The 133,309-nt window shown below is 42.2% G+C and overlaps 2 protein-coding genes and 1 pseudogene across 5 annotated transcripts; 2 read left to right on the forward strand and 1 right to left on the reverse strand.

The window, feature by feature from the left end:
• Positions 1 to 4,590: 4,590 nt before the first annotated feature.
• AASDH (aminoadipate-semialdehyde dehydrogenase) lies at positions 4,591 to 36,936 on the forward strand. 3 transcript variants are annotated; one of them, XM_065877434.1, is made up of 14 exons: positions 4,591 to 4,820; positions 4,912 to 5,032; positions 8,151 to 8,476; positions 17,101 to 17,293; positions 24,803 to 25,044; positions 25,411 to 25,517; positions 26,044 to 26,216; positions 26,646 to 26,838; positions 27,894 to 28,009; positions 29,016 to 29,811; positions 32,437 to 32,600; positions 33,798 to 33,920; positions 34,734 to 34,865; positions 36,547 to 36,936. In XM_065877434.1, the coding sequence occupies exons 1-14, from the start codon at positions 4,591 to 4,593 to the stop codon at positions 36,934 to 36,936; spliced, it is 3,306 nt and encodes a 1,101-aa protein (XP_065733506.1). The 3 variants fall into 3 exon arrangements, with proteins under 3 accessions (XP_065733506.1, XP_065733507.1, XP_065733508.1); XM_065877435.1 differs by lacking the exon at positions 32,437 to 32,600 and having other exon boundaries at positions 36,547 to 36,569; XM_065877436.1 differs by lacking the exons at positions 32,437 to 32,600; positions 33,798 to 33,920; positions 34,734 to 34,865 and having other exon boundaries at positions 36,547 to 36,569.
• Positions 36,937 to 45,600: 8,664 nt separating this feature from the next.
• Positions 45,601 to 81,276, reverse strand: CRACD (capping protein inhibiting regulator of actin dynamics). 2 transcript variants are annotated; one of them, XM_065877926.1, is made up of 10 exons: positions 81,163 to 81,239; positions 79,053 to 79,074; positions 73,156 to 73,320; positions 70,431 to 70,499; positions 68,027 to 68,209; positions 66,686 to 67,369; positions 64,591 to 66,613; positions 48,515 to 48,705; positions 47,701 to 47,863; positions 45,601 to 45,761 (listed from the first exon to the last, which is right to left on the reverse strand). In XM_065877926.1, exons 1-10 carry the CDS (start codon positions 81,237 to 81,239, stop codon positions 45,601 to 45,603), a joined length of 3,738 nt encoding a protein of 1,245 aa, XP_065733998.1. The 2 variants fall into 2 exon arrangements, with proteins under 2 accessions (XP_065733998.1, XP_065733999.1); XM_065877927.1 differs by lacking the exon at positions 79,053 to 79,074 and having other exon boundaries at positions 81,163 to 81,276.
• Positions 81,277 to 108,851: 27,575 nt separating this feature from the next.
• LOC136123868 (coiled-coil-helix-coiled-coil-helix domain-containing protein 2 pseudogene) lies at positions 108,852 to 109,340 on the forward strand (annotated as a pseudogene).
• The last annotated feature ends 23,969 nt before the right edge of the window (positions 109,341 to 133,309 follow it).

Genomic DNA, 133,309 nt, shown 5'->3' on the forward strand with positions numbered 1-133,309 from the left:
TTGGGGAGAAGAGGTTGTAGGATCTAATTGCACACAGGAGGGTAAAAAAGAAGTTGGGTGGGAGTGGATATCTAGGGTTTCTTTACTGTCTCACTGGGTGGATAATGGTGTCATTCCCAAATATAGAAACAAAGAGACACCTTTGAGTGGCCCCTCCCCAAATAAAAGACCGATAGTACAAACTGGTGAAAGTCTCAAGGGCAAGTGGAGGTATCTCTTGCTTGGATTACTGCTACAGTTCCTTGCCACCAACGCCTAAGGACACGAAAGCATCCTATGCCTTTTCATGTATCGTTTATTGATGCCCGGCTGCCTCCTCAGTCCTTCCCCTAGCCAAAACAAAACCAAAACCCTGATTACTTTGTAACTGAGCAAGGGATCCTGCGTGCCGTGCCGGGTGCAGAAAGCCAAACTCTTTGACAGCAGGTGTTTGCAGCAAAGTACGGGTTTATTTGCAGGGTGCCAAGCAAGGAAGTGGGAGATAGATCTCAGGTCCACCCCATCTTGGTCTTTGAGTTAGGGACGTTTTAAAGGGGAAGAACAAAGAAACTGGGGTTAATCACAGTCTTCTTACATTTCTTAATCATGGTTTTGTGAGTCAGGTTGTCTCCAGTTTATGATTCTGGTCAGGTGATACAGGTCTGTGAGCTCATCTTGCCTTGGAGAAACATCCTGAGTTTGTATGTTAATGATGATGCATATATCTACAACAGCAATTTTAGTACATTAACGATGTTATCAACAACAGCATTCTTACTCATCTGACTTTGATTAGTGTTCAGTTAACACAAGATTAAGGTCAGAGAGGACAAGAAAGGGAATACAGTTGTGGAGGGAGAGATTAATCATAAACTCAGTAGGGGGGACTCGGTTTCAATTTCCTCTCTGCTACCGGCACGGTAGCTTTAAAAAATATCACTATTACTGCTGTTGACATTTTAGATAACTAACTTAAACGCCTCCAACTAAAGTTCCCTTAAAAACAGATTTTTATTCAGCATATAGCTTAATTAACTCTCCTCAGACCTGTTTTCTTTATAGCTCCTGTTGAAAGTTAAAATTTTCTTAGTTACCGTTTAAATTCATCTCTTCCAATTAAAATGTCAGCCTACTTATGACAGGGACTTCGTTTGCAGGCTTTATTGTTGAACAGTTCCCCACAGTGTAGGGCAGGTTATAAAAAAAAGTCCAACGCACGAAGTCCAGTCACTTCTTATTTCACAATGATTTCATCGCTCTTCACGTTAACTCTACGTAATATCTTTATCCCCACTTTGTGAACGAGGAGACAGCTGCTTGGAATTAAAGTTTCTTGCCCGGAATTTCTTGGCAAATATGAAAGGGTATGACTCCAACTGGGTCAACTTCAAAGTCCTTGCAAACCCTGTCCAAAACCCAGCAAGACAGGACCAGAGATCTGAAACGAGACCGGCCAGCAAAGCAGCCAACACTTCTCTCGCATTGGCTCCGCAGCTCCGGGAAGGGGCGGGGCAGCAGGACGCTGCTTGCCGCGAGTCGCTCGTGCTGACGTCAGCAAGGCGACGGGGAAGATTTCTAGGAAGCCGAGAGCCTGGTGGGCTGCGCGGTGGGCTGGCTTTAAGGTGTTGGTTTATTCGCTGTGTGTGAAGAAGTGTTGGGGTTGGATTGTCGGGAGAAGATCCGGACGGGCTCGGACCTCCCCGCTACCCTCTCACCCCTACGCCTTCTGAGTGGGTCTCGGCAGGAGGCTGTATCCACTGGGGACACGTGCGAGGGAGGCGAAGTACGAAGACGCCTGCGGCTGACTGCGCACAGGTTTGCTTAGCTTCCGGGCAACCGCCTGGCCTCGGAGTTGAATCAGTGGTGTCTGGAGGGATGGAGTGGTGCAAAAGCTGAACTTGACCCGTGTGCTCTCCCCTCACCCTGCCTTAGACCCTCTGCTCCTTATTTCGAATGGAAATAAGCCTGCCCTGTCTTGTTAGCGTGGTTTCGGAAAGCAATTGAAAAAATGTGTTGTAAGGTATAAAGTGCATTGTTATTAAACGTAGTTGCTTAGTGAAAGTTAAGAAGCCGGTGGATACGGGAAAATAAAGTTTTTAGATTATTTATGTCTTTAAAGTAGCCAATAACCTAGGAAGAGCCCCTGAGACTTCTGATGACTAAAGTAGCAGCCTCTACAGATATAAAGTAGCAAATATCTTAAAACTTAATGATTCCATTACATATATAATCTGTTTATCAGATTTTGCTTCCCCCCTCGCCCCCTTCTTATATGGTCCCAGAAATGTTTGAGCATCCAGTTATTATAGCATTCTCTATTGGAGCGAATGTATCTGTGATTCACTTAATGAAAATGAAAACCTTAGACAGCAAGAATAGATTTTGCCTTAATTCTCTATAGCAGCCACTGGGAAACTGGCAATTAAAAGTTTAAAAACATCTTAATTGTTGTATACACATGTGTGGCGAATCTTGTAATTTGTCATAAAAAATGACTTTTTAAAAAAGAGTTTAATCCATTTTATAATCCTGCCCCTTACTTTGATGTCAAGGGATTTTAGATTATAGTATATTAATTAGATTGTCCTCCTGTGGAAAATTAACTGCTGGATGTGTTTTTGCATTAAAACAATGCTTTTTTTTTTCCATGTAGACTATAACTTTTTGTTAAAATGCTTTAGTATAATACATTCTGTAGTATAGGCAATTTGTTATTCATTTGGGGAGAGGGAAGCAGAAGGTCCCCTTCTGCACTAACTGCATCTTGCAGAATGGACTCATTACCATAATTTTAGTGCATGTTATGGAAAGCTTTCCTTATATTTACATAATGGTCATTTGTGTGTATGGGGAAAGCTTAAAAATTTTATCTTGTGCATCACAGAAAGAGCTAGTATTTATAGAAAAGACTGTAAGTACTAAATTTATTTTATATTTTAAAATTTTGTGTTTAGAAATCATGGCATTTCCAAACCTTTTGGGTGTCAGCAGTTATTGGTTCATTTTGCTCTCTTTAGAAATGTTTTATTTTCTGTAATTGATATTGATTAAATGACATGGATGAATCAGTAGGGAAATGAGTTCAAATAAGTATAAACAAATAAAAAACTTGAATGATTAAAATAGACTGTTTGATAAATCTTATTTGCTTTGAAATCCAGAAAATAAATTTCACAGCGGGAAAACAAAAATCACCTTTACCTTCAAGGAAATACTAGGAATTGTGAAGTTTTTTTGTTGTTGTTCAGTCATCCCTAAAGTTTCTTTGATGAAATACTGTTTCAGATTTTCCTTTTTTTTAACTTTAAAATTTTATTTTATTTTATTTATTTATTTTTGGCTGTGTTGGGTCTTCGTTGCTGCACGCGGGCTTTCTCTAGTTGCGGTGAGCAGGGGCTACTCTTCGATGTGGTGCTCGGGCTTCTCATTGCGGTGGCTTCTCGTTGCAGAACACAGGCTCTAGGCATGCGGGCTTCAGTAGTTGTGGCGTGTGGGCTCAGTAGTTGTGACTCGCAGGCTCTAGAACGCAGGCTCAGTAGTTGTGGCGCACGGGCTTAGTTGCTCCGAGGCATGTGAGATCTTCCCGGACCAGGGCTCTAACCTGTGTCCCCTGCATTGGCCGGCAGATTCTTAACCACTGCGCCACCAGGGAAGTCCCAGATTTTCTTTTTATAGAATCTGCATTGAGAAGCCCAGAGGATATTGTATTGATACAATAGTTTGTTGAGTTGTAATACTATATTTAGAGTCTAAATTTAAATGAACTTATTGACAATTTAAAAATCAAACTAGAGGGAATTTCCTGGCGGTCCAGTGGTTAGGACTTGGCGCTCTTGGGGCCCTGGGTTGGATCTCTGGTCGGGGAACTAAGATGCTGCAAGCTGCCAAACAAAAAAACCAAACAAAAAAACAAATAAGTAAATATCAAACTAGAGTATGAAGAGCTTACTTCTTAACAATTATAAAAGTGGCTTGCTGTGTTATAATAATAATAAGCACAGTTTTTACATACAGGACTAAAACTGGATGGATGTAAAGGTTTTTTCTCTTCTTTCTATCAGAGGTTGGTTTTGCTTTCACCTAAATTCAGTTCTTAAAAGCAGACTTCATTTGTATTAGTCTTTTCAAAGTTACCATACAGGATTGTAACCACTTTATTTTAATCAATCTGTAACAACTGAAGAAAAATGAAAAAATTAAGCATGTGGTACTTTAAATTTGCTTTTATTTTGGGTAATTATTTATTATTATTCATTTCTTTTTTACTTTGTGTTCTGTTTTGAGAGAATTCTACATTTCTGCTTGTTTCATCCTCATCTATGTATATACCATTCCCCTCTCAAATTTTCTTCCACCTCTGACAGGGAGTTAGGTTGCTTGTATCAAAATTTCAACCTCATTGTTCTCAGCAAAGTTACCATAGACAGTTGGTAGTTCAGAGATTCTTTAACTGTGTGTCTTTGATGTTATTTTTCTGAGGAGTGATTGTATAGAATTTTTTCTCTACTTCCCGCCCCCCAGCAAACTCCCTAAAACTCATTGTCCCCCTAACATTTCTGGAAATAGGTAGAACTCTCTGCTACCAGTGATGTTCAGATAAACTTCAGTGAAATGACTCTTCAGGAATTGGTGCATCAGGCTGCCTCCCGTTATTCGGATAAAATAGCTGTATGTTTTGATGAGTGTAACAACCAGCCTCCAGTTTATTACACCTACAAGACTGTGGTTAATGCTGCTTCAGAATTATCAAATTTTCTGCTGTTACATTGTGACTTTCAAGGAATTCGGGAAATTGGTCTCTACTGCCATCCTGGGATAAACTTACCCTCTTGGATTTTAGGGTAATATTTTTTAGAACTAAAAATTTGGTATCTTAAAGTAAGATTATTTTCAAATGATATTCTGTGCTGACTCTGTACTTTCTTTCTTTAGAATTCTCCAAGTCCCTGCTGCTTATGCACCTATTGATCCAGATTCACCACCAGCATTATCAATTCATTTTATGAAAAAATGTAATCTAAAGTATATCCTTGTTGAAAAACAGCAAATTAATGTAAGTGTGGGTATCTAAGTTGTTTGTTTGTATTTTTATGTGTTACATTTACTTTTCAATTGAAGGGGTCCCATCCCCTGTCTTGATTTCTAAATTCACTAACTCAGCAAAATTTCTTGGTCTCAGCACTGACATTTTGGGTTGGGTGTTTGTTGTGAGGCGTGTCCTGTACATTACAGGATGTTTAGTAACCCCGGTGGCCTCATCTAATAATTGCCAGTAGCACCCCCTAGTTGCAACAACCAAAATTGTCTTCAGACATTGCTAAACGTCTCCTGGAGGCACCCTCCACCCGGCATGCTCCACTGAGAACCACTGCTCAATGGCATGGGTGTATCTTCTAGCCTCATAATAATGTATTGTGCATTGTTTTGAATTTACTTTCTCTTTCCAAAGTTGTTTTTATAGTATGAAACTTTTATAATGATACTTTTATCTTGGTGTATTTATGGCAACTTACAGTGGTCAGCAACATTAAAGAACTATATCCAAGCTTAGATTTTGAAAAAGAGATTGGCACTTAAACCAGACCTTTCTGGAAAACTAAATTTATTATATTTTTTTATTTTTAAGTGACTGCCAACCAGAGATCTAGCCAAGAAACACTGCTTTAGGGGCAAGAATTGGTATTATATGTTAAGCAGGGTACCCCATGTTTCATTATTATTTCTTCATTTCTTGTTTATAAAATATTGTTTTACCATGGAGAAAACATTATAGAAACTATATTCAATTTAGCCTATTATTACCCATTACCTATATGAATCATTTTATATTGGGGGTAACTTAAATGAATTTTACCTATTTGTGTATATGTGTGTGCATCTATATCTGTAATATATAGCAGTAAGACAATTCAAAAGCTTCAGATATTATATGGAGGACTTCCTAGAGAATAATGGGTATTAGAGTAAGGCCTCCAGAAAGAGACAATAAAGTATTAATTTGGTTAATAAATATTTTCTAAGTACACATATATCAGTGTCTGGCCACAGTTTTCTCTTCTGTTCCTCACATTGGTTATTTGTTGATAAGTTAGAAAGACTAAAATGAGGATGTGTTATTCATTTTTTAACAACCTTGGTGAAAGTTTTATAGACAAGGTGGGTGGGTGGGAGAATTAATTGTCAAGCTATTCTTCCTAACTGCATATAGGAAGGAGTTGAGTACATAGCAGCAAACCCCACAGAAAGTACCTTGCTTCCTGTTCCATGATTTTGATGATGGAGTAAGTGTTCTTCCTTCACTCAACACAGGAGCAATCAATGTATTTATTGAGCATCTACTGTATGCCCATGATCCACTAGAGTAGTGATTTTTCAGCTGGCCATGATTTTACCTGCCAGGAAACAGTCTGCAATGTCTGGAGATATTTTTTATGGTCATGATGGAAAGGGGGTGCCACTGGCTTCTAATGGGTAGAGGCCAGGGATGCTGCTAAAAACCCTACAATGCATAAGACAGTCCCCACAAAGATTTAACTGTTCCAGAATGTCAGTAGTGTTTAGATTGAGAAACTCTGCACTAGAGTCAGGGTGTTTGGGAGGGCATTGGTATGTGAAAGCAGTGTAAGATATGATTCTTGCCCTCTAGTTGCTTATATAGTTGGAGAGAAAAGGTTAGTACTTCCCAGGTCTGCATAGTGTGATATTGCCCTAAGTGAAGTATACGTAGCCCAGTAGAGACAGGACAGTTTTAATGGAGGAGGATGGTTTTTGAGCTAGGTCTTAAGAATATGTGGGCCTTAATTTTTTTTACATTACAGGATATACCACACCTTACACCTAAAACCACAACACAAACACAAACAGAAAGGTCCTGGGTTGTGATCTTTTCCTCTCATTTAAATTGATTTCTTTATTGTGAAAACTTGTTTTGCTTCATTAAGCTGCTGCTTATCAACCTAAAAAGATATACGCAAAGGAAACTTCTGTATTAATCTATTTCCATCTACCAAGTAACTGAGCCAGAAACTCAGCAATCTTCTCAAGCTCACTCCCTATCCAGAAAGTCATCAAGTCCTATTGATTCTTTCTTCATAGACCCTTTCTGTCTATTTCTGCTGCAACAGACCATTCAGGCCCTTATAGCATATCTGAATTGTTATGAAAGGTTCATTAAAGGCTCTCATTTATCAGAGTCTTGCATATAAGTCTCTCCTTGACAAGCAAAGTCTAGTCTGTGCTACTGCCACTTTCAGTTGGATCCCATCACAGGTTAAGGTCTAAACTCCTTGGTGTTGAGTATACAGTTATTAAGGATTAGCATCTCATCTCCTATCAACAGCACTACTTATCTTGTACATCTTCCCCAATTCTGCAGCTTATTGGAATGCTTACTGTTCTCCATAACACCAGCTTTGTCAGGTCAGATACTGTGTATTGACTTGTTTGTTTAAAGTACCCCTCTTTATTTGGAGAATAGCTACTTATAACACACAAATATTACATATGAAGAATCAATCTCTGACCTTCCAGGCAAGTTAAGTTCAGCCTTCTCTGTTCTCATTCATGTTTTTTTTTTTTTTTTTTTCAATTGACCGATTGATTGATTTTTGGCTGTGCCGCGGTATGTGGGATCTTAGTTCCCGGACCACGGATCGAACCTGCACCCCCTGCAGTGGAAGCATGGAGTCTTAACCACTGGACCACCAGGGAAATCCCCTGTTCTCATTCACATTTAAAGCATATTTCATTATCACACCACATTGCACTGCAGTTGTGTGTTTTTATGTCTCTATTTTAAAGATGAGTTTGAAAGTAAGCACCGCACTTTACTCTTGGAGGTTTCTCATTTATCTTTTTATTCTTGGATATATAGCAAGTACAGTTGACCCTTGAACAACTCAGGGGTTAGGGGCACTGACTTCTGCGCAGTGGAAAATTCGCCTATAACTTTACAGTTGTCCTTGGTACGCGCATCCGCAGATTCAACCAACCTCGGATACAAGTGGACCTGCGCAATTCAAACCCATGTTCAAAAGTCAGCTGTACTTAAAAAAAAAAACAGCTATGTTGAATGAGTAAATGAACACTTAATATTCTGTATATATTCTGTATAAAAGAGAATGCGTTTTAACATATTAATGTTGTAAAACTTTGTTCCCCATTTAACATAGAAATTCAAATCTTCCTATGAAACATTGTTGAACTATGATACGTTTACAGTAGAACATAATGACCTAGTACTCTTCAGACTTCACTGGAAAAATGTTGAGGTGAGCTTGATGCTAAATAATAGCATAAGAAGAGAGACATATGAAAAAGAAAAAATGACAAAGAGCGTGAATTCTGAGAACAGCAGTAAAGAAAAGTCAGAAGAGCACATGGATGTGAGGCTAAAACATTGCTTGGCCTATGTTCTCCATACATCAGGCACCACGGGGATACCTAAGATTGTCAGAGTCCCTCATGCGTGTATAGTGCCAAACATCCAGCACTTCCGGTAAGTTCTATCCTTAGAATCCTTCTTCAGAACTTGTAATTTAAAGGGAAAAATGAATTTTGAAATACCTGTTCTTTATAACTCTTGTTCCTAAATTGACAGTCCTAAATACTTGGGTCTCTTGTTTCAGCTATATCTGAACTTTAGCTCTCTTTAGCAGAGTAGGGCTTTACCTGTTTGATCCAGACCTGGGGCCAAACAGCAATCAGATGATATGGCTGGAAGCTTTGCTTCTTAATTATTAGTAAGAAGAGAGGAAACATTCCTGGCAGAGGTACCTACAGAGGTATGGGAGAAAGAAGGAGTTTGGCTTGCTAGAGTGTACTGGGCAGAGCTGAAGAGTGGGAGGGTAGGAGTCGTATGACCTGAGGGGGCAGGCACCTGGTGTGCTCTGTTGGAGAAGTTTGAACTTAATCCAAGGAACCATAAAAAATTTTTTCATTTCATTAAGTTTACTCTTGTAGCATCGTTGAGTTGGTTTTACTGTTATGGGAAATGAGAAATCTCTATAAAGTTGAGATTCTCAACTTTTGAAGAAAGGAGGAAATAGAGGAGGAAGGGAACCAGGGAAGGCTTAGAACATCAGAGGAGGAAACAGAAATAGAAATGGAAATCTCATGGGACACATATGTAATTTTATGTCATTATAAGTTTTATGTAATTAAAAATTTTTTAGTAACCACATTTAAAAAGTAAAAAGTGGGGACTTCTCTGGTGGCGCAGTGATTAAGAATCCGCCTGCCAATGCAGGAGACATGGGTTCGATCCCTGGTCCGGGAAGATCCCACATGCCACAGAGCAACTAAGCCCGTGTGCCACAACTACTGAGCCTGCACTCTAGAGCCCTCGAGCCACAACTACCGAGCCTGCGTGCCTAGAGCCCGTGCTCTGCAACAAGAGAAGCCATCGCAATGCAAAGCCTGCACACCGCAACAAAGAGTAGCCCCCGCTCACCACAGCTAGAGAAAGCCCGTGAGCAGCAATGAAGACCCAACGCAGCCAAAAATAAATTAATTAAAAATAGTAAAAAGTGAAATTAATTTTAACAATATATCTTATTCAGTATACCCCAAATATTTTAATATGTAATCAATGTAAAAATTTAGTGAGGTACCTTACATTTTTTTTTTTTAATTTAAAAAATTTTTGGCTGTGTTGGGTCTTCGTTGCTGCACAAGGGCTTTCTCTAGTTGCAGTGAGCGGGGGCTACTCTTTGTTGCCGTGAGCAGGCTTCCCGTTGCAGTGGCTTCTCTTGTCGCAGAACGTGCAGGCTCAGTAGTTGTGGCTCGTGGGCTCTAGAGTGCAGGCTCAGTAGTTGTGGCGCACGGGCTTGGTTGCTCTGCAGCATGTGGGATCTTCCTGGATCAGGGATCTAACTGGTGTCGACTGCACTGGCGGCAGTTTCTTAACAACTGTGCCACCAGGGAAGTCCTACATTCTTTTTTATATACTAATTATTTTCAAAATCTAGCACGTATTTTATACTTAAACATCTCTATGTGGACCAGTCACATTGTTAGTGCTCAATAGGCACATGTATCTAGTGGCTACTATATTGGATGCTGAGGTCTAGAAGGAAGGAATGGTTAAATCCTGCAGCAGTATTTATTGTAATTGGCAATCTGTTTTTTTTTGGTTTTGTTTTGTTTTTAATATTTTATTTATTTATTTATTTATTTAAATTTTTGGCTGCGTTGGGTCTTAGTTGTGGCATGTGGGATCTTTTGTTGTGGCGCATGGGCTCTTCATGTGGCTTCTCTCTAGTTCTGGTGTTCAGGTTTTCTCTCTCTGGTTGTGGTGTGTGGGCTTCTCTCTAGTTGAAGTGTGCAGGCTTAGTTCCCTGACCAGAGCTTGACCCCGCACCCCCTGCATTAGAAGGCGGATTCTTTAACACTGGACCACCAGGGAAATCCTGACAATCTGGTTTTTAGTGCCTTCACTTCTAATTCCCAGGGCTGAAGACAGTACAGGCTGGAGATAAGAGAATGAGAGATAAGGAAATGGAGACAACAAAAGTAAAGTGTTATTTTCTAGAAACTAGTTTTAACAGAAGAGAAAGGATTCTGGGAGGGTGTAGCTTTTTTGTCTTTGTTTTTAGATGGGAGAGACTTGTAGGCTGAGCATGAAGACCTGGTAGAGAGGATTGGTTAGAAAAATCAAGTGGTAGGAATATGGTAAAGGAGTAAGATACTTTGAGATGGGAGGAGATGATATTTAAAATACTCTCTGTTCTTTAGACAGCCTTAAAAGGATAAGAGGGATAATAAGTTACATAAATTCTTTATGTAATAAGGAATGTTAGAGGAAGTTGATGGATTGTAACTTTAGAAAGAAATAGGATGAAATGTCCTATGCTAACATTATGGGAAGTGAGGTGGGGATGGAGATACAGGCAACTTGAAGAGAGTGGAGCTGATTTGGAATCTAGGAGAGGTGGGAGAGACAGCTGACTAAGAGGCACTGGGCCTAACAGGCAGGAATTGTCTGTAAGGTGAGAGCAAATATGTGCTCAGTGAGGGATGAGGGGCTAATTTGTGAGTAGAGTGTACAAATTTCTTGATTGCTATTTTGTGCTTGAACTTAATGAAATCTATTTGCTTATTAAACCCGTTTTGGTTTACTTTTAGGTTCACAAGTAAGCAAAGTGCTAAATAATTGGATTCTGAAAGATGAAATGTTCAGATATCCAATTTAGAAATTGAAACAGTAGTGTTAAATTTTCTATTTGATTTGAACTTAAATCACCAAGCTAGGGAGTACCAAATTTCAGCTGACTCCCCAAATATTATCAGAATAACCTGATAGTAAGATAAAGCTGAGTTTATTGCTTACATTGGTAGGAGAGAATGCTGCCTACCTCCAAGAGTATGATGGTCTCAGAGGGAGAAGGGCAGGATCTGATTTACTGAGATTTTGAAGTAAGGTAGATCTTTTTGTTTAAATTAAGTAATTTATTTATTTTTGGCTGCATTGGGTCTTCGTTGCTGTGCACGGGCTTTCTCTAGTTGCAGTGGAGCAGGGGCTGCTCTTCTTTGCGGTGCGCGGGCTTCTCATTACGGTGGCTTCTTTTGTTGCAGAGCACGGATTCTAGGCTCGTGGCCTTCAGTAGCTGTGGCTCGTGGGCTTCCATAGTTGTGGCTCGCGGGCTTCAGTAGCTGTGGCTCGCAGGCTCTAGAGCACAGGCTCAGTAGTTGTGGTGCACGGGCTTAGTTGCTCCGCAGCATGTGGGATCTTCCCAGACCAGGGCTCGAACCCGTGTCCCCCACATTGGCAGGCGGATTCTTTATTTATGTATTTATTTTATTTATTTTTGTCTGTGTTGGGTCTTCGTTGCTGCGCGAAGGCTTTCTCCAGTTGCGACGAAGGGGGGCTACTCTTAGTTGCAGGTTGCAGGCTTCTCATTGCGGTGGCTTCTCTTGTTGTGGAGCACGGGCTCTAGGCGCGCAGGCCAGTAGTTGTGGCTCGTGGGCTCTAGAGCACAGGCTCAGTAGTTGTGGTGCACGGGCTTAGTTGCTCCGCGGCAAGTGGGATCTTCCCAGACCAGGGATCAAACCCGTGTCCCCTGCATTGGCAGGCAGATTCTTAACCACTGCACCACCAGGGAAATCCCTGGCAGGTGGATTCTTAACCACTGCACCACCAGGGAGGTCCCTAGACCTTTCAATACAGGGGCTTAATTTAAGGATTGGGTAAGGTTTGTGATATAATAATGATGGATTGGTGGAAATAGCAAAGGAACTTTTGAGAAAAGAGGTTCAGAGAGTCTTGGGTTGTAAACCGTTTTTGATGCTTTTGTTAAAGAGATGATTTGGTTTTCATTAATGAACAGTAAAGTTATATGTAGCTTCTGTTTTCTTGGTTTAGAATCTCCTAGAATAATAAAACTGTGCTAATGAAGACAATGTAAATAGTAAGTCCTATTAATATAGGCAGTAAACTCAGTAAACTGTGTGAGGGTAAACCTTTTTTGTTTTGTTATTTTTAGCTGTGACAGTACTACTCTCTGAAAGCAGATTATGGGACTTTGATTTGCTGTTTGTCTTTTGCTTTATTGTTTTATAAGAACATGTGAGAAGAATTGTGTTGTTTATGCCCACAGGCATTTTACAAAGACAGATATGGTATCTTCTGTAGTGATAACATGGAATTGAACTTCCCTTAAAATATTTACTAATCTTTCTAGATTATGCCAAAAAAAAAAAAAAGAAAAAGAAGCTGAATAGCTGTGCATCAAATATGTAGTCTTTAGTTGTATAAGCATTTGTGAGCCTTTAGGGTTTTTTTGGTTTGCGGTACGTGGGCCTCTCACTGTTGTGACCTCTCCCGTTGCGGCTCCGGACGCACAGGCTCAGCGGCCATGGCTCACGGGCCCAGCCGCTCCGCGGCATGTGGGATCTTCCTAGACCAGGGCATGAACCCGTGTCCCCTGCATCGGCAGGCGGACTCTCAACCACTGCGCCACCAGGGAAGCCCTGTGAGCTTTTAGTTTATAAGGAACTATTTTGTTTTTTGTGCATAATTACCTAGTTTGATTGCAGAGTCAGAAATGAAGTGGAAATTTAAAACTCCTTTTGTTTCAGTCAAACAAGAAAAGTAGCTCAGTGAAGTTAAAAAAAAAAGTAAAAAAAAGAAAAAAAAGTAGAACTTTTCTATTATCTTATTGTGGCTTTTTTTTAAAGCCCCCTTTTACTTCTGGAGCTTGATGACTTAATATAGTACTCTGAAGGAATGCCCAGCAAAACTTATCCTTTTTTATTTGTTTAGATTATTTATCTTGTTAAATATATTTTTGTAATCATATCTTAAAGAGAACTACATGGACTTCCCTGGTGGCGCAGTGGTTTAAACTCCACCTGCCAATGCAGGTGACATGGGTTTGAGCCCTGGTCCGGGAAGATCCCACATGCTGCGGAGCAGCTAAGCCCGTGCACCACAACTACTGAGCCTGCGCTCTAGAGCTCACGAGCCACAACTGCTGAAGCTCTTGCACCTAGAGCCCGCACTCCACAACAAGAGAAGCCACCACATTGAGAAGCCCGCGCACCACAACAAGGAGTAGCCTGCTCACTGCAACTAGAGAAAGCCCGTGCGCAGCAACAAAGACCCAACGCAGCCAAAAAAAAAAAAAAAAAAAAAAAACTATAGTTATTTTTCTTGCTGAATTCTCTTCTCAGTTGACCTTCTTAAAATAAATCGTTGGACAGACATCTTTTCTAATATTACATATCTTGGATATTCTGTTGAAATTAAAACAGGAACATACCGTTGTAAAGCCTTTTAAAAATGATATTTAAGTACTATTTTTTTTAGTTGATATTTATGACTTTGTACAAGTTACTTGTACCTCCCTGAATTTCCTTTTCCTCCATTTTTAAATGGTGGTAATAACCATATCTGCAACATAGGGTGGTTGGGAAAATGAGAAACAATAAGTTAGATATACAGCACCTAAGCCTCAGAAGTAGTAAGCTCAACAAATATTTGTTCCATGCTATCTCTTTTCTTCTTTAAAATCTGTCTCTTTTAACTTTTCCTATACTGGATACTTCTTAAGCTACATTCTTTAACTTCCAGATTCTCCATGAATGCTTAACACTGCCCACTTTGTTCACAGAATTGAGACAAAAAAAATGATTTTCAGGGCTCAAGCATTATTGAAAGCCTGTTATATGTTCTCCCCTGAATTCTAACTAGGAAACCAGACAATATTTGTGAAGAATAAGTCCATTAAAAATTGAAGTTTGAGTGTAGCTTTTATCGTACGTTGATTTTTTTTTAGCTTACCTGAGACACAAATATATAATTAGATTAAATTATAATCAGATTTAGGGCTTCCCTGGTGGCACAGTGGTTAAGAATCCACCTGCCAGTGCAGGGAACATGGGTTCGAGCCCTGATCCGGGAAGATCCCACGTGCCATGGAGCAACTAAGCCCGTGCGCCACAACTACTGAGCCTGCACTCTAGAGCCTGCGTGCCACAACTACTGAGCCTGCGTGCCACAACTACTGAAGCCCATGTGCCTAGAGCTCGTGCTCCACAGCAAGAGAAAACACCGCAATGAGAAGCCCATGCACCGCAAAAAAGAGTAGCCCCCGCTTGCCGCAACTAGAGAAAGCAGCACAGCAGTGAAGACCTAACGCAGTCAAAAATAAATAAAATAGGGGGGAGAAATGATCTTTTACAGTGGAGGAGGCATTCACATCTTTGAGGAGGCTTGGTTAATGTGTAATGTAGATGCACGCTGCACAGTTGGAAAAGAGGTGGGGGAGACCCAAACAGACACAGGGAATTTTATGTTTAAATTTTCTTGTCCCGCCTTAAAACGTAAATTTTATTTCATCGCTTTTTACCCTCTTAGGGTTCTTTTTGGCTGGGTCTGAGAATTAGATTGACAAAAGAAAGGTCAGCAGAAGAAAAGCATACATTTAAGTATAACAAGTTTTATGTGACACAGGATCCTTCATAAGGAATGACCCAAAGAGATGACAAGACTATATTAGGTTAAACAAAGAGAGGCAATTGTGGAAAAGTGACTAAACTGTGTGGGGAGGCTAAAGGAAGATAAGAATTATTTTAACCAAGTCTGTTTTGTATAGAGTTCTCTTGCTTTCAGCGTCTCATCCTTGATATTAAGAACATTACTTTCCTTCTGGTATAGGGAGGACATCTTTCATGTGGGAATTTCATCTGCCTTTATGAAAAACAGGAAGGTCAGAGTGTTTTTGTTTTGCTGTTTTTCAAGTGCATTTAACTGAAAATGGTAAATATACCAGAGCTGCATATTTCGGGATAGCATGTTCTGAACTCCATCATTAAATGCTTAAAGTTGGGGCTTATCTACCTAACTTAGTAGAGGAAAGGGAGGGGAAGAAAGGCTTCTATGGGAAATACAAATTGGTTTCTTTAGGAAAGACAAAAGCAGATAAGAAACTTTGTGGTAATGTTGGCCTATGCATATGAGGGTAGTTTCATCCTGTCGTCAGGGCCGTAAAACTCCCCAGTAGAGGGGGTTTATGGTAGGTTTACTCTTGGTGTACTTTTGGGAGTAAAAGTCACCCTGAAGATGGAATTTATGGTAGTCTCATTCCCCAGAAGTTTCTGCTATCAGTCAGATAAGGGAAGCTCCAGGAAGGCTTCTTTCTGCATCTGTTGAATCCAAAATGTCTTCAGCTTAAAATAATCTTCATACCAACCCTGGGTTCCAAGTGGGTACCCACAATACCATACTTGAAGATATTTTGAAGTTAAGGTAATCCCTGCTTTTAGATAGAATGAGTTTTGTGTCTTTAAATTGAAGAGTGTTATAGGCTCATCGCTGACCATCCATGCTCTATAATACCCTTATCACATATATTCTGTTCTGCTCTTTGTTGAGTTACTGAGAGAAAATGCCAAATAGTGGGAAAAGGGAGTCAGAGGTCTCTATTAATCATCATTCAATAAGTAGTATAGGATAAGTCAAGATTCTACCTGAAAAACAGAACTGGGAGTATATATCAGAGATCTATTACAAGGATTTGACTTACACTTGTGGGGCTGGTAAGCAAGACTGCAGTCCATTGGGTAGACAATTAGGGGTGATTGTGAACAGACTGGAACCCCATGGGCATGTGCTTGTCCACAGGCAAGTCAGGAAAGAGGATCCAGGGGAAAGGGAGAGTAATTGCTGAACTAGCTAATTGCTGATCCAGCTGCTGTTTGGAGTCTCTTCAGAGAAGGCCTAAACACTCTCTTAAAGGCCTTCCAACTGAGTAAATCCAGCCAACGCAGGATAACCTCCCTTTTGATTAAAGTCAGCTTATCAGGGACTTTAATCATATCTACAAAATCCCTTCACAGCACCACCTAAGCTAGTGTTTGATTGAATAAATGGGAGAAGGTGTGTGTGCTGTCAAATGACAGCTGTCCGCCTTCTGTCCTCCAACTGTCTAGAGAGAATATCCCTTGTCTTCTACCCTAACGGGAAACACACTATCAATAGAAAGGGAATTCTGAGGACTGTAATTCAGTCCAGTCAAGTTGACGCATCAGAAGTGCATCACATATGATAAAATACGTCATGGTAGGGCTTCCCTGGTGGCGCAGTGGTTAAGAATCCGCCTGCCAATGCACAGGACACGGGTTCGAGCCCTGATCCGGGAGGGTCCCACGTGCCGCAGAGCAGCTAAGCCCCGTGCGCCACAACTACTGAGCCTGTGCTCTAGAGCCCTCGAGCCACAACTACTGAAGCCCGTGTGCCTAGAGCCCATGCTCTGCAACGAGAGGCCACCGCAATGAGAAGCCTGCGTACCGCAATGAAGAGTAGCCCCCGCTCACCACAACTAGAGAAAGCCCATGTGCAGCACCGAAGACCCAACACAGCCAAAAATAAATAAATAAAATAAATAAATTTATAAAAAAAAAAAAAAATACGTCATGGTAAAAAGTGGCTTTGCTTTAAATGGCTTTTAATCCTTATATTTATAAAGAAGAGTTCTAGAATTAATAGCACCGTTTTGGTTAATCTAAGAGAAAAAAAAATCTGGCCAACATCTGGAAACTTAATGGTTATAAATACTTCTTTAGGATATGTGTTTACTAAATGTTAGGCATTTCTCATAATTACATTCTGTTTTGCCTTAGGGTGCTTTTTGAGATCACTCAGGAGGATGTTTTGTTTCTGGCTTCACCTCTGACCTTTGATCCTTCTGTTGTGGAAATATTTGTTGCTCTATCAAGTGGTGCCTCTCTGCTTATTGTACCAACTTCTGTCAAAGTGCTCCCATCAAAATTAGCTGCTGTTCTCTTTACCCATCACAGAGTGACTATTTTACAGGTACATTTTAGTAGCAAATGAAATGTTTTGTTTTTAATTATTCAATATTTTAAGTGTGTTAGAGAATATTTTATATTCCTGTAGCTCTTTACAATGGATTAATGATAATCTAGTTAGAATGTCAAGGGCTGTCTTCCTGATGATGTCATTTGTTTGAGAATGAAAAAAATCAGTTAATTCTGTCTAGAAAATTCTTTTACTATGCACTTTGTACATACTATAATAACTAAGGGAACTTTTTTTTTTTTTTTTTTTAACTAAGGGAACTTTTACTCAAATCCGTTGGGATATGCCTCTCTTGTCTTAAAGTTTTGAGTTTATTGTGTTTCCCACTAAAAGCTGCTTTAAGTAAGTTAAATTATAATTGACTTAGAAATTTAGATTTTCTGATTTTTACATCGGTATGTTTTATATTAACCTAAAAAATGTATTTCTTAAGTTTGGCATTTTTTTTTTTTTTGGCGGTACACGGGCCTCTCACTGTTGTGGCCTCTCCCGTTACGGAGCACAGGCTCCGGACGCACAGGCTCAGCGGCCATGGCTCACGGGCCCAGCCGCTCCGCGGCATGTGGGATCTTCCCGGACCGGGGCACGAACCCGTGTCCCCTGCATCGGCAGGCAGACTCTCAACCACTGCGCCACCAGGGAAGCCCAAGTTTGGCATTTTTGAAGATTTAAAAAATATATATGTGAAAGTATGTGACTTGTACTCTAGCCTTAAGATATAACATTGCAAGTGGTTAATGAAACTAGAGAGAATTAATAAAATTATATGCATATCATGATAAATGAAAATTTTTTAAAATGAGACTTGAGAGGATGTTAAATTTCTTCCCAGAGACAAAATTTGATGCTGACTTTCTTTTTAGGAAATGTGTTTTTCATCCTATTAAAAAAACCATTATATATAAATAAAATGAGTATAGCAATGAAGTTTTGCTAGGTATCAGTGGTATAAATTCTCATCTGTTGGTGAATCATTCTATGAATCTGGGCAAGATTTTAATAATACAACTTTTAGGGGCTTCCCTGGTGGCGCAGTGGTTGAGAGTCCGCCTGCCGATGCAGGGGACACGAGTTCGTGACCCGGTCCGGGAGGATCCCACATGCTGCGGAGGCTGCATGTCCGGAGCCTGTGCTCCGCAACGGGAGAGGCCACGACAGTGAGAGGCCCGTGTACCGCAAAAAAAAAAAAAAAAAAAAAAATGCAACTTTTATTTTCCTGTAAAATTCAAGGAGCATAATTTTTCAGGGAATATTTGCTAAGTACCTTAATAGCGTCTTATACCGCTTTAAATCTGACCCCCTTGCTTAATGTTAAAACACAATCTCAGATAAATTTACTTTAGCAGTGTTTTTTTTAACTTTTCTGGGATCATAGATCCTTCTGAGAAATGGATACACATTTACTAACTCTGTTCCCAAAATACAGCAAATTTTGCATATAGTTTCATTGTGATTTTATATAACTCACAATACAAATGTACTTGGAATATTATGTGCAGATCACATTTGACTTGGTTTGAGTAAGGAAGAGAAGCACAAAAGCTGACAGGCTAACCTTTCTTTTGTATAAGACACATGTCTTATAGTGAATTTTAGCTTTATTTTGTTATCAGCGTTCACCTTTTCCCTCCAGAGTCAATTTCTTACCAAATAATATGTAAGTCATCATGGAGATATATATATATATATATATATATATATATATATATATTTTTTTTTTTTTTTTTGTGGTACACGGGCCTCTCACTGTTGTGGCCTCTCCCGTTGCAGAGCACAGGCTCCGGACGCGCAGGCCCTGCGGCCATGGCTCACAGGCCCAGCCGCTCCGCAGCATGTGGGATCTTCCCGGACCAGGGCACGAACCTGTGTCCCCTGCATCAGCAGGTGGACTCTCAACCACTGCACCACCAGGGAAGCCCTATATATATATTTTTAAGAGCTCCTTGTACAGATTTTATTTACAAATAACCTTGCCGAAACCTAATTGGATATTAAGTAAGGATCTTAAAAGCTCTCAAAGAGAATACATGCTACTAAAGTTTTGAAAATTGGAAAAAATAGAATATCTTGAGTTACTGCGGGAGAGAAAGGCCCCAAAGTGAGATGGACTAAGCTTTTAGGAAATTAAGAACCTCTTTATCTCAGGAGTAGGAGTTTTCTCTTGCAAAGAAAGGGCCAGTATTTGGTTTCTTACAAACCTAAAGTATATTTGGGAATTTTTTGCATACTCTGGGTAACAAAATGATATTATTTAAACTTGATGCCTTTTAAAAGTGAAACCTTTTAGTTAGAGCAAAATCTTAGGTTGCTATCTACCAAAGTGTCAACATAAGTGTTTTGCATTTTTACATAAATTTTTACTTAGGCAATCTGGAAGAAAACTATAACATTTTCTATCACTTTTTTCTGTTATTTGCTAAGTCCTGTTTCCCTATGCCTAAGATGATTTGGTAGCAAAGGATGTTGAGCTGTCCTGTGCCAATAAATTGATCATTTCAGTTTATGAGTATCTGAAAAGTGTTACAATGCTTTACCTTGCTGAACATTCATAGTTGTGCATTCATTTGTAGAGTTGAAATTATCCTTAACACTAGAAATTAGGCCAGAATGTTTCAGATTTGCTTTACTGAAAATGGAGAGCAGGACCATTCAGTCGTCATTTTGACAAGAGATTTTCCTTATGATAAAAGTCTTGGGGGCTTCCCTGGTGGCGCAGTGGTTAAGAATCTGCCTGCCAATGCAAGGGACACGGGTTTGAGCCCTGGCCCAGGAAGATCCCACATGCTGCAGAGCAACTAATTACCGTGTGCCACAACTACTGAGCCTGCGCTAAAGAGCCCGCAAGTGACAACTACTGAACCCACGTGCCACAACTACAGAAGCCTGTGCTCCTAGAGCCCATGCTCCGCAACAAGAGAAACCACGACAACGAGAAGCCCATGCACCACAACGAAGAGTGGCCCCTGCTCACCGCAACTAGAGAAAGCCCACGCACAGCAATGATGACCCAACACAGCCAAAAATAAAAACAAACAAATAAATAAATAAATTTGTTTAAAAAAAAACCCAAAAAACTCTTGGTGGAACAGTTAAGAGCTTGATTTAGGATCATTTCAGGATAAATAGGGTGACCACTGTAATTTATTACCAAAAACTTGGAATCCTGAGAGTGAATGAAAGCACTAAATTCCCAGACAGTAATCTGGAACAATAAGTACATACTGGAATATAGGGTCATCCTACTGCTTAAATATTTTCACAAGCCATGACCTTAAATAATCTCCCCAAATTAAAATTTAGGTTGTCCTTTTAGCTTTTACTGAAAGAAGCCATTTTAAAATCTTCATTCATGTAACCTCTGACTATAGCCAAGTGAGGAGATTGGCAGATATTCTTCCCAAAAAGCAACTATAAAGCTGGACAAAATTGACAAAAATAACCATTTCAACACTTTAGAAATCAACTAAAGGCATATAACTATCTGAAATATGTTTTTTTGTTTTTGTTTTATTTTTTTTTACAGAAATATGTTTATGTTTTTAAAAACTGCTGAATTTTGCTTTAGAAAAGGGAATCTGTGGCATTCTAGCCAGCAAGAAGGGCCTGAGGTTGCTATGGTGAGGAGGGCAAGCACATTCCTGACTGACCTTGAGGCTATGTGCATGCACATAAGAGACACAAAAGAGCCCATGGAAAATAAAAGCTGGATCAGACTTGAAAATGATGTAACTTTGGATGAGCTCCCCTATCCACACACAGATCCATCTATACAGACAATCTGTCCAGTCACTGGTTGACATCTGAGCTATGCAGACATGAGGCGACGCTTAGGATGTAAGACTTAAAAGTGAAAACAAGAATATGTATTTTGGGACTTCCCTGGTGGTCCAGTGGTAAAGAATCCGCCTTACAGTGCTGGGGACACAGGTTCAATCCCTGGTCAGGGCACTAAGATCTCACATGCTGCGGGACAACTAAGCCCGTGCGCCACAACTAGTGAGCTCACGCACTTCAACTAGAGAACCTGCATACCGCAAACCACAGAGCCTACGCACTCTGGAGCCTGTGCGCCACAACTAGAGAGAGAAAAACCCTCGTGCCAAAACTAGAGAGAAGCCTGCATGCCGCAACGAAAGACCCCGTGTGCTGCAACTAAGACCTGATGCAGCCAAAAAAAAAAGAATATGTATTTTAGGGAATTCCCTGGTGGTCCAGTCGTTAGGATTCCAAGCTCTCACTGCCAAGGGCCAAAAAAAAAGTATTTAATTTATTTTTTGGCCATACCATGCAGCTTGTGGGATCTTAGTTCCCCCACCAGGGATTGAGCCTGGGCCACGGCAGTGAAGGTGCTGAGTCTTAACCACCAGATCACCAGGGAGTTCCCAAATACCTATTTTAAAAGCCAACTGAGCAGTGACATCAGTGACCATACGGGGGAGACGATTCACATTTAGCCCAGGCAAGTTACAAACAAAGAAATAAACAAGCGAATAAAAAACCAGCAACAAAACATTTCATAACGATAAAATGGTCAGTACATTAAGAAGTACATTGTTGGGACTTCCCTGATGGCGCAGTGGTTAGGACTCTGTGCTCCCAATGCAGGGGACCCGGGTTCGATCCCCGGTCAGGGAACTAGATCCCACATGCATGCTGCAACTGAGAGTTCTCATGTCACAACTAAGGAGTCCGCCTGCCGCAACTAAGGAGCCGGCAAGCAACAACTAAGGAGCCTGCCTCCTGCAACTAAGACCTGGTGCAAAATTAATTAATTTTTAAAAAAGAAGTATATTGTTATATCAAGAACATGATCTCTGCCTGAAAATAGAGGTTCCAAATACATGAAGCAAAAATGGGCAGAACTGAAAGGAGAAATAGATGACTCAATGGTTTGAAATTTTAGTACCCTACTTTCAGTAATTCATTGAAAAACTAGACAAATCAGTGTGCATGTAATAAAGAAGACTTGAATAACATTATCAACCACATGTTGATAATGTGGACGAAAGACAAAAAAGAATGAATTATCTCCACATGTAGAGCACTCCATCCACCAAATGCAGAGTATACATTTCCTAGGATAGGTCATATGCTAGGCTACAAAATAAGTCTCAGGAAATGTAAAATGTGTTGATGAAAAATTAATTAGTCAATCTAAGAAAGAAACAAAGAATGTTCTTTGAGCCAAACTGAGGATTATAACCCGAGGGACAGTCTTTCAGAAAGATCTGAGGACCCTCCTGCCTGTTAGAAGTCAAAGCACAGTTATATACATTTTCGAGACAGAGTTATACATCAAAGTGACATATTGATAGTTTACATAGTCTAGATCTGCACATATAAGGCGAGTAGTGGGTCATTGTGACCCATCACAGGATTAAGAAAGGAATGTTATCTTCTAAGGAATTACCTTGTTGGTGTGAGGAGAAATTTGCTTTTTGTGATGTAGCAGGTATTTCTGTGTCTTCTAAGGTCGTCTGGTTAATGTATAATGCAGATGCACATTGCACCGTAAAGCGAGGGTAGTGGGGCCCAAATGGGCAGAGAGAGAATTTTATGTTAAAATATTGTTTTTGTCCTGCCTTAAAAATAATTTTATTTCATCAAATGTGACTAAGTGGGATTTGTCCCAGGAATGCACATTTGCTTTAACATCCAAAAATCCACTGATGCTATATACTAGATAAAGAATAATGAACAAAAAGCACATAATTATGTCAGCAGATGCAGAAAAATTACTTGGCAAATCCAATGCCAATGATAAAAAAAGTCAACAAACTAGGAATAGAAGGGAACTTCCCCAACATGATAAAGGATGTCTACAAAAAGACTACAGCTAACATTATAATTGGATAAAAGACTGAATGCTTTCACTCTAAGATTGGGAATGAGGCAAGGATGTTTGCTTTTTCACTTCTCTTCAACATTATTCTGGTTGTTCTAGGCAGTGCAATAAAGCAAAAAGGAAGAAAGAAAGTAAGCACCCACACTGGACAGGAAGAAGTAAAACTATTTGCAGACGACATGGGGGAACTACTAGAACTAATAAACAAGTTCAGCAAGGTTGGAGGGTACAAGATCAATATGCAAAATCAACTATATTTCTATATTATAGAAAAAAAGCCCAAAAATGAAATTAAGAGAATAATTATATTCACAATAGCATCAAAAATAATAAAATAGGAATAAATTTAAAGAAGAGCAAGGCTTGTACGATGAAAACTATAGAACATTGTTGATAGAAATTGAAGAGCTAAATAAATGAAGAGACATTTCATGTTTATGGATTGGATGTCTCAATATTGTCAAGATTGCAGTTCTCCCTGTAAATTAAACCCAGCCCCTATCAAAATCCTGATGGACTTCTTTGGGGGAGAAATTGACAAGCTGATCCTAAATTTTATATGGAAATTCAAAAGGTAGTCCTGATCCATACAATAGAATAAAAAGTCCTATGGTCTGAGTGTTTGTGTCCCCCCAGAATCCATATGGGGCCTTTGGGACTGCTTAGGTCATGAGGGTGAAGCCCTCATGAATGGGATTTAGTGCCCTTGTAAAAAAGACCCCACAGAGCTTCCTATCCCCTTCCACCATGTGAGGACACAGCAAGAAGTCTAACCTGGAAGAGAGCTCTCACCACAACTGGACCATGCTGGCACCCTGGTCTTGGACTTCTATCCTCCAAGAACTGTGAGAAGTAAACTTCTGTTGTTTATAACCTACCCAGTCTATAGTATTTTGTTATAGCAGCCTGAACAGACTAAGACAAAAAAGAATGAATTATTGATATATACAACATGAATCACAAAGTATTTTCACTGAACATAGAGTAAAAGATGCTAGGTCAAAACAGAATACATGTTGTATGATTCCATTTTTATAAAATTCTAGAAAATGTCAGCTGATCATCAGTGACAAAAAATAGATCAGTGGTTGTCTGGAGGAGAGGTCCAGTTGGAGGGAAGAACTACAATGGTACATAGGTGATTTTAGGGTTGAAGGATATGTTCAGTATCTGGATTGTGGTGATGGTTTCACCAATAATATATCTCAAAATTTGTATTGTACACTTTAAATATGTATAGTTTATTGTATGTCAATTATATTAATAGAGTTTTTTAAAATCTTTATTCATTGTTTTGCTTAGGCACTTTCTTAACACTTTTATATACTTTTTCTACATAGGAATAATGGGAAAGGAAATGTAAATTCATTTAATAAATTTTTGTCCTTTAAACCTTTTTGTCTAAACTGCATAATGAAACATAATTAATATTTGCTTGTTTTTTACTGAAGGAAAATTTATGTCCACATTAAAAAGGTAATGCTGCTTCAGTAGTTTTCCAAATATGATTTGCCATTTAGTAAACACAGCCTTAGTTTCCTTGTGAGCTCCCAATGTTAAGCTTTGGACTAATCACTACAGTGTGTTTTTTTTGTTTTTTGTTTTTTGTTTTAAAGAAGTGAAGGGAAAGAAATAATTTATTTTTAATGTATCTACAGGCAACACCGACATTGCTTAGAAGATTTGGATCTCAGCTTATCAAGTCAACTGTTTTATCAACCAATACTTCTCTTCGAGTATTGGCCCTTGGTGGCGAAGCATTTCCGTCATTAACTGTTCTCAAAAGCTGGAGAGGAATAGGCAATAAAACACAAATATTTAATGTTTATGGTATCACCGAGGTATCAAGTTGGGCGACTTTTTACAGGATACCAGAGAAAATTCTTAACTCTACTTTGAAGTAAGGGTTTCAGTTACTTCAGGGTAGGGTAGAAAGTTATTTCTCCAGTATCTTAACACAAATAGTATTTTTGATAGGCACTGGAGTAATATTTTATAAACACTATTTTATCTAGAATTTTAAGCTGGGAATTCAGAACCTTTCTTATTTTAACTGGGGCTACAGATCCTGCTAGAGGTTTTCGTAACTAAACAGCAATGAATAACATGATAACTTTTCCACCTAACCTTTTCCTCTTGTCAATCTTTGAATTATAACAAAAACTTTTTTTTTCTTTATTTGGTACAATGTGATTTAAATACACTGGTAAATATTCTATTCAAATGAAAAATTTTAAATTTGGTTTGGGTTGTTGTGTTTTCATAGATGTGACTTGCCTGTACAACTGGGATTTCCACTGCTTGGAACAGTAGTTGAAGTCAAAGATACTAATGGTTTCACAGTTCAAGAAGGCAATGGCCAAGTATTTTTAGGTTGTTTTACATTTGTTGATTGGGAATAATTTCTTTTTTTTTTCCAATAAAAAAAATCTGATGTGTTAATTTTATTCTTTCCTCAATTATTCTTAAGTCTAGTATTCTTTTCGGTGATGGTAATTTTTAATCTCATCCTCACAGTCATGAAACGTTTAATTAGTTACCATAATTATTTCAGATAACAATGTCGAATACTCTAAGAGAAGATATAAAAGTAATTTAGAAACTGTAAATTGGTTGTTTGTATTTCTGTTTATAGCCAAAATTCTATTAGTATTTTAAGAATGTTTTTATCACATGTATTTTTAGAACTAGATTGTGTTTCATCCCTTTGCTTACTTTACTAAAGTTCTTATTGTATATAATTTTATCAGGTAACATTTAAAAGTGAGTCCCCCTTTTTATATAAATATTCAAACTTTGAAACTTAGTAACTGAGCTTTTGGAGATGTTCTGATTTCTTGGTTTTTAATATATTTTCCATGAATTTTTAAAATTACATTGTTGTTTATATCTTGTGAAGGTGGCAGAAATAGAGTATGTTTTCTTGATGATGAAATGACAGTACCACTTGGCACAATGAGGGCCACAGGAGACTTTGTGACTATAAAAGATGGAGAGATATTTTTCTTGGGACGAAAGGACAGTCAGATCAAACGTCATGGCAAACGTCTTAACATTGAACTTGTGCAACAGGTAGAACTGTTTAAATATTAAACACCTATTAATATATGTAGGTATTAGAGGCAGCCATAACTACTTTTCTGTTCCAGGGTTCTCTGTCAGTATTATTTAAACCTAAGACTTTTGTGTTAATGATGAATTACAGTAGAAGATATGGATAATTCATTGTGCACTTTATTCTCAGCATGAAGAGTTGTTTTTTAAATAAGTGACAAAGGGGATTTTGATAACTGAAAATAAGTTGACTTATTTTGCTCTGGGAGCTATTATTTTTGGAAAACATTAAGAACCCAGTGTGCTGGTAATAGTGATAGTAGGAAACAATTTTTTAAAAATCTCTAGTGAATTCCAGATTTTAATTTGACTGTATTGAATGCAGAGTATTTAGGAAGTTTGTTTTTAAATGTCCTTATTGGCAAATTGAGATAATCTCTCTCATAGGTTGCTGAAGGTCTTCAACAAGTGGAATCTTGTGCAGTTACATGGTATAATCAGGAAAAATTAATTTTGTTCATGGTGTCCAAAAATGATTTAGTAAAGGATTACATCTTTAAAGAACTGCAGAAACATCTTCCAAGTCATGCAATCCCGGATGAGCTTGTATTGATTGATTCTCTACCATTTACATCTCATGGTAAAATAATTTGAAGCAGCTATGTTTCAGTGCCAAATGGTACTAATTGTATTAACTAGTTTAAAGGCCACTTAAATCCTTATTATTATAAGTAATACTAATATATATTGTGGTAGACCCTCTGTTAAATACTTTGTATAATTAACTCATTTTATCTCCAGAAACTCCTGTGAGTAGGTGGTATTATTCCCATTTACTTATGTGGAAAATAAGGCTTAAGAGGTTAAATAATTTCCCCAAAATCACATTGCTAGTTAGTAGTAGAGTTGAAATTCTGTAGGACTGTTTGACTTCAAAACATGTGCTCTTAATCACCATATTCTATTACTTTCCCAATTTCATCTTTATTTAATATTTCAGAATGTGGTTATTGCTCAGTAAATAGTACCATTTCTTTAGCTCTTTAAATGAGAGCAACATTAGCCCCTCCTTTCTTTTTTTTTCTTTTATTTAAAATTATTTATTTTTTTGGCTGCATTGGGTCTTTGTGGCTGCGCGCGGGCTTTCTCTCCTTTTTTTTTTCTTTTAAAAATATTATTTATTTTTGGCTGCGTTGTGTCTTCGCTGCTGTGCGTGGGCTTTCTGTAGTTGCGGCGAGCGGGGGCTACTCTGTTGTGGTGCACTAGTGTTGCGGTGCGCAGGCTTCTCATTGTGGTGGCTTCTCTTTTTGCGGAGCATGGGCTCTAGGCTCGCAGGCTTCAGTAGTTGTGGCTCGCAGGCTCCAAAGCACAGGCTTAGTAGTTGTGGCGCACGGGCTTAGTCGCTCCGCGGCATGTGGGATCTTCCCAGACCAGGGATTGAACAGGTGTCCTCTGCGTTGGCAGGTATCGGATTCCTAACCACTGTGCCACCAGGGAAGTCCCTCCTTTCTTCTTATCTGCTACCCACTACATTCTGGGTAGCATGGGACTGTCTTCTTGATTATTGATTCTGCATGACAAACTATTTTATAGGATTTCTAACCTTAACAATGAAAAATGTGTGTATTGTGACTAACAAAGACATGAAGGGGTCAAGCTGAAATTTAAAAATTGTTATTTCTCTTTTGTATTAAGGCAAAATTGATGTTTCTGAGTTAAATAAGATTTATTTAAACTCCATAAACTTGAAGTCTGAATGTAAACTCAATGGAAAAGAGGAACTTTGGGAAAAATTACATCATTTGTGGAAGGTACAACTTTTAAGATACAAATTTGTTATTAAAAAGAGGTCGTTGTATATCTTCAGGGAATGTAGCATCCTAATAAGTCTGATAAAATTTTCTAAGAATATTACTGCTGCCCAGATGTTAAGTAGTATAGCTTTGTTTTATTCAATTTGTATTCAAATAAGGGTTAGGTTCTCTACTGCAAGATTAGATGAAGCTCCCTATATAGAAATTTATTGGAAGTGAGGTAGTCATAAAAGGCACGAGTAGACAAAACGCCTCTTGACATAACTTTTCCCTAAGATGGTCAGTCAAGTGCAGTAACACTTGTCAGAGTTGAAAAAATAGCCGAATCTTGCTGTACCACGATCTGTGGTATAAAGGCTTAACATAATTATTCCAGAAGAACTTTCAGTAACAACATGTATGCTTCTGCTTAAGGGAATTAATATATATATATGTATATAACAATTAAAAACTTATTTTAAAATATATATATTTTATTACCTATGATTTACAGGTCAGCATACTTTTTCTTAGATAAAATTTGGAGTTTTCCAAAGGGTTCTAACAAGAGGATGTAACTGTACAGTCTTGTCTGAAAATAGATATCTAGATAAAAGTAATATCCACTTCATTTTTAGATTCTTGGAAAATAATTTCGGTTTATGTGAAGTTAATGAAAATAATTATTCCCATATTTTAGAAATATCAGATATTGTTAATATCTGATATTAAATCAGGTGTTTTTATAATTCCATTCCCTATTGTATGGGTAGAAAAACTGCTCTAAAGGGAAGTATAATTTGCAGTTCTAGGGTAGTTTGTGACAAAATTGGTAGCATAATGATGGTCTCCTTTACTATATAGAAAATAATTTTAAAATTTACTCTAATTGTTAAAAAATTTATTTTGTGTGTGTTCATCTCATTAATGTAGTTACCATCATCTATATATTACCTTTAAATGCTGAATTCTTTTGGTTTTAGATCTTTAACTTCATCATATTTCTCACTTCTCTAATCTGTAGTCTGTTCTGAGTCTCTCAGAAGACCCTTTGAAGGTTCCTGATGAGTCACTCTTCTTAAATAGTGGTGGAGATTCTTTGAAGTCCGTACGGCTCCTCAATGAGATTGAAAACCTTGTTGGCACATCAGTACCTGGGCTTCTGGAAATTATTCTTAGCAGTTCTATTTTAGAGATTTACAATCACATCCTTCAAACAGTGTTTCCAGATGAAGATCTGACATTTAGCAAGAATTATGCCACAAAAAGAAAATCCAGCGATGTTAATCAAGAGGAAACCAGTGGAAAATCTTTACATCAGGAATCTGTCATGCCTTTAAATTGTGACAACGAGATCAATGCTTTTATTGCACTGAGCCGAGGGAGTCAGATTTTGTCTCTGCATACTACTAGGTTTTTAACTAAGTTGGAACATTGCCCTTCAGCCTATTCTTCTGATTTAATTTCACAGACTAACATTCAAAATATGAAAAGCTTAAATCCTCCAGCTCTTATTGGGAAGTCAAAAGATATGTCCTGTGTTGCAAAAGTTTCTGAAGAGGAAACATCTGTGATGGGGGCTGAGAAAATGGAGTTTCATGTGAGGTGGAGGTCAGACACAGGCAAATGTGTGGATGCTTCACCTCTGCTTGTAATACCAGCTGTTGATAAGTCATCTGCAACTGTGTACATTGGCTCCCATTCTCATAGAATGATGGCAGTTGATCTTTACTCTGGAAAGGTGAAATGGGAACAGATTTTGGGAGATCGCATTGAATCCTCAGCATGTGTATCTAAGTGTGGAAACTTTATTGTAGTGGGTAAGTTTCTGAATTTGAGGTTTATAGAGTTAAATTTAATTACCATATGGTAATGCTAGTAGAGCCAAGTTAAATTTAAAAAACCTATGTATAGTAGGTTTGGTTGCTGTCAAAGAATAATAGTTAACTACATGCTGATTCATAGTGTGGGCCTTGGGTCAGAGTTTCTGGATTTGAAGCTAACTCTAAAGCTGTTACCAGCTCTGTGACCTTCAACGAGTTGCTGAACTTCTTAGAACTTCAGTTTTCTTATGAGTATATGGGCATAATAAATAAAACATGGTGCTGCATCACAGATTATCGCCAGGCTTAATGGTTTAGAATAATAAACATTTATTTATTGGGATATAGTTGCTTTAATAAACATTTATTATCTCACAGTTTCTATGGGTCAGGAATTTAGGAGGGGTTTAGCTGAAAGTTCTGGCTCAGGGTTTTTCATATGGCAGCAACCATCTGAAGGCTTGACGAGCTGGAAAAATCTGCTTCTAAGGTGGCTTACTCACATTGCTGCAAACAGAAGACTTCAGTTTTTGCTGGGTTTTGGCAGGAAGCTTCAGTTTCTTCCCACATGGGCTTCTCCATAGGCTGCTTGAATGCCCTCACAACATGGAAGCTAACTTCCCTTGGAGTGAGTGACCCAAGAGAGTGATTGAGGAGGAACGCAGTACTTTTAGTGTCTAAAGTTGTATACCATTATTTGTGCCTTAGTCTGTTATTAGAAGAACATCATTAAGTCTGGCCCACACTCAGAGGGAGGGGAATTAGCTTCACCTGTTGACTATCTCTGAGTATCAAAGAATTTGTGGATATATTTTAAAACTACCACAATAATCATAGAGCTTTTGAGAGGATTAAATGAAATAATTGCTTGTGAATCCTTTAGTACATTGCTAGGGACAGACTAAGTGCTCAAAGAATAATAGTTAACTACATGCTGATTCACAGTGTGGGCCTTAGGTCAGAGTTTCTGGATTTGAACCTAGCTCTAAAGCTACTACCAGCTCTGTGACCTTCAACAAGTGTTAGCTACTACCTTCTACTCAGTTTCATTAAGGTGTAGGTGACTTTTACTTTACAAAGATATGGGGGTCTAGGCGTAATATCTCCTCAACTACCACTCTCTTTTTACCCCCCAAACTACATCAAGTTTTACTTTAATGCTCATGGCATCTGCTTACCAAAGCTGTTCAGACTAAGTGCTTAGGAATATATCTCCCTACTTATGTTAGCCTGGCTAGAATCTACTTGAATCTGAGTTTGATTCTTCTGTATTGAAAACTTACATTTTGAAAATTATACTACAGGAAACTTTCAGTTATACATGTGAATGATCATGAGTAATCCCTATCCATGAAAGTCAGCTCATTGAGGTTACTGTTTGCATTCCAAGTGTCTAAACCCAAAGCCTCTGGCATGTGGTGGTCACTTAGTACTTTTTTTCTCTTTTCAAAAAAATTTCCAGTTTTATTGAGATGTAATTGACATACAACATTTTATTAGCTTAAGGTATACAATATAATGTTTGATATGTGTATATTGCAAAATGATTACCACAGTAAATCTAGTTAGCATACATCACCTCAAATATACAGTTCAGTGTTGTTAACTATCACTTAGTACTTTAAATATTTGTTATTAATTAATACACAGTAAAACCCTTTTTAGTATACAGTTTTATATTTTGACAGATACATACTATCATGTAACCACTACCACAATCAAGAGTCCACTGCTCCAGGGACTTCCCTGGTGGCGCAGTGGTTAAGAATCCACCTGCCAGTGCAGGGGACACAAGTGTGATCCCTGGTCCGGGAAGATCCCACATGCAGCGGAGCAACTAAGCCCGTGCACCACAACTACTGAGCCTGTGCTCTAGAGCCCATGCGCCACAACTACTGAAGCCCACACGTCTAGAGCCCATGCTCCACAACAAGAGAAGCCACTGCAGTGAGAAGCCTGTGCACCTCAACGAAGAGTAGCCCCTGCTCCCCGCAACTAGAGAAAGCCCGTGCATAGCAACGAAGACCCAACACTGCCAAAATTATATATATATATATATATATATATATATATATATATATATGCATATAGTAGCACTTCACTGTGAGCATTACATGAGTTAACAGATATAAAATTCTTAGAGTAGTACCCTTCACAAGGTAAAAGGTCAATAAACATTTGGTCATTGTTAATGTTAGCATTTCTGGAACACCTACTATGTACTGGGCATTTATCCTAATTATCACAGTAACCCTGATGTAGATGTATCCACATTCAGCAGAAAGATAATCTAGGCCCAGTGATGCTAGGTAATTTGCCCAAAGGATGGCCATGACAAGATCTGAATCCAAGTCTGTCAAAGCCTCTTTCTGCTGCAGCATGCTCACGTTCATTGTTTTCCTGGTAGTGAAGCACTTTATGGTACTTTTAAAATGTAAGGTGTACCTACTAAATAGGTTTTCTATACAAATGGTTGCTGCTTTGCTGAAATGTAAATCGAGCCAAACATAGAGCCTAAGTACACATGAAGAACATCGAATATATATTGTCATGACTTAAGCCAAATAATTATTTTCCAGTGGCATATCTAAATCTCATCTTTTGTATTTTGTTTCCCAACAGGCTGTTATAATGGGTTGGTTTATATTCTGAAGAGTAATAGTGGAGAAAAATACTGGATGTTTACTACTAATGATGCTGTCAAAAGCTCAGCAACTGTGGATCCAACCACAGGACTTTTTTACATTGGCTCTCATGACCAGCATGCATATGCTTTAGATATATATGTAAGAATTCACTTCATCAATTTCATACCATAAGCATAGATAGAAGAGTGTGAAACTATCAGGTGGTGGTGACTAGGGGAGCAGGTATTAACTATTCCCAAGTTTGTGATCTGGGAAGATTAAGGGGTTAATTAACAGCCATAATATCTTAAGACAATTTTAACTTCCTTACCGAATTTTCACAAATAAATTTACTACTCAGAGTTTTGAAATATAAGGAACTTAGAATGCCATCTTGACAATAGAGAAGAATCACAAAAATATCAATAAGAACTGATTACATAAAATTTTTTAATTTAAGAATTATAAAATTAAAAAGAAATAAGTTGGGAAAAGTTTTTGAAACAAGTGTGACAGAGTTAAAATAGTCATAAGTATAAATTAAGAGCAAATACAAATAAGAAAAATATAAAGGTCCAGATAGAAAAATAAACAAGGGATATAAATGCACAGGACCCCAAAGAAGAAATAGCTAGTAAATGTATTTAAATATTTCATATGTTTAAGAATCAAAGGAATGAAAATTTAAAACTTTGAGATAAAGAAGCAAATGTTATTAGAGTGTAGCATTAAATGCTGGTGACATTGGTGAGAGGTAAAGCCTTCGAGGAAAACAATTTGACCATAGGTAACAATTTCATATCCGTTGATTCAGTAAAATTCTTCTAGGAATCTGTCCTGGCAAAATAATCAGAAACATGGACAGATATATGCACGAAGATGTCTATTTCCAAATTGTTTATAACACCAAGCAGTTAGTTCAAGACAATTTTCAATGATAAGGTAGAGAAATTATTTTGTGTTCATATGGGATATGATCCTTTAAAGTAATATTTAAAGAGTTTTACAAAATAAGTGAGCTAAATTAGATACAAAGTGTATGATATTCAGAGTGATGATCTCAAGTATATTAAGCTGTGTGTGTGTGCGTGTACCAAAAAGATCACAAGGGAAAATGCTAAAATGTTAACAGTGGTAATCTCTGGGTATTGGCTTTTGTCATCTTTTTATACTAACTTGATTCTCCACAGTGAGTATATATTATTTTTATACTAAAAATAAAAGTTATATTAACTAAGATAGACATAACATCAGGAGGGACAGGATATGTATATTTTGTTAATCACCAGCAGAAACCAATTAATTTGCTTTCTTTTTCTTTTTCTTTTTTTTTTTAATTTGCTTTCTTATTTGCAGAAAAAGAAGTGTGTTTGGAAGTTGAAATGCGGAGGAACTGTTTTTTCTTCTCCTTGTTTGAGCCTGATTCCATATCACTTGTATTTTGCTACGCTGGGAGGACTTTTACTGGCTATAAATCCTGTAGGCATAAAAGAATATTTATTGATTTTATTACCTATTTTTCTTTAATATTTTTTATTTTTGCTTTGAATTCTGAAAATTTGAAGTAGATCTCAGATATAGTCCATACATTACTGAACCAGAATTCATTAAAAATGACTGACATAAAGTATAGAAAGATGAGAAAAATATAAGTTCTGTGTATGTCTTTTATCAATTTTTTATTTTTATTTTATTTTTTTGGCTACGTTGGGTCTTCATTGCTGTGCATGGGCTTTCTCTAGTGGCAGAGAGCGGGGGCTACTCTTCATTGTGGTGCGTGGGCTTATTGCGGTGGCTTGTTGCGGAGCACAGGCTCTAGGTGCTCTGGCTTCAGTAGTTGCAGAGCGTGGGCTCTAGGCGTGGGCTTCAGAAGTTGTGGCGTGCGGGCTTAGTTGCTCCATGGCGTGGGGATATTCCCGGACCAGGGATTGAACCCGTGTCCCCTCCTTTGGCACGCGGATTCTTAACCACTGTGCCCAGGGAAGTTCTATCAATTTTTTAAGTTGGCAGACTGTTCTCGGTCCTGTCAAGAACTTCGTGTCCATTCTAAGGATGGAATTTATGTGCTAGTTATTTCTTTCCTGGTTTTATTGCAAGTTTTTAGCATTCATAAGTAGCACTCATTAATTTTATAGCTGTGTATATGTGTACTAGCTTCATTTATAATGTCAGCATGCCATTATAGCATTTTCTGGTGTTTATAGCTTTACCTCTGGGAGATTTATGAGTTTATTTTATAAAGGGTAGTTGATTAGTAGAATTATTTAAATGCTGTGAATTGCTTTTTGACAGGCCACTGGGAGGAGAGTTTGGAAACATTCCTGTGGAAAGCCACTCTTTTCTTCTCCACGGTGTTGCCTACAGTATATTTGTATTGGCTGTGTAGATGGGAATTTTCTCTGCTTTACTCACTTTGGAGAACAGGTAAAAATTTCTAGTTCTGTTTTATTTACATTTCTCAAAGGCATAGTAGCTGGTGACAACTGAAGTAAAATTTTAAACATTATTTGACCCATTGTGTTGAAAACTAATTCTATTTTAATTGTCAAACCATGGGTTTTAAAAATTTTGAATGACGCTATAATAGATTTAAAAGATTCTATCCAAACATTGTTTTACTTTTGCCATTCTCCTCTCACAATTTAAAAAATGTCATCAGTTTTTTTTTTTTTTTTTTTTTTTTTTTTTGCGGTACACGGGCCTCTCACTGTTGGGGCCTCTCCCGTTGTGGAGCACAGGCTCCGGACGCGCAGGCCCTGCGGCCATGGCTCACGGGCCCAGCCGCTCCGCGGCATGCGGGATCTTCCCGGACCGGGGCATGAACCTGTGTCCCCTGCATTGGCAGGCGGACTCTCAACCACTGCGCCACCAGGGAAGCCCATGTTATCAGTTTTTAGCCAACTTTATTATAACCTCTATTCCGATTGTGAACATTGAAATAAACTCCTGCTTTTTCGATGAAAACCTAAATCTGTTACATAACCCAATTTGCATTGTGTGGAAGTTCCATCTTCAACTTCATGATCGGCAGGGTAGGCTCCTTCTGAGTCATAATAGGTCTTTCGTTGGGATAATAATCTCTACTTCTTTACCCATAAGTGACTGTGGCACAACTTCTGTGTTTTTGATTTTGGGGATTATTTTGTGGACTTGAGAGTGTACTAGCTCCAACATGAGTTAGCCCATTGCTGGCTACAGTTGACTTTGGGTGCTTTTTATTCTACATTCACCCCTCATAGCCTAGCAGTTTCTTTTGTTCTGTGTGACAATTACTTTGTGATGAAATCTTTTATTAAGTTCACTTAATATTTTTTATTTACAAAGTAATTTGAATATATTCTCACCTTCGGATTTCTAAAAAGCAGCAAATGCTATTACCCCCTTTTTTTTTTACCTTTTCTGAATGAACCAAAGAAAGATTAAAGTGATTTTGTCCAAGTCAGGGACAGAATTGAGATTACAAATCATTTCATGAATATACCCACTCTTTTTATTTTGCTTTTACTCTACTGCTATTACTATGGATTTGTAAACACTATCTTAGACTTATGCTTTTTCTTCCTTGTGTGTTTTCTTTAAAATATGGCTGACAGGTTAATCTATAGTAGCTTTGAAATAAGCAAACAGTGTATATATCTACAGGGTAGACACACAACTCATAGCTCTTTGTTTAAAGCTTTAAATTATTGCACATAAACTTTTCCTTTCAGCCTACTTACCCCCTTATTCCTCCATTAGGAGACCAGAATAAGATACAATTTTTAATAACATACACTGAAAACTGTGTAGTTTTTTCTTTGAAATAAGTGTCTCTGAACATATAAGTAATAACTTTTGAATGGGGTTCGAAATGAATTTTACTTCATAATATTATGCATAGCGGTGATTTATGTAATAAGGACACTCACTGGTGGGTTTTGTGCTAGATTTTACAATTGGGACAGAGGTCTAATCTGAGGGTGCTACTTTTGGGAGAAAGCCATTATTTTCTCTATGTATAGTTACCATTCAGTAGCCTGCGTCTCTCACATTTTATTAAGAATTTCAAAAAGCTTTATAGAATTGTTGAGATGAATGAATTATTTTTGCCTTTATCACCCTTCAGATTTGGCAGTTCTCTACCAATGAACCAATCTTTTCATCCCCATGTACCTCAGCATCAGAGCAAGAAATATTTTTTGGTTCCCATGATTGCTTTATCTACTGTTGTAGTGTGAAAGGTCACCTCCAGTGGAAATTTGAAACTACTTCAAGGGTGTATTCAACACCATTTGCTTTCCATAACCACAATCGTGGCAATGAAGTGTTGCTGGCAGCAGCATCTACTGATGGGAAGCTATGGATCTTGGAATCTAAGAGTGGAGAGTTGCAAAGTGTGTATCAGCTTCCTGGAGAAGTTTTCTCTTCTCCTGTGGTCTGGGAATCAATGCTTATTATTGGATGTAGAAATAATTATGTTTATTGTCTGGATTTATTGGGTGGCAATCAAAGATAATGAAGGACAGTCTTTACTAGAATATATCTGTGAGATGTTTGAAAATATTTTACATTATGGAGCATGTGGATAGTCTTATTTTATGTTAAAGATTATATTTTGTTTAAGAAACTTGTCTATTACACTTTATTGGAAAACAACCGTATTTTACTTCCTATAGGAGCAACAAATGCTTTTAAAAGGAATTATAGAATAAAACACATCAATATGTTAAGTGACAGTTTCTTTTAATTAGGCTACAGATGTTCTACTTGGTTTTTTATAAAAGACTTCTGGAAAAAAAGATCAGAATATACTTGGTGGGTTAAAAAATTAGTCTGTGATGTAATACACCATTCACTCATTTATACTGAGATTCATAACAAGATTTTCAAAGAAAGGATCTATTTATCAAATTAGTTTCCATAATTAAAAATTTTTTATTATTATTTTAAAAATTTATTTATTTGGTTGCACCAGGTCGTAGTTGGGGCAGGCAGGCTCCTTTAGTTGTGGCTCGCGGGCTCCTTGGCTGCGGCACGTAGCCTCCATAGTTGCGGCACGTGGGCTCCTTAGTTGTGGCTCACGGGCTCCTTAGTTGTAGCATGCGAACTCTTAGTTGTGGCATGCTTGTGGGATCTAGTTCCCTGACGAGGGATCGAACCCAGGCCCCCTGCACTGGGAGCAGGGAGTCTTAACCACTGCACCACCAGGGAAGTCCCTGTAGTAGTCTCTTATGATCTTTAATATTTCTGTGGTGTCAGTTGTAACTTGTTCTTTTTCATTTCTGATTTTATTGATTTGGGCCCTCTCTCTTTTTTTTATTGATGAGTCTGGCTAAAGGTTTATCTATTTTTTTTTTAAGCTTTTCAAAGAAGCAGCTTTTAGTTTCATTTTATTGTTTTTTAAGTCTCCTTCATTTATTTCTGCTCTGATCTTTATGATTTATTTCCTTATACTAACTTTGGGTTTTGTTTGTTCTTTTTCTAGTTTAGATGTAAGGTTAGGTTGTTTGAGATTTTTCTCATTTCCTGAGATAAGCTTGTATTGCCATAAACTTCTCTCTTAGAACTGCTTTTGCTGTGTCCCATAGATTTTGGATCATTGTTTTTCATTTTCATTTGTCTGCAGGTATTTTTTTTAAATTTCCTCTTTGATTTCTTCAGTGATCCATTGGTTTTTTAGTAGCATATTGTTTAGCTTCCACGTGTTTGTGGTTTTGCAATTTTTTTCTTGTAGTTGATTTCTGGTCTTCTAGCATTGTGGTCGGAAAAGATGCTTGATATGATTTCAATTTTCTTAAATTTACTGAGGCTTGTTTTGTGGCCTAGCATGTGATTTATCCTGGAGAGTGTTCTGTGTGCACTTGAAAAGAATGTATTCTGCTGCTATTGGATGGAATGTTCTAAATGTATTTATTAAGTCTTATCTGGTCTAATGTGTCATTTAAGACACAGTGTTTCCTTACTGATTTTCTGTCTGGATGATCTGTCCGTTGATGTAATTGGGGTGTAAAACTTTCCTACTATTATTGTGTTACTATTGATCTCTCCCTTTATGTCTGCTGGTATTTGCTTTATGTATTTTGGTGTTCCTATGTTGGTGTTTATATATTTACAGTTGTTATGTCTTCTTGAATTGATCCTTTGATCATTATGTAGTGTCCTTCTTTGTCTCTTCCAACAGTCTTTATTGTAACATCTATTTTATCATATATAAGTATTGCTACTTACCCTGGCTTTCTTTTGATTTCCATTTGTGTTCAATACCTTTTGCATCTCTTCACTTTCAATCTGTGTATGTCTTTAGATCTGAAGTGAGTCTCCTGTAGGCAGGAAGGCGGGATATATATGGGTCTTTTTTTTTTTTTTTTTAATCCATTCAGCCACTCTATGTCTTTTGATTGGAGCATTTAGTCCATTTACATTTGAAGTATTTATATGTATGTTCTAATTGCCATTTTGTTAATTATTTTAGGGTTTTTTTGTAGGGCTGTCTTGTTCCTTCTTTTGTTCTCTTGTGATTTGATGACTATCTTTAGTGTTATGTTTGGATTCCTTTTCTCTTTTTTGTGTATCTATTATAGATTTTTGGCTTGTAGTTACCATGAGGTATTTATATAGTAGTCTGTATTTATACATGATTGTTTCATGTTGTTGATCTCTTAATTTCAAATACATTTTAACAATCCTGCATATGTATTCTCCTCCCCTCACAATTATTATTTTTGGTATCATATTTTACCTCTGATTGTTTTGTGTAACCCTTAACTGCTTATTTTAGATATAGATGATTTTACTACTCTTTTAACCTCCCTGCTAGCTTTGTGCATGGATGATTTCCTACCTTTACCGTATGTTTGCCTTTACCAACAAGTTTTTTCATTTCATAATTTTCATTTATCTAGTTGTGGCCGTTTCTTATTTGTTGAGAAGTTCCTTAAATATTTCTTGTAAGTTTGGTGGTGCTGAACTCTTTTAGCTTTTGCTTGTCTGTAAAGATTTTGATCTTTCCATCAAATCTGAATGAGAGCCTTGCTGGGAGTATTCCTGGTTGTGGGTTTTTTCCTTTATCACTTTAAATATGTTGCCCTTCTGGCCTGCAGAGTTTCTGATGAAAAGTCAGCCGATAGCTTTATGGGAGTTCCCTTCTATGTTATTTGTTGTTTTTCCTTGGCTGCTTTTAATATTGTCTCTGTCTTTAATTTTTGACATTTTAATTACAGCATGTTTTAGTGTATTCCTCTTTGGGTTAATCTTGTATGGGACTCTCTGTGCTTCCTGGACTTGGATGTCTGTTCCCTTTCCCAGGTTAGGGAAGTTTTCAGTTATTATGTCTCAGATATGTTCTCAGTCACTTTCTGTCACTCTTCTCCTTGTGAGACCCCTACAATGAGAATATTAGTGCACTCAGTGTTGTCCCAGAGGTCTCTTAATACTGTCCTCATTTCTTTTCCTTTCTTTTTTTCTGTTCAGCATCAATGATTTCCACTGCATCAATGATTTCCACTACTCTGTCTTCCAGCTCACTAATCTGTTTCTCTGTATCATTTAGTCTACTGTTGATCCTTCTAGTGTATTTTTAATTTCAGTTATCATGTTCTTCATCTGTTTGGTTAGTCTTTATATTTTCTAGCTCTTTGTTAAAAACTTTTAATTTTCACTCTGTGTATCCATTCTTTTTCCATGTTCTCTGATCATCTTTACAATCACTGCCCTGAGCTCTTTTTTGGGTGTTTGCCTATCTCCACTTCATTTAGTTTTTCTTGTGGGGTTTTATCTTGTTCCTTCATCTAGAACATGTTCCTCTGTTGCCTCATTTTGCCTAAGTTGCTGTTTGCATTTTTATGTTTCTGGTAGGTTGGTTATGTTTCCTGACCTTGGAGAAGTGGCCTCCTCTAGGTGACATCTTATGTGTCCCAGTAGTGCATTCCCCTCTTATCACCCAAGCTATAAGCTCTGGTGGTTTCCTGCTATGAGGGCTGTGTGGGTCCTTCTGTTGTGAGCTAACTATGTGGGCCATCTGGTAGGCTTGGTTGGCCCCTGTTCAGGTTGGTTGCTAAGCCCTGCCCTGTGCAGAGGCTGCTGGCCACTGGTTGGCATGACCAGGTCACAAGATGGCTGACTGCAGAACCCCAGGGGCCCCAGGGCTAGTGCTGGCTCACTGGTGGGTAGAGTCAGGGTCTAGAAAACACCAGGGCTGTTGCCCATCCTATGGTGGGTGAAGCAAAGTCCTGGGGTTAGTGCTGGTCTACTGGTAGGCAGAGCCAGGTCCTGGAGTCTGGATGCAAGGCCAGTGGTCCCAGATCTGTTGTCAGATCGCTGGGGAGAAGGGGGAGGGGCTGTTCCTGACACAGTTGGGTATGGGGTTTGCGATGTCCCAGAGCTTATGTTGACCTGCTAGTGGCCAGGGCCAGGACCCAGGCCCAGATAGTCCCAGGATATGGTCTGGCCTACTGATGGGCTGGATGGGTCTGCAGCCTGTGGGATTGTGGTTTTCTTGCATCTGGTGTCTGCCCCCTGGTGGCTGAGGCTGGTCCAGAGGCTAGAACTGGCTGCCTGGACAGCACGGCCAGGGCAGGGCTGGGTCTTGGGGCTAAAAACCAGAGGGAGGATTCGACAATGGCCCTTGCCAACACCAATGTCCATGTGGTAGAAGGAACTCCCAAGAATGGCTGCCACCAGTGTCGATATGTCCCCAGGGTGAGCTGCAGCTGCCTCCTGCCTCTTTAGAAGACTCTCCAAGATCAGCAGGTAGGTCTAACCCAGGCTTCTATCAAATGACTGCTTTTGCCCTGGGTCCTGGAGCATGTGAGATTTTGTGTGTGCCCTGTAAGAGTGAAGTCTTTCTTTCCCCCAGCCCTCTGGGACTCCTGAAAGTAAACCTTACTAGCCTTCAAAGCAAAATGCTCTGGAGTCTTGTCTTCCTGGTGCAGGACCCCTGGGCTAGGGAGCCCGATGTGGGGCTCAGACCTCATAGTGCTTTGGGAGAACCTCTGCAATGTAGTTATTCTCCTATATTTGGGTCTTCCTTCCAGGGGGATGGGACTTGACTATATCACAAATCCTACCCTTCTACCCATCTTGTTGTGTTTCCTTCTTTATGTCTTTAGTTGTAGAAGATCTTTTCTGGAAGGTTCTGGTCTTTTTCATCAAAGGTTATTCTGCAAATAGCTGTGATTTTGGTGTGCCCATGAAAGAAGGTGAGCTCAGCATCTTTCTATTCCACTGTCTTGGCCAGTCCCTCCAGAATGAATTTTTAAAAGAATATTGAGTCTCTTGCAGAATTACAAAGAGGGCTAGAGCTATATACAGCCAGAAACAATGAATGCCTGAAATCATATCATTTTGGCCAGAAGACAGCTGCGGTCCTTGAGGCTAAATGCTTATTACCTTATGGCTGACCCCACTAACGCTGGACACTGTTTCCTACCACTGCCAGACTTCCTCACAGTCCCCCCATCTTTTGGTCAGTTGCTCCCAAACCGCAGTCCCTTCCAATTTGAAGTGAAACATGTTGTTATGCCCACGAGAGAGTATAGGAAGGCACCTAACAGGCATTTCAACTGTGGTAGGAGGTGAGTGCTGCCCTCTACCAAGACCCACAAGGTAGAGATTTCTGCAAACACAGAAAGGGGATTGAGGCCATAGGTGGCCCAAAAGAACATATCTTCTGCTAGGTTTTAGACCCGTGCGGATTCATCTTTAATGTATTAACTACCTGGAGCTCTTGCTAAATGCACATTACAATTGAGAGGGCTGGAAGGAGGGGGGCTTGGCTTAGCCACACTGGAGACTGAGGCCAAAGGAAAAATCAGTAATACTGACCCTGTCTTTATTTAAAATTTTGATATTTGTTCATCACGGAATTTGCGTTAACCTTGATTTTTAAAATATTGCATTAAAATAGCATTCCTCTTGATTACTTGGTTTTTTGGCACCCAAGGCAAGTGCCTTGCTCACGTCACTCACTTTGCCCTTGTCTGGCCTCGTGAGTCAGTAGGTCTGGTCTGCGGCCCTAAGCTGCGTTTCTCACATGCTCTCGGCTTGTGCCCATGCTGTTGTTCCATGGCCCACGCTTTGAGTAAAGAGGTTTGTAGGATCATTTTGTCTGAGATGCCAGACCATTCAATTCCAGTTTAGGATTGAGATAAACATTTTATTTGTCCCTACTCAGTATTTTTCTCCAAAAACATCTAGTTAAAAGTATAATAAGGTACCATATAAAATGCCTTGGAATTTTTCTTTCTCAACAAAAGCTTTGTATAAATACAAGCTTTCTATAGATGGTCATTGAAATCAGTAAAAACTTCAGCTTGAAATTCCATCAGTGCCGAAGATCTTGTGGGTATTTTTTATTGAAAGATCTTTTTCCTTCAATAATGGTCATTTTACATTAAAACTTTATACAACCAAAATCTCAAAATAATAATAAAATCACACTAAGGTATTTTTATTGTTAAGTCTCTACTTCATTTTATTGTTGATAAAAATATTGCAAGACAATTGTAACTCTAATGTTTCTGCTTTAAAATAAGCAATTAAAACTAAACATCACAAGAAGAGACAATGAATACATACTACAATTTGCTAATAACTGGCTAAAATGATAATTTAATAGTAATTAATGTATAAGAAACAATTGCACTTGAAAAATTAAAAAAGTAAAGAAAAAACCTCTAGTTTTGTAATATGTCTTATGAACAGAGGTTAATCATCTATAACCTTGCCAGGAGAAGTGTATGTTTGTTTAAATTAAAAAAAAAAAAGCTTGTGTATTTAACTAGCAATCATTCATTTCTTTTAAGTCTTGAATTTTTTATATGCTTTATAGAATTTCCCCCATAGTTTGTTGATCAGAAAAGACTGCAACACAACTAAAGCAAAATAACACTTCATTGGTATTTAGTGCAAAGTAGGAGTAATTTTTACATGAAATATTAAACATGTAGCCTTTAGAAGTTGTTGGAAGTAAGTGTTATGACTTACTTCCAGTATACTTTCCTCAGTATACTCTTAAAAAGATTTTGATGGAAATTTTTTAACTGAGGTATTTCTCCTCCTTTGTATGGGATCAGTGGTAGGTAAGCCAGTACAGAGTTGACTTGTCTACCATTCTTTGTTAATGATCTGATTTATGCACCTGTTCTCTGCCATTACTGTGATATTATTCAAAGCTGACAGGATGACAGAAAAAGACAATGCAGAAGAATTAATGTAGCAGTATAATTCCAGGGCTCTAGGTGGAGAGATTCCTATTAAGAAGTGTTATATTAGTGAGGAAATCATTGAAACTAACAAATGTCTACATATTTGATTTAGAAATGAACATCACTGTGGAAAACATGCAGTGGAATATTAATTGCTTCTCATAGCCATAAAAAAATTAACGTTCCATTGGTTCTTAACAGTCTGAAGGTCCACTATATATAATATTAACTCCAACTTGCAAAAGTACAACTATCCACTTCACCACACATGCCAGCTGCTACCATGAGGCTGAGCCATCGTTTCCAGAAAGAAAATGCCTTGTATATGGTAAATAACTTCGCTGTCATCCTTTCTTTAAGGTACATAATAGTGTAACAGCACACTGTCTATTGAGTAAGCATAGAGGAAAATGATACTAATAAAATACTAATGTGTTTTTGTAGGAGAGGAGAAAAGGATGTAATTCCTTCCCCTGCTGTACTAGGCAAAGGATTTGTACTTAGATTTTGAAGTCAGGATTGAAGAAAAAGGTAATATGCCAACACCACGAAATGTAGGTTAGTACCAGCAATGTGTGGGTTTGCTGTATTTCTGTGTGTCGTGTAAAGCAAATTTAGGGAAATAAAAGTGAATATATGTGGCTTTTAAATTGCCAAGTCCTTTTTTTTATCACGTGTATAACAACAAGGCCACTTAAAACTCTGAGATGTTTTTAAAGGTAGCAAGGTGAATGCTCTACATTATAAATGCTATTGAACATTTGACTCTAAATATGAATTACTTGATTATGGTAAAGAAAGAAACTTCCCACAGGAAGTCCTTTAGTACAAAGACTTCAAGTCTTGTCTTACTGTTAACTTTCCCTAAAGATATAAAAGATTTTCAGAGACATGTAATGTCAATAGACTCTTATACCCTGTAATAAATGGCTGGTTTGGGGGGGTGGTTTTATTATTTTTCCTATCTCACTTTTGCTGCTTTGGGTGAAATGAGCCTCCCCTTCAGAGTTTTAAAAACTAGATTACACTAGAAGCAGTGTGTCCCACACTTCTCAACCTCTGTGATATACCAGAAGTCATCTGAAGAGTTTTTACCAGAATATACACATCTGGCCCCATCCTCACAGGATCTCTGATGATTGAGTAGGTCTGGGAGGGAGCCTGAACTTCTTAAGAACAACTGCACTAGACGGGGATTCTCAGAGACAGAGAATTTGTAGCTGCTGCTTCTTTTTTTTTTTTTTTTTTAATCATTTTAAATAAAAATGTTCCCTAGGAGCCAGCTGGGCCAAATGGTTAACGTGTCCTTGAGGAGAGCTGTGGTAATAACAGGGCCTGTAGCTCAACAGTGCGGTAGAAGAGTCAGTGGACTCGCTGTCTGTGTTACAGTTTCCTGTTGGGGCAAAATCATGAGAAGCAGACATGGTCAAAGAGTTGGGAGCCAGACTTTTACTTGCAATTCCCAGTTACTCACTGCATTCAGGCGAATGGGCACTCTTGTTTATATAAGATCCTTTCACTATTACTATAGAAAAGGGTAGAAATCTCCAAGCACATGGTAAATGGTTTGGAACAAAGAAACAGGAGTACAGAATCAAGAAAACTATTACAAAGATTGGCAAAAGTACATGTTCTGAGCGGTGTGTGGGTGTACGTGTGTGGAAGGGCCATGGAATGGGTGTGGCAGGCGCTCGTGAGAAGTTCTCAGTCTGGAGATTTTGCTTCATGTGGTCCCTAGGACGGAATTTTCTCTTTAGAATTAGGAGGACCTCAAGGCACCAGGACCTAGGGCTGTGCAAATACACTCTTTACAAGGAACACCACCAGTTCAGTTTCTGAACATTATTTTAGAGCCTATAAAACATGCTGCTTTCCCCTAGCTTCGTTTCTTTCTTTACCTCATATAAAAAATAAATAAATAAAAAGGGCAAGAGAAGAGCCAATAACTGGCAGTAGGAATGGATAAGAGTCACTCTTTACTTAATAATCTGTGGACAGTCGCTCCAGGCCTTGGCTTTCCTTTTGGCCAAAGCCAGCCAGGCTGGTTCTGTTGACACGGGGGCAGCGTCTGGGGTAGAGAATCTCTTTGTGACTTCTTTCACCAGTGGTGCTGGGGGAGCCGAATCAGAGATCTCCACTAGATTGCATTTTGAAGGAAAAGGAGAAAGGAATAAGTCAGAGCCACATTTTGATTTAGCAGAAGTATGAGATTCAGAAAGGAAAACCCAGTGAAACACTGGGTATCTTTGGTGAGAAGAATTAGAGAAAGAAAGCTACGTGATCGTAACTGTTACATACGGAATTACGGTGATCACAGTGCAGTCGATTCTAATTTCAGAGAATTTCTAGAAACCTAATTTTCTCTGTGCGCAGAAGCTATGCCTGTGTAATAATAAGAGGTAAATTCTGTGATTCTAGGCATACAACCAGTCAATTTCATGAAGAAAAAGCTTAAACCAAGTAGTTTGAAGTTTGAACCTGTTAGCTGGTGAGGTTAAAAGCTACCTCCTCTACCAAGCAAGCATGCCCTGGGTCCCTCCTCCCTCTGAGGCCCATGGATCCTGCCAGCTCTTATCACTCAGACTCCTCTAACAATTCCTTTGTATCCTATCACTATTTATCAGACCTTAGAGGCTTTGTGTGGTGAGCGTCCCTTTGTGTGGTGAGGCTTTGTGTGGTGGAGCCAGCTCTGAACTGCATCAACCCTTTGGTGCTTCTAAGAAACCAGGCAGACAGAGGTTGATCTCTTTGACTTTGGAGCTTTCACTATTCTGCAAGAATTCTCTCTTGACACACACCAATATGATGTTTAGAATCCTTAATTCCTGAGTATAAGATCAAACGAAATAATGCCCTTGGAGGTTCTTGAGAAAATGCTCCAAAGTGGTTTTCAAATATAAAGGTTTTTTCTCCTTACCAAATAGTAAATATGGCTTTAATAGTGAGACCTCTTTACATTTCCAGACCTCAGCTAGCAGGTATCCAAGGCATAAAAAAACCTTGGGTCCAGAAGTTGGGTGTCCTCTGAGGAACAGGGCTGCCTAGTGGGAAAACAGATGCCCTAATAACCCCTGAGAGGAAGTTCTTTCAGACCCTCCATCCTCCAAGTGATATGTAACACAGAAATAGTTACAAACATCATTGGATCATTTTATCTTTTAACAGAATAAAGAGTTTTTTTTTTTTTAATGTGCATGTGTCTCCTATGTGTCATGAACATATAAACACTGCTGTTGTTAATTAACATCAAGGACTTAGAGCACAACAACTTTGCTCTGTCAAGTCACACCTGGGTCAGAAATTTGCTGTCTGAAATCACATCAGTAAGAAGGGACCAGGGACCACCCCACTTTTGCCTGGAGCATCTGAGCCACTTGGATGACCATGATTCAGAGAAACAATTTCCATTTCCAACTGGAGCACAGCTCCAGGTAGGGGTTTTCCAATACAGCTTCCTCACATTTACCTTAAGTTTGTGGTGTCAAAGGAAACAGGCTCCTGAGTCCACTTTTCAGCTCAGGCTTGATATCAACTACTTTGCTTTGAGTCACTGCTTCATTTAAATTTTACCTAAAATTCACCCTTTCCCCTGAATCCTAATATCTTATCTCTTGTTTTGTTTAGAAGGTTCTTATGGTGTGCAGTCTTCCCTGCTGCAGGAAGTTAATAAACCTAATTTTGTTGGACTACAGGCAGTGGGGTTGGAGAGGGCTCATATCACCTTGTTAAAGGTTCAGGAATATAACGAGTCACTTGATATCACATTAGTAGCTTGAAATTAGCCATGGCTGGGAGTATTTACACCACAGCAAATACTACAAATCAGAGGTCTCTCCACTCCCTGAAGAACTGATTGTTAAAAGTTTATCATCACACCACTTGATAGTGGGTGAGTTTCTGATGATCTTTATCAGACGAGCTTTATCAGTGTCAGAGTTGATGAATGGGGTTGTGAGACAGCTTGTGCTCTGAAATGCCTAAAATGCTGTGCTAGTTATGACGCTAGAGGAAATAAAACACACCCTAAGAAGAAAAACTTTTAAGTACGGTTAAATAGAAATGGACCTGTTCTCTACCTGTCACAGATGTAGGAAGAGTGTTGGCCTTTTTCAGCTGTTCTCGGCGCTCGAGCCTGGACGCTGCTGTCTCTGGCTTCTTCTCTTCTGGCTGAGCGGTGGACTTGTGCAGGGAACCAGCTCTGCTGACACTGCTGCTTCCAGGCTGCGGGCTGACACTGACCTGGATGGAGAGAGAAAGCCAGGGGGAGACTGACCATGCAAGGCAAGGCCTTGGAGGCTTCCATTGGCCAGCCCCCGTTCTCTGGTCCCAGAGGAGGGGCCAGACTGCAAGGGGGAGCAGTGTGTGCTCAACCACGGAGCCGCTCAGTGCACATGTCCCGAAGAGGGGACGCTACATACTTTCCCAGAAGAGCCCTTCAAATTAACTATACCGTTAGGGCCACAGAGCAAGATTCCTAATTTCCTCTCGACTCACTGCTCAAATAAAATGCTTCTTGTATTTCTCATATAACCTGTGTGAGCGGATTCTGCCAAATCAGGCTAACCGAAGAGCATAAGGAAACCAAATTTCTAACCTAAAACGCCTCCCTGTCCTAACAGCGGTCAGCTTATTTATTGCTCTACTGTCTAAGTATTCTCCACCACTCTCAGCTAGCCTTGTTTTGTTATTGTCGTCTTAAATCCTGTGAACTGAAAGAGCCAAGCTCAGGAACTCCCTGGCGGTCCAGTGGTTAGGACTCGGCCCTTTGGCTGCTGGGGCCCAGGTTCAGTCCATGGTTGGGGAACTAAGATCCCGCAAGCTGCACAGCACAGCCAAAAAAACAGCCAAGCTCAGGAAAACAAAGTTGAAGCTGAAGGCTAAGCCACTTACGTTTTCTTTGGAGAGCTTTTCGGCCTGCTTGGCCTCCCTGGCTTGCTTCCTCTCCTCTCGAGTCGCCTGCTGCTCCCGAAACCCCTTCTGCTTTTGCAGTGCCAACGTTATCCACAGTGGCTGCGCGGTTTCAACTTTTTCCGCAAGTTTGGAGCCGTCTAAAGAGTGTCTGCTCTGAAGCGTCGGCTTTTCTGTGGGAAAAATGACCGTGATATTGTGATGTACAGGAAGAAATACATATTTGGTCTTTGTCCCTGTTTCTGGCACAGAACTAAAACCCTTGCGGTTTCCTAAGTGATGAGAGCATAAAGGTGTCTTCTGTTCTGCTAATGAGGTAACTTTTGGAAAGCACCTAAAGATGGAGGTTGGTTGCCAATAGAACCAATCATGTGATTAGAGGGTTAGAACTTTTAGTCCCACCCCCAAGCTCTCGGGGAGGGGCAAAGGGTTGGAGGCTGAGTTCAATCACCCACGGCCAATGATTTAATTGATCACGACTATGTGATGAAGCCTCCATAAAAAGCCAAAAGGACTCGTAAGGAGAGCTTCTGAGTTGGGAACACATGGAGGTGCTGGGAGAGTGACTAGCTCCAAAAGCATGGAAGCTCTGTGCCCCTTTCCCCATTCATCTCTTCCATCTGGCTGTTCCTGAGTTCTATTCTTTATATATAAACATATATATATAAACTAGTAAGTAAAGTGGTTCCCTGAGCCCCTCTAGCAAATTAATTGAGCAACATCAATTTGCAATTGGCATCTAATTAGATGGGGGCGGTCTGGTAGGACTGAGCCTGTAACTTGTGCAATCTGATGTTATCTCCAGGTAGAAAGTCAGGACTGAGAGAAGTGAGCTGAATTGACACCAGCTGGTGTCAGAGAATTGTTTGGAAGTGTGGGCATCCACCCCCCACATCTCCCCAACAGAGTCAGTAAAAAATCAGATGTGCATTGAAACTAACTACTCACTTGTCTCAGTCCCTCATCCCCTAAAGCTTGTGACAGTCATCAGGCCAAGAAACAGTCAACTATCCCTTTCTAACACAAACACGGTGCCAATACCTGAGTGACTCCACTGGGTGGGAAAGTAATATATTCAATCAGTGGAAAAAAAACAGGAGCATGTGTCTCCCCTCAAAATGGAAGAAAAAGTAGTCTCAAGTGTCAAAAAACCTCAGGCCTACAGAGGACCCAGGTAGTTATTTGATTCATTGTCCTGCTTTTATTTATTGCTTTTTCACATTTTTTTCAATGGAAACTTCTCCATGTCCCCACCCACCCCCCTCCATCCAAACAAGTGGAATCCCAACGTATGAAAGGGGAAAAGGGGACACTGCAGCCTAGTGGGGCTGCTGAGGGCACCAGGACTCTGAGGAACACAGTGGGAAGCTGCGATTTTGGTCCAATGCCCTCATTTTTGCTTTAAATTTTTATTTATTTATTTATTTACTGGCACACTGGGTGGCGTGTGGAACTTCCATGACCAGGGATAGAACCCGTGCCCCCCGCAGTGGACGCGCGGAGTCTTAGCCACTGGACTGCCAGGGAAGTCCCCAGTGCCCTCATTTGATAGATGTGAGTACTTGGGTCCATAACCATCAACTGCAGTGACCATGGTCACCCAGCACTTAGTGCATGGGCTCAAGCCTGAGCCTAGGACTTCTGACTTCCAGTCTGTGCTTTTATTGTGGTGGACTGTCTTGCCTACGCAACTGGGGGCAACAAACTTCCCAGGTAGACGGGGTCAAACACTGAGTAGTAACTGGGCTCTGGAATTGAGCAGACCTGGGTTTGACCTTACGTGATCTTAGAAAAGCTACTTAACCTCTCCAAGCTTTCATTTTCTAATGCATAAAACGGAGATGAGAATGGCACATGCCTCATCAGGCTGATGTGAAGATTAAAAGAGGTCCTTGGTATGAAAACATTTAGCATAGTGCTTGGCATGTAGTAACCGCTCTACAAAAGTGAGTGTTCTTGTTATTTATGTCTGTGAGACAATGATCCCCACTCCCCTTCTACTCCCCAAGTAAAAATTATGTGCTTTTAGAGATAGCCATTCTGGCATTGGCATTGAATCCTTTACTATCTCCAAGGGAAAGGGCCCATTCTAGTCCTGTTCTCTGAAACCAAACAGAAGTCTACACTTTGATCCAGACCTTACCACACAGGGCTTTCAGTTAAGTGAACTTCATATTGAGGAGAAAGAACCAAAATAAGTTCGAATTGGGAATTCAAGCACAGAAATTCAGGCAGATCCTTAATTTTCTACAGCTTTTAGATCTCTAATGCTGTGCAAAGAATTCATATAATGAGCCTTGCGAATTTTAATATTCCTAACCAAATAAGGATTCAGTTATGATCTAACATAGGAAAGAAAACTGACACATTTCAGAAGTATTTTTTTTAAAAAACTAAAACTGAAAGGAGTTTTTGATTAGTTAACCAGAAAATCAAAAAATATTTACCACTTCGAGCATTCTACTTAACTGAGAAGCTTTACGTACATTGGAAAGAAATGAGTTTCACCTTTTTACTCAAGGGCCGTGTAACACCTGTGTGTAAAAATGGCTAAAAACCAAATTCCCCAGATCTAAGTGATTTCCATTTAAAGCAGTTATGTAAAAGAGTCTCACCTGAACTTGCTTGGGAAGGTCATTCAAGCAACAGGCCAGTTTCCTGCCAACAACTTTGACTGGGTTTATCACAAGGGTCGAAATATCTTTAAAGCATAATTGCCTACACTTACAGTTGACTAAAATAATTTGAAAAGATAAATCTCTAGCCAGATTTTTATCTTCTTAGATCTGTAGTTTGAATAGTACATCCTGGAGTTATGGACCAGACTCTTTGAAAGGCTGTCACATAATATGTGTTAAGGGCCTAACAGGTCTGGATTGTAGTTGGGGATCAATAAACAGAAAACAGGATGTTAAAATGGGACTCATGCCTGAGTTTCAGCCAGGGATGCCCCAAAAGGTCGTAACAAATAATAAATGGCACTTACTCCCATGTTCTGAAGTGATGTGCTTGATCACCTACTCAGGACTAGCCAACGAGGTGACCAAAACAGCCACCTCAAGGTCCTAGGAAAATCAGAGCTGAGGCAGAAGCAGCCAGAGTAGAGAATTTCTTTGAAAAACACTGTTGGAGCATGGTGTGTTCCCACGTCCTCTCCCCAGCAGAGGAAAGGGGGCTAAGCCAAGTGAGAGGATCTCTCATGAGACCACTCAGATAAACTCCCGGAGTCTGTGGGGCACAGACTTGAGGTTCTATTTACACCAGGAAAAGTCCAAAGGCGAGGACGGTGGCTGCCAGGGGCCTGGAGAAGAGGCGTTTGTGCTGGGAAGACATCTGTTATTGAGTGATGCTTGAGGTTCAGGTGCTAGCCATGTGCATGGGGGAGAGAGGGGCAGTCTGGAGGGGAACCAAGGACCCAGGGCTGCCTGGAGGCGGCACCACTGAAGTAAGGGAATTGCAGGAGGAGAAAGAGCCCAGGTGGCTGGCACATGAGGGGTCTGAGGAACACACAGAAGAATCAGCACTGAACATCCCCCAAGAGCAGTGAACGTTGCTGCCTCACCTCTCTCCCTTCCTTTGCTCTAGCTATGGAGCCTGTTTCTGGGCCAGGAGGAAGGGCAGAAGTCGACCATGCCTGCACCCCCACTTTAGGCATTTCAGCCCAAAGCAGGCCAAATTAGGAGGGAGACACTTAGTTTGAAATACTGTTTGGAGTTTGATTATGACACTGGAGGCAGCATATAAATTACTAACATGACATAGTTGTTACTAAAGGTGCCTAGAGGACTTTTTACTATCAAAAAGTAACTGAAAAGATAGAAAGAACTCCAACTCAACAACAACTAAAAAACCCAATTAAAAAATGGGCAAAGGACTTAAATGGATATTTCTCCTAAAAAGACATACAAATGACCAACAGCATATGAAAAGGTGCTCAACATCATTAATCATCAGGGAAATGCAATTAAAACCACAATGAGGTATCACCTCACATCTGTGAGAATGGCGTGTGTGTGTGTATCTCCCAGAAAATAACAAGCATTGAACAGAATGTGGAGAAATTAGAACGCTTGAGTGATGCTGGTGGGATATAAAATGGTGCAGCCACTATGGAAACAGGGTGGTTCCTCAAAAAATTAAAAATAGAATTACCATATGATCCAGCAATTCCACTTCTGGGTATTTATCCGAAAGAACTGAAAACAGGATCTAGAAAAGATATTTGCACATCCATGTTCATAGCAGTGCCATTCACGATAACCAAGAGGTGGAAGCAACCCAAATGTCCATCAACAGATGAATGAATAAACAAAATGTGGTGTATACATACAATGGGATATTGTTCAGCCTTAAAAAGGAAGGAAATTCCAATAGATAACTAATGAGAACCTACTGTATAGCACAAGGAACCCTACCCAATGCTCTGTGGTGCCCTAACTGGGAAGGAAACCCAAAAAAGAGGAGATACAGGTATACGTATAGCTGATTCACTGTGCTGTACAGCAGAAACTAACACAACATTCTAAAGCAACTATATGCCAATAAAAATTAATTAAAAAAAGAAATTCTGACACATGCTACAATATGGATAAAGCTTAAAAACATTATGTTTAGTGGAAGAAGCCAGTCACAAAAGGACAAATTCTGCATGATTCCACATATATGAGGTATCTAGAATAGTCAGATTCATAGAGACAGAAAGTGAAACAGTGGCTGCCAGGGGCTGGGGGAGATGAAAACGGGAGTTGATTAATGGATACAGAGTTTCAGTTTTGCAAGACGAAAAAGTTCTGGAAATTGGTTGTACAACAATATGAATGTAGCATTACTGAACTATACACTGAGAAATGGTTAAGATAATAAATTTTACATTATGTATTTTTTTACCACAATAAAAAAAAACTTGTAAAAGTGACTGAAAGAATTATGGGGGGAGGGAAATCGGGAAGATGGCAGATGAGTAAGAGGCGGAGATCACCTTCCTCCCCACAGATACACCAGAAATACATCTACATGTGGAACAACTCCTACAGAACACCTACTGAATGCTGGCAGAAGACCTCAGACCTCCCAAAAGGCAAGAAACTCCCTCACGTACCTGGGTAGGGCAAAAGAAAAAAGAATAAACAGAGACAAAAGGATAGGGATGGGACCTGCACCAGTGGGAGGGAGCCGTGATGGAGGAAAGGTTTCCACACACTAGAAGCCCCTGCGCGGGTGGAGACTGCGGGTGGCAGAGGGGGAAGCTTCGGAGCCGCGGAGGAGAGCACAGCAACAGGGGTGCAGAGGGCAAAGCGGAGAGATTCCCGCACAGAGGATCGGTGCCGACTGGCACTCACCAGCCCGAGAGTCTTGTCTGCTCACCCTCTGGGGCAGGCGGGGCTGGGAGCTGACGCTTGGGCTTTGGTCGGAGCGCAGGGAGAGGACTGGGGTTGGTGGCGTGAACGCAGCCTGAAGGGGGCTAGTGCACCACAGCTGGCTGGGAGGGAGTCCGGGAAAAAGTCTGGACCTGTCGAAGAGGCAAGAGACTTTTTCCTCCCTCTTTGTTTCCTGGTGTGCGAGGAGAGGGGGTTAAGAGTGCTGCTTAAAAGAGCTCCAGGGCTTCCCTGGTGGCGCGGTGGTTGAGGGTCCGCCTGCCGGTGCAGGGGGCGCGGGTTCGTGCCCCGGTCTGGGAGGATCCCACGTGCCGCGGAGCGGCTGGGCCCGTGAGCCATGGCCGCTGGGCCTGCGCGTCCGGAGCCTGTCCTCCGCAACGGGAGAGGCCGCGACAGTGAGAGGCCCGCGTAACGCATAAAAAAAAAAAAAAAAAAAAAAAAAAAGAGCTCCAGAGACGGGCGTGAGCCGCGGCTAACAGCGCGGACCCCAGAGACGGGCATGAGGTGCTAAGGCTGCTGCTGCCGCCACCAAGAAGCCTGTGTGCGAGCACAGGTCACTATCCACACCCCCTTCCGGGGAGCCTGTGCAGCCCGCCACTGCCAGGGTCCCGGGATCCAGGGACAACTTTCCTGGGAGAACGCACAGCGTGCCTCAGTCTGGTGCAACGTCCCGCCGGCCTCTGCTGCCACAGGCCCGCCCCGGATCCACACCCCTCCCTCCCCCCCGGCGTGAGTGAGCCAGAGTCCCTGAAGTAGTTGCTTCTTTAACCCCGTCCTGTCTGAGTGAAGAACAGAGGCCCTCCGGCGACCTACACGCAGAGGCGGGGCCAAATCCAAAGCTGAGCCCCGGGAGCTGTGCGAACAAAGAAGAGAAAAGGAAATCTCTCCCAGCAGCCTCAGGAGCAGTGGATTAAAGCTCCACAATCAACTTGATGTACCCTGCATCTGTGGAATACATGAATAGACAAAGAATCATCCCAAATTGAGGAGATGGACTTTGAGAGCAAGATTTACTATTTTTTCCCCTTTTCCTCTTTTTGTGAGTGTGTATGTGTATGCTTCTCTGTGAGATTTTTGTCTGTATAGCTTTGCTGTCACCATCTGTCCTAGGGTTCTATCCGTCCGTTTTTTTTCTTAAAAAAATTTTTTTTCTTAATAATTATTTTTTATTTTAATAACTTTTATCTTACTGTATTTTATTTTATCCTTTCCTCTTTATTTTCTTCCTTCCCTCCTTCCTTCCTTCCCTCCTTCCTTCCTTCCCTCCCTCCTTCCTTCCCTCCCTCCTTCCTTCCCTCCCTCCTTCCTTCCCTCCCTCCTTCCTTCCCTCCCTCCCTTCTTTCCCTTTCTTTCTCTCTCTCTCTCTCTTTCTTTCTAATTTTTCTCCCTTTTATTCTGACCTATATGGATGAAACGCTCTTGGTGCTGCAGCCAGTAGTCACTGCTGTGCCTCTGAGGTGGGAGAGCCAACTTCAGGACACTGGTCCACAAGAGGCCTCCCAGCTCCACATAATATCAAACGGTGAAAATCTCCCAGAGATCTCCATCTCAACACCAGCACCCAGCTTCACTCAACGACCAGCAAGCTACAGTGCTGGACACCCTATGCCAAACAAATAGCAAGATAGGAACACAACCCCACCCATTAGCGGAGAGGCTCCCTAAAATCATAATAAGTCTACAGACACCCCAAAACACACCACCAGATGTGACCTGCCCACCAGAAAGACAAGATCCAGGCTCATCCACCAGAACACAGGCACTAGTTCCCTCCACCAGGAAGCCTACACAACCCACTGAACCAACCTTAGCCACTGGGGACAGACACCAAAAAAACGGGAACTACAAAACTGCAGCCTGCAAAAAGGAGACCCCAAACACAGTAAGATAAGCAAAATGAGAAGACAGAAAAACACACAGCAGATGAAGAAGCAAGATGAAAACCCACCAGACCTAACAAATGAAGAGGAAATAGGCAATCTACCTGAAAAAGAATTCAGAATAATGATAGTAAAGATGATCCAAAATCTTGGAAATAGAATGGAGAAAATACAAGAAACATTTAACAAGGACCTAGAAGAACTAAAGAGGAAACAAGCAACGATGAACAACACAATAAATGAAATTAAAAATACTCTAGATGGGATCAATAGAATAACTGAGGCAGAAGAACGGATAAGTGACCTGGAAAATAAAATACCGGAAATAACTACTGCAGAGCAGAATAAAGAAAAAAGAATGAAAAGAACTGAGGACAGTCTCAGAGACCTCTGGGACAACAATTGCACCAACATTCGAATTATAGGGGTTCCAGAAGAAGAACAGAAAAAGAAAGGTACTGAGAAAATATCTGAAGAGATTATACTTGAAAACTTCCCTAATATGGGAAAGGAAATATTTAATCAAGTCCAGGAAGCACAGAGAGTCCCATACAGGATAAATCCAAGGAGAAACACGCCAAGACACATATTAACCAAACTGTCAAAAATTAAATACAAAGAAACATATTAAAAGCAGCAAGTGAAAAACAATAAATAACACACAAAGAAATCCCCATAAGGTTAACAACTGATCTTTCAGCAGAAACTCTGCAAGCCAGAAGGGACTGGCAGGATATATTTAAAGTAATGAAGGAGAAAAACCTACAACCAAGATTACTCTACCCAGCAAGGATCTCATTCAGATTTTATGGAGAAATTAAAACCTTTACAGACAAGCAAAAGCTGAGAGAGTTCAGCACCACCAAACCAGCTTTACAACAAATGCTAAAGGACCTTCTCTAGGCAAGAAACACAAGAGAAGGAAAAGACCTACAATAACAAACCCAAAACATTAAGAAAATGGTCATAGGAACATAACATATCGATAATTACCTTAAACGTGAATGGACTAAATGCTCCAACCAAAAGACACAGGTTTGCTGAATGGATACAAAAACAAGACCCATATATATGCTGTCTACAAGAGACCCACTTCAGACCTAGAGACACATACAGACTGAAAGTGAGGTGATGGAAAAAGATATTCCATGCAAAGGGAAACCAAAAGAAAGCTAGAGTAGCAATTCTCATATCACACAAAATATACTTTAAAATAAAGACTATTAGAAGAGACAAAGAAGGACACTACATAATGATCAAAGGATCAATCCAAGAAGAAGATATAACAATTGTAAATATTTATGCACCCAACATAGGAGCAACTCAATACATAAGGCAAATACTAACAGCCATAAAAGGGGAAATCGACAGTAACATATTCATAGTAGGGGACTTTAACACCCCACTTTCACCAATGGACATGGGACATATCATCCAAAATGAAAATAAATAAGGAAACACAAGCTTTAAATGATACATTAAACAAGATGAACTTAATTGATATTTATAGGACATTCCATCCAAGAACAACAGAATACACATTTTTCTCAAGTGCTCATGGAACATTCTCCAGGATAGATCATATCTTGGGTAACAAATCAACCCTTGATAATTTAAGAAAATTGAAATTGTATCAAGTATCTTTTCCGACCACAATGCTATGAGACTAGATATCAATTACAGGAAAAGATCTGTAAAAAATACAAACACATGGAGGCTAAACAATACACTACTTAATAACGAAGTGATCACTGAAGAAATCAAAGAGGAAATCAAAAAATACCTAGAAACAAGTGACAATGGAGACACAACGACCCCAAACCTATGGGATGCAGCAAAAGCAGTTCTAAGAGGGAAGTTTATAGCAATACAATCCTACCTTAAGAAACAGGGGCTTCCCTGGTGGCACAGTGCCTGAGAGTCCGCCTGCCGATGCAGGGGACGCGGGTTCGTGCCCCGGTCCAGGAGGATCCCACATGCCGTGGAGCAGCTGGGCCTGTGAGCCATGGCTGCTGGGCCTGCGCATCCGGAGCCTGTGCTCCGCAACGGGAGAGGCCACAAAAGTGAGAGGCCCGTGTACCGCAAAGAAGCAAAAAAAAAAAAAAAGAAACAGGAAACATCTCAAATAAACAACCTAACCTTGCACCTAAAGCAATTAGAGAAAGAAGAACAAAAAACCCCCAAAGTTAGCAGAAGGAAAGAAATCATAAAGATCAGATCAGAAATAAATGAAAAAGAAATGAAGGAAACGATAGCAAAGATCAATAAAACTAAAAGCTGGTTCTTTGAGAAGATAAACAAAATTGAGAAACCTTTAGCCAGACTCATCAAGAAAAAAAGGGAGAAGACTCAAATCAATAGAATTAGAAATGAAAAAGGGGAAGTAACAACTGACACTACAGAAATACAAAAATCATGAGAGATTACTAAAAGCAACTGTATGCCAATAAAATGGACCACCTGGAAGAAATGGACAAATTATTAGAAAAGCACAACCTGCCAAGACTGAACCAGGAAGAAATAGAAAATATGAACAGACCAATCACAAGCACTGAAATTGAAACTGTGATTAAAAATCTTCCAACAAACAAGAGCCCAGGACCAGATGGCTTCAAAGGCGAATTCTATTAAACATTTAGAGAAGGGCTAACACCTGTCCTTCTCAAACTCTTCCAAAATATAGCAGAGGGAGGAACACTCCCAAACTCATTCTACAAGGCCACCATTACCCTAATACCAAAACCAGACAAGGATGTCACAAAGAAAGAAAACTACAGGCCAATATCACTGATGAACATACATGCAAAAATCCTCAACAAAATACTAGCAAACAGAATCCAACAGCACATTAAAAGGATCATACACCATGATCAAGTGGGGTTTATTCCAGGAATGCAAGGATTCTTCAATATACGCAAATCAATCAACGTGATACACCATATTAACAAATTAAAGGAGAAAAACTGTATGATCATCTCAATAGACGCAGAGAAACCTTTCGACAAAATTCAACACCCATTTATGATAAAAACCCTGCAGAAAGCAGGCACAGAGGGAACTTTCCTCAACATAATAAAGGCCATATATGACAAACCCATAGCCAACATCATCCTCAATGGTGAAAAAGTGAAAGCATTTCCACTAAGATCAGGAACAAGACAAGGTTGCCCACTCTCAACACTCTTATTCAACACAGTTTTGGAAGTTTTAGCCACAGCAGAGAAGGAAAAGAAATAAGAGGAATACAAATCTGAAAAGAAGAAGTAAAGCTGACACTGTTTGCAGATGATATGATACTATACATAGAGAATCCTAAAGATGCTATCAGAAAACTACTAGAGCTAATCAATGAATTTGGTAAAGTAGCAGGATACAAAATTAATGCACAGAAATCTCTGGCATTCCTATACACTAATGATGAAAAATCTGAAAGTGAAATCAAGAAAACACTCCCATTTACCAATGCAACAAAAAGAATAAAATATCTAGGAATAAACCTACCTAAGGAGACAAAAGACCTGTATGCAGAAAATTATAAGACACTGATGAAAGAAATTAAAGATGATACAAATAGATGGAGAGATATACCATGTTCTTGGATTGGAAGAATCAACATTGTGAAAGTGACTCTACTACCCAAAGCAATCTACAGATTCAATGCAAACCCTATCAAACTACCACTGGCATTTTTCACAGAACTAGAACAAAAAGTTTCACAATTTGTATGGAAACACAAAAGATCCCGAGTAGCCAAAGCAATCTTGAGAACGACAAACGGAGCCGGAGGAATCAGGCTCCCTGACTTCAGACTATACTACAAAGCTACAGTAATCAAGACAGTATGGTACTGGCACAGAAACAGAAATATAGATCAATGGAACAGGATAGAAAGCCCAGAGATAAACCCACGCACATATGGTCACCTTATCTTTCATAAAGGAGGCAGGAATGTACAGTGGAGAAAGGACAGCCTCTTCAATAAGTGGTGCTGGGAAAACTGGACAGGTACATGTAAAAGTATGAGATTAGATCACCCCCTAACACCATACAGAAAAATAAACTGAAAATGGATTAAAGACCTGAATGTAAGGCCAGAAACTATCAAGCTCTTAGAGGAAACCATAGGCAGAACACTCTATGACATAGATCACAGCAAGATCCTTTTTGACCCACCTCCCAGAGAAACGGAAATAAAACCAAAAATAAACAAATGGGACCTAACAAAACTTCAAAGCTTTTGCACAGCAAAGGAAACCATAAACAAGACCAAAAGACAACCCTCAGAATGGGAGAAAATATTTGCAAATGAAGCAACTGACAAAGCATTAATCTCCAAAATTTACAAGCAGCTCATGCAGCTCAACAACAAAAAAACAAACAACAGAATCCAAAAATGGGCAGAAGACCTAAACAGACATTTCTCCAAAGAAGATATACAGACTGCCAACAAACACGTGACAGAATGCTCAACATCATTAATCATTAGAGAAATGCAAATCAAAACTACAATGAGTTATCATCTTACACCAGTCAGAATGGCCATCATCAAAAAATCTAGAAACAATAAAGGCTGGAGAGGGTGTGGAGAAAAGGGAACACCCTTGCACTGCTGATGGGAATGTGAATTGGTACAGCCACTATGGAGAACAGTATGGAGGTTCCTTAAAAAACTACAAATAGAACTACCATATGACCCAGCAATCCCACTACTGGGCATATACCCTGAGAAAACCATAATTCAAAAAGAGTCATGTACCAAAATGTTCATTGCAGCTCTATTTACAATAGCCAGGAGATGGAAACAACCTAAGTGTCCATCACTGGATGAATGGATAAAGAAGATGTGGCACATATATACAATGTAATGTTACTCAGCCACAAAAAGAAACGAAATTGAGCTATTTGTAATGAGGTGGATGGACCTAGAGTCTGTCATACAGAGTGAAGTAAGTCAGAAAGTGAAAGACAAATACCGTATGCTAACACATATATATGGAATTTAAGAAAAAAAATATATCATGAAGAACCTTGGGGTAAGACAGGAATAAAGACACAGACCTACTGGAGAACGGACTTGAGGATATGGGGAGGGGGAAGGGTGAGCTGTGACAGGGCGAGAGAGAGGCATGGACATATATACACTAAGAAACGTAAGGTAGATAGCTAGTGGGAAGCAGCCACATGGCACAGGGATATCGGCTCGGTGCTTTGTGACCGCCTGGAGGGGTGGGATAGGGAGCGTGGGAGGGAGGGAGACACAAGAGGGAAGAGATATGGGAACATATGTATGTGTATCACTGATTCACTTTGTTATAAAGCAGAAACTAACACACCATTGTAAAGCAATTATACCCCAATAAAGATGTTTAAAAAAAAAAAAGACAGGAATAAAGACACAGACCTACTAGAGAATGGACTTGAGGATATGGAGAGGGGGAAGGGTAAGCTGTGACAAAGCGAGAGAGTGGCATGGACATATATACACTACCAAAGTTAAAATAGATAGCTAGTGGGAAGCAGCCGTATAGCACAGGGAGATCAGCTCGGTGCTTTGTGACCACCTAGCGGGGTGGGATAGGGAGGGTGCGAGGGAGGGAGATGCAAGAGGGAAGAGATATGGGAACATGTGTATATGTTTAATTGATTCACTTTGTTATAAAGCAGAAACTAGCACACCACTGTAAAGCAATTATACTCCAATAAAGATGTTAAAAAAAAAAAAAGAATTATGCCCAAGGTATTATCCAAGAGATGGGGGAAAAATGAGCAAAACAGCCAAAAAAAAAAAAAAAAAAAAGTAAATAAAACAAGGTTTTGCTAAATTCTATGGAATTTTTGAATAATTTTTTTGAACAAATATATGACTATGGTCATTCAGTCCAAGAAGTAACATTAGGAACATTAATGTAAAAAGTGTTTCTAGAGGCTTAATTACAGCATTTTACAAATACCAGGTGAGAATTACAGCAAGAAGTCCTAGGGTAACAAATGGGAAGATCATTTAACCCGGGAAAGAACTCCTCATCCAGGTTTTACCACTATGAGGAACAGGCAAGTCACCTAACTTTTTGGATGTTGATGTCCTCATCTGTCAAATGGAGCCAGGACAACGCACACGTGCTGTGAGATTAAATGAGATGGTGTAAACAGAAGCACTTTGTAAGTGATTAAGCACAAAGGATTACTGTTGTTGAAATTTTCCACAACAGTAAAATCCCTAACTTCAGTCAAGGTTTTAAAAGACAGAGAAGTTCTTTGTTAATCGCATAATCTTTTTAATGGGGGAGTTCAAAGTGTCTAATTAAAATTTTATTTTGTGACAATGCTTAAACCTATTCTCTTTCATTCTAAACTCACTGCATGAGAACCACAGCCAGCCCACTCAAGTTCCCCCCTGTAGGCTCTGGGGAGACGAGCAAGTGTATCCTGGCATCTAATCACTGCTCCTGTAGGTCACTTCTTGGGAGAAAGGACCACTTAGTATCTGTCCTACCCACTGGAAGGAGGTGAGAATCTCAGAATGAGATGATATCTGGTGATATCTATAATCAAAGCATTGGAGGACAGACACTGGGGGATTATCATTGCTATTTCCATTCCCACTGGAGTGGGTTTAGTCAATGCCTTCCCAGGGCCTTGGGCCCATGTATTGGTCCTTGCTGACCTCTACCTAGGGAATGGAGACCTCTTTCTAAATCGGTGTCTCCAAAGAAATGTGTGTGTGTGCCTTCAAGGATGTGCAAGGCAATTCACTGAGAGTGAAGAAAGAAAAGATTAAAATTTCTATTTACCTATTTTAAAATCCAGAAATAATAGAATCGAGCTTTTCTAATACTGAGTACCCAGATGCAGACACCTCACTCAGCCCATGTATCAGAAGGCCGTGTATAACCAATGGTATGTTTAAGGACTCCGGAGGCGGGGAGGGATGGAGATGGCAGAGTAGGAAGATGTAGAGCTCTCACCTCCTGCCACCAACACATTAAAAATACATCTACATGCAGAACACTTTTCATGGAATGCTAGCTGGAAACTGGCACAAGAACTATCGACCAAAGTTGCAAGAAAGATTTCCACATGACTGGGTAGGATGGACAAAAAGGCATAGGGTTGGGACCCCTGCCCCTGAGAGGGATCTGAAAGGAAGAGAAAGTCGGTATGGGTTGACCCGTGGCCCTGGGGAGCTAGCAGGCTGAGCCACAGACTGGGCATCCCAACGCTAGTGTTGTACGTGAAAGGAGACAAGTCCCCTCGGCTGCCGGGAGAACCTCTGGGACAGACAGAAGGGCTGGAGAAGCCTAGACTCTACTTGTGAGGAGTGTGCATGCACTGGTTAGCCAACAATCATGGTGGAGAGAACTCTGTACTGGTGGCTGCCACCCTGCTGCACTCCCCAGTCTGAGCTGGGTGAACACCCCAGCCCTACTCACTCCACACCACCGCTTGGTGTGAGACCTGGGCCAACTGGCCCCCTTGGGGAAAGACTCAGTCTAGCTACACAGAGACACACTGGGGGCCCTGGGTGTGATCCGGTGGGGTGGTGCTCAGGCGGCCCCACAGAAGCATGCCGCAGTTTGTCTCCCAGCCTAGCAAGAGCGCCCCACCCACTCCACCCTGCAGCTTGGCTCTGGATCTGGGGCAGACAGGTCCTGGGAGAAAACTGCCACAGAGGCAGCCCGTGTTTCTGGTGGCAGCACAACCATCTCAACTCCTGCAGCCACAACACCCGGGTCCCCAGCCTACTCCACGCCACAGCCTTGCACCAGATCGAGGATGAACACGACAGGGGAAAGGACGTAACCCTGTGCTGCGTCCGAGCAGAACCGTGGACGCCTACAAAGGAGGTGCACAGGTCCTCTGGACGTGTGGGCCTCACTTGCTTCAGCAATCCCCTCCTTCGGGGCAAGGCTTGGTTACAAAGGACGATAGCGTCTTCCATAAGGCAAGTAACCAAACCAACATCTCTGGGAAACAGCTGTTTTCTCTGCAAAAATCACCCCAAACCTAAACAATCACCTAAATCTTCCCTAAAAAACCTGAGGGGAGAATTTCTCTGAGAAATACGAGTAACTTCCTGGGCTATGAACCACACCTGACCACCTACTCTGCAAAACAGAAAAGAAAAAGTATCAGATGAAGGTTCTTGGGGCCCCAAAGCCAATCCAGGTGATCACCGTGCTGCCCCAAACATCCAGCATGAAGAAACACTAGGGGCAGAGGCAGGAGTAACGGTTGCTCTAAAATTTCCGGCTTCTCAGTTGGCAAGCTGGTGGGGTCAGGATGCATATGTGGGCATTGTGCATTAAACTGAGACAAACTTGATTATGCACACAGAGGCTCCTTAGGGGGGCTGTCCAAAGCCCCCTAACTTCCCACCTGGGTGCCGCGAAGTGCCCAGAGACAGAACACAGACACTGGTCTAGGAAACTCCAGTCTTTGCTGTCACTGCACAGGCCCCTCATAAAGATTAATGACATCTGTGTTAACGTGGACCACGTTTCAATTTCCACTGCCAATCGAAAGCGAAATCCGTCTCTGCCAGCACCTCCAACTTATTACTTGGGTAAGTAAGGATCATTAACGGTGTGAACTGCAGACACGCAACAGTCAGTCCACATTTCCAAAACTGTAAAGAAAAGTAAAGAGCCTCGCTATGATCCATGAGTGAGGGCACCTGGGGAACTGGGCACCAGCCTCTAATTAAAGGAAGTGCTCCAACGCCAGCTCCGGGGGCTACTTCTGGCCCTGGGCACGGAAAACAGGCTGGACAGAGGCAGAGGTTCTGCAACCTACGGTTACTCACCTTTCCTCCCCGCCTCGGGTGTCGCGGAAGGCTTTTCCTGCCGGGCGGCAGACGGCGCCGGGGAAGCTGGCTTCCTCTCTGTTTCCACCTCTTCCTCCTCATCCCGCTTCTGGTCCTTCCTCTCCTCAGTCGGCGGGGGTGAGGGCGTCCGGGGGCCCCCGTTGTCCCGGCCCTCCTTGCATGGCTCGCCGGGCTCCGGGTCGGGCTTCCCCGCCCGGCGAGCCAACAGCTCCACCAAGTAGGGCCTGCTCAGCTTGGAGATCGGGGAGGACGGCGGAGTTTGGCCCGCGGGCTTGGGAGCCAGGGCTGGCTTCTGGGCCAAGGGCGTTCTGTTTGCTGCCCTGTCCTGCTCTGGAGCCGGGGGCTGGGTGCTGGCTGCTGGGGGCCCAGACTGGGCTGCAAGAGGAGAGTGGCTGGGAGGGCTTTCAGCAGAGTCCTTCCAGGGCGCCGGGGCTTGCTTCCTCTCGGTGGGGAGGGACGGGCCATGCTTGAGGGCCGCAGCCTCTGTCTCTCTCTCTCCAGCTGTGCTCCCCGGAGCTGACGGCGCCCCATTGATACTGTCCCCCGTGCTGCTGTGCCTTTTCTTCTTCTTTTGTTCTGTTTGTTGGTCGCAGTGGAAGCGCAAGGAGTAGTTGGTCCTTCTCAATTTTATTCCAAAAGGGGAAGCTTTATCCTCTCCACCTGGCATCACGGGCTCCGGCTTTCCTGCTCCACCTGTGGTCTCGCTGTCCGAAGTGACCACGGGTTCTGCTTGGGCCACTGCTTTCTGTGGAGGGTAAGGAAGGCTTGGAACAAGGAAAGATGGAAGGTCTTTGGCAAATTTGCACCCCTCCGTGGTGTCCGTTGGCTCCTGGTGCGCCCCTGGTTTCTCTGCACCCTTCACGGGCTCTTTAGTATCAGCAGCAGGGAGCTGGGGCCGGGCCTCTTCGCTGGGACCCGGCTGGGATCTTTTTCTAACGCTTTCCAGTTCCGTGCTCTGTTTGGAGGTCTCCCCGCCCCCATCAGAGAATTTCTGCCAGGCAGGCTTAATGGAGAACTTTGCATTTACCGGCGGGGTCCTCCGGAGGTTCCCGCGGGAATCACATCGGCCCCTGGGGGTGTGTTCATCACCCGGCCGAGACTGGTCACTCTCTGCGTTCCTCAGGATTCTGGACCGAATGGAAGCCCATTCAGCGAGCGCGGCCGCGCTGCTCGGAGACTCCTGGGAGGGCCTGGTCTTCCCACTGCCTGCCCGGGGGTCGCCTGGGGCTCGGGGTGGGTTCTCCAGGGCGGGGACATCCACGTGCTTCTTTTCTTCTGACAAGCCCAGGAGAGACTTGCACGCTGTGTCCTTTATCTGGCTCAGGTTGACGGCCGGGCCGCAGAGCTGGGCTCCCGTGACCAGAATGGCCGTGTGTGGGATGCTCAGGGACGAGGGCAGGGCGTGGGAGGCTGGGCTGGCTTTGGGGGCCTTTGGCTCTTGGGGACCAGAGGCGAGCCCCTCATCTTTCATGGGCTTCACGGGGCTCAGATTGACTTTGGGGAAGAGAATTTGTTTCCCTCCGGATGACACCTGGAAAGTGTAGGGTCTGGGCATGGTCTGCCTCTCATCTACCTCCTGCCATCTGAGCTCCTCCACCTTTCTGTCTGTTTCTGGAGCGGCAGCTTCTTTCTTCTCTCCTGGAGCCAACGCCTCTTCCACCTGGGCCTCTTGTTTCTGGGGCAGCTCTGCGTTGGTTTCTTCCCTCTTTTCCCGCCATCCACAAGGTTGATCCCCGGGAACACCCCCCTGCTTTCCGGCCTGCTCGCCTGATGGCTCGGTGGCCTCTTGGCTCTGCTTCACCCAAACACTCGGCTCCTCAGAGTTTTCTCTTGGCTTCTCGGGTGTCAGATGTTCTTGTTCTGCTTTCTCTGCAGTGTCGCTCTGAAGTGGGCTCCTCAAGCCCCGTTTGTGGTCCAGCAGCGGCTGATTCTCCTCTTCCACTCTCGGTGCTTCCTGAAGCTTCTTTTCCGCTTCCTGCCTCCTCTTCGCCTCCGCGTCCTCCTGCCGTCTCTGCGCCTCCAGCTCTTCCTGCCTTCTGAGCTCCTGCATCCGTTTTTCCTCCGCCTCCGCCGCCTCCTCCGCCTCCTCCGCCTCCTCCGCCTCCTCCTCCCGCCGCCTCCGCGCCTCCAGCTCCTGCCGCCTCTCCTCCTCTTCCCGCTGCTGCTTCTCGGCCGCCCGCCGCCCCTGCTCCTCCAGCCTTCTGAGTTCCTCCAATGCTCTCTCCTCCTCTTCCCGCCGCAGCTTCTCGGCCTCCTGCCGGCTCCGCGCCTCCAGCTCCTCCTGCTGCGCACGTCTCTCCAGGCGCCGCGCCTCTTCCTGCAGGCGACCCGGCTCCTCGGCTTCCAGGCGCCCTTCTTCATCTTGCTCCCTCCGCGCTGGGCCTCGGCAGCCTGGCTCTTCCGGACTCTGCGCCTTCTCTTCACGCTGCCTCTTTGCTGCCTCTAGCTGGACTCCTTCCTCCTCTTCCTCCCCTTCCTCCTCCAAGAGCTCCTCCTGCCTTCTTTTCTCCTCCCAAAGCCTCCTCTCCAGGGCCTGGAGCCTCTGCTCTTCCAGGCGTCGCCTCTCTGCCGCTTCGGCCTTTTGCCGTTTGCACTTGGCCTCAAGTTCTTGCCAGTATTCTTCTTGGCGTCGCTTCTCTTCCTCCGAGTCCAGCGCCTCTGGCTCCTCTTCATGCCAGATTGGCTTGTCTTCTCCAGGGTGCCCATTCTGGTCTAGGGACAGCTGATGCGGGAAGCCACCTTGCTCGTTCTGTCGATCCTAACATTGGTAAGGGAAACAGAATTAGCTTTCCTTGTGCACAGGCTACCATTACAATCCTACTCACAATGTGGGTGGCCCTCCTAATCTCAAAAGTAGGGGCAGTGTTCCCCTCTCTACGCACAGAGACAGGTAACCTCGGGTATCCCTCACAACCAAGAGTAAACTGGGGGTGGGGAAAAGAATTTCATCTTTGTGTTTCCTCTCTACATGTCATCCTCAAGTTCTTTTTTTTTTTTAATACACATGAATCATCATAGGAAAACTGGTAGTCCAGCATTAGAAAGGTGAGGAAAAATGAAATTTGTGCTTCATCAATGTCCCCTGAAACTTGTGACTGAGAAGTCTCCTCTAATCAAACTGAAGAAGCTTTGGCTCAGCCGTGGCACAGGAAAGTGGGCCGCCCGTCTGTTGCAAAGCACACAGTGTCCGGAGCCCCTCGGAAGGCAGCCTCTCTCTCTGAGGTCCACCAGCCACCGGCGGGCAACAAGTCAGAAAGGGTGGTGGAAAGGAAATGGGCCCCTTCACCCTTGTGCCTGAGACACAGCCATCCCCGACAGGGACAGACCGAGTTCCTTCCATAGGCCCCTCACAGCACCATCCTGCTAGGCAACATTAATGCCCAGCCAGCAAGGGTGTCTACCGGGCCATACATACCCCGACAAGTCGCCTGTGCTTCCTTGACACCCTCTGGTTTTTTGGCTTAATGGACAGTTTGTGCTTGGCGGCACTGTTGTCCAGGCGGGCGATGGCCAGGGGGATGGCATCTAGATTGACACTTTCGATGGTGCCGGCAGAGGAGAAGTGCCTTTTTGGCCGAGACGTTTTAACTGGAGCAGCCTACAGTGGAGATTGAAATGTGAAGTCAGTCTGGATCAGAGAACGACCTGCAGGGAATCCCGGCATGGCGGCACTTGTTGGAGCTTTTTGCACCTTGCCCAGCCCGGCCCAGGAGATGCTGGCACGCGGACGGGGCTCGTGGGTACAGTGAAGTGAACACTGCTTTTATAATCAAAAGACGTTGAGTATTTGTTTTGCCAGTGATAATCTGTTATTAACTTGTAAAGGTCATTTAATTTTTCAGGGACTAATTTTCCTACTCTGAATGGTATGGGGGTTAGATTAGATCAGGGGTCAGTAAGACACAGGCGAGGTGGGCCAGTCCTGCCTGAAGACTGTTTGGCTGAATAAAGTTTTCCTGGTATAGAGCCACACCATTGCCCTTGGCTGCCTTTGCGCTGAAAGGAAGAGCAGAACAAAGCAGAGTCTGGTAGTTGCAACTTATGGCCACGAGGCCTAAAATAAGTAGTAGTTTGCTAAGCGCTGGACTAGCTCATCTCTATGCTAAGAACTCTGTAATTCTAAGAGCCTTCTACTGCCACAGACATGGTGTGTACATACCTCAGCTCCTACTTTAGCCTCCTCAAACAGGGAATGTATCTTTCTGGCCTTTGTATCAATCCTCTTTAATGCCCAAGTAGCAAATCTCATTTGGTAAGTGCTCAATAAATATTTGCTAAAAGAATGAAGGAACAATAAAGTATAATAACCTCTCTGCCTAGGGCATAAAATTTCTAATCAGCAAAAATGTTTTAGCACGATCATTCCAAAGTCACCGAGCACTGGTGCACTGGAAGTGAAAAGGAGGAGGCCTGGGTGAGAAGGTGAAGGGCAGAAATGTGCTACACACAGGGGAAAGGCAATTCTGCAAAGGATGAGCCGCAGAACTGCTTGCGGCTCTGTAATACAGGTGTGGTCACTTACAAAGCGCAACCTCAGACCAACCGTATACATTTAGTTAGGTCAGAGAGCCCGAGGCTCACGGTCCACGCTGAATCAGATGGTAAGGAGCCACACCTGTAACTTCAGAGTCTTCACAGGCAAGCAGCGAGGCAAGGGCTCCTGGCCACAGCACGCCACCGCACAGCAGAGGGCGCTCACGGCCCTAACTGCCTTTTCCAGCAGCTGAGATACAGGCTCAGCATCAGCGGAGGCCAGGGTTCCCCTGTTTTGACTGTGTCCGTGCACAGTAAGGGCAGAGTCAATGGGGTTGAGCTGGTGGCTTTGCTTTTTGCAATTATCTTCCATATTTATGCACAAAGATAAAGGAGCCAGCTAGCTCCAAGAGCAAAACGAACGCTCAGTAAATACTAATTTATGACAAGAAGCACGGAAGTAAGGAAAAATAATCCCAGCCTTTGGTCTCCTAAGTTTTTATTTATTTATGGTTTATCTTTATAATAGGTGTCAAATTCTAAACTACTGTTGAAGAGAGATGAATTAAACATTTACTTCCATCCCCTAATGGATGTGTAAGAGGAGTTAAAGCCAAATGTGATAGACTGAAGACGCAGATAAAGCATTTCAAGCTGAGATTTAATGCCATGTTTCGTCTCTAGTTATTCAAGCTGGGCCTCTTCATCTGGGTGATGGAGCTGTCTTGAGTCATCCCCTTCAGAAGACTCAGGGACATGCCCTGTTCTCGCCATACTGTCTGCCAGACCCCGGGAAGACCCCTGGACCCCTGTGCAGGTGAAAGGTCCTCATGCGAGCGGACTGGCCTCTGTAGAAGTGGCACACGTGATCTCCACAGGGCTCCCTAGGCTCCTGCAGGTAACGTCCCAGGTTTCAGTGGAACGTGTGTAAGTTAAAAACCAAAAATGCACACAAGTAGAGAAGGTCTTTTGGGGGGCATCTCTAAATAGAAGGAGACTTTTCCTTACACACTCTTTACGTTCAGGTGTTTTTGAATGTTTTTTTCAATGGCTTACCGGTGTCTTAAAATACATGCTACACCTAGGAAAACTACCAACACCTGAGACCCCAAACACAGGCGTGGCGGGAGTGTGGCTCTTTTTCAGAGCAGCGTTCAGTTCCAGCAGTTACATCACCATAGAAACAGACGCTCCAACATCTACCACTGGTTGCATTTTGAAGGAATTTAAAGTAATGGACAAAGGTAGCATTTATGAATGGGAAAATGAGGCAGCAGATCGCCCAACGAAAGGAAGAATGGAAGTTAAAGTAAGGAAGCTGCCAACACAAGTTCAAATCATACTACCTTCTCTTCCATCTCACTTCCGGCTCCAGGCAGATTCAGAGGACCCGGAGAACTTGGCGTCTCACTGGACTGGAACAGTAGAGAGAGTGCTCAAGTCAAACGCCAGCACAGGAAGTCCTGGGCAGACAACCAGACAGTGTCTGTGCAGGCAAGGGCCACCCCCTCCTCCACGCAGGGGCGCAGCTGGCTGCAGAGAGCCGGCAGGTTCACGGCGGGGACTCTGCCAATGTCCGGACTCCACCAGGGCTCCCGGGGCATGGTGTGTGCTCCCCTCTCCCCCGAGTTCAACACATCTCCCATCTGGGCGGTCTCCAACCTCAGTCCTTGATGTGTTTCCCCACCGATGAGAGAATCTCAGGTGCTGCCCTGCTGCCACCCTACCTGGGAAGCAGGGCCCCAACTTCAGAGCTCTCGGCTTTGCTGGCTGCCTTCCACCCCATGAAAAGGAAAGAAGGGCCCTTCCAGGGGCACACAGGAGCTGGGCTGAGGAAGTGGATGACCAGAGGAGGCAAGAAAACTTGGAAGGAAGGGAGGAAGGGAGGAGAAGAAAAAGGCTGATGATTCACATCCCAGTCGCCCTGCCTGCCCTGGGTACAAGCACATCACGTCATCTGCACCAGCTATACCTTCTGTCTTGTATCGCCCATATTTACAAAAGGGTCTCATTGGGGGCTTCCCTGGTGGCACAGTGGCTGGGAGTCCGCCTGCCGGTGCAGGGGACGCGGGTTCGTGCCCCGGTCCGGGAAGATCCCACATGCCGCGGAGCGGCTGGGCCCGTGAGCCATGGCCACTGAGCCTGCACATCCGGAGCCTGTGCTCCGCAACGGGAGAGGCCACAACAGTGAGAGGCCCGCGTACCGCAAAAAAAAAAAAAAAAAAAAAAAAGGGTCTCATTGTCTCTTACAGAGCCATAACATCAGCTTGCCCTACCTCAGTCCCTTTTCTGTACCACACTTAGAAACACCTTTAGAAAACACAAATCAGATTATCACTGCCCTGCTTAAAACTACTCAGAGGTTTCCTATTACATTTTGAACAAAATTCACCCCTTCTCCTGTGGTCTACATGATCCAGCCTCTATACTGTGCTCTACCTACCCTTTGCCCTCGTCCCCACTGGCCTGCTTTCTGTTCCTCCTTCAGGACAAGCTCAGTCCCACCTCTGGGCCTCTGTACTTGCTCTCCCTTCTTCCTAAAACACCCTTTATCCCTCCGGTTCTGCTCATGGCTATTCTGACCTCCTTATCTAAAGAAGCAGCCTCTCTCCAACCATATTACTCACTTTTCCATCACCCTGTTTTATTTTCTGTGCAGCATTTTTATTAATCCGAAATTATGATATGTATCTATTTGTTGACTTGTTTGTTGTCTGACTCTCCTCTCATTAGAATGTAAACTACACGGAGGCAGCCCCTTGTCTAATCCGGCCCATCTCTGCGATGCCCACAGCTGGGGGAGCACCTGCTGAACGAATGACCCTCCTTCTCCCCCAAGCCACAGTGCCCTGCACTTATTAGGTCTTCAGTAACAGGGAAGACATTTGCTTTGGTCCATAGGAAATCCCTGAATCAAGGCTGATGACCCACGCTGCTGCCCAGCACTCAAGAGGCTGGAGAGAGCATTGTTGGACCAGTGGGAGAGATGGGCCCCATGCCTGCTTCACCACCACCCACAACTGTGGGCGCCAGGAGTCATCAGGGCCGGGGCCAGGGCCAGGGCCAGGCAGAGATGGGCAACAGAGGAGATTGTCCACCTTTTCTTTCCTTCCTTTGCTCTACAAGTCACTTATCTTTTGTTCTACTCTTATGACATATTAGCTGATAACAAGCACAACTTCTTCCAGGGGCATCTTAATAACACCCAATGTCATTTCAGGCACCATGGTAGGCACAGCACAGAGAATACTTTCTTTTAGGCATGGGAAGACTCAGAGCCTCAGCTAGAGAACAGTTTATCTAGCTACTGGTAGGACTTTTCTTCCTTTTCCCGTAAGAGGGCTGAGGGTGTCCCTTCTGCTGCTAGAGGGACTCTCACTTCAGGATATGCTCAGAGTGTTTCTTTCAAAGTGTCAAGAGACCAAATTTAGATAGGACAGTGCTGGACCAGTGTGACTTTCTTTCCACACTAAGTAGACTTCAAGCCGGTCTGTTTGATATGTTCTGTCTTATTGAGCACCTACTTCTTTCCTCATTTCCCTTTAAATTAGTCCAATTCGACAAGTAATCATTCAGTGCTCCTAAGTAAGCAGTAACGACGTCCTGGGGAGACAGAGACACGTAAGATCCAGTTTGTCCTCAAGGAACTCAACGTTTAGAGATGCAGAGAAAAGAGTTACGTGGACACAGATGCAGACGGAGTACAGATGTGTAAGAAGCACTAAGGATGCACAGTGAAGGCACAGAGGAGATAGTGCAGCTTGGAGGTGAAGCCAGGCAAGGCTCCCAGAAGAGGTGGGTCAGCCCGGGTCTCCGGGAGTAAGTGGAAGACACTGGGAAGAGCTGGGGCAAGGGGCACGTCTCCCCTGCCTCCCCCTCTTCCAAGCTGGCCCCCCTGCAGATCAAGGCACTGGCCTGGGAAGTGCCCTCCAGCCCTGGGCTACTCGTCAGGAAAGCTTCTCCCACCTTATTCCCTACATTGCAGACGCCAGGGTTACTGATGTCCCTGTCCACTGCCCAGTACCCTCCTGGGCTTATTAGCAATCAAGTCATTCCCTGGAGGAGCCTTACTTTGTTCTCGGTGTCTGAGAGGATGATGTCCTGCTGAGCCACAATTTCCATGGGACTGGTCAGGAACGGATCCTCTTCCAAGCGAGCCTCGCCACTGTCTGCCTTCTTCATGGGAATGGCATTGGGTGGTGGCTGCCCAAACTTGATGTTCTTACCCAACTGTCGCTGGAGAGAAGCAAAAGAAAGACATTCTGAAGCAGTGAAGCGGTTCACAATACACAATAACCACAGCCAGGTTCCCCATAGCTAGCAGGCACTGAGGCATATTCTGTACACGACTAGTTTCCAGACTAGACACCATGCCAGTAAACCCTGATGCAGTCCTGTAATAACTGAATCTGTTTCCTGGTATTTCTTTCCCACCTTCGAGCCGTGAGCTTTTTCATCCAGCCACCTCTTTCATGGAGATGCCAACATTTCCAGGGGGGTAGAGAGACCGTATTTCTGATCCAAAATTTGGGCATGACAAAAATTTTTTGATTAACCTATAAGTTTATTTATATAAAAGTCTTTTAAAGGTACAAAAATTGGATAGAAAATAGTTTCATGAAATGCAAAAACCACTGGGGGAAACCAAGACCCTTGTGGTTGCACAAAGAAGGGAACCCTTCAGCCCTTTTGGACATACTCCCCTTGAATATTTATGTTTCATCTACCTTCCTCACCAGCCCCTAGCTTGAACATCCTGTTCGGGTTACAGTGGGTACCACTGCCAAATGGAAGAAGGCCCCAGGGCCCACAAGTCTTTCCATGATTGATGCTGAGTTCACGGAAAAGATGGAAGCAATCTTGTCCTGCCAATAGGACGGCCTCTTCGCCTTGCTGCAGCTACCCACTGTGCCCTACCGGCCAGAAGGAACCAAGTGGGTAAGGGACAGAGAAGGAGGCCAGAGGAAGGGCCAAAGAGGGACTGATCACTGATGGGAGGGAGCTGAATGGATGGGGAGAAGGAGGGAAAAACAGGGGATAGAAATTAGGAAGATAAATAGTATTCAGAATTAGAGAAAAGCCAGATTAAAAAAAGGAATTTTATTCCCTGAAGAAAAATATATAAACATGATAGTTTTTAATAAGAGGCAAAATATTTAATGGGCTAGATATATTAGATATAAAATATTTAATGGGTAGAGAAAGTGAATGACACTCAGGAAGGAAAAGGGGTAAGCCGTGGTCATCTGAAAGACTACTGTACTGAATCGAACATATTGTACAAACTACTGCCTTTATCTATATCAGGGATTCTCAAGCTCGGCGCTACTGACATTTGAGGCCGGATAATTCTTTGTTGTGGGAGCTGTCCTGTGCACTGTAGGACGTTTAGCATCACCCAAGGACAGCAGATGCTAGTAGCAACCCCTCTTCAACCTGTTTAGACAATCAAAAATGCCTCCGGGCTTTGTCCAATGTCCCCTGGGGGCTAAAGTCGCCTCCGGCTGAGAATTACTGCTCTAGATCTAGGTACTTGGGTTTCACAGTCTTTTGATGCTTCAAGGGGGAAAAAAAAAATAGAGACTACATTATCGGATATTTATCTCTAATGTGGCCAATATTTAATCCCACAAAGCTGCAAAAAGCCTTAGCAATCACATTATTCAACCCCCTCACTTTACAAAAAAAGTCAGAAGTCCAGTGGGGAGAGGTGACTGGCCCAAGCTTATGGAAAGAACGAGTGGCCCCAAAGGGATTTGAATCCATGTCTTCTAAACCACATTCAGTGTTATTTTCATTGCACTCCACTGGTTCTCATAAATTTAATGTCGCACTTCCTTCTGCTTTCAGGGGCAGAAAGAAAGAGAGGATGCAGCATTTTTACTACCTCACTGAAGTTCCCCAGCAGAGGGCTCCCTAGAGGGAAATATGCCCCTTCTCTCTCTGAACTCCAGGGTATCAAATCCACCCACCTTCACTCGGCTCCCCCTCGGCCTTGCATGGTGGATGGTGAGATTTGCAGAGACATGAAAGAGATGAGCCCCAGGCCCCCCTCCCCACATCCCGGGGGGCACGCACCCCAGCATGCCAAGTCAGGAGCACAGAGAGACAAGGACTCGTATTTGATCTGCTGGTATCTCAGCCTGAGCCTGGCTCCCCTGGCACCCCAGGGAGGGAGCACACATCAAAAGCCCGAGTTCAGCCAGTGAAGTACAGCTCGAGCAGCCTAAAAGGGTTTCGGGGAGGAGAAGGCTGAAAAATTGTATCTTCTAAAAACAAGTTTAGCAGGAAGCGGCAGTTAGTATCTACTCTAAGCAGATCAATAAGCAGGCACAGTTAGAACAGCCGATGGCGTCAGACGAGAGGACACGGTGTAACAAAGCCACAGGCCCGTCTCACTTGCTACCCTGTGGGAGAGGGACGCGGACGTGGGCAGAAGTGGCCGGAGGAGTTCCAGCATCCTAGTGACAGCCTGAGCAGTGATTCATTCTGGGACTCCCAGCCCAGCCTTTGGTTGACCAGTTATCCCTTCTCTAGGAGTGCTGGCCAAGAGCTGGAAACTTCCCAATCACCTTAGACGGAGACCCCCTGCTGTCAGGGTGTGCCATCTACCAATGCTCTTGAATGTCTAAGATGAGGGTATTTCTTCTTGAATGTCTAAGATGAGGGTATGTTCAGAAAAGAGTAGGCTTAATACCCTAAATGCCCTTTAGTTAGGATTTCTGCCACCATCACAGAAAAGAATGAATATGCTGATATTATTCTTCATTAGGGCACTTTTTAGAACACTGACGTTGGTCCACCCTGATGCTTAGGATAAAAAAAAAAAAAATGAAAGAAAGAAAGAATATGGCCAAATGTAATCCTAGTCTGGATTGAAATAAACTCCAAAGATGGGATGGGTATCATGGCTGCCAATGGAAAATGAAAGAGAAAATAGGGAAAAATAGTAGATGCAATAGGAACAGGTGAAATAAGGTACATGGGACAAAGCTGGGAAATGGAGAGAGTGATATTAAGAAATGAAGTAGAGAGTTAAAGAAAGAGGCAACTTGAGAGGAGGGTGCAGGGGGCAGAGAAGAGGCACAGGGAGAAGCTGCAGCCTTGGTGGTAGGGACAACAGCTGAAGGGAGCGGGGTCGGGGTGGGGAAGGTGGGTGGGAAAGAAGGAAGAGGAAGCGGGAGGGAGGGAGGGAGGGAGAATGTGTGTGTATACCAGAGGGTTGATTTATGTCACAGATATGGGCATCCTGGCAAAAGAAACACAATGCTGTTGCTTTTGAGAATAACGATGAGCATCTCCATAAAACAGCTGGATTTAAAATCCCTCTAGAGAAAACAAGTTCGGGCTGCTGGCTAGGGAGCTTGAGAGGAGGGCGTGGGATGGAGGAGGGGAGGACCCAAGTCATGAAAGAAATAGGGTTTCCCTGGTGGCGCAGTGGTTGAGAGTCCGCCTGCCGAGGCAGGGGACACGGGTTCATGCCCCGGTCCAGGAAGATCCCACATGCCGCAGAGCGGCTGGGCCCGTGAGCCATGGCTGCTGAGCCTGCGCGTCCGGAGCCTGTGCTCTGCAACGGGAGAGGCCACAACAGTGAGGGGCCCGCAAAAAAAAAAAGGGTACCGCAAAAAAAAAAAAAAAAAAAGAAAGAAATGACGGCCATCGTCTAGGGAGAGGGCTGCAGCCTCTCTGTCCAGACAAAGGGCTGTCTTCACAGACACACCCTGCAGTGGTTGGGAATGAGACAGTGGAACAGGCCAGGCCAGGGCTGAAGGTCCAAGGCCATGGTGAATGAGCCTTGGGCTCTCGAGGCCAAGGCTCTTGCACCTGCCCTGTGGGGTTCCTACTCCAAATGCTTCCTTCAGCTGACTCGAAGGAGACTGGGCTGTTGGACACTTTGTATGATTTACTGACAACTAAAAGGGGACTGCTGAAACCTATCTGTCAATCTCAGGTGTCGAGTGAATTGAATATGGGGATAAATGTGGCTTTTTGGTGACTTTTATTCTGCCCACCATTCAGGCATTGTCATGGGAAGAACTGTGATATAAGCAATCACTGAAAACCAGTCTGTTGACATGAGCTTGCCCTTAAGTTTTCAGGAAAATAAACTATTACCACTCCCTCCATATATAGATATATATTTTTTACATACTCATGGATCCTTTATATGTACTGAGAGAATAGCCAGAGGGGAGAGTGGAACCGCTGTGCCTGAACTGAGTCCATGTTGCTTGTGGCTATGAATGGAGTTCCTGTTAGACCGGAATGTGAGCTAAAAGGGGTGATATTTTATTCACTCAAATGGGGCCATTTTGCTGTAATATGGAATGTTGGAGAATGATGTTATAGGAATGCACATCCATATTTACGAGGCTTTTCTCCTATGATGTGGAAATCCCAAGCACAGCATATTCTGCAGCTCTCACACTGCCAGTTTAGATTTCCCCAGACTTTTCACAGCCATCCTTCAGACCATGTCTGTAAGAACAAGGCAGAAGAAGAATAAAGTTGCTGTCCTCTTGAGCGAACTACGTATACTCCCATAGTTAAAATGAATTTAAAAGAACAAGCAAAATCAAAAGCACACAGACTTAAAGACGTTCGCTCTGTGCAGAAGTGGCTAAGAGCAGCTATTTATTCTTTGTGTCCTCGACAGCTGCATGAGGTGCCCAAATCCTCAAAGGTAAGACACTTTGGCATTTTTTAAAGTGAAATCCAGCTCAGCAGGAGATAGCAGCTACCGAATATGGAGGTTTTCCCTCCTGATCTAAACAGTCCGTGGACTAATAGACTAAGCATTTTCTGACAAAGATCTGGTATAATTCTAAAAAGTCACTTGCAGGCTTAGACTGTGATGTTCCTGAGTCTTATCATCGATAGGTGCATACATACTTCACAGCCTGGTTTGATCTGAAATAAACAGCCACCTCCCTGTCTGTGCTCTGGGCAGCTGGAGGGAACGTCAAGGTCGCTGTGGTCCAAATGCAGTGAAGTGCAAAGCTTACAAAGCCACTCTGTGAACAGTGATTTTGTATAAATGGCAGATTTTAATAGCTGGAGGGGCCCTTCAGATCATCCATCACATGCATCCTCCTATTTTTCAGTTAGGGCACATGAAGGTCAGAGAGGTTAAAGGACCTGCTCCGAGGCTGCACAGCTAGCTAGGTGGTGGCAGAGGCCTGGCGGGGGCTTTTTATTTCACCCACTGGTCATAGAACAACCGACTGTTATGGATAGGGTCCTCAAAAAGGACACCACTGTTGTTTCTGTCCCTGTAACTGTCCTATATATTAAAATCTGTTCTCACTCCGCACATGAATTATTTTTATACTCAGGGGAAAAAAGTAAGTTTTCTTTTAAAGGTTCAGTTGCTTGCCACAGAAATTTTGGCAGGTGGTAGATTCACTTTGTTCAGAAAAGAGTAGGCTTATTTACGCTGTATTCAGTCATTCTGTACTCCGCATCAGCAGACAGATACTAACCATCACGGGTGCAACATAGGACAATTCTGGCTGAGATGACTACGTGTGGACACTAGGGGGCAACCTTTCCAAGTGCAGTCATTACAGGCGTGGCTCCGGTTTCCAAGGACTAGGAAGTTTCTTAAGCCAGAGAAAAATGGCATTTTTTTTTTTTTTTTAAATGACATTCCAGTAGAAATCTCATTTCAAAAGAATGTCTTAATAATGGTGGCCAATCAGCTTGCTAGGACATTTACTGTCAAATAGGTGTTAGCCATTAGTTCTCTCCTTTTAAAAGAAACATACACACATACACAAAGACAATTTCAGACATAAAAAACATACATGCCTCTGACGTAACTAAACACCCTCATTCCATGCTGGAGTCTACGAGGGGGCGGCCTTTTATGCTGCTTACTAAGCATCAATACCAGCATAACGTTTTTATGGAAAAATGCAAAGCATTCATGCAAGTTAATAAAGTTAACTACTATTTCTACAACTTACCAGGAGCAAACTGCTTAGTCGACTGAAAAATAAGCACAGTCTTTTGGGGGTGATACAGTTATATCTTATGTCACTCCAAAAATCACATTTGCTATGATAATGGTCCCCATTTCCCTCTTCGAAGAGCAAAAGTCTCTTATTTGATTGTTTAAAAACATAACTTTAGAGCTGTAAGGAAGCTCGTGACTCCCTGCAGCAGAAGCAAAATTAGGCAGACCTTGTATGAGTAGATAATGTCCAAAGGAGAGCGCTCAGATTAGACAGCTATTCTGCTTTACTCACATTTCTTCTCCTGTTTTATCAGAATTGGTGCTTCAGGGAAGTGAGTTGTTTTACATTTTATTAGTTATGAGATCAGATTCTTTAAACTTATGGCTTACATCATTAAGACAACCAACTGGCATTCACATATTTCTACTGAGTTTCTGTATATTCAATACTGAGGAATTATCTATTTTTTACAACTCCAAATCCACTTCTTGGAGTGGCAGTGGCAGGTGGTGTGACATTACAAAGCTGATACCATTTAAGACGACAGACTATTATCTAATTTTTAAAGAACTCCTTGAAAGCCCTTGTAAAATACAGTTGTTTTGTAGACTGAAATCTGTAAGTCATTCCCCTTAGAAAGGGAGTATTATGAGGGTTCATTACTTCGTAGCAATAATATTCCAGGAAATAAAAGACTTCAAGAAGGAAAGGTAAGGAGGAAGGGGATCGAGGTTTTCTTTGGCCGTCACACCCTTCCCCCTTCTCCAGCTTATGAAAAGACACAGCTGACTTCTTCTTCTGAGTCTATAAAACGTGTGGCAGTACAACCAGCAAGAACCAGAACGGGGGAGCTAGTTAGGAAAGCTGAAACTTGAAGGAAGTGCCTAGTTTAGTTCTGAGGGCAGGACTGTGGCCTTGGGCAGTGGTGTGGTAGGTACAAAGATCTAGGCAAGTTTGGGTGTGGTTTCAGGGTGTTGGCTATTTCCCACCTCACCATATGCTATATTCAGCTGAGTGTGTGGAATATGTAACCAAACAGAGATCACAAAGTACATAGCTAATAATCAGTAGAAACAAGAATATTTCAAGAAAATAGAAAAATTTGAGTGTCAGTAGCTATTCAAGCCAGCTGTCCCCTTTATTTTTTGCTGGTTCATTCACTCATTCATTTATTGGTTCATTCGTTGTTGTAGACTTAGATGGAAGCCAGCAGACCAGAGCCCCCTGTTCATCGTCTGCATTGCCTCCAATCACCCTCAGCTCAGAGAAGTGCTTGCTTAGGTACTTCTGTCGGGTGAGTGAATTCTACTGAGCACTCGGGCAAACTTACTTGGTCAGAACCCAGGGGTCTTTGCTCCCCTTCCTTTTCCTGGATTTCCCATTATTTCAATCTCATTTAGTAAAAAACTATTTTATTATATTTTCATTCTTAAGGAGTTACCATCTGAGTCAATTTTATGTAGTCAAATTTTATGTATATTTTCATTCTTAAGGAGTTACCATCTGAGTCAATTTTATGAGTCAATTTTATGTATGTAAGGAGTTACCATCTGAGTCAATTTTATGTATGCCCAACTCTGCAGTGTGAACAGGAGCGAAGCTGAAGAGCTTCACAGTACCCCTCTGAGACAGGGTGGCTCAGGGCAGCCAGATTTACAAACACAACAGAATAATAAAGAGTCTCACCATTCACTGTCCAAGTATGGAGACTTGGAAAGGGAACACTTGCTGTGCATACCCTCAGCTGACAGTCAACCCTGTGCTCGGGGGTTATGGCCAACACTTAATGGTTAGGAGCTCTTTCCTCTCACCCAAGTTCTGCAGCCTCTCTAGGGTACTTGTCCTCATTAAGTCCAGTTAAAAATGAGGGAACAACTTGAGAGAAAAAGGAGAGGGGGTGTTATGTAGGTGGGTACAACGGTGATAGTGAACCTCTCACAGGTAGACAGAGGCTTCCAGAAAACTGAGTGAGGTTTGAGAAAGCAAACATTCTCCCCAGGAGCTACCCCCTGGACCTCCCAATCCACTACTCAAGGCCAAGTTAGGAACTTACCCCACTTCCCTCCATAGCCGGGCCCCTTCCCTATGGCTCTGACCTTCCAATCTCAAGCTGTCTTACCTGAAGAGTTTTGACTTTGCCCAGGATGTTGTCCTGTGACATTGCTTGAACTGTCTGCTCACTTTCTGCTCCCCCATCAGGGATAAAAATACTGTCATGGGAAAACGCCCGGGTTCCCACAGAATAGTTGAAGGACCTGGAATGCAAATCATGTGCTTCATTTTATTAGGGTGATAAGATTCTTTTTGGCAATTCAATTTCCTTTTCTTCCTGATTTAGGGGACTCCACCCACATCCCCTGTCTCATTCAGAAAGCACTTCCAGCATGGTGTCCTTTTCTGTGAGAGGTCAGCCAAGTAGCTGGGTAGACAGAAGGGTCCCACTGGAATAAGGGAACATGTCTCCAACACAACAATGTTTCAGAGCCACTCAGTGGGAGAACTCAGACTGCTACTTGTTTGTAGAGAACCCAGGACAGAAGGCACTGCAGAAATGTTAACTGTAGGGGCCTTTCTCCTGATGAGCTGTCACTATCAGTTTTAGCCCAGTAAAGTCTTGTCAACAAGTAGTTTTTAAGTAACACGCAGATCTAGAAGTAAGAGGGAAGAGTTTCTTTCTTTCAGATTGCAATCAAATTGGAAGAAAGATATATACATCTAAAACAAAGACTGGATGAGGGCTGGAATTGCTATAGGGACTACAGGAATAAAGAGTCTCTCTGTCGAGACTCTAGGAATTCAGAGAAGAGGAGGGGAAATGTGTGTTAAGGAGATTCTAATGGGTGTCATGCATTGGGCAGCTTATAGGTGGTAGGTACCCAACAATGAACACTTTTCAGTTGAAAGGCTGGACTTCAAGGAAATCTGGACTTCTGACTGTGAGGTATAGGCCAGGTGAACTGCAGCAAGAGGAAGCAGCGGACACCAACTGTTCCTTACTTGATCTTGGAAATTAAGTTACGTCTGGGAAGGAACACACAGGGGCAGAATCACACACTCCCCATAAGGCAAGGCAGGCACATTTCCATGATGCCAGGCACGCAGGCAGCTCTCTCAGGGGTGAGAGAGCCCCACTTCTCCCTCTCCCCTCCCCAGAAAGGGGTTCCACCTGGAGGTTTTATCAGTGACCTAGGGCAAGAAAGAAGAGGCAGTACTGGGGGAAATGGGCCGCCAGCTGTACCTCTGAACTGAATTACAGAAATGCAGCAGGCAGGCTCCCGACCAAGTTTAGACCTACTTGGAAAGACTGAGTACCAAATTTTTTCATCAAATTTCCCAAATTATGAGCAGCATGGTAACAAAGCATATGAGGTTTAGAAACAGAAGACTTGGATGTGAGCCTCCTGGCTGTGTGATCTTCGGCAATAGTAATATATATATATTTTAAAATTTATTTATTTATTTTTGGCTGTGTTGGGTCTCCGTTGCTGCGCACGGGCTTTCTCTAGTTGCGGCGAGCGGGGGCTACTCTTCATTGTGGTGCGCGGGCTTCTCATTGCAGTGGCTTCTCTTGTTGCAGAGCACGGGCTCTAGGTGCGCGGGCTTCCGTAGTTGTGGCACGTGGGCTTCAGTAGTTGTGGCTCACAGGCTCTAGAGCACAGGCTCAGTAGTTGTGGCGCACAGGCTTAGTTGCTCCGCAGCATGTGGGATCTTCCTAGACCAGGGATCGAACCCGTGTCCCCCTGCATTGGCAGGTGGATTCTTAACCACTGCACCGCCAGGGAAGCCCCCGGCAATAATAATAATAACCACCAATCCCTACTTTGATGAAAACACTGTGCTGAGAGTTTTACTTTCATTATCTCATCACCAATATTTTGTGGCAAATAAAACTCAGGGAGTAAATAACCTTATTTAAAGTCCCCTAAATAGAAGTTGTAGCATAAGAAACAATTCAGATCTGCTGAATACAATCCCAGGCCAGGCAGCTGAAGTGCTTTAAAGTGGTGGAAGGTCTCTAGTATTCCTTCCCATAAGTGAGATGGGGTTTGGGCGGATCAGTGGGAGAGGAAGACGGGATGCCAATGCCACGTGGGCTGGAATATGGGAGGGCTGGAGACACTAAATAGCTGGAATAATGGGTAAGCCTTCGGCTAAACAGCACAAGGCACTATATAGCAGCAACCCACTTTGTGAAACATGAGGCATTGTTTTAGGATATGAATATGAATAGGAAAAGGAAATTAAATGTACTACTATCTCCCTGTCCTCAGAGACTTTGTGACCTATGCTACAAAATGAACTTCCAAGTTCACCTAAAGATGCTATGAAATAAACTTTCCATTCAAAGTTATGGAATCAAACCTTTTAATATTGTGTCTAAACTTTTTTCTCAGATCCCTGGCTATGATTCAGATGAAAGAAGAGGTAACTGACTTCATTTTCTACACAGTGTTTTTACAAATGGCTTATATACGCACTCAGGCTCTGAAATATTCTTATAAACACATATATGGACAAGTCCACTTTAGATGCTTAATAAATAAAGTTCCCTTCCAGTTTCCAAGTCAATCTTTTGACTGATTCATGAAATTTAACTCTCTGCTCTAATTCTTTTTTCCAGGAAGGCTAAGAACTGACAGTTTCCTGCTCTTCTGTGTTGCCCCAAATATTCCTTGTTGCCAGCCAGGATTTAATGTCCCCACATTCCCCACTTCCAGATGATCTTACTGAAAAATAGAGAAAATGAATAGTAATAGTAGTAGTAGTGATAATTATAATAATAGTGGTAGTCACAGTGGTAATATTAATACTGGCTAAATGTTACTGGGCACTTGCTATGTCCCCTCCATGTGTGCTAACTTCTTTAATATAACACCTAAATCCTTGTGATATATAATATTTAAACCTTATGTGGAAGGCACTATTATTAAGCCTATTTATAGATGAGGAAACTGAGGCTTAAAGACAATGAGTGACTTGCCGTAAATTGAATGACTGTATACGTGTGAACCTGTTTCTGGACTGTGTTCTACGGGTCTATTTGTCTGTTTTTACAGCAGTAATATCACACTGTCTTAGTTACTATAGCTTTTAAATGAGCCTTGATATCTAGCAGTTTATGTTCTCTAGCTTTGTTTTTTTTTCCCAGATGGCTACTCTTGTCTCTGCATTTCTACATAAACTCACACACACACATACACACACACACACAGAGAGACTGTAATACACTCCTAGGATTACTTTTGTGATGGTATTGGATCTATAGATAAACTTTGGGATACCTGACATCTTTACGATAGTCAATCTTTTAATCCATGAAGACTGGATATTCCTTCATTTATTAATATTTAGATCCTCTTTACTTATGCTCAATAATGTTTTGTAGTTCTCTGTATAGAGGTCTTTTACATATTTTGATAGATTTATTCCTACGTATTTGATGTTTCTAAATCTACTGTAAATGGTATAGGCTAAAATTTTTATGTTTCTAATTGTTTATCGGCAGAATATTAAAGTGCCACTTGGTTATTGATTATTGATGTTATAACTAGGCTTAGCTAAATTTATTTGTTAATCATAATAATATGACTGTTGATTCTTTTGGATTTTCTATGTATACAATCATGTTATCTATGACAAAAGAGTTTTATTTGTTCATTTTCAATCTCCTTCTCTCCTTCCTCCCTTCCTTCCTTTCTCCCTTCCTTCCATACTGCAATTAGCTAGGATCTTCATATGAACTTAAGTAGGAGTGGTAATGGTGGACTTTGTCATATTCCCAAACTGAGCAAAAAAGTATTCAATATTTTACCTTAAGTTATGATGTTAGCTATACAATTTCTATAGATGCACTTATATTACTGCTTCTTTGAAAAGACAAGCAGTCTGTCTCTTATAGCTGACTTTAAGATTTTTCTTTGTCTTTGGTTTTCTCAGTTTTAGTCTGTTGTGGCTAGGTGTGAATTTCTTCTAATTTATCTAGCTTAGGGTACATAATACTCCTTAAACCTGTGGCTTGGTGTCTTTCATCAGTTTGGGAAAATTCTCAGCCATTATTTCTTCAAATACTGCTTCTGCCCCATTTTTCTCTATTCCCCCTCTGATTCTCCAGTGTTAGACCTTTTCAACATGAGCCACATATCTTTCATGCTCTTTTCTGTATCTGTTGTTCTTTTTACTCAATATGACTCAGTCTGGATTTTTCTACTGACCTAGCTTTTAGCTCATTAATCCTCTCTTTAGTGGTGTCCAGTCTGTTGTTAAAACTACCTACTGAGTTCTTACTATCAGTAGCATTATTCAAATCAAGAATTTCCAACCAATGGAAATTCCAACCAATGGATAACTCGTGGGAAGCAGCCGCATAGCACAGGGAGATCAGTTCCATGCTCTGTGACCACCTAGAGGGGTGGGATAAGGAGGGTGGGAGGGAGACACAAGAGGGAGGGGATATGGGGATATAAGCATATGTATAGCTGATTCACTTTGTGATACAGCAGAAACTAACACACCATTGTAAAGCAATTATACTCCAATAAAGACGTTAAGGAAAAAAAAGAATTTCCATATGATCCTTTTTAATAGATTCTAGTTCTCCAGTGAAATTATCCACCTTGTCAACTATTTTGTTGAATATATTAATCACAATTGTTTAAAAGGCTCTGTTTGAAACTACAATATCTTAGCCCCCTTTGGGTCTATTTCTATTATCTTGTTTTCTCATAGTCTGATTCTTAACTGCCTGGTAATTTTTTAATTGAATTCTGCACATAATGCACAAAAAACTGTAGAGGCTGGGTTCTCTCCTTTCAGAGAGGACTTGCTCACTCCTCTAGCAAGCAGCAAAGGAGCAAAAACACCTCAATCCAATCAGAAACCAAGCTGATCTTGGCTGGTTAGCAATCTTTGTCAGGCTCAGACTACCTCTGCTTCGTCCCCACTTGTAGGGTACAGGCCTCCTGGAGTCTTAACTAAGAATCCGTGTTATTTCCTAAGGTCCTTCTCCTTGGTGGATTCTCAAACTCCAATTTTTGTCTTTCCAGCACCATAGACTGCCCTGTTTTTCAGCCTGCATTCCTGTGCAGCTGTATCAACAGATTCCTCAAAAGGAAAACTGTTGCCTAGATTTAGGTTCATTCTGGGCTTCTCTTCTCTTGGGGGGAACTTAGTCCCTCAAGTCCTGGCTGTCATGGCAGCCTCAAACTCTAATTTTTGTGTTCCCAGCTCCATGAGATTGCCTACAGCTCTGCTGCCTTCTCTTCCTCTTGGCAGCCACCCTGAGCCTTGACCTGCACCTGAGAGTCAACTCATGCCAACAGGAGAGAAGCAATTTGCAGAAAGTTGGCCTCAACTCAGTGGGCCTCCCTTCTCTCCAGGATCTCACTGCTCAAGTCTGGTGCCTTAGCAGCAATCTGACACCTTCAAACAGATGTCTCTGTTTTAATATTTCATATGTATTTCCAGTTGTTCTTGGTGAGAGCACCGATTTGCTACAAGCTACTTCATCATAGCCAGAAGAGAAAGTAACTAAATAATATTTTGATATTTATTAACTCTCTACACATGACAGAACCTACTTTTTTTTTGTGGTACGCGGGCCTCTCGCTGTTGTGGCCTCTCCCATTGCGGAGCACAGGCTCCGGACGCGCAGGCTCAGCGGCCATGGCTCACGGGCCCAGCCGCTCCGCGGCATGTGGGATCTTCCCGGACCGGGGCACGAACCCGTCTCCCCTGCATCGGCCGGCGGACTCTCAACCACTGCGCCACCAGGGAAGCCCCAGAACCTACTTTTTGATAAGGCCATTGTTCTTAAGAGGATTACTTTTCAAAGTGATAAAAAACATTTGTACCTTTTTCTTCCTATATTTGGTTTTTAAAGCTCTGAGAAGAAACAATGCAGGAGAATGGTCATTGGTTTATTAGTTACACTAATAAACACTCTCTTCTAAATAATTCAGTTTACATAATGCAAGTTAACATTACATCCTTGGCAATTTGTGTAACTTTAGATCTTTGGTCATCATGGTTACCAATGTCGGCTCCAAACAACTCTACAATGTAGATTATTTCCTTTTCTCTGAAGGGGAAGCTGAGACAAAGAGTGGGTAAGAAGGTTGCCCAAAGTTCCAGATTTTCAGGCAGGGTTGGAATGGAAACTGAATAGCCCACGTGTGGCGATCTCAGCTTGAAATTACGTTCTAGCGAACAAAGAGCTTGGTGGGAATATTTGTCCTTAACCAGCTGGGAACTATAAACTACATGATGAGGAGATGGAGGGTCAATTTACCACAAATTGTACCTTAACCGAGTTCATCTGGACTTCTTTACTCTTGACATTTAAAGATCTTTCACAACTGATTGCACAGTAGGCCAATTCTCCCCCCTTCCAATTATTATGAGTGGGTCGAGAGGCGAGGGGCCTCTGAGCCTCAGTGCCGCAACTTACCCTCAGACTATCTGCTCAGATGGAAGAAATGGGACTTGCTGTGTGGGAACATTTTCTTGTGATGCGTAGAACACGGAGTAGCCTCTTGATGGATTGTGAGATCTATAAAGGCCTCTAAAATCCCCCAGATTTTTAACTTGTAACTGAAGGATTGTCAATACAGTCATTTAACAGACATCTTAATGTAAACAAGACCTGAGGTCAAATGTCAAGCACATGTGGGAAAAGCAAACTCTAGAAGGAGAGGAAAAGAGGTCCACTTGGGAAATTTGGAACAACATTGGGCTCTGAGGAACAGTTTTCATAAGCTTAGAGAAGAATCGCAGAGCCATGACTTACAGATGCCAGAAAAATGGTCCGTTTGGACTTAGAGGTCCAAAGAGCAGAAGTTCCTGGGGCCTTTATGCAAAGAAAGGTTTTTTTGTTGTCATTGATGATACTGTTATAGGCAGAGAGGCTGGGATTCCAAACATCTAATCAGAGGCTTCTAATCAGCCCATGGAGGCCAGCTTTTCATCTTCTCCTCAACTCTTCACTGACTTCTATGGTTATCTTTCCAAAAGCAGAGAGAGTAGAACAACCTGAGGCTACTCTTTGGGCTTTAACAATCACTTTTAATAACTGTCTATCTAACTCCAATACTACACTCTCTTCTAGCCACGTGTCTGCAGCTACTTGGCTATCCCACTGTCTCTGCAAACTCAACATGAACAAAACCAAACTCATCAAGGGTTTCCCACAAAACTCCAATCTTTCCTATTTCTGTGTTACTATCATCCCTCAGGTTCTGTGCTATACTATTTTGTAAGTAAGGTCAGACCCAGGTTAGGGGAAAGGTATTGTGCAAAAGACCTTAGTGAGTAACATTATCTATCCTTTCACAGGCAGAAATCCTTCAAAAACAATACAGAAATCAATGAGTAGGACTGCAAGTCCTGAGCTCCCAGACCCACTTTAGGCCTGCATTGGATTCTGCCTGCCACACTCCTCCACGACTGTGCTTGGAGGCCCGGAGAGCTGCTCGTCACATCTCTAATGTGGGCTTCTCTTCTCTTGGGGGGAACAAGAGAAGTGGGTCTCTAATGGAAATGAGCACCAAGAGAGGGAGCTGCGAATCCACGGCAGCGGCAGCTCTGGCAGATGGCAGCCCTGGCACAGCCAGCAGTCTCCGCTGACTCTGTGGCCACGACTGGAATCCTTTTGGACAAAGAAGCTAAGGCCCTGGGAGCTCAGGCCCTGGAGAGACTTGATCAAGACAGAACTGAAACCAGGGGGACAGTGACAGTAATACTCGCTGGCCTTTCGACTGCCCTCAGAGGATCCTCTGCTCATTTCTGCAATATGATTGACACCTGTAAATGGTCTCCAACTGAAGTCCTCTCCAATTCCACTTCCTCTCAAATCCTACATCAATCTTCAAGCAATTACTTTGCCAGCTCAGAAACCTCTAGTGCCAAACCTCTTTTTGCCAAAGTCCTACCAGATGAAGCTGTAATGGTTGCTTGGTATTTAATGCTCTTCATGTTTGGCATTTAAGGACACTGAACCACTCTGGCTCTATGAAACGGAGTCCCTGCAGTGCAGGGATTTAGCGCTCAGACTCAGGCCAGTGTGCCTCCTTGTGAAACCTGGTTCTCCCACTTCTAGCTGTGTGGCCTTGGGCACGTCACTAAACCTCCAGGTGCCTCAGTTTCCTTATCTGTAAATGAGGATGATAATAGGACCTACCTCATAGAGCTTTTGTTAGGATTAAATGAGTTAAGTTCTTATAGAAGTGTTACCTATTATTATCAAATGTCACCCTACCTCAAACATCCTGTAAGGCAAACCCAACCATTCAGTTCCCCAAATACCCTCTCTGGGCTCTATCACTGCATGGGCTCTTCCTCCCCATGGATGGACTGCCCAATGCCAATCTCTCAGTTCAGGTCCTACCCATCCTTCCAGGTCCAGCTCACATCTTATCAACCCCCACACAGCCTTTCCTATTTCCCTGGAAGAAGGGGATCTTTTCTCCCACTGAAAGCCCTATGCACGCACCTCTTGTTACATACATGTCTATGTTATGGTTACTATAATCATGCCTTAAACGAGAGGGAAAATAAAAGTGCTTTGCATGTTGTAAAATGCTCCACAGATGTGATTCTAATAATGATAATGGTATCATCTTGTCTCCACCACAGTACTAGGAGTTGCGTGAGGGCAGGGATCACATCTGTTATCTTTGTTTCTCCCACAGAACTTTACCAAATAAAGTTTGTGAATAAGTTTTTTTTCAATGGATGAGTAAAGGATTAACACTGAAGGGTAGTTAACCGGATGTGTTTCCCACGGAGAGGTCACTGAGGGAGTGAAAGCATGATGCAAACATACTGATGGGAGGAGGGGGAACATTTTCTGATGGTGGGTGTTGTTCAGGGAGGGCAGGCCTATGTAGGAGGCCATCAGAGGAAGTTCTGAGAAGCCAAAGGGTGGGCAAGTCAGGATGTTCAGCACCTTTAAAGGTTCCTTCCAGGCCTCCTTTTCAACTCAAACCAGGGAATTGCTCCAGGCTTTGTTTCCCACCTTCTATTTCATGCCCTCTCTCTCACCCACCAAGTTTTTCAGGTTTCATTCCGTGTCAGTTATAGTTCTTTGCTGCAAGTTAACAGAAACTAACTTTGTCTCACTCAACCAAAAGAAAATCTACTAGATGAACAGTGAGGGCTCGAAGAACAATGAAAGCTAGAGTCAAAGCTTGGAGACAGACAGGGGTAAAGAAAGGTCTAGCGGTCTAGGCATCAGGAACCACAGCGGCCATCACACGGTGCGAAGAGCCCGGTTACAGGCTGCTCTCGTGGCTGTGTCCTTACTTCCTGGACCCACCTGCCAAGTCAAAGCCCTAGGAGACAAAGACTGATGGGCCAGGCTGGGTCATATGCTCATGCCAGGCTTCAGCGGGAGGGCGAGTAAAAGATCTGGCCCTTTTGGCTTCTGTCCTAGGAAGCAGGCACTACGTCCTGTCATAAGGGCACAGAGCAAGGCAAAGTTGATTCCCTGAAAGGAAATGTGGGTGCTGTTGAGAAGAAGAACTGGATGCTAACAGCTGAATGACCAAAAACAGCCATCACACTATGCGTTTGGATCTCCTTTGGATCCTCCTTTCCCACCTAGCCCCTCTGCACGGACAGCTCATTCGAACAGTTCTCTGGTGTTCTGATATCACTTCTCCCCCAAGAGGCTGCCTTTCTCTCTTGGTGGCTTACGCTGCTGCCTGAGAGCAAAGGATGACACGCCCCATGCTCCTAGGATGTCCAAGCCCAGGTCCAGTGCCCTATGCCCATGCTTATCTGCAGAAGCGGTAGAGATCAGACAGAGGGTGTGTGATGGGCCTGTGGCCTGGAGCTTAGGCACTGGAAGGTGACAGTGAAGAGAGAAGGTGAGAAGGAAAGCAAAACAAAGTTATCCCTTAGACATGCTATTCCATCCTTCACCCACTGCGCAGTTAGTGCTAAGGAGCGCAGGGAGGAGTCAAGCAGAGCCATCTTCATTTTAAGTTCTGTTGTCTGGAACTACTGTTTGCAGTGGGGTCTGCTGTGAAAGGAACAATGAAAAGGGAGGGAAAGTTTGCTGGGGGAGGTGTTTCTGGGCAAGGTCTCCGCATGAATAAAATGTGACACAGGACAGGGATGATCCCCTTTCCGTTCCTGGTCTGTGTCGTCTGCATGTGACACCTGGAGCAATGGCAGCCATCTTGGAGCTATGAGGAAACAAGCCTGAGGACAAGAGCCTACTCCCTGAAAATACGAGAGGAAAAAAAGGAATCAGACTGGATCTTGCTGATGTTGCTGGGTTGCTTCATTAATGGACCTTGGAACTTGGAAAGTCTTCCAGACTATCAGGAATCAGATAATATATTTCCTTACTGTTGAAGAAAGATACCAGTAGAAGTGTTTTCTGTTAACAACTGAAATCATCCTACCTGATACAGTCTTCTAGCCACTACTCTAAACTCTGGGCACATCTAAGACCCACTGACGTCATCTAACCTCGGAGTATGAGCCTACAGAGGGAAATTCTCCCCACCCAAAAAAGGAGAAGGCTCTCTGCAGCTGCACAGTTAACACATGTCTCAGGCCAGCCCTCCTACTTCTCCTTTGTCTTTTTTGGACAAGCATCATGTAATTTGGGACCATAGATATTGGGTAATTACCATGGCAATGATTAGGGATTCACTTCAGGAATAAGGAAATATAATTATAGTCCAATTGCAGCTTGTTTCCATGACAACAGGGGCAATTGTAATTGATCAGCACTTTTCTTCCCAAGCAGATCCGTGAGTCTCATTCAAATGAAATGCTAAAAAGCAATTAACTATCCTCATCAAACAAACTAGAGTTGCTGGAAGAGCCTGAAGTCAGATTACACTTTGTGTGGTGTCTTGGAGGTTCATCCTGGACTCTGGTAGTTTATGAAAATATTGGGTACTCAATAGGCTATAGAGTACCAAATCACCTAATAATTACAATAGAAACAGGATACGTCATAAAAAATTCAAGGAAGAGGAAGAAAGTCTGGAATCTTAAAACACAGATTCTCAGAACTGAAAGTCAAAGGATCATCTACTTCAGCCCCTTAGCTCAGTCCCATGCCTAGATCACGTAGGACGAGCAATCGTCTAGCCTGCCTCTAACGCTCTGTAGGGGTTCCACGGGCTTCCACGCTATCTGTTCCACTCCTCAGATGCCCCACCTGGAGAAAGATGTTTTCATAAACCTCTCTAGCCAGGCTTCCCTGGTGGCGCAGTGGTTAAGAATCTGCCTGCCAATGCAGGGGACACGGGTTCGATCCCTGGTCCGGGAAGATCCCACATGCCCGTGGAGCAAGTAAGCCCGTGGGCCACAACTACTGAGCCTGTGCTCTAGAGCCCACGAGCCACAACTACTGAAGCCCACGTGCTCCGCAAAAAGAGAAGCCACCGCAGTGAGAAGCCGGTACTCTGCAACACCCGCGCACTGCAACAGAGTAGCGTCTGCTCGCCGCAACTAGAGAAAGCCGCGCACAGCAGCGAAGACCCAACACAGCCAAAAATAATAAATACATAAAAATAAATAAATTTATTTAAAAAAAACAAAAAAACCTCTCTAGCCACTGTTGGAATCAATTTAGTCTTGGTCTATGCTCTGGAAATAGAAAGCTAGTTATCGACAACCTCTTTATCTCAGTAGTAATATTATGTCCTGCATTTGTAAAGTGCTTTTTTATAGCAGATAGTGTAATGTCATGTGCATTTTTTTGTCCTCATAATAATCCTTGAAGACGGCATATCCATTTAACAGATAAAGAGGCTGGCTTTGTTAAGGTCACACAGCTCATGAGTGAAAGCACCTGTATTCACAAGAGGACCCTAGCTCCTGATCTGCTGCTCTCCCACATCTTGTATCTCCAATAATTGCTGAAACTGATTCATCATACTTCTTTCCCCCAGACTTACTCAGCCCAGCTCTATTTGTTCTCCTGCTTAGTCCTAATTTTCATGCATTTAATGCTTTTGTACCTCTTCTCTACTCTCTGTTCAATTTCAGCACATTCCAGGTTCCTATGGATAGAGGGTAAATGATCAAGTAAAATAAGTCTTTTCTGACTTCATCTTCTGAAAAGCAGCAAGGCCAAGGGACCTAAGCACACGTGGTAATCAGGGAGCCTGAGCTTCACTGTAATTTCACTGGTGACATGCTGTCTCGCTACACCAACCGTGTAATTTTCCTTTTCCAGCAGGTCAGAGGGACAGCGATACTCTTCATCATGATGGGAAACTGAAGGATGAATTAGACGAACACAGACTGGTACAGTGGGAAGAGTCAGTATGGTAACAAGGGCAGGATTCATGTACTCATTCATTCAATGAATAATTACTGAACGCCTGCTATGTGCCGGGCACAGTGCTAGAGGCTGGAAATACGAGGGAAGGCAAGGCATGCAGTCCTGCTTTTACGGAAGTTGTGTGAACATTGGTGGCAGGGGTCCTGATCTAGGCTCAGGGGGCCGGAGAAAGCTTGCTCCCTCGAGGAAGGTGAATTTGTGCAGAAAATGGAAGGATGAAGAGGAATTAGCTGGGGGAAGGAGGTGGAGATGGGGGTGGGGCTGTTCTAGACAAAAGGATTACCATGTGCAAAATCAGCTGACCTGAAGTCCAGTCATATCTCTAACACTAACTGCACTTTTGAAGTGAAGGTACTGGATCAGCACTAAAAACGACCTGAAATTGTAATACTGGTGTGCGCGCACGCGTGTGTTTGTCTATGTCTGTGTGTGCTGGTGGCGGGGAGAGACTACTGAATAAGGGTCTCATACAATTTACATTATTGGGGGGGGCAGGGGTGTGGGGTCAGCCAGAGGCATGTATTTCAAGTAGGCAGCCTCAAACATGACCTGTATCTTTCCCCAGGTCCTCTCTCCGCTATCAAGATGCCCATGGACCCCCCAATGCAGGGCACAAAACCCTCAAGTAAATGGGAGCAGCTGCTTACCCTTCCAAGCTAGCCTGTTACACTCTGCACCTATGTCCTACTTCAAAATTATCCCTTTCTGTTCCACCTCAAATTCCTACCTCCTATTTTAGGGTTTCAGAGGAGGAAAATACGCCCCTTGTCTCTCCTGCCAACATGAACTTAACCACCTCAGCCAGGTATAACCTCATCAAGGCTACATTTATTCCTTTCTTAAAAAACATCTTAAACGGGTGGGGTCTGTGCAGTCCGCCTGGAGGATTCAACCCGGCAGCGGGTCTGGCTGTGCTGGCGGCCCCAGCGGATCTTTCCCTCTCCCCGTTCCTCCTGACCCCTCCCCCAGCCCTCCCTCCACCCCTCGCCTCTCCCTCCACATCTCGTCTCCTCGGGGCGGGTGCGGGTGCGGGGGGCGGGGGGGAGTCGCAAGGGGGTGGGCGGGGCCGGGGGTGGGGCCGGCGGGGGACTGACCCCTGGTTGGGGGTCGGCCTCCACCAGGCGCGCTTCCACTGCAGCAGTGTGCTATGACCAGCTCCGGGACGGCTGGGAAGGCCGGCAGGGAAGGTCGCTCGGGGGAGCCCTGTCATCTCCACAGCAGGCCCACTCTCCCCGACAGTTACAGACCCCTAGCAGCAGAGTTATAAATATATATGCACCCAACATAGGAGCACCACAATACATAAGGCAACTGCTAACAGCTCTAAAAGAGGAAATCGACAGTAACACAATAATAGTGGAGGACTTTAACACCTCACTTACACTAATGGACAGATCATCCAAAATGAAAATAAATAGGGAAACAGAAGCTTTAAATGACACGACTAGATAGATTTAATTGATATTTATAGGACATTCCATCCAAAAACAGCAGATTACACTTTCTTCTCAAGTGTGCATGGAACATTCTCCAGGATAGATCACCTCTTTGGTCACAATTCAAGCCTCAGTAAATTGAATAAAACTGAAATCATATCAAGCATCTTTTTTGACCACAATACTATGAGATTTGAAATAAATTACAGGGGAAAAAACGTAAAAAACACAAACACAAGGAGGCTAAACAATATGTTGCTAAATAACCAAGAGATCACTGAAGAAATCAAACAGGAAATCAGAAAACACCTAGAGACAAATGACCATGAAAACACAATGATCCATAACCTATGAGATGCAGCAAAAGCAGTTCTAAGAGGGAAGTTTATAGCTATACAAGCATACCTCAAGAAACAAGAAAAATCTCAAATAAACAATCTAACATTAAACCTAAAGGAACTAGAGAAAGAAGAGCAAACAAAACCCAAAGTTAGCAGAAGGAAAGAAATCATAAAGATCAGAGCAGAAATAAATGAAATAGAAACAAAGAAAACAATGTCAAAGATCAATAAAACTAGAAGCTGGTTATTTGAGAAGATAAACAAAATTGATAAACCATTAGCCAGACTCATCAAGAAAAAGAGGGAGAGGACTCAAATCAATAAAATTAGAAATGAAAAAGGAGAAGTTACAACAGACACCGCAGAAATACAAAGCACCCTAAGATACTACTACAAGCAACTCTATGCCAATAAAATGGAGAACCTGGAAGAAATGGACAAATTCTTAGAAAGGTATAATCTTCCAAGACTGAACCAGGAAGAAATAGAAAATATGAACAGACCAATCACAAGTAATGAAGTGGAAACTGTGATTAAAAATCTTCCAACAGGGGTTTCCCTGATGGCACAGTGGTTGAGAGTCTGCCTGCCGATGCAGGAGACATGGGTTCGTGCCCCAGTCCAGGAAGATCCCACATGCCACGGAGTGGCTAGCCCCATGAGCCATGGCCGCTGAGCCTGCACGTCCGGAGCCTGTGCTCCGCAACGGGAGAGGCCACAACAGTGAGAGGCCCACGTACCTCAAAAAAAAAAAAAAAAAAAAGAAAGAAAAATCTTCCAACAAACAAAAGTCCAGGACCAGATGGCTTCACAGGTGAATTCTATCAAACATTTAGAGAAGAGCTAACACCCAGCCTTCTCAAACTCTTCCAAAAAATTGCAGAGGAAGGAAAACTCCCAAACTCATTCTATGTGGCCACCATCACCCTGATACCAAAACCAGACAAAGATACTACAAAAAAGAGAAAATTACAGACCAGTATCATGAACATAGATGCAAAAATCCTCAATAAAATACTAGCAAACAGAATCCAACAACACATTAAAAGGATCATACACCATAATCAAGTGGGATTTATCCCAGGGATGCAAGGATTCTTCAATATACGCAAATCAATCAATGTGTACACCATATTAACAAATTGAAGAATAAAAACCATATGATCATCTCAATGCATGCAGAAAAAGCTTTTGACAAAATTCAACACCCATTTATGATAAAAATTCTCCAGAAAGTGGGCATAGAGGGAACCTACCTCAACATAATAAAGGCCATATACGACAAACCCACAGCAAACATCATTCTCAATGGTGAAAAACTGAAAGCATTTCCTCTAAGATCAGGAACAAGACAAGGATGTCCACTCTCACCACTATTATTCAACATAGTTTTGGAAGTCCTAGCCATGGCAATCAGAGAAGAAAAAGAAATAAAAGGAATACAAATTGGAAAAGAAGAAGTAAAACTGTCACTGTTTGCAGATGACATGATACTATAAATAGAGAATCCTAAAAATGCCACCAGAGGGCTTCCCTGGTGGCACAGTGGTTGAGAGTCTGCCTGCTGATGCAGAGGACACGGGTTCGTGCCCCGGTCCGGGAAGATCCCACATGTCGCAGAGCGGCTGGGCCCGTGAGCCATGGCCATTGAGCCTGCGCGTCCGGAGCCTGTGCTCCGCAATGGGAGAGGCCACAACAGTGAGAGGCCCGCGTACTGCAAAAAAAAAAAAAAAAAAAAAAATGCCACCAGAAAACTACTAGAGCTAATCAATGAATTTGGTAAAGCAGCAGGATACAAAATTAATGCACAGAAATCTCTTGCATTCCTATACACTAATGATGAAAAATCTGAAAGAGAAATTAAGGACACACTCCTATTTGCAATTGCAACAAAAAGAATAAAATACCTAAGAATAAACCTACCTAGGGAGACAAAACACCTGTATGCAGAAAACTGTAATACACTGATGAAAGAAATTAAAGATGATACAAACAGATGGAGAGATATACCATGTTCTTGGATTGGAAGAATCATTATGTGAAAATGACTATACTACCTAAAGCAATCTACAGATTCAATGCAATCCCTATCAAATTACCAATGGCATTTTTTATGGAACTAGAACAAATCATCTTAAAATTTGTATGGAGACAAAAAAGACCCCGAATAGCCAAAGCAGTCTTGAGGGGAAAAGATGGAGCTGGAGGAATCAGACTCCCTGACTTCAGACTATACTACAAAGCTACAGTAAACAAGACAATATGGTACTGGCACAAAAACAGAAACACAGATCAATGGAACAAGACAGAAAGCCCAGAGATAAACCCACGCACCTATGGTCAATTAATCTATGACAAAGGAGGCAAGGATAGACAATGGAGAAAAGACAGTCTCTTCAATAAGTGGTGCTTGGAAAACTGGACAGCTACATGTAAAAGAATGAAATTAGAATACTCCCTAACACCATACACAAAAATAAACTCAAAATGGATTTGAGACCTAAATGTAAGACTAGACACTATAAAACTCTTAGAGGAAAACATAGGAAGAACACCCTTTGACTTAAATCACAGCAAGATCTTTTTTGATCCACCTCCTAGAGTAATGGAAATAAAAACAAAAATAAACAAATGGGACCTAATGAAACTTAAAAGCTTTTGCACAGCAAAGAGAACCATAAACGACAAAAAGACATCCCTCAGAATGGGAGAAAATATTTGCAAACCAATCAACAGACAAAGGATTAATCTCTAAAATATATAGACAGCTCATGCACCTCAATATTAAAGAAACAAACAACCCAATCCAAAAATGGGCAGAAGACCTAAATAGACATTTCTCCAAAGAAGACATACAGATGGCCAAGAAGCACATGAAAAGCTGCTCAACATCACTAATTATTAGATAAATGCAAATCAAAAGTACAATGAGGTATCACCTCACACCAGTTCGAATGGGCATCATCAGAAAATGTACAAACAACAAATGCTGGAGAGGGTGTGGAGAAAAGGGAACCCTCTTGCATTGTTGGTGGGAATGTAAATTGATACAGCCACTATGGAGAACAGTTTGGAGGTTCCTTAAAAAACTAAAAATAGAATTACCATATGATCCAGCAATCCCACTACTGGGCAAATACCCAGAGAAAACCATAATTCAAAAAGACACATGCACCCCAATGTTCATTGCAGTACTATTTACAATAGCCAGGTCATGGAAGCAACCTAAATGCCCATCGGCAGACGAATGGATAAAGAAGTTGTGGTACATATATACAATGGAATATTACTCAGCCATAAAAAGGAATGAAATTGAGTCATTTGTAGAGTCGTGGATGGATCTAGAGACTGTCACACAGAGTGAAGTAAGTCAGAAAGAGAAAAATAAATATCATACATTTATGCATATATGTGGAACCTAGAAAAATGGTACAGATGGACCAGTTTGAAGGGCAGAAGTTGAGACACAGATGTAGAGGACAAACGTATGGACACCAAGGGAGGAAGTGGCAGGAGGTGGGGATGATGGTGTGATGAATTGGGTGATTGGGATTGACATGTGTACACTGATGTGTATAAAATTGATGACTAATAAGAACCTGCTGTATATATAAAAAAAAAAAACTAAAAAACAAGGAAACAAAATCTTTTTGAGATGCAATTCCAAAACCATAAAATTCACCCTTTTAAAAGGTACATTTAAATGATTTTTAGTATATTCACAGGATTGGGCAACCATCACTGTCACCTAAGTTTAGAAGATTTTTATAACCCCAAAGAAACCACGTACCCATCAGCAGTCACCTCCACCCTACCACGCACCTGGCAACCGCTAATCTTTCTGTCTCTGTGTATTTGCCTGTTTGGAACATTTCATATAAATGGAATCATATAACAGGTGTTATTTTTTTATTTGGCTTCTTTCACTTAATGTATTGTTTTCAAAGTTTATCCATGTTATACCGTGTATCAGGATTTCATTCTTTTCCATTCCCAAATAATATTTCATTGTATGGACATGCGCCATGTTGTATTTATCCATTCATCTTTTGATGGACATTTGGATGGTTTCCACTTTGGGGCTATTATGAATAATGCCGCTGTGAACATTTGTAAACTAGTTTTTGTGTGGACATATATTTTCATTCCTCTTGGGTATATACCTAGGAGTGGAATTGCTGGGTCATATGGTAACTCTATGTTTAACATTCTGAGGAGCTGTCAAAATGTTTTCCAAAGTGGCTGCATCATTTTACATTACCAGCAATGTTTGAGGGTTCCAATTTCTCCACATCCTCACCAATACGTACTATTGTCTGTCTTTTTTATTATAGCCTTCCTAATGGGTGTGAAGTGATCAGGTCAGAACCTGCATCCCAGGGAGGGGATTCAGAGGGAAAGGCAGATTATACGGGCAGAGAACCTCCCTGGGGAGTGAGGGGTTCAAGCCACATATTGGGTGCCCCAGTCCTGGGGTCCAACACAGGGGAGATGAGCTCCCTTGGCTGGTTGGAGGACCAGTGGGACTAACAGGAGGGCTGTGGGAAGCCTGCAGTCTCCTCAGGAGAAGTAGGTACATTGAAATGTAAAAACCCTAATCTCGTATTTTGTAGTCTGTTTCAACTTTATTAGTCAAATGGTTTACTTGTGGATTCCTTAGGATTTTCTATATACAGGATCATGGTATCTGCAAATAGATAGCTTTTATTTCTTCCTTCCCAAAATTGATGCCTTTTATTTCTTTTTCTTGCCTAACTGTCCTAGCTATAACCTATGGTATAGTACAGTACAGCGTTGAATAGCCATTCTTGTCTTTTTCCTGATCTCAAGGGGAACACATTCATTCTTTCACCATTTAGTATAATATTAGCTGTGGATTTTTGTAGATGTCCTTTATCAAGTTGAAGAAGTTCCTTTCCATTCCCAGTTTTGAGTGTTTTTATCATGTAAGGGTGTTGGATCCTGTCAAATGCTTTTTTCTACATCAACTGAGATGATCATGTAGTTTTTGTCCTTTATTTTATTAACACGGTGTGTTATATTGACTGATTTTTGTATATAAAACAAACCTTGTACTCCTGGCTTAGATCCCATTCGGTCATGGTGTAGAATCCTTTTTTATATGTTGTTGGATTCAGTTTGCTAGTATTTTGTCTGGGACTTTTTATGTCTTTATTCATAAGAGCTATTGGTCTGTAGTCTTCTTTTGTGTGTGATGTTTTGGTGTTAGGGTAACACTGGCCTCACACAATGATTTGGAAAGTTTCCTCCTATTCTATTCGTGTCACACTCATTCTTGTGTGAAAGTCTCTGCTCATGCCTTCCTGATCTGAAACACCCATGCCTTGCCTCTCAGCACTCCAAGTCCTGTCCCTTGTTGGGAGACAGCTCAAGTTCTCCTCATTCCTGAGCCCCTTCCTATCTGCTCCAGCCCCACAGTGAGCTCACCCTCCACGAAGCCCCTTCGGTTCTCACCATGCTTACAGCTGGCGCTTACTGTAAAGTGCCGTAGCTATTCGTGATCACAGTAAATGCCAGGTGTTAGGCAGAAATTGGAAGTAGGACAAGTGGTGTCCCAATAAGTAGCAGAGCCTCCATCAGGCAGCTGAAGGCAGGAAGATACCTGAGCCTGGTGACCCAGGACCAGCAGGACAACTCAGGGCCATATGACTAGCTCCCTAGTATGGCCACAGCAGAATACAGAGCAATACAGAATAGCAGCAATGCACTCATTACTGCTTGAATAGTGGCTCAGCAACTTACTAGCAAGTCATTCTCTAGCCCTAGTTTTCTCATCTTTGAAATGGGAATAATAATGTCAATCTCAGAGTCACGGTAAATATTACGGGAATTCACCTATGCAAAACACATTGTATTAAGTTTAATACGTGGTAGCTTTAATATACACCAATGGATATTCTCTGTGAAACAAAAGTTTGTGGTTAAATCTTGGAAATGCTGCAAACTACATCCCTCTTCTTGGAAATTCCCAGGGCACACTGGCATAGTAAAAGATCTGAAAAGTCCCATGTAAAGAATCCTATTTAATTCATTTTGGTCCAGGATTTCCCAGATCTCTTTGTCAAACTGACCCTCTCCCCCTTTTAAATTTAACATCTATTCAACACACTTTGGGAAACACAATATTAGCTGTATTTAGTTACTAAAGGAAGTCACATTCAATTGTTAAAAACTGATCACGTTTTACTGTTTTGCTTTTCCCATAGGCATGTATAATTTAAAAGTAGTAGCCTAGGAGAAATAAAGGCTTCTAACCTAGAGAGAACAGAATGCTTTGAAACCCAAAGGAAATGAGAAATTTCAGGCAGAAGGAGATCAATAAAGAGCTATTTTTGGCCATGGAGACATTTCTAGAATTACAGATTCTTTGAGTTTGACAGCATGTTAAAGTTCAGCTCCTTTAAATTCTCACCTAGTGCAGAAGTGCCCTTCATCAGTTCCAATGCCTCTGGCACATACCCAGCCTCCCCATTTTTAAGCAGCTCTAGTAATTAAGAAATTTTCCCTCACATTGGGCTGAAATCTGCCTCCTTGGAACCTCCACCAGAGATCATGTTAATGGAATTTTGACTTTTGTGCTGTAGTGAGAGCTGCCCATTTTGGAAATAGCAAATAAAAGGCACAGACATTTTTTGAATCCTTATGCAATGTGAAGTAACATATCTGTTAATTGAACAGTGAACTGAAAATAAGAATTGTTGGAAGCAACATTTTTCATTTTCTCCATCTGTAAATAGGGCAAATAATCAAAAGTTCAGCTATACTGTAAGTGATGCATGTAATATTTACTTTGTGGGCGGAATTATTTTTCAATTGGAAGTTTCTGAGTAGGAAGAGGGAATATATATTTTAAGCAACTTCTGTTTTCCGATTTTTTTAATTTTAAAAACATTTAAAGAGCTTTTTTTAAACTCATCGTCCCAAGCTTATCCTTCTAGCTTCCTGTATTATACAAATAAGTATTACATAATTAAAATATAGTATATGTCTCATAAATACAGGTTTATCAATAAGAACAGGTAACATTACCTACATTTAATGGAAATGTAGCTGTTTGATCCAATGTAGATTTCCCCAAGGCAAATCTTAAAATCTTTAAGTTTTAAAACTTAAAACCTTAAGGAAAACCCAAAGGGGTAAACAGAATACCACTTAAATGGGAAGAGAACAAGGGTCTAGGGTCTTCTAAGAGTCTCATAAAATTCAGCAAGAAATCAGAGACTTGACAAAACCATAACCTGTTATAAAAAGGACAAGTTGTGTTTTCATAGGACAGTCCTTCCAAAGGAGAACTTTCCAGACTTGATCTCAGATTTTTCCTTAAACTGCTGCTTGGTCACATTTTAGTATCTGTACCTCATTCTGATGCTGTGAAGCAAAAAGGTTCACATTCTTATTTTGCAAGGGAAGAAACCAAAGTAAAGTCAAACCTGATTCGTGCTGGACAATACTTAATTCTCTCTTGATACTAACATTCCAACAATTGGGTTAGTGTGGTGCTAGCTGTGTTCTCCTTTCAGTGAAATTGTTCTCTTTGGTTAAATTCAATAGTTTCCCTAATAAAGACAATGGAAAACCAATATAGGCCTGTGGAGGAAAGGAGTCAGCATCACTTAGGGCTAACAAATGCTGTTGTGGACACTGTAATGCTTAACGTGCACGGCTTGCTTGAGGATTCTGTAACCTGGGCTCAACTGTAGTTGACAACACGATACTCACAGACAGACCACCGAGGCTGTTTTCGTCTTTGTCCTTCAAACACAGTGAGAGTATCACAGGTTACATCATCTACGCCTTCAACACGTACTAGGGCAACTTAATGCCGTGCCAGTCATTCATAGGAAACACTTTTTGAGTGCCTAAGGTGAGGCTGAATAAAACCTGGTCCCTGGCTTCATAGAACTGGCAGCTGAGTGAGAGAGACAGACTAGCCGATCAATCATTTCCAGAGAAAGTAACAAGTTCTTTGCGGGAGCCACGCAGTCAAGGGCAAACGCATCAGAGCGGGTAGTGGGAAAGGGCTTCTCAGAGGAGCTGACTTCTGAGCTGTCAGTAGCAGAACGTAACCATCTCTGACTTCAATTCCCAGCACTCAGGTGAGAAAGTACCTCCTTACCCTGCTTGCCTGAGTTCTTGACACGGTAACAGCCAGATGCAGTGCCTGTGCTCTAAGAGGAAGAGAAAGAGAGAGAAAAGAGGAAAGAGCAACGAGAAGGAGAGAGAGAGGAGAAGGACACGAGAGGGAGAGGGGAGGGGAGGAGAGAGAGAGAGAGAACAAGAAGCAGAAACTAAAAGCCCCATTGTAGGCAGGGTCTGGAAGTTGCTAGACATGGCCAGGGGGATGAAGGGTGACACCCTGTGCCCCAGCAGTTTGCATCCTCAACGCGGGTGTAAAACCTAGTGTACAAACCACCCTTCCTCCTTGCCAGGCAATGGGACAGGGGGACGTGGTCTCCTCCAACTCAAGGAGCTTGGGTTGAGCGAAGGCAGTGAGCTGCTGCCTTCCTCCCCCAGCGAGGGCAGCAAGATGAAGGCACACATCCCTATGTTCTCCCACAAAGTGAGACACGTATGCTAATTCCCCGAGGTAACGTCTCCGCACAGAGCGCACCACGCACCCCAGTCCTCCACCTTCCCAGAAGTGGAGCCCATGAGGATGCCGCTCTGCCTCCTTCGGGACCCCACTCCCCACCCCGGAACTCCGCTGAAGGTCAGAAAAAAAAGTGCGAGTGATTACCTCAGGCTGTCCTCCAGGGTCTCCTCGTCAGAAGAGAAGGTCCCATTGCTGACACTCGGGGGAGAGCGACACTTGCGCCCTGCAGACGCCTCCCGGGCCGACGACGACGTGCCTTTCTTTTTCCTTTTGCCAAACAACTTCTTCAAAGGCTGGAATTTGCCTCCCTTCTTCTTGTCTGTGGATTACAAGATAAACACAGGCTGCAGTTTGACAGGTCTGCCCCTCTGAGCCTAGAGCGAATTACCACCAGGCTGCGAGCCGGGGCAAAGGGCGGCCCGGCTGTTGGAGCCAAGAGCCACCCAGCCGCGTGCCAGCGCCGTTGTTGGGCAGCCGGTGCGTGCAGCAGCCGCAGCAGCGGGCGAGGCGGGCCCCGGGCATGGGTCCTCCGCACCCCACCCCACCCCGCCCCGGCTCTCGACAAGCGCCCGCGGGCACCACGAAGGGCTTTCAAGCTTCACGGTGGTCGGCAGGGCATCCCCTGCACGTGCCACACGAAGCTGCTGCCTGCTTTCTTTTAACAAAGCAGATGGCCAGGGCCCCTTTCCACGGAAGAAGCTGAGAAAAACACCTATGTCAGACAGGTGGTTAAAAGATTTATATATCTATGTATGTGACTTACATATATATATCATCTCCCCTGAGAATCACTCTCTTTCAGCCTTTGTTAGGTAACCGAAGATAACTGCTAACTCATGGCGTAAGCTTTGTCCCCAATTCCCTCCATCCCCATGTATTTCCAGTTTATTCCTCTTGTCTCCTTTTAAGATCTACTATGAAGAGCCCCCAGAGGAGCTGCTATGAACATCTTTCCATATATTACTTGATCCAGTCAGGACCCAGGCTCACTGCCAGCACTTTCTACAGATATTTTAGGTAATACCTTTCAGTTCTGCTCCTTCAGATACAAATCCCTCCAAATTACTCCATTCCTACCCCAGAAAAGAAAGTGTAAATCACCCTCTACTAGGAGAAGTATCTTTTCAGATCTTTCCTTTTCTTTAAGAAGCTTAAAGAGTCATTTATCCAGTGGTCAATCTTTTTTTAAAATTACTTAACCCTTACTATGCACAACTGCTCTAAGACCTTTACAGATATTAACTCAGTTATCTTCAAAACAACCCTGGGAAGTAGATACTACTAACATCCCTATTTCACGGATGAGGAACCTGAGGCCCAGAGAGATGAAATTACTTGTCTGTGTCATGGGAGACATATCTTGGAAGCTGAAGTCAGGAGCTTTGAGGGAAAAGGAGAGATGAACACTCACAATGTGTATAGAAAAGTACTTGCACAAAACACACAGGTACGAGCCCGCAGCTGGGTATCAGAGCCCCCAGATCTCTGCTGGCCAGAGTCTACAGAGAGATCTGGGTATAAAAATGAGGTTAATGATGTTCAAGGTAGTCATCTCATTTCCTCTGGTGATCTGCAGTTCTGGCCTTACTAAGAGTTCACAGAAAATCTGACATGAGGAAGAAACTACTTTGCTCTGAGCTGTGGTGTGAGACAGTGAGGAAGCAGTAAGTATAATCACCAATTACAAAAAGATAACAGTCTGGGGCTTCCCTGGTGGCACAGTGGTTGAGAGTCCGCCTGCCGATGCAGGGGACACGGGTTCGTGCCCCGGTCCGGGAAGATCCCACATGCTGCGGAACGGCTGGGCCCGTGAGCCATGGCCGCTGAGCCTGCGCGTCCGGAGCCTGTGCTCCGCAACAAGAGAGGCCACAACAATGAGGCCCGCATACCGCAAAAAAAAAAAAAAGGTAACAGTCTGGAATCCTTAGTATAAATACAAACACACCTTCAAACTTCATCGATCCCTTAAATAACATACTGTATCACCCTTAAAAGGAAAGGAGATTTACAACATAGCAGATGCTCCCATACATAAGGCACTGTGCTAGGCATGTAGTCCTCAGAGTTAAATTATTTAACAGACAAGGAAATGTGCAACATAATTGACATCATATCATTTAAAAAATGGTAAAAAAAAAAAAACCCCAAAATTGGAGGGTTTAATTTCAGAATGTCTGTATGTTTTCAGTGGTTATTTATTCAGGAGTATAGGCCAGAGATTTTCACGAAACCTACTTTTGGTTCCCATCAGTAAAATCTCCAAAGGCTAATATAAAAAATTATAATCAGTAGTTTTTGAAGACCACCACAGAATATTAGGGAAATGTTAGAAGAATTGATTCTATATAAAATGAGTCAATTTAAAAAATTTAAATTAAAAGAATTCTATAAGGTGCCACAAGTATCTTTACATTACTATAGAATTGGTCTTTGGCACTGCCTGATGAAATAAGTGAGTACTTTCTCTACAACTGTCCAAGGCTCAAAATATGTAAGTGACATCTGATTTCTAAGTTTGACAGCATCACAGTAAATGGTTAAACAGTCACTTATGCTACATTTCACTTATTTCTGAGGTCAAATTCTTTTTTTTTCCTATCAATTGCTTTTTTTCCCACTGTAGAAATACCTAACCCCAAATTCTCTAATCAGAAATATTCTAAAAGACCATAGCAAAATTCTAAAAGTATCAGTTATGATAACATCATTACCTCCAGCCTCGGCCCACAAATCTAGCTTTTAAGCTAAGTAGAGAATTTTAGAATGTTAGAATTTATTGATGGGGGGAAAAAGTCATCCCTTTCTCTAAAATCAAGGTGGATTTGGTGGGGCTCAGTTGAGCTGGATCCAAGAGAGTTAACTATAATTAAAGGCAAATTAAATTACAGTTTCTTGCATGGGTATTTAACTAATGGGTGACTTGGTCTACATGGTCAGCCAAGAAGGCTGATGAGGGCCTTTGTAATGCTCGGTGTCTTTTTTTTTTTTAATTGGGGTATAATTGATTTACAATGTTGTGTTAGTTTCTGCTATACCGCAAAGTGAATCTGCTATGCAAATACATATATCCACTCTTTTTTAGATTCTTTTCCCATATAGGCCATTGCAGAGTATTAAGTAGAGTTCCCTGTGCTATACAGTCGGTCCTTATTATCTGTTTTATATATAGTAGTGTGTATGTGTCGATTCCAATCTTCCAATTTATCCCTCCCCCCATTACCCCCTGGTAATCATAAGTTTATTTTCTACATCTGTAACTCTATTTCGGTTTTGTAGATAAGTTCATTTGTAGCCTTTTTTTTACATTCCATATATAAGCAATATCATAGGATATTTGCCTTTCTCTGACTTACTTCACTCAGTATGAGAATCTCTAGGTCCATCCATGTTGCTGCAAATGGCATTATTTTGTTCTTTTTTATGGCTGAGTAATGCCTCAGTCTTTTTTTTTTTTAATTTATTTTTGTCTGCCTTGGGTCTTTGTTGCTGCGCGTGGGCTTTTCTCTAGTTGCGGTGAACGGAGGCTACTCTTCATTGCAGTGCACGGGCTTCTCATTGCGGTGGCTTGTCCTGTTGCAGAGCACGGGCTCTAGGCATGTGGGCTTCAATAGTTGTGGCACATGGGCTCAGTAGTTGTGGCTCATGGGCTGTAGAGCGCAGGCTCAGTACTTGTGCATGGGCTTAGTTGCTCCGCGGCATGTGGGATCTTCCCGGACCAGGGCTCGAACCCATGTCCCCTGCATTATTAGTAGGCGGATGCTTAACCACTGCACCACCAGGGAAGTCCTGCTTCAAGTGTCTTGAATGGGGGCAGCCACCAGATAAAATATTTGCTGCACTGGTCATATTAGGGGGGGCGGGGCAGAAAGTGAACAGACAGTCTGGGAGAGGACACCAGAGTATGGAAGCCTCAGCTCGGAGAACTTGGTGGGCTTCATGAGGGTACAGAATGGCCTCCTTCAGGTGACCTATCTGTAGAGCTGGCCATTTGAGGACCGCTTGTAATCCAGGCAGCCTAGCACTTTGTGCTGCATGTTATATGGGCAATCACTTGGCATGAGTCCACACACATCATCCTGGAAGACATGTCAAAGTCCAGATGTCAGATAGCACCCGCCCTTCTCATAAATTACTTGGGAAAGGTTGCTTCATCAATGCCTTACTTATTACCCGGAAGGTAAAAGAACAGTAAAACCTACCTGAACTCTCCATCCAACAAACAATCCTCTTACCATGAGAAAAAAAAAGATTCTAAGTCCTAAGAACACCAATCTTTCTTTGGAGGAGGAGTCAGAACACAGCAGCTTTTGTTAGAAGTCTGCTTCAAAGTCTTAGTGGTGACATCTCAGTTATAAAAAAAAAAATTTCCCCCATTCTCATTTCCGAAATTAATTATACATTCCTGTCAGAAATATCTATAGGGCTTCCCTGGTGGCGCAGTGGTTGAGAGTCCGCCTGCCGATGCAGGGGACACGGGTTCGTGCCCCGGTCCGGGAAGATCCCACATGCCGCGGAGCGGCTGGGCCCGTGAGCCACACCTACTGAGCCTGCGCGTCTGGAGCCTGTGCTCCGCAACAAGAAAGGCCGCGATAGTGAGAGGCCTGCGCACCGTGATGAAGAGTGGCCCCCCGCTTGCCACGACTAAAGAAAGCCCTCGCACAGAAACGAAGACCCAACCCAGCAAAAATAAATTAATTAATAAACTCCTACCCCCAACATCTAAAAAAAAAAAAAAAAAAAAAAAAAAAAATGAAAAAAAAAAAGAAATATCTATACATTTTAAATAAAATTTAAAAGTTTATTTTTATGATTATTTTATTACTGACTGTGGCAATTAATTATTTTTCCAGGATTAACTTTAGAAAAAACTCAGTAATTGCAACGAGGTCCACCCAACATTCGGACAGCAAACTGTGATTTAGCAACATTAATAGGGAATAAAATTTTATAAATCAGGGAAGGAGCTATACTCTTATTTACTTGATTCCCCAATTTTCTTCTCAATGTTTAGGTCTAAGATCTTTTATATTAAAAAAGCGAGTACTAAGAAGCAGCCCGGGTCTCCTCCGAGTCTCGCTCTTCTAGATCCCACTTCGCCACGCATTTAAGATGCCTTGTGGAAGCCGAAGCCGCACTTCCAGCGTGGCCCCTCCAGCCAGCCGGGCACCTCAGATGAGAACTGCACCCAGGCCAGCGCCCGCCGCTCAGCCACCCACAGCGGCTTTACCATCTGCTGTTGGCTCCCCTGCTGCTGCTTCCCGGCAGCCAGGTCTGATGGCCCAGATGGCAGCCACTGCAGCCGGCGTGGCTGTGGGTTCTGCCATCGGCCACACTCTGGGTCATGCCCTCCCTGGTGGCTTCAGTGGAGGAAGTAATGCTGAGCCCTCAAGGCTTGACATCACTCACCAGGAGCCTCGAGGAACCCAGCCTGCACAGCAGCAGCAGAGTGGCCCATGCTTTTTTGAGGTGAAACAGTTTTTGGAGTGTGCCCAGAACCAGGGTGAACTTAAGCTGTGTGCAGGTTCCAGCGAGGTGCTGAAAACAGTGCAGATTGGCGAACGGGTTAGCTTCATCAAGAAGTTCCAGTTGGAGGCATGAAAAATCATCTCTCATGACCACGTTGGTTTAGCGTTAAAAATATAATTGATAGTGAAGATATAAAGTGTGAAGCCACCAGTTAAACCTCTCCTCGATCATTAATAGCTTTTGTGCTTCAGGACTGCAGTGGAAGAGGGTATTCTCACCATACAGAAGCTCACGGCGATGGTGTTGAGTTTGGGGCTGGGTGCGTGTTTGTGTGGCCATTTAAACATGCTTTTGTTTGTGAATTAATTAGACTAAAGTGATTTTCTTTTCAAAAAAAAAAGCAAGTACCTAAATTTTATGGAGCACTTGCAATTCTATGCTACAACCACCATTATGAAAACCTGAGCATGTGTTCGCACATAGCCACTCAATAAACTATTTTATGATCAGTTTATGATTTGGGGGCTGTAATAACTGTCTGTCTCCCTGGAATCAACTGGATTAAGTGCATGGTCATCAAGAGCAGCTATTTTTCTTGACAAATAATGCCAATTGTCATTGTGAATATATTTCTACAGATGGGGCCTAAAAGATCAAAGCAATTTTCACAATGCAGTAAAACAGAGCACTTCTGCAATACTATTAACATTCCAAAATACAACGGTCATATAGAAGGAGTATGGCTTCGCAAAGTATTCTCTAACATTAAAGTATTTAGAATGGCATTGTAGAAGTTTACAACAGAAATTTACTTTTGTTGGGTGGTTGGGACATTGGGGAGAGGAGGGGAGGGAGAAGAAAGAAATGTTATTTCTACTAAATTTGTTTTTTAATGACTGCAGCTCTAGTTAGGGGTTAAGCATGTAGGCCCCAGAGATGAGAGCAGTTGGCCTGAATCCTGATCCCATGTCTTACTAGCTATGAAACATCTGCTTACCAGCCTCTGGAAATTGACCATCTTAAATGGTAAGATTGAGTTTGTAGGAGAAAAAACAGTGGGTATCACATTTTCTTAATATTTCAGCATTTCTCTGCCATAATTTTTCACATGAAAGAACCTGTATCTGCACATACACTGCTTCAGGGATCACAGTAATTTTCATTCTTTAAGTACTGAATTGAATTAATTTATTTTCATCATCCAATAATTACTTTAGGGAATTTGTTTTCATTTTAAAAAGTACTCACTATCCATTATTTCATGGATATAATTACATACCATTTGATGGCTACATCATCATAATTGCTAGCTTATATAGAAGATTCTAAAAATTAAAAATCGCTGGGCAAGTCAAGCAAATCTGATTCATTTTCCATTTGTCATAAGAATGCACTTCTTACATTTTCATTTCTAAACCTAAAATAATAAAAGCATACAATTTCTCTGCATTGGATTTATACGCTACACTTCCAAATGAGAAACAGAATTTCCTCTCATAGTTCTTCTGGAGCATCATAAACGCCTTAGTCTGGAGTTTCTCAGAATGTGCTCTGTGGGTTGGTACCAGGTTGTTATTCAAAGACCAGTACATTTGAGAATCCACGTAAAACAAAGTTAAACATGCTTCTTTACTATGGGACCTTTCAGAGTCTTTACTATGCTGATATCATTATTGTGCTCCAGAAGGGCAGAGAATACGCAGTGCTGCCCAAACTTGACTTTCTGGACATCCATCATGACTAGTGTTCCTCTGAACACACTCGGGGAAACAATGTCTTCACTATTTCTTTCAAAGACCTTTTAATTGCTTTAGGTACCATATATTTTATACACACTAAATTCCTCCCCTAAATCCCGGAGCACACTGCTCAGTAAACATGAGTTTACATTACGAGAGTGTACGTCTAGCAATCTTTTTTAACTGAACAGTTTCTTCTCTAAAGTATTCTGATGTTCCAGGGCTAAGAAAAGCACTGCAAAATTCCTCTTAAATTAGTAAAATTATAGGATTCAGGCAACTGCTGTGTACCGTGTCCTAACACGATGCCTCACACGAAACAGACACTCAGTATACAGATGGACTGTTCCCTATTCCCTTAGAGCTAGACATGCTTTAGAAATCAGAAGTTTTCAGATTGTACAGAGGCATATTTAAACCCCAGTGGGGTCTGTGACAGCGCTTTACAATCAAATGCAGTGTTTCCGGAAAACATTTATATTCACCTTACTTTTTGCTAACAAATGAATTTGCGCCAAACTTACAAAGAACCTTTGGGAGTTTGAAAGTACAGATAAAGGGTGGTGATCTCTTTAGGCAGCACCGTCAGCCCCGTAATCACACTTGTTCTGAAAATGCAAGTTTGTTCCAATGTGATTGACATATGTTATCCCATCCACAAGAAACACTAAGTGCGGAAAACTGTACTCAGCTGAATTGAGGTGTGTAGGAACACACAACCCCCCCGCCGACATACACCTCCAATGTCTACCAGTTCCCGCAGATTGCCACCTGTGTTATGAGATAAACCCAAGCACGTGTGGTATTACAGCTTTCTGTCCAATTTTGGGAAAAAACCCCTTCCACAGCCTCACGATAACTCACAAGTTGCAGCCATCCGATGCTCTAGTCCACGAGAAAACTTTATCTTTTTCAAGGTAAAGTACTATATATATTGGAGTATTGTTTTATTTCATCATCATTTAACATGTGTAAAACTGTGCTACAATTTTTATTAGGTGCCTACCCTTTTAAATAAGTCACAATTTTTTGTGTTGTGCTCCTATCCCATTTTCCCATTAGCCCTTGGTTTTCACTTTGTGATTCTGCATAGCTCATTGATTTTCAGCAATACGTATGTCATGTTATAGCAAAATTGACTGTACATGCTAAGCAGAACCTACTGAAATAGGTTTGTACTGTATTTACTAGGTCTAAGCAAGGACCAATCGTTTCTTTGGCCCTTTATTTCTCCAAACCACATTAATTGTTCATTTTTCTGGTTTTTCCCATTGGACTATCTCAGAACCCCCTTTTACATGTTTCACAACAATTCACAAGAGAAACCAAACAATACTGAGAAGCAGTAACAGAGGCAGATACGATTTTTCATGTGAAGTCTCAGTGTTTGGCCACATTTCTCCCACATGCTAGAAGACGTGTGGGTGGTGGTTCTCTTCACTGCCAATTTCTGCCACTTGAGTTTCAGAGGGTGCTGTGAATCAACGCCCGACTCTGAGCGGAGAATACTGGCAGGGGGAGCTGCCCGATACCTTGCCCTGCATATTTGGTGCAGCAGCCAACTGCCTCAACAAAGGCTACCTCTACACGAGGGCTGAACACCTTAAATTCATTTCAATTCAACACATACTATTGAACACACAACACCTGTGGGGTCCGTGCGGGGCCCAGCTGGCAGCACTAATGGGTAAAACAAAAGCTTTAGGGATATCTGAGGCTGTTTCAGTCAGGGTTTAATCAGAGAAACAGAACCAGCAGGAGGTGTTTTTGCACGGGCATGTGTGCATGTGCATGAGCGTGTGTGTGTGTGTGTGTGTAAAATACATTAAGAGATTTATTGCAAGAAATTGGCTTATGCCAGGTGGAGGCTGGCTAAGCAAGTTTGAAACCCATAGGGCAAGTCCTCAGGAAGGGCAGGCTGGAATTTGCTCCTGGTTCACAGGTGGAATTTCTTCTCCCAGGGAAGCCTCAAGTCCTGTTTTTAAGGCTTTTCAATTTATAGACTCAGGCCCACCCAGATTATGCTGCATAATCTCCCTTGCTTAAAGTCGACTGATTATGGACTTTAATTACATACAAAACATCTGCACAGCAACAGCTCAATTAGACAATATTTGTGTTTGATTAAATAACCAGGGAGTATAGCCTAGTCAAGCTGATGCGGCAAAATGATCACACTCCACCCTCTGTCAACTTGGCACTTGTGCTCAGCTCCTCAAACCATGCTTCATTTCCACGTAAAGCCAATAACAAAGCCATACTTCCACTGACATGATACAAGTGTCCTAGTACATCTGAAAACACACTAACCCGTTCCCCAGAAGAAGGTGTGAAGTCCTTGAGTGATGCTCACACTTCTCCTGTAACTTATGAGACATAGAGTTATTATTAATACATCTTATGTTAGATGACAAGGAGATAAGAAAAACATATTTGGTTAATATATATACACAAACATATTCATAACAAAATAAGGAAGAAATACTCATAGCTATCATGGGTTGTTTCTGCAACGGTCATGTGGTTTGTACCTGGTCTTTATAGCTATCTTCTTCCACTAGCCATTCCACATTCCTTTTGCTCTCGGCAAGGACCTCAGCTGGTTGTGGTTCTTTGCCTGGTGAGTTGACTCAAACCTGCATTCCTGAGGAACTTGGTCCATTAGCTGTCCTGAACTGGGCTGTTGTAGTTTTTGATTACCGCACAGGACATGGGAATGCTAGTCTGCCCTAAGGGACCTCCTCTATTCCAGAAAAACTCTTCCTTACCTCCATTATATAGTAGCAGCAATTTTCCCTTGGTAATCAGAATCAGTCACTCCAGCTCATACAGCAACCCCCTTCCTTGCCTGTTGATTGAGAGGCATGAGGAACCCAAAGGAGCCATGTGAGAGTCTCAACAACTAGTTCAGTGGAATCATTGTTGTGTCTCCTAGTGGAAGCATTCCACCTATTGGAACTAAGAACTCTAGACAAGCAGAACCTAAGGTCAAGGGGACAGAAAGAAAAATCTTCCTACTGGATCACTAGGGGTAAAAGAAAATGGAGTCACTCCCATTTCCACCCACTGATTCCTGGACCAATAAGCCTGGCTATGAGAAAAACAGCACCATATACTGGATACTGACTTAGGACATATACTGCATCCGAGAGGACATTGTCCCAGCCCCACCAAGTATTGCTACCTCACTGGCACTGTAACTGAGTCTTCTAAAGGCCGTCCCACCACTATATCAAGCCAGCTGCTACAGGATGATGGGGAACATGGCAAGACTAGTGAATTCCATGAGCATGGGCCTATCAAGTTCCTTGATCAGAAGTGATGCCATGTGACCTACCATTATAGTAGATGAGATAGTATGGAACCGCACGGATGATAGTTTTGACAGAAGCATTGCATGCAGAGGAGGGAGGCAAAGCTGTATCCAGAATGTCTGTTCTAGTAAGAACAAAGCGCTGCTCCTTCCATGATGGAAGCAGTCCAATTTAATGAACTTGTACCAGGTAGCTAGATGATTACCCCAGGGAACGATGTCATACTGGGGACTCAGTGTTGGTTTCTGGTCCTGGTGAGTGGAAGTCAATAGTGCTGCTGAGCTCACCCACATCCTCCATCCCTGACACCATGGCCATTTTATTCATCAGCCCATTGGGCAATGACGGGGACGTGGCTGGGAAAGAGGCTGACAGGTATCCATAGAATGGGTCATCCTATCCCTTGACTATGAAAACCCCCCTCAGGTCACTCTTTGGAGAGCATCTACATGAGAACAAATATCTTTTTTTTTAAACTTTTTATTTTATATTGGAGTATAGTTGATTAACAATGTTGTGTTAGTTTCAGGTGTAAGTGATATCATACGGTATTTCTCCTCCTCTGTCTGCTTACTTCACTCAGTATGACAATCTCTAGGTTCACCCATGTTGCTGCAAATGGCATTATTTCATTCGTTTTAATGGCTGAGTAATATTCCATTGTATATATGTACCACATCTTCTTTATCCATTCCTCTGTTGATGGATATTTAGGTTGCTTCCATGTCTTGGCTACTGTAAACAGTGCTGCAATGAACACTGGGGTGCATGTATCCTTTCGGACCATGTTTTTCTCTGGATATATGCCCAGGAGTGGGATTGCAGGATCATATGGTAGCTCTGTTTTTAGTTTTTTAAGGAACCTCCATACTCTTCTCCATAGTGGCTGTGTCAATTTACATTCCCACCAACAGTGCAAGAGGGTTCCCTTTTCTCCACACCCTCTCCAGCATTTATTGTTTGTGGATTTTTTGATGATGGCCATTTTGACCATACCTCATTGTAGTTTTGATTTACATTTCTCTAATAATTAGTGATGTTGAACATCTTTTCATGTCTTCTTTGGAGAAATGTCTATTTAGGTCTTCTGCCAATTTTTTCACTGGGTTGTTTGTTTTGATATTAAGCCACATGAGCTGTTTGTCAATTTTGGAGACTAATCCCTTGTCGGTCACATCACTTGCAAATATTTTTCTCCCAATCTGTGGGCTGTCTTATTTTGTTTATGGTTTACTTTGCTGTGCAAAAGCTTTGAGTTTAATTAGGTCCCATTTGTTTATTTTTGTTTTTATTTCCATTACTCTGGGAGATGGACAGAAAAAGATATTGCTGAGATTTATGTCAGAGAGTGTTCTGCCTATGTTTTCATCTAAGAGTTTTATAGTGTCCGGTCTCACATTTAGGTCTTTAATCCATTGTGAGTTTATTTTTGTGTATGGTGTTAAAGAATGTTCTAATTTCATTTTTTTAACACGTAGCTGTCTGGTTTTCCCAGCACCATTTATTGAAGAGACTGTCTTTCCACCATTGTATAGTCTTGCCTTGAGACACAAATATCTTAAAATCCTTCACCCAATCAGGGAGGTCTATCAACATACTTCTTGCCCAGATCTCCCTGTCACCGATTTTCCAATCATATTCCTTCCAAGTCCCTGACCATCCTGCTGAACCACTGGCCACAACTTATGAATTGTTATAGACTTATACCTTTGGCCATTTCTCCTTACCAAAAAACAAACAATCAGATGTGCTGACTGACATTCTACCCACTGGAAGGATTTCTCTTCCCCACTGTCCTTCAGGGCTGCCCTAGGATGGGGCTAGAGCATTACAACTTTCAAGTGGTACCTGAATATCATGCAAAACCATCAATAACGAGCCCCAAATTTTCTCTCCCTCAGTCAACTGGTCATAGGGAACTGCCCATAGGCCATAGGTGCAAGCCGGGAGAGACAAGGCAGTGAGCAGGAGTGGGGACCAGGGGCATTTGCGCCACTTCTTCATATGATTTACTTGTGCCCTTAGGGCCTGTTTGAACCTGATTTAGTCTATAGCACTTCCTTCTGATGATGGAGTGCTGCCATGCATGCCCAGCTTTATGGGTCAGACAACACCCAGGTCATAAAGGGTAACTCACGTCACATGGTAACTTGGTGTGGCCATGGTTAAGCGTTGAGTCTCTGCTAACACCCATGGGCAAGCCAAAAGCTGTTTCTCAAAAGGACAGAGTTATCTACAGAGGATGGTAGGGTTTTGCTCCAAAATCCTAAGGGTGTGTGCTGTGATTCACCTATAGGGACCACCAAAGGCTCCAAACACCATTCCTATCTGCCACTTAGACTTCAAGCAGCCCTGCATCTACTGGATCATATGGCCCAAAGGGCAGAGAAGCTTGTGCGGCAGCCTGGACCTGTTGCAGAACCTTCTCTTGTTCTAGGCCCTACTCAAATGAACAGCTTTCAGGTCCCTTGGTAAATGGGCCCGAGACCCACGTGAGGAATATGTTGCCTCCAGCATCCAAAGAAGCCAACTGGGTGCTGGACCTCTTGCTGGTGGTGGGAGGGGCCAGATGCAACAACTTATCTGTCACCTTAAAAGGGATATCATGACATGCCCCAGGCCACTGACCTCTAGAAATTGTATTAATATGAAAATCCCCTGAATTTCAGTGGGATTTATTTCCCATCCTCTGGGCATGAAAAGATTTTACCAATATGTCTAGAGTAATTGGTCTTCTCTGCTTACCATGTCCAATCATCATGTTTGCAAGGTTGTAGCCTCTGTGATATTATTATGCATCACTTATTTCTTTTAAAAAAAAAACGATTTTTAAAAGATTCAGTGGTCTCAGTTTGCTATTCTTTCAATATTGAACTGTGAACAGTTCAAGTTCAAAATCTTTATGTCTTTACATTGGTACCTTCATTAAAGTGAGAGCTGGGTGGTACTCATAAACCAGAAAAGGGCCCTAAAGAATGTAATGCTTACTGAGGATTGATGAGTGGAGGATATTTAGTAACTCATGTGACTATAATGGGTTTAACTGGAAATGAGCTAAGTGGTTAGACAGCTGAAAATTCTGAGAAAAAAATGTAGTAATTATTGATAATAGAGATTCAATTAAGGTTAGTTAAATAATTACAGATTTCAGAATGATTTGATTGACTAATAATTTTTTTTTAATTTATTTATTTGGTTGCTTGGAGTCTTTAGTTGCAGCATGTGGGATCTAGTTCCCTGACCAGGGATCAGACCTGGGCCCCCTGCATCGGGAACGTGGAGTCTTAACCAATGGACCACGAGGGAAGTCCCTGACTAATAATTTTTTAAACTTAAGGGGCAGGTGCAGTTTTAATCCCCACAGGATAAAAGGTGACTTGAGGGTCAAATTCTCAAACCTTGCCTGAGTATGTAAAATTCTTAGGGATGTAAGACAGAAGCCACTAGGTTCTACTATGTGAGCATCAATTCTTGATAAATTTAGCAGGCATTCTCGATGGTACTAGTGGGAAATGAACCAAGGTCAGAGTGACATTCATGGGTTTTGGAGCCACTGGGCTAAGTGCTTGTTGCTTACTGAGTCGATGACCTGTGAAATACAGACCCAAGTGGAAGCAGAATGAAACCGCTAGTGTTCAAATGGTCTAGGAAAGGAATACAACCTCACCTGGTCCTCTGTGCCTACCTATGGGTAGAGCTACTCTGATACCATTTCTGAAAACAGAAAAAAATACTGTTTTAAAAGATTTTCAGATGAAATTATATAGTCTGTCTCAGTACTCCAGGTTGGGTCAGACAGTCCGGTCAGGCTATTCTTCTTTGATCCGAATGCCATTCCTTTGCACTAATACCAAGTTTCTTTCTTTTGGCCCCTTACTCTGTTCTCACTGGAGAGCACTCTGTGGGGATGAGGCAGTCCCTTGAGAATCACTGCCCTCCCACCAGTTTTCTCATGCCCAGACTAAATCTTGGACAATAGCTCAGACAGGTAATAGATTCACTCTGGCAATGTCCTATCCTGGAGAGACAAAAAAGACACAACCACTATCCGTTTTGTAGAACCTTTCCATTAATTCATGCACCAGATACTTGCAGAATAAATGACAACCTAATTCTGAGATTCCAAGGGTCAGTGATTTAAATTAACACCTGTATCTTGGATGTGTTACTTCTTTGACTAGTAACCACTGGGTTGGTGTGATGTGGGATCAGGGGAGAAAATCCAAAGCTGTCCTTTGCCTTTTATGGTTGGGAATCATTTCCGTGAGGAAATCTAGGTTCTGTGGTGACAAGTGTCTTAGAAATGCAAATATTTGCCACACAACTCACTGTCCAAAGCCTTCAAGGAGAGTCACAGGAGCTCTACGACAAACATCAGGGAACCTCACAAAGGTCACTCCTGAACCACTATGGCTTTAATTTTATTACCTAAACGCAGCCCTCTGGGCAAATATTTCTGCTTTTTGGGTTGTCTGTTTAGCATCACCAAGTCCAACAGTGGCTAAAACTGTGATGTTTTTGTGTGTACTCTCTCAAAAATAAAGAGACATGCTCTTCATCTCAACAGGTCATGAGAATGTGGGGAAACAAGCCCCAGAATCTTGAAGATTTGGGTTTATTTAGTCACCGCTACCGTTTTCTTGCTTCTTGGGACCTCAGTTTCCACATCTGTAAAATAAAGAGACTAAACTATATACTATCTAAAGTCCCTCCCTGTTCTAAAATTTTATGAACCATTTCTTTAAAAAGTTAGGGAAGTTTAGAATGTATTCTGGCTCATAAAACCTGTAACTCTTTTCATAAATTATCTATTAATTATATTCATTATATTTTCTCCATTCCTGGTTTGTCTCCTAATTACACTTGTTTTGCTACATCATGCTTATTTTGCAACATTAAGGACCTTCAGGGTTTGGAAAAGGCAATATCATAGTCTGCAAGTTGGCAAAGAGAGCCAAGGCATTCCATTTCTTGTGTCAGAATCCAGGTTCCCAGTCCTAGGAATGACAGTGCTGATAGAGAAGGAATAGTGCCACAATCCTAGAACCTGAATCCCCAAACCTCACCACCCAGCTGCCTTCCTGGGTCGGACTCAGTGAGGTTTTCTAAGAGAAATGACTACTATGAGCCTCAACTCTGGGCAAAACATGTGGACCTGCCTTGAGACACACTTCTAAGAGACCAGGGATTACATTAGCCACTCAGGGTGCTTTTTAAGTTCTGAAGGGCAAAGTCAGATGGGTCCCAGACAATCTCAGATTTATGGGTCAATGATACAAATGGAGACAGCTTTAGTCGATGACCAATTCTGCCCCAGTATATTCAGATTCTGCCAGCCTTGCATTTGCCTGTTTTTCTCAGTTGTATATTAAGGAATGTACACCCTATCTGGATTCTCACTCTACCTAATGATCCCACAACTTTATGCCCTGTCTACCAAACTCAGTCCATCTATGGAGAAGCAGTTTTATTCTGTCTGGCACAAGTCAGCACTACCTCTGCAAGAGCCCTGTTTCCATGGTGATCAGTGCAGATCCGGGATGATGACTAATCAACAAATATTGACTGCAGTCCTACTGGGTACAGGGCACTGAGCTGGCATTGGCATAACACAGGAATTCTTGAGTTCCTCACACCAGCTAATACTCAAAATTTAGGAGGAGAATAATTTGTTTTTCAAAAGTCACCAAGTTTTCAAGATTCTGGCCTCCTATGAGAAAAAGTTGGAGTCTTGCTAGGGGAAAACCCCCTGATAGCAGTTGATAGGGTTTTCTCTATCCAACGATCCAAAGGTTTTAGTGGTAGTGGTGACGGCGGCATGTGTGTGTACTGGGCGTGAGCTGAAAAGAAGATGTCAAGTCTTCCCTCGAGGGCTTATAAAGCCAGGGAGGTTTGGTCTAAGGCGAATCCTAAGGCCAGTGTCCTTCAAATAGTGGGTGACAGCCCATTTAGTAGACCCATTTAGTAGACCAATTTAGTGGGATTTAGAATGCTTTAAAACTCAGTAGAAAAGAAAAGAAGAGAAGAGAGTGGAGTAGAATACAAAACAGGGTGAGTACAATTTCATGAAACTTATGTTTCTAGTTTACATATGTGTGTTTCTGTCTATGGGTGTTTATGACTTTATACCCACATATGTTCCGATATAAGATATATTTCTTGCTCTAGATCAAGTCATAAATACTTGAGAAATGCTAATAAAAAAATTAACACACTTCCCAGTAAGCTAGGCATGCATTTCGATGCAGGAGTCAACAACTATTTATCGACACAAGCCATTGCATAGGTGGCAGGCACTCTGGCTAAATGAGAGAAAGTAATGCATGCAAAAACAAGCTAAGAGCTGCCAAAGTGATTAAATAAGCTCCCTGACACTGCCAAAGTCAGAGCTGACATTCATACTGCTGAAATCTCTACTCTGGCTTTGATCATTCTGCTTCTCGAGCAGCGAAACTCTATCTCAGAGTTGACCAAAATATTCCACTTCTTAATTTAAAAAGGAAGAAAGCTTTATTAAGCTTGAGTCTTTATGGCTGTTGAGCTTGGTTTCGGAGCATTACTTTAAAACTCCTAATTTGGGGCCTAACTTTAAAAAAGGTATTATGCTTTACCTTTTGTATATGCTTTACCTTCAATATAAAATTCCTTCAATAAAAAATTTCACGCAGGAAGTCAACTCTGCTTGCACCAGATTCATTTCTGCCCATTCACATCACTTTAGTTTTCAAGTGCCTTTCACAGAACAATTTCAAGGAGTTGGGAGTGACGGTTAAGTCACTACTTGCTTTCCATGTTGGACTAGAGAAGCTAAGTTAGCTGAACAAGGTCAGATGCCAAGTGAGTGAAGAAAACAGGTCCCCGGACTCTGAGCCAGGCAGGCACTCAGATCAGAAGACAGCCTGTTGAGGAATACTCTATTCCTCTCCATCACTTGTGCGAGGATTCCCTTCCTAGACCCATATCTATCCTTTCCTAGACCAATATGAAGCACCAGGATATTAGGCAAAAGACTGAAGAAGGTCATTCTGGAGCTGTTAAACAGAAGTAACGTATTAGGCTACAAATCATGTGGGAAATTTCACAACTTGTTGCTCAGCCCCCCAACCACATAGGATGAAGATATGAATGGATTCAAGGAATCTTTAGATATACTCATGAATGATAAATTCCCAGCGGTTACAGGGGACACTTAAGAGATATTTCAAAATATGTTCGTAATGAAATGAAATTGCTAGCAGAGGGGGTAGATGTTATTTTTTCCCATAAAGAATAAGACTAGTAAACTTTGTTAAACTTTGGCTATGTGCCAGGCTTAAAGTTTTACATGTAATGTCACACAGCCACTCTGTAAATTATTATTTTTCACATTTTTAAGTCAGGAAACTGAGGCTCAGAGAGGTGAAACGATTTGTCCAGTGCTACATGGCTAAGAAGTGGCAGTGCTGAGATTCGAACCAAGCCTGTCTGATTCCAAATACCACGATCTTAACCATTTTGTTGCATTCCCAACGTCTGTCTTGGTGACACTACTTGACTGAGTGATCACGCTACATGAGGCAGATGAGCTCCAGGGTCAGATACTGGGTTTGAGTCTCAATTCACTTACTAGCTATGAGACTCTGGGCAAGTTCCATAGTCTCCTAAATTTCTGTTCTAGTGTCTGTAAAGTACGAATAATAATACAAAGCTTACTGACTTCTAAGGATTAAATTAAATACTGCATATAAAGTATTTAGCAGAACGTCAGCATGTAGTAATTACTCAAAAAACGTTAGCAATTATAGTGCTAGTTAGCATTAAGAGATTCACTGAATTGATGAATGGGTATGTCTTGACCTTTATTTGGCATTTCTTAGTTGTTACTAAAAAGAGAAAAGATGAGGAAAAGGAGAAGGGAGAGGAGAAGAGTGGGAAATAGGGGACCAAACGGGAGAAAGAAGAAAATAAAGAGGAAAAAAGAATGTTAAGAAGTACTTAATGAGAAAAAAAGTTAAAGAGCTTTAGATATTTGTCAGAGTAATTCAGATTTACTCAGAAAATGTAAATAAGGTTTCTTGATCCTGTTTCACCCCAATCCCAGGACATATTAAATCTCACTGGCACGTGGTAGTATTCTAGATAGTGAAAGTAATGTTAACCCTCTTTCAAGGTGCCTACGATTCTAGACAAACATATAAACAAGTAATGTTGGTAACATACAGATATACAGGCAATAATAGACATATATACAGTTTACAATTAAAGTTCAAATAACCATGAGGTGAGGCATTCTCTTGTTTTCTAGGAGGGCTAGAAACTGACCCTATATCCTGATAATAGCACTAACTCTGCAGGTGCTGCCAGGCTCTGGGGTAAAAGGCACACAGACACATTCCTAGAGGAATCCTCCGCCCTCCAACACAATCCAAGAGGACTCTGGAAATGGAGGCTTTAGCAGACTCTGAAAGACAACTGTCAAGATAGGGACGTGGTGTTTCAGTGAAATATAGTGCCTCTAAATAATGCACTGAGTCTTGATTGCATCTTAATTTTTAAAAATCCATGCTGATGTTTTCTCTCCAAGCAGACCATAAGCTCCATGAGGGCAGTGTTCTCTGCTTCCTTGCACCCACCCCTTATGTGACCCACCTAATTGTGGTGGAAGCAAGGAGGCACTTAATAAATATTTCCTGGCTGAGCTGTACTTCTAGCTCACTGAAACTGAGCAGGTTAACTACCAAAGGGTTAAAACACAGAGTCTTTCATGCATGAGCAACACCAGGCCCCTCAAATGTGCATTTTTCCTAGTACGGCGCCAGCTCTGACTCAGGATGAGTTATTTCGAGAAATATTTTCTAATGACTTGAATGAAGAAAGCTCTCTGAAAACAAATCGCACTGTGCCACCCTCTATGATGCTCCTGACTTTTCAGTGGGAAACAAATCAGGCTCCTGGTCTGTCTGCAAGGAGAGCCTGCATGAGAACGGTAAGCTGAGTATTCTCTAATGGGATCCCACAGCCCTGCCACTGGGAAGAAATTCCACGTCTGGGGCTGCTGGGATGTTTTATTCATTTACTTATCTATTTGGGGAAGGGGGTACCATATAGAATTATCCTCAGCCTCACGGAATCCACTCTCGCATATTATTTATCTTGATAAAATACTGTGGGATGCTGAAAGCAGGAAGCAACCCATGCAAAATCCCCTTCCAAATTTCACGACAGAACTCTCTGGTGAGTTTTCCTCCCCCAGTTATTGATTGGAAGGTCCACGACTATGGGAAGAGAGGAAAGGAGTTGAGATCCCTCGTGTAACTCTGCAAACCAAAATGGGCTTTTCTTTAGATGCCGGAGTCACCACCAGCTGCCACTCAACGACTGCCAGATGACACAGCCGGAAAAGTGGCTGATACATTATCACTCACTCACAACACAGAAACAAAGCCAGGTGAGAAAAGACCATGAGGAGAACAGGGCTTCATTGTACAGGATGGATCTAGCAAGAGAGACTTAAGAGTTTCAAAAGATACTGACTACATCTGGGCCCCGACTCTCAGCTGATGAGACAGAAACAGAGGAATAGTTTGCAGAAGGGTCTCAAGCCACAGTGGTTCTTAGGCTTTTAGTCTTTCCCACAACCCCCATGACAGGTGATGGTCACAGAGCACAAAGCTTGGATTCTGTGTAACTCCCCGCCTTAGCAATAATGCATCCTTTTCCCTCACATCCAACAAAACTTATTAAAATGAAGGTAAGTGGGAATGGTTTGCAGACGGCTAACTCTGAATGCCCTCAGACTTCTTTTGAGAACTTAAGTCCCTGACTAGTAATAACAGAGTGCTTAGGGGATACACCGCTATAGAAAACTGTTGGATGGAGGCCAGAAGCTGGAGGCCATGCTCTGATGTCATTAAGGGTGACACTGGTGCCTATGTTTCCCCCCATTGCCCAATTTCAGACGGCACGTCCGGGGCCTTTTCTTCCCATTCCACGCACTTACCTTCTGGGCTGACTAAAGCCTGAAGTTTCCCAATCAAACAAATGAGACTCTTCCAGCTGGCAAATTACCCCAGTCAGAGACGCTGCAATATGGGGGGTTAAATGGCCCAGTAGGGTATGTAGGGTAAAACCTTCCACAGCACGACTCAGGTTAGGTACAGGTACCGTGGGGTTGGCTTTTGATGCGTCAGGGCCAGCGGAGGACTCAACTCAGGATTCGGTCCCTGACGGTTACTCCAAGAAACACTGTGTGAAACGGCAGGGCTGCCCTCCACGCTACTGTGCCTGCTTTCCTTCCCGACCCCGAAGTTATCTGTGCGCCAACTGACTTCACTTACCTTCATCTCCCACACGCGGCCCCAGGCGAAGATATGTACATAGACATACAGATAATCTTGTCATTAAAGCCAGGGAGTTGAGAGGGAAGAGATAAGATAGTTTAGTTCCATTCAGCATTTCCTACTGTTAGAGGATAGGAAAAACGGCATCTCAAGGAAGTTTCCCTTCCCCTATAACTGGCAAAATAAAGATCTTCGGAGCATTGCAGACAGGAGACGCGGTGGGGCGCTCAGGCCGGCAGGTTGGGGCTGGATGTCATAGTCTTAAGTACCCGCAGGGCTCTGCCAATGCCTCCTCTCCATCATGTCTACCTAGAGCAAATGCCAGACACGGCCTCTGAGCAAAACAGACTGAGGCATCACATGAGAAACACATCATAGTCTATCTTTTGCCTGAATCTTATTTAAAAGGAGAGAGAACGAAAGGAATTAGATGTGTGCTAATATAACAATAACCTTAAGTGCAGATTAGCTGCTACCTCAACCAAACATTGGAAGTTTGATTTTGATTTCACTTCAATGCAGGGCAATAGGAGAGTGAATGTTTGAGAGAGATTACAGGTAGCAAGGTACCATTAGGTATGCTGCTCTTGCATCTGACTTCAGGAAAACACTCTCCCAGCCAAAGCAATGACTCATCTGCTGCTGCCAATGTTACAACAGGAGCTTGATTTGCTGCAGCAGAGCAAACACTGTAAAACTCCTTAGAAGAAAAGCTCTGCTGTGGCATTTCTGAAAGATCAAAGTCAGTGCAGAAAATGGAAAAACACCATCACTATCACCCTTTTACGTTAAAGAGAGATGACCCAACACAACTTGAAAGTACCAAAAGCCTTAGTTCAGAAAATCGGCACACATTTCTACATCTGTTTGTTTTTCATTGTTGCTGTTTCGCCTTATTTTGTTTTTTTGGCATGTAATGAAATATTATATTATAGAAATCAGGCCCAGGGAGATTTGGGGAGAACCTGAGGTTATCCTACATGGACATTCTAAAGAAATGATGAAACTGCTAGCAACTATATGCCAATGATAATTGGTAGAGTCTTTAAATTTAGATTCATATTCTCATTCACCCAACAATGATTATGGCCTATCCACTATGAAAAACTCTCTATAGAAAGGATAAAGATATCACCAATATAAGATAGGAAATGATATGCCACATGGGAAGGGGATGGTTATTTCAAGGAGGGAATGATCATTTCTAAGATAAGGAAGGCTTTCTGGTAGAAGAGGAAAAGGGACCGGCCTTGAGGATGAATAAAAACACAGAATGTTCAGAAATCAGGGTGAAGACTTTATGAGTGATGAGCACAGAGATGGAGGTGAGAAAGCGTAGGGAGTCAGGGAGCAGTGAATAGTTCAGATTGCCGGAGGCAGAGGAGACCTAGAGAGGAGAGCTACCAGATTGGGAGGCCAGATGCGTGGAAGGTCATGACACAGACTAGACAGACACACAGATACATGGAGAGTGGGTTCAGCCTTCCCGAGCTGTAAGCAGGAGTGAAATAGAAACTTTACCAGGACAGCTACAGGGCTGGGACAGCTCACTTCTGGGCCTGATGTTAACTCTTTAGTTCCTGTAAAGGATTGAATGGGTTAGGATAGGAAGCGTTAGGACAGCTAGGGTATGGGGAGGGGTGGCACTGGGGGGCTTGGAAGAGGTTACCATTTACCAACGAGTACAGAGTATTTCATAATTTTAGCAACCGATACAACCAGACCAATGCATGCTAGCTGAATTTCAGTTCTAAGGTAAGACAGATAGATAGATAAAGAGAGAGACAAATAAATAAATAAATACATGCCAAAAGCGAACTAAAGCTTCTGTTTTTCAGATCTGTGGACTGGATCTCTACTTGGATATCCCATAGACACCTCAAACTCAGTAAGTCTAAGACTAAACCCATCATATTCTTTCCTAAGCAGGTAACATCTTATGATCACTTCAGGAAGCAGCATCATAAACTACTCAGGCACTCATGTCATGATCTGGGAATCACTATCAGGCCTATAACCTCATTGCCAGCATATGAACCCCCTTCCTAGCTCGGGGGAACCATCATTGCGTGAATTTTGATGGGAGCCAGGTCAACTCTCTCTTTCACACTCTATGCTTCTGTCTTCAGAACCTTCTAAAGTTTCCAGAACATATCAAATATAAGGGGGTCCTGAATCTCAGGCATTCTCACATTTTTCCAGGAAGATCATCTTCCCATTCCTTGACTTCGATCACTATACATACATAATATTTTAGGGATATAGTTGAAATACAGTCAAACATGTTCTTAAAATATTATATTAATTTAATTATGCCTATGTTAAATTAAGTAATATATTAATCTGGAAATACTCTATTATTCAACTACGGCATTTTATAAATCAATAATAAACAAACTGTTTTTGATAATTTCTTTAATAATCTTTCTATTTTTCTTCCCACTCTTTCTGAAACTTATATTAATAATATGTTGGACTTACTGGAATATTCTCCAGTTTTCTCACTTTTTCTCACCATTGCCCTTTTTTTTTTTTTTTTTTAACTCTCTGGGAAATTTCTGCAATTTCACCTTCCAAACCTTTTACTGAACTATCTACTTTGTAAATGATTAATTTCTGAGAGTTCTTTCTTATCCTCTGAATGAAGAGCATCCTACTCTTTTTTCTCATAGGCACTGCCTTTCTCTTATCTCTTTGAAGATTTAACTATGTTTCCTTTGAAGTTTTCTTCTGCTCCCTGCATTGCTTCTGATGCTTTTGAGTTCCTTTTTCCTGTTTCTTCACTCTGGTCTCTGCCTTTCATGCTGGATGCTTTAATCAAATGTCTAGTGATTCTTAGCCGTCTATTCATATTTCATAATGAAGCACGAAAAAGCTGTTTTGAAGCTAGCATATGATATGAATTGGTAGGCTTCACTATAAAGTATTTGAGCAAAAAGCCAGGTTGATTTTTTTTTTCAATACATAGTATATAGGTTACAGGCTAAGTTGCTACAACAAAGAGGTCCCCAAATACAGTGGCTCGTACATATTAGGAGTTCACTTCTTTCTCTTTTAACATTCCATAGTCGATGGTTGGCGCTGGACAGGCTGCTGCTGGTCTATTCTTCCTATTTTGCTGTTCCACTGTCCCCCAGAGTCTTGCCCTTGTCCACATAGCTGAGGCTGTCTCACCAGCAAAACATCCACATCCCACCCTTGAAGGGAGCAAGAGAAAGGGGAGGGCAAGCAAGTTTAAGAGAGCGAAGCAGAAGCTGCTCACAGGGCTCAGAAGAATTTAGTCAGTGGTGGCACCTCGCTGCAAGGGAGCCTGGGAAATGTAGTCCCCGCCTCGGCAGCCCTGTTCCTTACCAAAACTCAGAGGTATTCTGCTGGTAAAAAGGATAAAAGGGAGAATAGATACTGGGGGGCTTTAGGGTCTTTTCCAAATCAGGGACTCCCAAATGTCTGGATCCCCAGGTATTTCTTGTAGAGGTGGATCGTCCAACCTCTCCCCTGGCATATGCAGGCTGCTGGCATTCACTGTCAAGTGTACAAACTAAGGTTCCTTACTCCTACCTCCTCTGTGCCTGATATCTGAGTCCAGCGGTCCTCTGGTTTACTTCTTCCAGAGGATAAACTGCTGGTTTTATGTGAGGGTGGAGGGGGAGGAGGCCTGGTTTCCTGTCCATTGGGAATGGGGGTGGGGAAGTGGGGTACAATGGCTCCTTGGACACACTTTCTTCTAAGACCCCTATTCTCAGCCTCCCACCCCTCCCATTTCCTGTGGTCCCAGACGCATTTATTTCTGAGCTTTTCAGGAGTTCTCTTTAAACATCTTTATTGGAGTATAATTGCTTTACAATGGTGTGTTAGTTTCTGCTGTATAACAAAGTGAATCACCTATACATATACATATTACCCATATCCCCTCCCTCTTGCGTCTCCCTCCTTCAGGGGTTCTGTGGATGCCTGAAAATGAGGAAACCTAAGTTTGACCTTCCTGTTCTCTTACCATTCCTCTGACACTTTTCAGTCTTCAAAAATTCTAGTTCAAGGTTGCATACATCTTCTAGCGTCCTCAAAGGTGAAGTCTGAATTTCTGCTTCTTGTTCACTTTATTATTTCAGGGAATTGAAAAAGGAGAAGGAAATGAAAATGGCTTTCCTTTACTATCTTGAAACCGGAAATATTTTTTTCCTCTGTACATGATGTTATCACTGGAAATTTTATCTCAAGCCACAAATATCCATTTGCTTAAAATAAGAACAGTTTTATTTTTCCGTTCATCCTGTGGGTGTATACTCATGATCTCCACAAAGTAACCACTAATTGTATTTCATTTTAAAGTGATCTTTAAAAGGCTCATTTGCAATGATATCCAAGACGTGCAGTTGTGAAGTCATTCCCCACCCCTGCCCCCCAATACTTATTAAATCTATATTGAATTTCTTTGCTTCCTTTGTCAAATGACCTCTACAAGCATGCAAACCAGCAGTGACATAGGTAGTTCGGGGCTATTGTGTCTTTCCTAAACAATTCTTTGTAGTTCAAAATAAAGTAATTGTGAGAGTGTCTTATAATGTAAAATGGTTTTACAGACCTGAATATAAGGCAACTCTCTTTATCCTGAAAGATAATTTTTGGGAACAAAACTTTATATAAAAACTTTATAATCTGGCATGAAAGAACTGGACTTTTACTTTCCTATTTTTTCCTATTTTATGTTAGATTATGTACACGGTACACACTCTTCAGCTTCTTTCTCTGGCTAACTCGTACTCATCCTTCAAGACTCATTTCGGGTGTCAGCTCCTACAAGAAGCCTTCCTTGACTGCCTCCCAGATCTCTTCCAAAGGTGCTGCCCCTCTGTTTCCATATCACTCAGTGCTCCCCTAAATTGCATTTACTGTATTGTAATTCCTGGTTTGTCCTTCTCCTCCACTAAACCGTGAGCTCCTGGAGGACAAGGTCCATGTCTTATTTATCTTCACATCCCCAGCGCCTATAAACCCATGCCTGGAACATAGCAGTTGCTGGTTATATATTCGCTTATTGAATGAATAAGAGAAGTGCTGGTTTCCAGTTGGAAATAAAAGTCTCTTGATGAAATGAGGGGAAGAGGAATCAGGAGGGATCATTCCCTTTGGTTACTTCCATTCACTCCTTCCCTCAGTGGCTCAACGTAAACTGAGCCAAGCATAGAAACCATCTTCAGTAAGACTCAACTGAATGAAATTTCAGGAATAGGAATTTCCCTCAGAGAATTAAGCCAACGGATTGCTGGTCAGATAAAAAGATGCATAAACGTGGGGCTTTGAGTATTTGTTTTAGTCAAGGCCCTTTTGTTGCAATGGACGGAAACCCATCCAGGTTAAAAAGGGGGCGCGGTGGAGGGGAGAGATTGGGACTGCCCTGGCGGTCCAGTGGTTAAGACTCCACGCTTCCACTTCAGGGGGCGTGGGTTTGATCCCTGGTCAGGGAGTTAAGATCCCACACGTGGGATCCTGTGCGGCATGGCCAAAAAATAAAAAATTTTTAAAAGGGGAATTAATGTGCTCAGAAAACACAAAAGCCCTATAATGTGCAGCCATATTGGAGAGAAGAGCCATAGAGGGTAGGAAAATCTCGTGAGCACTGGGTTATAGTCTGCCCTTTTCTATATGTCAACCAGATACGTGGAAGAAAACGGCATCTGCTCTAGCATGGACTCTGACTCCTAGGCTGAACAGCAGACTGCAAGGTTGGAGCTCCTCTACTGCTTTCCTCCACTGCAGCTGCCACGATGCGACCCATCCATCAGGCAGACAGTGTGGCGGGACGTCTCCCAAGCCATGGGGTATGTGCCTACGGACTTAATCACAGCTGTGCTAGTGCAACTCTGGGGGGTGGGGGGACATAAGTTTCTGAGATGTAGAGGAATGGGCTGGAGGAGCAGGAAATACAACCTACGAAACTTCTTTTTAATGATCAGCCATGCAGCTGGCTAAATGCGAGAGCAACCCTGTGGCTGAGCCCAGCCACCCAGTCCCCCGCTTAAAGTCGTGGTTGGTCTCCCGGGACCAAGCAAGCAAGGAAAGAAGCAAACAGAGCAAAACGTGAACCACGTATACTCAGCAAGACGGTGTTGATGATATTTGTGTACTTTACCTATCCCTCCAGGGACTGTCTCTTGGGGGTGCCCCACTCCCCTACCCCAGTCTGTGTTAGGTGCTTCCTCCCTGGCCACCGAGTGCTTTGTCAGATCTTTGGCGTATCTCTCTCAGGATATTTATCGTCTGCATTTCTTGTCAATCTTCCCCACTTCTTGAGGTTGGGAATGATAGCATATACCTTTTGGTAGGAAGAAGGGTATACTTTTAATAAATGAATATTATGCCATGTAGCTCTGTATTTCTTGGAGCCTAGTATAGACCTGGGTCATGTAAGATGAATGAACAGTAAAAGAAAAAAAAAAAAAAATCAAGAATGAAATGAAAACATCTGGAATGTAATTGCTCTTTAAAAAGTTCTATAGGTTTAATAGTTTCTCACGACTTTCATCTGATTTCACACATTAATACCAGCAGAGCAGATGCCCATCTGTCCTTCGAAGAGTATTCATCTTCCAGAAGTCTGTAAGTTTGGAGGTAATTATAAGACAAAACTTTATTATGGTCTGGTGTTCTTAACACAGAGGAGCGGGGCTGGGGTCCACGACATCCTCAAGCAGAGGGCTAATCAACTCTGATGGTGGCTGATTTTGTTTTCACAATGGTTGATTTAACCTGACAATAACCATCCTATTTCTAGATTTAGACACTTTTTCCCCGGGTGCAAAGATGACCTGAATTTGCTCCAGGTTCAGTCCTGCTTAAATGCATTTAGATGGGGTGTAGGCCATTGCTCATTTCAGCTGAACTTGGGGGAAAGGGAAGTTTTGATGGTTCTCTTTATTATTCTTTGATGTCGATGTTTTACATTAAAGGTCAATTTCCACATCTGTTCATTGAACGTGATGACATCCTTCTCCCAAGGCTACGTACGGTGAGGGATAAATGAGACGACGTCAGTTCACCACAGTGCCTGGGACATGGCAGGATTTTGGTATATGTTTGCGGATCTGAATCAGTTTAATTGAATAAGGATTCTAGTCCAAAGATGCTTTTATTTATTTTTTTTCCTCATGGAAGGCAACTTTCTTATAAAGAATTTCTTTGTAAGAACGTTCAAAACAGGACGGTTTGATAAAACAGTGGGGAATAAAAAGTCTGCAAAACAGAGGATCTGGAAGTTGTCCCCATTTCCCTCTAAGCCGCTCCATGCCACTCAATTCTCTTCTGTTGAGAAACCCTAGGCCTTCATTGTGCTATTTCTCCTCTGCTTCAGGAAGTGAGGAAAAGCCAAAGAGAAGTCAGAGAGCATGTCAGCCGGCTTCTTTCCCTCCCTTGCCCTGCTGGAGCATCGACTCAGAAGACCACAGTTCACTCCGGACAGCCTTGGCACCACAGGGCCACACTGAAGTCGCTCTGACATGTTAGGGACAGATTTAGAAGCGGACACCGTCAATAAGGGCAAAGCACTTCAGGGCCCCGGGATACAGGATGAATCAGAGAGTACTGAAGTGTGAAGTAGAACGGCAGTAACCCCCTACCTTAAAATATTTGTCACATTTTTGCCTATCTACCTTCAGCACCCTTGTCCAAGACACTCTCATTTTTGCTTACCGACCCCAGCCCTTTCATAGTAGCCAAAGGATCTTTTAACAAGTAGGTCAGATAAGGGCCCGAAACTTGATTGTTGGCTCACCTGCTCTGGCCTTGCCTGCCTCTCCAGCTTCATCTTTGCTCACTCCCCTCAGGGAACATGGATATCCTTTCAGTTCCCCCTTTCTCTGGGTCTTTGCCTCCTCAGGGAAAACCCTTCGCCTAACTCTCGCTGCCTCGGTATTCCTACGCTTCTTTCAGGTTTCAGCTGAAGTGTCACTACCTCAATAGCATTTCAATAGACCCCCTACTTGGTGTTTCATGCACCCTGCACTTTTCCTTCAGGACATTCATGGCAACTTACAATTTGATATTTGTTTTTGTGACTCTTTGTTTCTTGTCCATTGCTACTGGCAGAGGAAAAGCTCCTAAGGGCAGAGAGTGGGTTTTACAAACCAACACAGTGCTTGACTCATTGTTGAGGAAGTGGAAGCAAAAAGGCGTCTGTTAACCACATATTCTTTTGTCGGGGATGTACTCTGGAGCAGTACTGAAACCTTTTCTAAGAGATATTATATAGTTAGGATCCTCTTTATAGAGACAGGGCTCCTTTTCACAAAATTTCTACCAAGACATTATCTTCAACCCATCACAGTTCCACATAGTGGCTTATTTTCCATCAAAGCCACACCCATCCAGTGTTTAGTATCAGTTCAAAGTGCTGAATTACCTGTCATAAGCTTTACATTGAGTTCATGGAACTCTGACCTTGGGGCTCTTTGTGACTCAGTTTCCCTATCAGTGAAAGGAAGGGGTTTGAAGAAACTGCCCTCTGGGACTTGAATTTAAAATTAAACTTATAATAAGATATTATGACTATCTTATTATTTCTGGAAACTGTGAGAACAGGCAGCTCACAAGATAAATAAAAATGGCCAACAGTAACCAAAAAAGTAAATTAAAAAAATGAGGCATCTGGGCTTCCCTGGTGGCACAGTGGTTGTGAGTCCGCCTGCCGATGCAGGGGACACGGGTTCGTGCCCCGGTCCGGGAGGATCCCACAT

This window comes from Phocoena phocoena, chromosome 5 (genome assembly GCF_963924675.1).
Source record: "Phocoena phocoena chromosome 5, mPhoPho1.1, whole genome shotgun sequence".
Lineage (NCBI taxonomy): Eukaryota > Metazoa > Chordata > Mammalia > Artiodactyla > Phocoenidae > Phocoena > Phocoena phocoena.

Bases quoted from the DNA above. Each gene is read 5' to 3' on its own strand.
- AASDH (XM_065877434.1), top strand. From the start codon at position 4,591: ATGACTCTTCAGGAATTGGTGCATCAGGCTGCCTCCCGTTATTCGGAT. The intron at 17,294-24,802 runs GTACATTTTAGT...ATGTATCTACAG, and splicing joins ACAGAGTGACTATTTTACAG to GCAACACCGACATTGCTTAG. The intron at 25,518-26,043 runs GTTGTTTTACAT...TATCTTGTGAAG, and splicing joins CAATGGCCAAGTATTTTTAG to GTGGCAGAAATAGAGTATGT.
- CRACD (XM_065877926.1), bottom strand. From the start codon at position 81,239: ATGGGGGAGCAGAAAGTGAGCAGACAGTTCAAGCAATGTCACAGGACA. The intron at 70,500-73,155 runs GTAAGGCTCCTC...CTACTGTTCCAG, and splicing joins TCTCAGACACCGAGAACAAA to TCCAGTGAGACGCCAAGTTC. The intron at 66,614-66,685 runs GCGGCGGAGGCG...CAGAGACGGCAG, and splicing joins AGGCGGAGGAGGCGGAGGAG to GAGGACGCGGAGGCGAAGAG.